This window comes from Drosophila arizonae, chromosome X (genome assembly GCF_054131065.1).
Source record: "Drosophila arizonae isolate 15081-1271.41 chromosome X, UAZ_ARI_1.0, whole genome shotgun sequence".
In the NCBI taxonomy this organism is placed as follows: domain Eukaryota; kingdom Metazoa; phylum Arthropoda; class Insecta; order Diptera; family Drosophilidae; genus Drosophila; species Drosophila arizonae.
In genome coordinates, this window is record NC_142927.1 from 26599894 (window position 1) to 26721789 (window position 121896).

Here is a 121896-nt window from a genome sequence, read left to right on the forward strand (position 1 = left end):
TATATTTTTCTAAAATATATTTCTGAGGGTATGCATATTAATAATAAAATAAAAACCGGATCAAAAAATCTGGCTTAGTTTTCAAGTTATTAATTAATACCCGATAATTTGGATTTTTCCCCATAGTGCCTTGAGGGACTCCGGCTGCTATTGTTTTAGTAGAGGACTTGAAGCCATCAACTGTTACTCGGAATGTACACTCTTCGAGAAAACTCTTAATGAGCTCGTACAGTTGTAGTGGTAACAGTAGTTTGGCTTTATGAAGAAGTCCAATGTGCCACACTCTCTCAAAGGCTTGCTCTATGTCTAAAAAGACGGCAACTGCATACTCCATTTTTTCCAGGGCTTCCAAGATAAAATTAACAACTCTATGTAGCTGTTCTGGAGTGCCGTGTTGTAGTCTAAGCCCAAACTGAAATTTTGGTATTGCCTTATTGACAGCTTCGATGTTGAGCATTACAATGTTCGCCGACTTCCATATTTTTGGGAAATATCCTACTCGCAGTATACCGTTAAAGATCAACACAAGGAGGAGTAAGGCTTGATCTGTTATCAATAATGTTCTGTTATCAAGGAGGTCCTCGCCCGAGGCCTTATTGGGCTTCAGCTTAGCTATAAGAAGCTCTACTTCATCTAGTGTGACAGGATCAGCAGGCAGTGTCATTTGAAAAGGCGTTTCGAGAGATTCTTCAACAAAAATTCTTTGTCTTTCCGGAGCTAAGTTATGTGGACGAAAGCGTTGCTCTAGATTAATCGCAAACACTTCTGATTTTTCCCATGAAGTACGGCACCAACCTCCACTCAGGTTCTTTAAAGCTGAGTTTGGTGTGCGCTGTGACTTATACCTTTTAGTGAGGCGCCAAAGAGAGTAGTTTGTGGAAGCATCAGTGCCCAAATTTTCCAGCATATTATCATTTTCTATTTGCTTTCTTCGGGCAAGCACTTTTTGAAGATGATTTGCAAGCCTTTTCTGAATCTGTTGGAGGGTTGTAGGAGTAAAATATCGGTTCACCCGTAGCTAAAATTTTATATCGACCATAAGCAATTGCTTCTTGCAGTACCTTACCTCTTTGGCAGGCTCTTGAGTTGCTCCACCATGTGTGCTTGGCATTGTAATCGCCGCCTGCGATGAATTTATCGCCGAGCATCGCGAATAAAGAATCAAACTCAGCTCTTATCCAGCGTTGTCCGGGTGGAAGGTATACTGCAGCGAGTGCGATGAGACCCTCTGTTGTCTGCAGCTGTACAATAGATATCTGCCTGTCATCGTTGGAAATGGCAGTCTGGGGGCTATGACAAATGGTGGAGCGAACAATGACTGTAGCGCCACCTCTGCTGTTACCACTAGGGCGTGATAAGTGGAATATCCAGGTATGAAGAGCTCCTTAGAGCCCCTAGCTAGTCCGCGAGCGTTCCATAATCCGATTTTTATGATTGGTTGCGTCATTTATACATCCTTGTGATCAGTACCTGCACCAGTTCTCTGAATGCATTATTTGATTCCATAGTCTCTTGTATTAATTTGAACAATTTGTCCATTCTAGAGTTAATAGCCGTAATAGCATTTTCCAGTATTTGAAATCTGTTGCCGGATGTTCGGTTATTTCTAGCGTTGCACTGCATGGCAGCAGTTGGTTTTGTAGGTCTAACAATGTCGGCATATGACATATTGCCTCTAATAGCTTCAGATGAGATAAAGCCACGAGAAGCATTATGATTGGTGTTTAGGGCGTTGCCAGTAGGTAGTCTTGGTTTAGTTCTCAGCTTTTTTAATTTTTCGATCCTTACTGGACATACCATATCTATTGAAGCATGCTCTCCACCATAGCTTATACACGGTTTATTAACGCTGATGCAGCGCGTAGTCTCGTGAGGGCCAGAGCAATTCGCACATATTGGCTCACGGACACAATAATTTTTAGAATAGCCAAAAATATTTCATCTCAAGCACTGCAGCAGTTCTTTTCTGCGACGAGCCCGTTCTACAGTGACTCTGAATCTGCCTAGTTGAGTTATTTTTAAAACATCTACTACGTTCGGACTCTGTTTGACGTTGACTAAAACAGATTTTGACTCGTTTTGTAATTAACAGTTGCTTCATCTTCATTTTCACCTATTTCTATATTGCGCCAATCGACCTTTCTTGGGCAATATATGTTGAGACATTCAAAGCCTTTTTCAGCCATAGCTTCCATTATTTGCATTTTCGGCACGTTTGCATGCATTCCCTTGATGACCACAGTGAAAGCCTTATCCTGCTTAAGGTGATGGTGCCAGAATTCACATTTTAGAATTGTTAGTTGATCTACTATTTTGCGAAAAGTTTCAACGTTGCTTGTGTATATTCGTGACACACCAAATTTGGATGTGCGGATAGAGTAGTTATCTGCATTGACGCACAAATTCAGCGCTTGTTGTAGGCTGAGAGGATCGCTAACACTTGGCACACATATAGCTAGAGGCTTAGGGGAGCCTTTTGTGGCTTGGCTTAACGAATTTTCCTCAGCCGCTGCATCTTCTTCAATAGAGTCCGTTTCTAGTGAGTCTTGCTCCATAATGTTGTCTACTTCTTCTGCAAGAGCAGCAAAACGATTGTTGTTAAATAAGGTTGGTGTTAGTGAGGTCGGCGCAGCCTTGGGTGACGGCTTTGATTGACTTGTAGCATGCAGCATAACCTTACGGATAGAGCCGGATAACTCCTGTTCTCCTTTTCTTTTCAAACTTTTGCGTAACACAACTTTTTGAAAAGGGCATTTGGCTTTGCGAGTATTATTTTGGGTTATTTTCTTCAACGTATCAGTCTTGGAGTTGCTGCCAGTCAGTGATGATGAGCATATGTTGGGCCCTGTTGAAGCCGCCACGGTGTAGGTCGAGGTGTAAGCACAGCTTGCTTGTGACGTAGTTATGGTGCTTGTAGATTGCGTGCCACTACTTGTTGTCGTGCTTGGCTAAGAGCTATTAATTTTAGTTAATAGATTGGCAGCTTGGCTGCTTGGTGGCAACTCATTGATTGATTAGAAGTTCGGATCGTATTTGTGAGCGCATAATTCCAGGGTCTGCATACGAAATTTTTCTCATTGTCTCTGCCATTGTATTTCTATCGCTAAGGTGCGAGTAAGACGACGAGTCATCAGTTAAATAAGCTTTAAATAAGCTCGATTTTTTTGGCATTTATTAAAAAAAAATTTTGTTTTAATTTAAAATTTTCTTTGATTTATTAAATATATATACTTCAACTAGATTAATTAGTACTTATTTTTTATTTTTTTTTTTTTTTTTTAGCATTACAAGTTTACATATACTCAAAGTCAGCTGTTGCATAGTTGCATTTGATATACAAAATGCACGGGAAATTTTGTGCAACTTGAAATTAAAGTGGAGCTTTTATGTAAACATAAACAAAGAAAGTGTATAATGGAAAACGTACCTAATGGTATGTAAAATAAGTTACTGCTTTTACTTTTTGATTGTAATTGTGTTGTTGTCCAGTTGTCCAGTGTGTTGTTTATGTGTATTTTTAGCTAAAAACTAACAAATGTACACGTGTTCCGTGGACTATTACTTTTGTGCAGCACACCACTTCACAGAGGTTGATATCACAGTTATTGTGTATTATTCTTGGTATCCGATGTCCCCAACTGTTCACAAAATTTTGGTGCATGGATACCAAACTATGGACACTTGCACAATTCCTGTTGGCATATTAGGAGAAAACGCGTCTGAAGCCCGGAATAAGTTGTATAGAAATGATAGAAAATCTCACGCCAGGAAATGTAGCCGTTTAGAGAATTTAACTGATATATTTAATAGGGCTTTAGACTCATCTGATCCACTTCTCTCTTCACTCAGTTTAAAAGAACGCAAAAAGAAAAACAAGAAAATAAAATTTCCAACATTTGAAGGCTTAATGGAGCCAACCTTAGTTGAAGAAGAAGTTGAAAGTGGAGATGAAAATGAGGAGGAAAATGAAGACCACAACATAGATGATAAAAATTTAGAGTTAAATTTTGAATTAGATGAAGAATATGATGACCATTCAGTTTAAAATTATATCCCATATACTTTAAATATCACTAAATTTCTTCAAATATTAATATTTATACCCTGAACCCATTTTCAATGGGAAATCAGGGTATAACGGGTTTGTTAAACGTATGTAACAGGCAGAAGGAGGCGTGGCAGAGTAAAGTATATACATATATTCTTGATAAGGGCGACGAGCTGAGTAGATTTAGCTCTGTCTGTCTGTCCGTCCGTCCGTACGTCCGTCTCCGTATGTTTGAACGCGTCGATCTCGGAAGATATAAGAGTTAGAGACTTCAAATTTTTTTCCTAGCTCCGTGTATAGCACGCGCATATTTGTTTTAAATATCGATAACTTGCCCTGTTATTTTGTTATAAACATGTAAGTTACAGTTTTCTGTATTTATATCTTTTCATAAACCATTTTACTCTTGCAGAAACAGAAAGTAAGCCGGTTTGTTGAGTTTCGAGTTGGTTGAGAAATTTGCGAAAAGGACATACAATGGGCAAGTAGCTTCAAAGTAAGTTTTTCTTTTTTTTTTTTTTTTTGACAATGTGATTGTGTACAGTGGCTCCATCAAATCGACAATGAGTTTTCCGAGTTTTTTTTTTTTTTTTTTTTTTTTTTTTTTTTTTTAACTTTGCCCTATTTACTAAATTAAATTTATAATTTATACAATTATAGTAAATTTATCAAAGGAAAATGAGAATCCTCCAGAAAAGCGGAAAAGGGAAGCGGTCTCTGCTGTGTGGACTTTTTTTTAAAAGAGCCAAGGATACGACTTTGGTTATTTGTAAATTATGTGGAAAGTCGTATAAGACCAGCGGCAATACAACAAACCTGATGGATCATCTAAAAAGGATTCATCCGGAAGCCAAAGCTGATGCAAAACATGAGTTGGATTGTAAAATTGATAAGTACCTAGAAAAAACCTTATACTCAAACGATTCCTCTAAGAAGAAAACGCTGGATAAATTAGTCATGCAAATGATTGCATTAGATGTACAGCCGTTCAGTGTTGTTAACGATTCTGGTTTCCGACGGCTTCTCTTTGAGTTAGACCCAAGATACCAACTACCAAGCAAACCACATTTCCGTAATATCGTATTGACCAACGAATATAATGGAATAAAGCTTAAATTAAAAGCAGTTTTTGATGATATTGAGTACGTGGCTATAACAACATATCCTTGGACATCAAAAGCTAACGAGGGTTATCTATCCGTTACATGCCACTTCAATAATAACCAGTTTAAACTCAAATCAGCGCTATTATCAACAGAAAAATTATTATTACCAACGAATCATAATGCTGAAAATATTGCCGATTCGCTTAGAGTCGTTTTTAATGAGTGGGCTTTAATGAACAAGATTGTGGCGATAGTGTCCGACAATGATGCATCTATGAAAAAGGCGTGCGAGATCCTTAAGATTAAAAACATTCCGTGTCTCGCACATACAATCAACTGGTGCAAGATTTTCTGAAACAACCTTTTGTGTCACAAATTTTGTCCAAATGCAAGCGTAATGTGGCATTCTTTAAAAGTAGCACTATAGCTTATGAAAAGTTTAAAAAATGTTAAGGTGTCGCTAATCCATATGGTCTAGTCCAGGAGGTGGCTACTAGATGGAGTAGTGCGTTTCAAATGCTAGAACGCATTATAATTACTAATGAGCTCATTTCCAGCACACTCCTTAGCATCCCAAGAGCCCAGCTTAAATGCTTTAAATGAAATGAAAGTACTGTTTTTTTATTAATTAGACTATAAGTTGAAAATAAATGAAGTTTATAAATAAATTAAAAATAAGAAGCTGTTAATAAAATGTTTATAATTTATTTTATTGAGCTCTGTATACTGAAAGAATATAAATAATTTGTCAGAAGACAATAATTTTGAATATTCCGCGCAAACATCGAAAGCATAGATGTAACATCGATGGTGGCAAACATGCATATCTATGTTATATTCATAATCTGAAAGTTTCATGAAGATAGTCCATCCAAAAAAAAGTTATTAAGCAATTATGTTTCTATAGTAAGACAACACTGCAGCCAATGTGTGTTAAAAAAAAAAAGTTAAAGCTTGTGTTGTTCCTCCCCTCCCGCCAATACATCTCATATTTCTACACTTAACAGCTGACCACCACGCAGAAAGGCCTTTCGTCGCGGGAGTAAAAACTGTAAGTGATTAACCCCAATGTGCCCTTGTCCCCAAAAATTTAAATTGAACAAAAAAAAAAAAAAAATTAATAAAAGAAAGAAAATTTTAATTTTATTTAAATAAATAAAATGGAAAAATGTTAATATAAAAAAAAAATTTAAATACAACAATGAATCAATATTTGTGTTTCTTGCATTTCTTTTCTATTTTTATACCCTGAACCCATTGAAAATGGGAAATCAGGGTATAATGGTTTTGTGAAAAGTATGTAACAGGCAGAAGGAATCATCGCAGACCCCATAAAGTATATATATTCTTGATCAGGACGACGAGCTGAGTCGATATAGCCCTGTCCGTCTGTCCGTCCGTCCGTCCGTCCGTCCGTCCGTCCGTCCGTCCGTCCGTCCGTATGAGCAAAAGGATCTCAGAAGATATAAGAGCTAGAGAGCTGAAATTTGGCAAGCATACTCGTGTATACCATAGGCAGTACAAGTTTGCTTTATTTTTTCGATAACTCATCCGATAACTTTTTTATCGAGAATAATCGAAAAATCGACAATGTTTTTTCAGCTTATTTTGAACACTTTTAGACCTGGAGACTTCAAATTTGCGTTGTATATAAAGTTAATGGATACAAAGATTTTGTAATTTACAGATTTTGGATACCACGCCCCCTTCGCCCCCAATTTGTAAAAAACGCATTTCAAGTACTAGAGACTTGTGCTTTGAAATGTACACACATTTAAGCCATATGATTACGCTCTAAAAGAGCGTAAGATCGTAAGATCGTATGTCTACAAAAGAAATTATTCAACAAATAAATTCTCGTTATATTGCCCACACTGCAGTGCAGCCCAAGCGCAGCCGCTGCTAGCTGCGCAGTTTGCAAAGCGCGTGCTTATACGTGCATGTGTATGTATGTGTGCATAAAAGAAGTCCAGAATGATTAGAATATCAGTTTGGAGGGTTCAGGGTATCTCCTAGTCGAGCAGTCTCGACTGGAGCCTTCTTACTTGTTTATATTATTATATTATTTCTGTGAATTGATTTGATTTTTTTTTTTTTTTTTTTTTTTTTGATGCAGCAAATATAAACATAAAGGTAAAGAAAAAACAATGTAATTACACTGGAAAAAAGGAATGAAATGAGATTCAATAAATAAATAAATAATAAATATTACTATAGTAAACAAAATTAATAATGCTAGAAATAAAAATAAATAAATAAATAAATAAAATAAAAATAAAACAAAACAAAAAAAAAACATATACAAGTTTTTTAAACTTTAAACATTGCAATGAGAAAGTTTATATATAAGTTTTGAATATTAGTTGTAAGAACTTATTTTTCTGAGTCTGCGTACTCATCAATAAATTTGGAAAAAACAAAACAAAACGAATTCAACAAGTTACACCAGTTATTGAGAAGGAAGCATACAATTTTAAGACTGAAGAAAATTTTGTTAGATAATGGGGTAGGAAGTCGTCTAAAGTTCTCTTTGGGAGTTTTTACCAAATTTCTAATAAAAACCATGGTAGGGTAGGGTAGAGAAGCGAGTGCCAATCGTCACCTAAGGCCTCGCCTCTTCATATTTTTTTGTCTGGTATAAGTACAAACTCTGTGTTCGTCTTTCCCCCCTTCCCCTTCACTGCGGTCATGTGGACCATCTAATAAACTTTAGGGATCTTAACAATTAAAATTTGTGTTCGGAGATCTGAGAGGTAGCAAAGAACCCCCCCACACTCCCGAATGAGCTAAGGGACCAAGAGATTCCGCACGTTACCCCTCGATCCATAGCTAGCTCTACACACTACATAAAGTTTTGGCGCCCGAGTAGGGACCTGAGATTAAGTAGAGCCAAGGCAGTGCTTTTTACATAGCAGTTAAGCAGCTAACACAGCAATTGTTACAATAGTGTTAATGAGTGTAAATTCAAGTGCATAATTGCATATGTGTGATGATTTCTGTTTTCGTTTCACCCGCCGCGACGCGTCACTTTTCTAATTTTGTTGAGCCGTGCCGAAGTGATTTTAAAGGAAAGTATTCTACACTAAGTTATAAACATTTGTGAAATTGGCTTGTTGCGTTATATTAATGAAAGCAGTAATTTGACCATCTTAAGTGTACATATACATTTCAATTCTGGCCATTTATTTGCCAGCAATTATTTTATGCTCAAACTATTATAACCACGTGCAATATACACACGTATGTACATTTGCTAATAAGTTAATAATTTAGTAATCGCAACATACGCCGACTTATTGTCAGGGAAAGAAGTGAAAGTAATGTGTTAGTTCTAGCAATGCCAATGAAGATGAAATTTTAGAACATGTTGCCATGCATATGTCTGAAGGTACTAGCCAGCAAGACGCTAGTGAAAGATTAAGCTTAACAGCAAAACTTCGGGATTGGTATATAAACTTCAGCCCACCTAGAAGCTGTGTTCGAGCCCTTTTGAAAATTTTGGTCGGTTCAGGAATCGATGTTCCTGGGTCTGTGGATTGTTTAGTTAACCGTCGAGAGAAACCTGTTTTAAAGACAGTAGCTCCGGGAAACTATCTACATCTAGGCGTCGAAAACTATGTAAAAAGAAACAAGCACATTTTTGAGCAATATGCAAATCTTGAAATGGATGTTGGCAATGACGGCATGCCTCTTTTTAAAAGTCTGGGTCTTGGCTAATATTCGGACACTTCTCAAATGTTGAAGACGGTGAAGCTTTCATGATTGGAACATTTGTAGGGAACCAAAAACCTGCTAATCCAAATGTCTTCTTAAATGATTTTGCTCAGGAGTTGCAACGCATAGAGTTAGACGGTATGAAGGAAAAAATGGCTGAAGTAAAAATTAAATGCAAATCATTTATATGCGATGCCCCCGCTAAAGCATTTATATGTGGGTTAAAAAGTCATTCATCCTTCAATGGATGTATGAAAGAAATGCACGCAAGTAGGCACTCGAATAGAAAATTTTATAGCATATTCTACAAGCAGAGGTGTTAAAATATCTGACAGTGATTAAACGTCAAGAAAATATGTTGATCATCACCAAAACTATTTCCTTTCGAACGAAATGGTTTTAGAGAAACCTAGGTATTGGTATGATTAGACAGTTTCCCTTAGATAGAATGCATCTAATAGATTTCGGAGCTACAAACAAAATTTTAAAATCAATTTACAATAATTCAATCAAGGACTGCAAATTTTCCAATGTCCATAAAATAGAAATAAATAGACGCAGCCTTTCAATAGCACCTTTAATTCCGTCTGAGTTCCACAGAAAACCCCGAAGCCTTGAAGAATTAAGCATGCGGAAAGCCACAGAATTTAGGCTTTTTATTTTATATATGTACTTCAATAGTTCTCCCTAAAGATTTAGTAGCAGAAGATTACTATTATTATTTACTTTTGTTGCACACTGGTTATAGGCTCTTATTAACGATATAATTAGATATAATACAACAAATTTTCGAATACTTTGTGAGCACGTTTGCTCTTAAATATGGCAATCAAAATGTTTCTTTTAATGTTCATAATTTGTTGCATATTTGTGAGTCTGTCCGAGAAATGGGATATCTTCATTTAAATTTGAAAATTTTATGCAAATCAAAAAATCTATTAAATGTCCTATTAACATTCCGCAGCAAATTAATAATACATTTTAATTTTAAAAAAAAGTGAAATTATCAAATGCAGAACTTAATTTCTTAGGAATAAAGAGGGTCAAATAACGAAGTGGATTTGTAAAAAATTCACTCATTCAACTATAACTCTCAATAATTATTGCTGCATACTTTCTTGTTATCCGGCCACCATAGTGCAATTTGTAGAAATTAAAAACGAAAAGTTCGCTCAGTGTCGACGCTTTGAGGATCCTCAACCTTTTTACACTGAGCCTATTAATTAAAAAACAATAGGAATTGTTCAAGCAACAACAAAACTACTAGAAGAGCTTGTTCCTCTTAGCCAAATAAGTTATAAATGCGTTTGCTTGCCATATAAAGAAAATTTAGTTTTTATTGTTATTTTACACTCGCAGACATAAGTAAGTATTATTAACTAATTCATTTGTGTTTAAGATATGTTTAAGAAACAGTTTCTCCTAAATTCTTCGTACTTCGAAGTCGATGAGTCCGAACCGACCACTATACGAAGCTGGAGGAGGATATTACCAATATGAGAAAGACACTTGCCACCATTGAAAGTCGTCAGTTAGAAATTTTAACAGCATGAAATACATTTCCCATCCTTACCATGGAAGACTTAAAAAAAAAATAGACGAATAGTTGGTCAAAGAGGACAAAGATACTTTTGTAAGTAAGTACCTTATGCCTATTGTGTAATAGAATTTAACTTTACGATTTTTCTTTAATTTATATACACACGTGCGAATTCTTCAAAAGATTGCAAAGGGAAATCTTGTGAAGAATTTCGACAGCGTCATCGGAAGTAATATCATACCCAATTTTAACTTCGACGGCCTGAACGGGAAAGAGCCGTTTAAGCAGCTCAAATATTTGAACGATGGTCTGTCTGGTATGTATAAATAATTTTAATATAATCTTAATGTAACAAAAAATTAATAATTTTTAATTAACAGATGCTATTAAAACCGAAAGGTGGACAACGAAGAGCTATATCACAGCTATCATGAAAATTATATAACTAAATACTTAATATTAAAAAAAAAAAATTATTATAAATTTAAATAAAAAATATTGCATTACTGAATCGTTTCTATATTTCCATTAGCAATCAATTATTTCTGCAATTACATTTGCAAAGAAGTAAGCATATTATATGGTGGGAAAATGGGTTGCAGGTATATTGTACGTACATTACTAATCCATAAGCGATTTTGAAATTGTATACTACGTTTTCTTCAAAAACATAGTTTCTGTGGTCTGAGTAATACGTTCAGTGAACCGAGTGTGAACGGACACACTAAGCCCCAATGCTTCCGATAGTCTAATATTTTCTTCAACTTATTTTTTTTTGACAGTATGTCTAATGCCACGACACTTCTCAAACTGACTCCTCCTTGCTGTCCTAAGAACTTCAAATCCCTTTATTTCGTGAAGAGATGAATTGTAGTGAAAATCTCTTTTTACTTTGCGCTCATCGCAAACTAATACACATATTTTCCCTTGGCATTTGTTCAACAATGCCCTGCAGATTATCTAATAACTCTGAATGAAGTCCAGGAACTTAATTTTTTTAAGCCGTTAATGTCTTCCTACATGGGAGTTCTAAATTAAGAACATCCCTAAGATAATCATATGCATTTATGAAATTGCCCTTTCAGCACTTTTGTAAACATCATTATTTTTCAAAAGCATTTTACATATAAATAAATAAATATTCTTTACCATTTGCATATTTAGCGTTTTTTAAAGCTAAATATCTTCTTCTTTTTTTTAATTAATATAATCTTTTTGTACCTTCATAAGATCCACTTCCTATCATAATATTTTAAATATATAATATAAACTATAATATACCTTATTCTTTTGTCTTTTTAAACAATTTGAGCAAAAAGAAGTCCTACCGCCCTGGTAGGGGCCACGTGCCACAATTGATCATTATCAATCAATTTTCTTCCTCGTCATTTTCATTTTGAATGTTTTGATGCGGCTGTTCTGTAGCAGATGGCTTAGCAAAGTCATCCACAACTTTATCTAAATTGTTTTCTTCATAGCTATAAGGAATAATATCTTCTTCCTGAATGTCTATTGAATAAATCTTATCACTCAAGTCAGCATTATTCTGAGAGCAAATTTGAGATGAACAAATGTAAGGTTGGGATTGCTTAATTTAAATTTATTAAAATATTTCCGTTCGAAATACTTGTTACATATTTTAGCCTTTTTCCAGTCAATATAATGGGGTAAACCATATGCTTTGATCCACTTGTTTAAATAAGCTTCATTTGATGATGAAAATGAAAATAATCTAAACGGAAAATGAATAGAACTTTTTCTATAGCGCATCAGCGCTTTCATACCCTTCCTACAAATAATCACCGAAACAGTAACATTTGGTTTGTCTGAGCGTGGCAAACGTTTTCTATATCCTGAACCCATTAAACATGGGAAATCAGGGAATAATGGTTTTTATATTTTTGATCCGGGCGACGAGTTGCCCGAGCCTCCAGCGACCGAGCCAAGCAAATACGAAGTATTAACATTTTCTTCCGTAAAAAAAATTCGCCGTGTCCGGTCTGTGTGTTGTCTGGTTCGTAATAATAGTCTGCGAGACCTAACGGTAGTTTAACTCCCAGCAAAATCAAATATTACGAAATATAGGACGCAATATCATCGCCGATTAGGCAGAAGAACTTCGAATTAACGAGGAGACCAAAATGATCCCATACATTTTTTACTAATTAACAAAGGCCAGCAGCTTCCTAAAAATACGAGATTTTCGGTATAGGGGGTGGGAATTATCGAGACTCGACTTTATTTCGATTCACAAGAAAAAAGTACAGTTCGCCAAAACTCGATTGGCGTATTTTGATACTGTTTTGCAGTCTTGTTATTTTTTGGGACTACCCTTGATGTATGCTTTGGTGTTATGTACATCATCAGTTGTTAAAGCTTGCATACGGTCTCTGCGAGCACAACTTTATTTTTGGACTGTATCATAGGTACTTTTAAAAAACGAATGGGCATGGCTGAGAGGATATTTCAGAGGTCATCAATGGGGTTCAAGACAAGACTGACTCATCGGCCACTTTTCGTCCCAAATTTTGTGCTTTTCAGCAAACGACAAAGAATCCTTCAAGTGGCGGGACAGTAGCCACCGGGAAACTCTTCAAGGATATAATTTTCTACTGCCATTGAGGTTGTTGCTCGGTCTGCCCCTGCGTATGCTGGATGGGGAATCTTTTTTTTTAATTAGCAATAAAATTTTTGCATAAGACAGTCTTGCCTCTTTTTGAGATGTGCATTGTTAAGAACATGAGAACAAAAATGCCTTTTCTCTATGACCGAGAAACTATCAATGGGATCTAGATTCGGGATCTGTTCATTTGTTCTTTAAAATGCTCAAATTAATCTCCTTACTCATGATATCATTGAATATTTGCAGCTTTCCTACACCTTTGACAGAAATACAGCCACGCACCATGACTGAAAGATTGCCAAACTCAATATTTTTGGCCTGGAGAGCTATTTCTGATTTTGGCCAAACGTTTCCGGGGTCAACATTATAAAAAAAAAAACAAAACATGAACGTCTCTTCAGAACAAATTTATTATTCGAATAGCTAAGAGGGTTCTTAGTAGTCAGTCTTGCGAAGATCTAACGCTCATCAATATTTACAGCAGATTTGTGAAAATAAACTCAGTCTCAGGACACACTGTGTTCTGAGAGTTTATTTCAATGTTAGTTACCAACTCTCTGAGGCTTGTTTGTGGTTTGTTTTTCACGGTCTATAGTATTTGATACCCAGTCTATTTTCTTTTTCGCCAGATTAAAATTTCATTGACATTATAAAACCGAATGAATTCGTGGACCACAATTGAAGCCAATTTCGGGCATTAATCTCTTTATGCCTCATTTTAACATACTTCTAATTATATTATCTTTGGAAATGCTCAGCGCCTCATTTGCAATGTCAGGTTTAAATGCTAGTTCTTCGGCTATATATGCACCACAAACCACAAAGGAAAGATTTCCAAGTTAATTCTCTGGGATTCATCTCGTCGTCAATCAATTGGACGACGCGCATTTCTGTGGTATCTGACATTTTTTAACCACTGAAAGCTCCATGCCCCAGCAAATCCAAGCGGATGCCAGGTAACTGACTGTTATGGTTCTCACTATAAAATAATCTTTGCAGTTTTGTTCAGCTCTCAGCGACTGCGCTGCAGTGCGGGCAATAATTTGAGAATTTATTAGTTCTCTTGTAGACGGACTATCTTTATGATTTCTCTCCCATTTTCAATTGGTTCAGGGTATAAAAAATATTATTCTTACTTTCCCTATTATTCTTGCTTTTTTATTAGTTCTTCAGGAGAAGAATGATAATAATTGCACGCGAAACTCAGCACACGCCTGCATTGGACAAGCCCACGGTCACATTACAGTCTTTAACATAACAGATATAACGCGACAATTCTGAAAAGCGCGCGCCTGCGTCTTTTTAACTTGAAACGACATTCAGAGTGTGCACAGCCTAAATATTCGCATATCAACAATTAAAACAACAAAAAGTCATAATTTAAATGTCTAATTACAATATCATCAACATTAGCTGCCAACATAAAAAGCCTACAATATCAGAAAGCTGGTACTCTGGGGATGGACCATTGTTTAAATATACCATTATTTCTGTTCCGCCGTACAATATTACGGTATCCCAGTATTTTACTGGTTATCTTACCTATATAGCGCTTATAAATAGCAATATAAATATAAATTGTGGCGTTTTTATCGACCTCTTTATATTTTAGTAAATATAAATATTTTACACTGTATAAGTCAATGAGTTTTTTATATCATTTATATTTTGAAACATATCGAAATTGAAATCTTCGACCGTATTAAATATTATTTAGTCGAGCACTCTCGACTAGAGTTTACTTCTTTTTTTTTTTTTTTTTTGCAAGTTTGTTTTTAATGAGGAGGGTAATTTACAAATATATTGTAATATTTCTACCCTCTTGTATTCCAGCCACAAACTATTGTTGACGAATAAGTATGCATTATTTAAAAATTATTTGTATTTTCCTAAACCACTAAAATGGAGAACCAGGTGGTACTTTTTATATTGTATTACACCGTAACATTTTTCATATTTTTCTTATTTATTAAAAAGAAAGAATGAAGAAGTATTAATACGCAATTCGATCGTCATATTTTTCATTAAGACGTTTTCTTTGCTAAACGGACAGAGTTCTTCCTATTAGTCAAATAGTTAGCCACATCCCCATGCAACAAGGTGGGGCGACATCATTTATTCAGGAGATTGTAAAGCTCTGTTCGATGTTGCTTAGGCATTTTGGCATGAGACGGGTGGATTAATGTCTGTTTTTCTTTCTTGTTTGAAGCTCATCTCCACAAGTGAGTTATTTTCATAATCAGTCTCTTTCTCTTATTAAACAGTGTAATGTCATATCATGTCAATCTCAGAATTTTGATCTGGGCATTCGGATTTCTTTCGGCTATCACAAGCCAAGCCCAAGGATTGACAACCGTATTTCCATATTGGCGCAATAATCAGCTTGTAAATTGCCACATTCCTTGACAGTCTCAATTTACTGCGTTACCTGCTTTGAGAAAGTGCGATCCAGTAGCATCATTCGCCTATAATAGCTTATAAGCATTGTTGTGGCGTTGCCCAGTCCGAAAATTTTGTGATATAACTGGTAGGTATTACTGAAACGCGAATTTGTTTAGAAGGCAATTTCTTTATACGCCTGCATAATGGTTATGCATCGCATCAAGCGTACGCTGAAGCTTTCCGCTATGCGTAAGTTAACCCTATTCCTATCGCATTCGATTTTTGCTCGGTGTTTTTTCTTTACCAAGCGGCATCCATTACACTCTACTAAATGTCGCCTTATTTTTTTTGGAATTCGAGAGTTCCGTTCAAAAGAGCTTGCGGCGAAAACCTTACTTCGTCATGCCCACGCACCTGCAGACGGGAGGGCAGCGGAAGCTGAATCGCGCAGGCTGGGTCTCGCTATCTGGTCTGGTGTGTTGAACTCAGATTCGGTTGATCATGCAAACTGGATGTATTTCCACTGGTTTTATACTACTTGTCGCAAATGAGGCATTTGACGAATTTATTAATTTCTGACCTATTGAAATACTTTTCGAAATTAAATTTTTCTTTTTTCTTTTTCTTTGTGCGGGTTTTTCATTCCGTTTAACACTATTTTGAATGAAATTTAGGTATTACAAACGTACAGGACCTTATTTGCAAATGATTGATTTGAATTTGCAAATAATACATGTATATAAAACCTGTAAGGTGGGGTTTCCAGCTGAGGCAGACACAGTCTGCCTAGGGTTGGCTTACAGGAAAGTTTTTGCAAAACAATTGCAAAAAATTACGATTTTTTTCGGTACTTCACTGTGCCTTTTTATTGGGTACCTCTACGACTTGGGTACACAAATTTTAATTTTGTTAAAATCCCTAAAACTCGACAATGTATAATACTTTAATATAATATTTACAATATTTTTATTTTCTTTCCAATTGAGTTTAGAATTTAAAAAAAATTCCTCTTGAATTCAATTAATTCCATTTAGCCTAACCTTTAACCCTTAACATTTTCTATAACTTTTATGTCTTCATTATTCAAACAAAAATACGCATTCATTCATTTATTTATAAATATAGATTTATATATTTTAGTTTATAACTTAAAAAAAAGTATTTTTTTGTTTTCTTATTATTAGTGTTAATTATTATATTTGTTTTTATTGTTTTATCTATTCATATAATTAAATTTAAATCTGACATTTTTATAGTCATTGAACCGCGAGGTCCATGTCCCGTCAAATGGTTGCTAGATAACTGACTGTTATGTTTCTCAAGATAAAATACCGGTCATATACCAACCCACTAGCCTGAACTGTTGGAGTTTGGTGCTGGTTGAAATAATCTGTGTACCGTTATGCGAGTGTAGAACATTAGGAATATGAAGGGAGAATGAATAGAACTTCATTCGAGAGCTGATCATTAAAACAGAATCACGGGGAGTTTACAGAAAAGTGTATTTTTTTTTTTTTTTTTTTTTTTTTTTCAAATTAAATTTTTTCACTCTTTGTTATGGCTACAGATTGTTATGTGAATATTACAATATTTTAACCGAATATCAACTCGCAGATATTAGGAAATAGCGACAGGTTTTAGATACATTGAATCTGATTTTATTGGTGACGAGAATAAATAGAAGTTTTTTGCATCCGTAAATATATTACATATGGCAATTAAATTGAATTCCCAAAAGCAAAATAATAGGCATTCATTTTTGCGAAAAATAGGGAACTCGTATGTGTACACACATATGTATGTCGATTTGGTATAGCTGATCCTTCAGTGCCAGAGAGGAAAATTATGTTTCTTTGTCGGAAAACGCTTCTCGCGGAAAGCACTTATCATCACAAGATTTAATAACTCGAATTTATTAAATGCAGGAATAGCAGCAGCGTGTGCCTTAGTTTCGTCGCATGAAACAGCATAAATACGCATCATTGTATGAATCCTTTCTGCTAAGTTAATATAGATATTGCCGATGGACAACGGAACGACTGGCATTTTTATATAGAAATGTTTTAGGGCAGTCAGCCTCTTAATTTTGTGGATCGATTTCCTTGAAGAAAGTGGAAAAGCTAATGCTCGTGCTCAACGCGGACATCATGGGATATCACCCGGAAGCAATTCCCAGGTGTATCTGCAGAAGCTATCGCTATTTCTAAATGACAGAGATGTTAGGCAGTAGAATACTGGCAAAACTTATAATGTTATATTATAATAATGCTTCATAGCCAGTATGGCCCAAAGAACTAACATAAACATAATTCCAGTCGTCAAATTTGGGAAAAGTTTCCGTTGTGATTTTGGGTTTTGGGGGGAGTACACTACAAACTCTAAATTTCCAAATACAATTTAATCAGAAGTATATTAAAAAAAGGCTTTACTGATAACGAGACCTTTTCCTCAAGTCTTCCGCGCATATATTCGGCACTTTATAAAAGTCATCCGCCTCTTAGAATTTATCATTTTTATGAAATTGTACAAAGTTATTATAAATAAATCATATGAACTACAAAATACGAAAATAAATAATTAAATAAATATTAAAAACATTTGTTAATTGAACAGGGGAAAATGCAGATCATTTACGAAACGTATAGATGAATGCCCTAGACTAACCCGTGGGTATGACGAACGATTTTCATCCGTTGGCTTCATCAATTGAAATTAATAATGATTTAAATCGTTGACTTCGGTAATATAATTGTTTGCCTTAAAGAGTCCAGATGTGGAAGCAAATACAATTGATAAATATTTCGAAACTGGCCCAACCTGTTTGGTGTGAGAGCTTCTAGACCGTATGTACGACGCCAGCTCTTATTACAATCCCTTTTCTCTCATAGCCTGCTCACACATTGTCATCGAATATTTTGAAAAATTATTGAGGTAATAGCCTCTAAGGACCATCAATTCTGCCCCAATTTTGCGAAAATTCGCGGACTGAGCAAGGCGCTGGAATATTGCGTTCAACAGCGGCAAATCGTCCGATATATGCTACACGCTGAAACGGAGAACGCCCCAACAATGCTTATAAGCTATTATAGGCGGATGATGCTGCTGGATCGTAGACTCACAGCCAATGCGCTTACGTGCTTCTTTTAATAAGCACTATTGGCTTCTCTGCTCACGCAGTAAATTGAGAGTGTCAAATGAGGGGACAATTTACATGCATATTATTGCGCCAATATGGAAGAACGGTTGTCATATCTGGGGCTTGGCTTGTGATAGCCGAAATCAATCCTAAGAGTTCAGGATGCCCAGAAAGAAAAGAAAAAGACAACAGCCGTATATCTACTCGTCTCATGTCAAAATGCCCAAGCAACATCGAACAGAGCTTGATAGTCCCCTGAACAAACGATGTCGCCTCCCACCTCATCGCATGGGTGTCCGTTTAGTGGCTTAGAAGAATACAAATAATTTTCCCGTAATTCATACATACTCGCCAACCAAAATCTATGGCTAAAATACAAGAGGGTAGACAAAAGAGAAATATTACAATAAAATTGCAAATTCTCCTCCTCATTGAAAAGTAAAAAACTGCAACAACAAAAACATTCCAGCAATAGAAATGTAAGCGAGAAAATTCAGACCAAAGCTGGTCCGTTCTCGACGAGTCTGCAAAGCAGACTGATCTGATCAAAAGCTAGGGACGTGAGCCGAAGCCGAAAATGTGAGCAGCTGAAAGTCTGTTACGATTGCAAATTATGTTAGCTTTTCGTTTTCGATATGCGTCCCTGGTTAAAGGGCTGTTAAGAGGTTTTTTCTGTTACTCTCCTGCAACTTACAGTAAATGAATAATTTATTAATTAATAACTAATAATAAATTAATTAATAATTAATGCATTGATATTTCAGCGTAATTAGGTTACGGAGAATTTTATTATAGTATATGTACATATTTGTTTGTCGGAGATGCCTCTAAATTATTTTGCTCCATGACAGATTTATATTTCAGCAAGCGATATTTTTTCTTTTTACTTTATTTATATACATACATATGTATGTATGTATGTAAATATTCTCTTTTTCACATAACAACAACAATCGCGCCACACTTCGATCACATATCTAGCTCCAAAAACTGTTCAGTCAGAATCGAGCTGAGCAAAAAGCTTAAGCCGCCAGCAAGATTACCCCAAGATGGGATTCTAAACGGCAACATAAGTAAAATACCACTGGTCAAATCTCAAACCATTCCTAATGCTTCAATTAGAACTGGATTCTCCTATGCTGACATAACGAGACAGCGTGGGGCGAAACACATTAATACGAATGCAGCACTTGTCAGCTCCCAGGTGCAAGATAATACTGAGTATGAACAGTTTGGTAGCAAATTCAAAGAGCTCGAAAAAGCTATATTCGAACTAAACAGTAGAATGGATCAACTGTTCAAATTAATGCAGGATTCGATTGAGGCAAACAAAGCCTTTCGTGACCTGGCTTTAAAACTGATTTCAAAATGAACAGTCTACAAATAAAAATTGGGTTGTGGAATGCAAGGGGTTTAGCGAAGAACATTGAAGAGCTAAAACTTTTCATAAGTGCCAATACAATCGATATAATGCTGATTACTGAGACGCACATGCGACCCGGCTTGTCAGTATTCCTACCAGGTTATGACCAATATTATGCTGCTCACCCCAGTGGAACAGCGAAAAGCGGATCTGCTCTATTCATTCGATCGAGCATTTCTCATGTGGAGAATGAATCTATCTCAAGACTAAATATACAAGCTGCCAGCGTGAGCATATTGACACATGGTGGATTCATTAAGATCTCTGCAATATACCTGCCTCCCAACCAATCTTGGACAAAAGACGACTTTGAGCAACTAATTCTTAGCTTGGGCAACAGATTCATAGTTGGTGGTGATTTCAACGCAAAGCATCCCTGGTGGGGTAACAGCAGGTCATGTTCTCGAGGGAAGCACTTGCAAGATGCCATTGCCAATAGTACGTGCGAAATCCTAGCCACTGGTGAGCCAACCTTCTTTTCGTACAACACCCGACTCACACCATCTGCACTGGACTTCTTTATTAGCAATGGAATCGAGAGAAGTAAGCTAACAGTTGAAAGTAGGTACGAACTCTCTTCGGATCATTTGCCTATCATAGCAACAGTGCATGCTGCACACCAAAACAAATCTAAGAGGCAACATATTCTCCCTAGAGGTTCATGTGTAGAGGTTTTTCAAACTGAACTGGCTAGCAGAACCAATCTCAACATGGAAATAAACAGTCCGGATGATATCGAAGATGCAATTTCAATCTTCATGAGAAACGTTTCTTTAGCTGCATCTTCTGCCACTCCAGTAACCCAATGCCCACAAATTCCACATCGAAGAGAAATCCTTCCCCCATATGCTGACGCGCTCATAAGACTTAAAAGAAGGGTAAGAAGAGAGTATTCAAAAACCGGGGATACTCGAGTCCATCAGATCTACACAAGGCTATCGAACCGGCTGCAAAAGGTCCTTGCAAGAGTCAAGCAGAAGAAAATTGATAGAATACTAGAAAGTGCGGGCCCTGACACTTCCTTCAATTACACACTCTGGAGGCTTACAAGTCGGTTTAAAAGAGTCGCCATACCGAAAATGCCAATAAAAAACCCATCGGGTGGCTGGTGTTATTCCAGTCAGCAGAAGGCCGAAATCTTTGCAGACAGCTTAGAGGAAAGATTTAGGCCATTTAATCTTACTTCTGACAGCACAAGAAGAGATGTTGAGCTAAGTTTGGAGACGCCCTTTCAGATGTCACTACCTACAGTTCCAGTCACACTCCAAGAGATTGTGCAGCAAATTAATAAACTGAAAATCAAAAAATCGCCTGGAGAGGACTTGGTGGACAACAGAACTTTAAAACTACTACCCAAAAAAGCGCTACTGTTTATCGTCCTAATCCTCAACAGTATGCTTAGACTGAGACACTTCCCAACCTGCTGGAAGATGGCGTTGATTACGATGGTACCCAAACCTGGAAAAGACCACACAGAAGATGAAGGATTTCGCCCAATTAGCCTACTTTCCGCGCTAGGGAAGATGGCAGAGAGGGTAATCCTTGATCGTATCTTACAGCTCGAGCCTTTAAAGCAGAAAATACCGAATTGGCAGTTCGGATTTAGACAAGGACACGGAACGCCGGAACAACTTCATCGTGTAGTCAACTTCTGCCTCGATGCTATGGAGCAAAAAATGTATGCGGCTGCTGTTTTTATGGACATCCAACAAGCCTTTGACAGGGTGTGGCACGATGGTCTCCGGTTTAAACTGAAGAGCATCCTACCAACGCAGCTATTCCAGCTTGTTACAAGCTTCCTCACTGATAGATGCTTCAGAGTTGTTGTGAATGGAGAAAAGTCCTCGAAACGATTAGTTTGCGCAGGTGTCCCACAGGGTAGCGTGCTTGGACCTACGCTGTACAATCTGTACACAGCTGATATGCCGACCACAAATGTAGTCACAAATGTAGATGAGGAATATGTCCTGATAGCAACCTACGCAGATGACACTGCAGTCTTGACCAGGAGTCCTAGCATAAACATAGCCACGGAGTCCTTGCAGCAGTACGTAAATAGCTTTGAAGGATGGGCTAGAAAATGGAATATAGGCATCAACACCAGCAAGTGCGTAAACGTCACGTTTACGACAAGAGCCCTGTCTTGTAGTGGCATTACTATGCTGGGTTCCACAATCCCACAAAAAAGCTCATATAAGTATCTTGGAGTTTTACTAGATAGGAAACTAAACTTTAGGGCCCATACTACCGTGGTACGGCAGTCAGTAATGGCGAAAGCCAGAAAGATGACGTGGCTTCTTGCTCCAAAAAACAAGCTATCACTATATAGTAAAACTTCGATATACAAGAGCATTCTAAGCCCTATCTGGAGATACGCCCTTGAAATATACGGCATTGCGTCTAAAGCAAACTTAAACAAAATTAGAGTTGCCCAAGCCAAGGTTCTGAGGCGAATATGCGATGCTCCATGGTATATGAGAACTCGAGACATCGAAAAGGATCTAAAGGTCCCAAAGGTGGGAGATGTCCTACAATTATGTTCGGCAATATATTTTAAACGTCTTGGCAGCCATACAAATTTATTAGCCACCCAACAGATCTTCCCAAGAGGATAATCCGATAAAATATAAATAAATATAAAAATAGAATATTAGAATAAACAAAAATAAATTAGCATAATAATAATAGTAATAATATTAACAAATGTACATATATAATCTAAGTCTATATCTTATATCTTTCTTTGTTATAATTTTTAATGTAAAACTAGATTAAGTTGCCACTATGGTAGCAGAAAGCTTGTTAATAAAATATAAACATTTTTACAAAAAAAAAAAAAAAAAAAAAAAAAAAAAAAAAAAAATCGCGCCACACTTGGCTAAAGCATATCGCTCTCTCGCTCTCGAGCCTCGTTCTCGGCATAGAAATTACCCCAATTCTTTTTTGTCATTTACTTTGCTTTTTGCATTGCGTATAGTAGCGACACAGTCACGCCGCTATGAAGTTTTACAACATCGCAAAGAAGCATCGCAACATTGTGTCAGAGTGACGGACGCGGCAGCGCACCAATACATAGCTACGTTATCAACATTTCACATTCATGTTATTAGCATAACATGCTCCTGTTATGTAAAATTCTCATGTTAATTACATAAACATCTGACAAGTTTAAATCCGTTATTAGCATAACATGCTCCTGTTATGTTAAATTCTCATGTTAAATACATAAACCTCTGACATGTTTATATCTAAAAGTTAAGCAAATTGATCTGTTAAGTTAACAGTGTGACAGTTGCCGCTTACAGTTTTTACAAGTGGCACTGCATTATATTTCGTATTTGATCGGCTCGGTCACTTTAAGCACTGACCAGAGAACACATGCGTATTTCATTTCAAGTTTTTATAGTCCACTAGCCAATATATTGTAAATCATTTAATAAACATATAAGTGTACCCTGATAAAATTTTTTCGGTTGAAATTTGAATAAAATATTTAATTATAATTATATATATGTATATATATATGATTAGATAAATTAGTATATAAATGTACGTAAATATGTACATATACATTTGCGTGAAGTGGATATCCGTAACACCAACCAACCAGTGGCACAATGATCTTTACTGCCAAAATTACTGATTAAGTCATAAAGGCTCATTTGGCAGTCACTCTACAATTCAAACAATACAAAATTGACAAACTACTGAATCGCCAGACAATTATTATCCCATCTCATACATACATACACATATGTATGCAAATGTATGTGCTCCCTCAAAGGCCAATCAACGGTAAATTTTGGGCATTACAATTTGCTCAGGCAGCAAGAGTTACGCACACAGGCCACAAATGCTCACACATGTTTCCAGAGACTGCAAGTGTGTGTATGCTTGCCCGTCGCGAATTCATATTCTTTATGCGTATCAACGCTTTCATACCCTTCCCACGAATATCCATCGAAACGCTACATTTTGTTTTCATGAGCCTGACAAACGCTTTTATGATTTAGGTATACCCTTCGCTGAAAAGGAAAAAGCTGGGATCGTCGCGAACAAAAATTTCAATTTTTGTGCGCCGCTGAGAGTGATGATTTCAGCGACCATAGAGAGCGAGAGAGAGGAACTGAGAGAGAGAGAGAGAGTAGGACAAATGGCACATAAGTGTGCTTCATACATAATCACGACCATTTCGTCTGAGCGCTCACAGCGCACTGTTTTTGTCGTCCAATATTTTCACTGCTCGAACCTCCAGCGACCGAGCCGAGCAAATACGAAGTAAAGTGGTCGACCAACTTAACATTTTCTGCTGTAGAAAAATTTGTTCTACATGTCTAGTCTATGTGTTCTCTGGTCAGTGCTTTAAGCAACGAATTGACCTGTGAAAAGTTACTTGTTGTATAATTCAGATGAAACAAGTGTTGCAAACCCACATAGTTGGTATGTATTTAATGTAAAAAAATGTTTGTGCCCAGTGCTTCTGCGTATTAGCTAAAAAGTGGCGATTAACTTAACTACTTAACATAAGCAAAACGCTATTTTTTCACATACGTGAACTTTCGTAGACTAACTCTTAATATTCGCAAGTATTCGCCCAGAACAATGGGGCATGATCCCATTAAAATTGGAAAATCATCGATAGCTATTGCTATGATCATTGCATCATTGTATTCAAATTAATTGTTTGCAAAACAAAAAAAGTCGTACAAACTCATTGTTAAAAGACACTATCACTCAATCGTGGTACAAACTTAACTTTAACATCATATTTTAATAGGAAAGGCACTTTTTCTCAGATTTTTTTTTTTTTACATTACTTTAGTTTCATATATTCTTAAAGAAAATAAATAACAAAAATAATAAGAATAGCAACAAAACATACAAAATAATTCAAAACAACACAGTCACACCTCAACTCCCGCAGAGATAAGACGTGTCGCAATACATTAAACCTCGCTTAACGCCAGTGCATCTAAAAGTAACAGTAAAACTCTACAAACAAAACTCAAACACAAAAGAAAACAAAGACAAAAACAAATCGCACGTTGCAAACCGTTAAGCCGGGCTTCAGTCCAACAACAACAAACATGTTCGATCCACCAGACATACACAAAATCAACAGAAACAACAACACACAACTGGGCGAACCGAAATATATAATACTAAAACGCGATGATAACTGTACATTCGAAAAAGTGTCTCCCTCTATAATCAAAAAAAACAATAGACTACACTACACGAACAATGCAAGAACCACAAAAAATGCCTTAACTGCAAAAATAACCCTGAAATCGACCATCAACACTCACCTCTCGATCGACAATGCCCCACATTCCGCAAACAACAAGAATTAACAGCTATAAAAATAACCGAAAAAGTGGATCACAAAACAGCACTTAACATATACTTTACAAGACACAGTCAACAACTGGGAAACACATATGCTAAAATACTCACACTCCCGACTGCACACACAGGAACCGTCCAACCAACACACTCTCCAGGAATCTAAACACATACTCAGAAGACTGCTCGCTACAACCATCAACTTCCACACCAATATCGATACACAATCCACCAGCCAACTCAATAAAAGTAACAGAAACACGATCAATGCACCAAAAAGAACATAATAATCAACAGACTACAACAGAGGACATGGAAACCGACTGTAATCTGACAAACACAACATATACATCACAACAGACCAGCAATCTAAAATTAGAAATATTTTCTAAAGATCCCAAAACTAACACCCTCTCTATCAATTTTAAATCCACAAAAACAAAGACAAAACCCAAAACTCTAACTAAGAACCAACAAACAAACAACAGCGATAGTGAATCTATATAAATAAAGTAGCTAAATCAACTTAAAACTTAAACACTTAAACACACTTAGATACTTAAACACGAAAACTTATACTTATTTATAGCAATGCTTAAGATTTTACAATGGAACATAAAAGGATACACTAACAACTACAACGAACTCCTAACTATTATAAAAAAAAACACTCACCACAAATAATATGCCTTCAAGAAACACACTATTATAATACACACATACCTGTACCAATCCCAATTAACTACCTAATTTTCACCAATACAGCTTCCAACAGGTTCGGTGGCACAGCCATATTAGTCCACCAATCTATTGGCCATACCCAGATTAACCAAACCGACTACTTTGAATCACTTACCATAGAAATAGAATCAAAAAGAAAAATTCGAGTAACATCAATATATATTTCCCCTAACAAAAATTTTTCCACTAAATCTTTAAACGACAACATCGATACAACAATAGCCAGATTATTGTAGGTGATTTCAACAGTTGGCATAACAGCTGGGGCTCACCACAAACAAACAAGAGAGGTAAAAACCTTCACAAATTCCTTCAGAATGCAAACCTACACATCCTTAATGACGGATCTCCAACACACTTCTCAACACACAACACATTCACACACACAGACCTATCCTTATGCTCACCTCAACTTACACCCTTCGCTAATTGGAAAATTATTGATGACCTTCACGGCAGCGACCACTTCTTATTTCACTATTCTCCCAATCAAAAACAAACAACTCCTTTCGCCCCTATTTTAAAATAAAAGAAGCCAATTGGCCATCCTTCACTCAATATACCCACGATAAAGACGAAATCGTGCCAATATGCTCAAACATAAACAAAGAAACTGCAAACATTACCAAAATCATTCTCCAATCAGCCCACCATAATATACCACAAACCTCCCCCAACCACTTCAAAAAAAATACACCTTGGTGGAACAAAACACTTAGCGTACTTAGAGCAAATAAACAAAAATCCTTGGAAAATATTCAAATACAACAATAACACTGACAACTTAATCAACTACAAAAGAGCCAACGCAATCTTTCGCAGGGAACTTAAACTATCTAAAATCAAAGCCGCAAACGAATTCACCTCCACAATACAGCACAACACCCCCTCCGACAAAATTTGGGCCAACATCCACCGTTTCTGCGGACTTAACCCAGTCAAGCAAATCCATTGCATAACCAACCCATCCAACAACCTACCCACAATAGACCCAATCTCCATAGCCCAACTATTCGCCCAACACTGGTCTAACCAATCAAAAGATGACAACCTTAAACAAACCTTTATAACAAACAAATACTCAAACAGATCAACAAACTACATACCCCACCCTTCAGCACAAATCATAGAATCCGACATATCCCAAATCGAACTCCTTTCCGCATTACACTTAAAGGAACCACACCCGGCATCAATAGAATATCATACCCTATGATTAAAAATAGCTCCAACACAGTCAAAACCCGTATCAAAAACCTCTTTAACAACATATTCAATAACTTCATACCACAATCCTTTAAAACCAGCCTAGTGATCCCCATCCTAAAGTCAAACTCACACAAGACATCAATCAGAAACTACAGACCAATTTCCCTAAACTGCTGTCTCGCAAAAACTCTAGAAAAAACAAGTAAGAAAGCTCTAGTCGAGACTGCTCGACTACGAGATCCCCTGAACCCTTGGAGTGCTAGCTATTTCAATAATTTTTCGCGTCTTTCAGCTTACACAAGAAACACACACACATACACAAACACATACACATACAAGCACCCACGCATAAACACGCATGGGCTGCAGTGTGCGCTTACTATGAGAACTTAATTGTTTAATAACTTTTTTTGTGGACGTACGATCTTCATGAAACTTTCAGATTATGATTATAACATGAATATGCATGTAATTGCCAAAGCACAAGTCTCTAGTATTTGAAATACGCGTTTTACAAAAGTGAGGGTGAGGGGGTGAATTTAGAGGTGGGGGGTAAATTTTAACAAAAACCGAAATTGTATAAATTGCATATAAGCATACATTCAAAATTTGGAGACTCTAGCAATAAAGATGTAGAAGATATAATTTTATAACTGGTTTTCGATAAGGTTTTTCATCGATAAAAAAAGATCGGGATGAGTTATCGAATTTTAATGATAAACTCGATATCCGCGCTGTAATTACGAACATTTTACAAAAAATTTGAAGTCTCTAGCTCTTATATCTTCGGAAATCGACGCGTTCAAACATACGGACAGACGGACAGACGGACAGACGGACAGACAGACAGACGGACAGGGCCAAATCAACTCAGCTCGTCACCCTGATCAAGAATATATATACTTTGTGGGGTCTGCCACGCCTCCTTCTGCCTGTTACATACATTTCAACAAAACCATTATACCCTGATTTCCCATTTTCAATGGGTTCAGGGTATAATTATTGCAAAACGCCTTTGGTGGTTCGTCACCAAAAACAATTTGATCCACCCTAATCAAACAAGATTCAAACGCGGCAAGTCTGTTTCAGATGGTCTGCTCATAGCAGACTATCTTTTAATAAAGTCGCTGCGCACCAAAAAGCACTCCTCTGTCATTGCTCTTGATTTTTCAAAAGCTTTCGACAGGGTCGGAGTGCACTCCATAGTCGACCAATTAATAGAATGGGAAATGGGCCCCAAAATGATCAACTTCGTCAAAAACTTTATGTCCAACAGGAAAATCAAAATCAAAATAAAAAACACATTCAGTCACCCCCTCCCACTCTTTAACGGGATTCCCCAAGGATCTCCCATATCAGTTATCCTTTTCCTAATTGCTTACAACAAACTTTCCCACATAATTAGCCTACAAAAAGAAATCCAAGCTAGTGCCTATGCAGACGATTTTTTCCTAATAATTCCCCTCAATAGACAAAAGAACCAAACATGCAACCTTGATTCCCTTTTTGCAAACATCCAACAATGGTGCTCATACTCAGGAGCATCACTATCCCTAGACAAATGCCAACACCTACATATTTGTAGGAAACAAAACTACAAATGCAAAATTTCCTCAAGCAAGATAACAATTCCCGAAGTAAACAACCTCAAAATTCTAGGCCTAACAATAAATAACAAATACAGATGGAACTCACACATAAAATACATTCAACCATCCCTTAACAAAAAACTCAACATAATAAAATGCTTAGCCAGCCCCAAATTTAACTGTAACACCCACACACTGGTTAACATAACAAAGGCAACACTCGTAGCCAAAATTGACTACGCCTTATTCATATATGGACACGCCCCTAAATCGTCTCTTAACAAACTAAAAACAGCACTTAATGCAGGAATACGCGCAGCCCTAGGAGCCCTTCCCTCAACACCAATAGTCAATCTGCTTTTCGAAGCTAATATACCCACAATAGAACAAAAAAGAGACCTCATGACAGCAAAAACTTTCAAAACAATTTTACACAGCGCAAACTCCCCAATCCAAAAATATACCAAACAAATTAAACACCACAACAAAAAGAAATTACAATCCGCAATAGAAAGGACCATAACATCCTGCAAAGAGCATAATATTCCCCACCTTCCGCCACTCAACAACCAACCTATCACACCCCAATGGCTATTCCCCCCCTCTAACATCAACACTTCACTACACGAACTTAGAAAACCCAACACATCACCAGAAATATACCAAAAAATGTTTCTAGACATAAAATACAAACACCAAAAACACAATTTCATCTACACAGAGGGCTCATTACAACACAAGACAGCTACATTTGCCATAACAACCGAAACAGAAGTTTTAAAAGCAGGTGTCCTTCCACATTATTCCTCCATCCTCTCTGCAGAAATAATAGCCATTCTGGAAGCCATAAAACTGATAAGAAATAAAAAAGGAAACTTCATAATATGCTCTGACTCCTTATCAGCAATCAAATCAATCGGCAACATAAACATCAACAACTTTTATCCCACATTAATAAGAACAATCCTAACCCTAACCAAAACCAAAATAAAACTCCTCTGGATCCCGAGCCACCGAGCCACACACAAGTCTCCGGGAGTTGGTGACGGGCATTAAACCTTCAAACCTTCAAAAGACAGTGTGTCGCGAGACTGTGAGAAAAGTTCTTAATTTACACAAATACTCCTCACATGTGGCAAGAAAGAAACCGTTGCTGTCTGCTGTAAATATTGAAAAACGTCTGACCTTCGCAAGACTTCATATTGACTGTCCTCCTAACTATTGGAATAATATTATCTTTTGCGACGAGACAAAGATAATGTTGTTTTATAATGATGGCCCAGGAAAAGTTTGGAGGAAACCCAAAACAGCCCTCCACGCCAAAAACATTGTGCCCACTGTTAAGTTTGGCAAGCTATCAGTGATGATGTGGGGTTGTATTTCTTCGAAAGGTGTGGGAGAGCTGAGAATATTCGACGATATCATGACGAAGCAATTTTATTTGGATATTTTGAAGAAAGAATTGACAAAAAGCGCGCACAACTTTGGCTTCATTAATCCTGAAAGCCCCAGCAAACTAAAATATAAGCTGTATCAGGATAATGATCCGAAACACAAGTCACTGCTGTGTCGCACTTGGCTTCTTTATAACTGCAGCAAAGTTATTGACACCCCACCCCAAAGCCCGGATATCAATCCGATTGAGAATTTGTGGGCTTTACTAAAGAGAAATGCGCTAAACGGGACCCTAAGACGAAAAACGAGCTAATTCGTTGCATACACGAGGAGTGGCGCAAAATACCGGAATACTACGACATATATGAACTAATGTTGTCGATGTCGCCACGCCTCAGAGGTGTAATGGAAGCTAATGGTGGACATACCAAATATTAGCCAATTCCATACCGATCTGAGAGAGATACAGATCTCATAATATTAATGTTTGCATTTTGCAATGAATTAATGGACAGCCGATATTTGCTGTTTTTTTTTTTGTTTTGAATTATTTTGTATGTATTGTTGCTATTCTTATTATTTTTGTTATTTATTTTCTTTAAGAATATATGAAACTAAAGTAATGTAAAAAAAAAAAATTCTGAGAAAAAGTGCCTTTCCTAATAAAATATGATGTTAAAGTTAAGTTTGTACGACTTTTTTTGTTTTGCAAACAATTAATTTGAATACAATGATGCAATGATCATAGCAATAGCTATCGATGATTTTCCAATTTTAATGGGATCATGCCCCATTGTTCTGGGCGAATACTTGCGAATATTAAGAGTTAGTCTACGAAAGTTCACGTATGTGAAAAAATAGCGTTTTGCTTATGTTAAGTAGTTAAGTTAATCGCCACTTTTTAGCTAATACGCAGAAGCACTGGGCACAAACATTTTTTTACATCAAATACATACCAACTATGTGGGTTTGCAACACTTGTTTCATCTGAATTATACAACAAGTAACTTTTCACAGGTCAATTCGTTGCTTAAAGTGACCGAGCCGATCAAATACGAAATATAATGCAGTGGCACTTGTAAAAACTGTAAGCGGCAACTGTCACACTGTTAACTTAACAGCTCAATTTGCTTAACTTTCAGATATAAACATGTCAGAGGTTTATGCATTTAACATGAGAATTTAACATAACAGGAGCATGTTATGCTAATAACGGATTTAAACTTGTCAGAGGTTTATGTAATTAACATGAGAATTTTACATAACAGGAGCATGTTATGCTAATAACATGAATGTGAAATGTTGATAACGTAGCTATGTATTGGTGCGCTGCCGCGTCCGTCACTCTGACACAATGTTGCGATGCTTCTTTGCGATGTTGTAAAACTTCATAGCGGCGTGACTGTGTCGCTACTATACGCAATGCAAAAAGCAAAGTAAATGACAAAAAAGAATTGGGGTAATTTCTATGCCGAGAACGAGGCTCGAGAGCGAGAGAGCGATATGCTTTAGCCAAGTGTGGCGCGATTGTTGTGTTTATGTGAAAAAGAGAATATTTACATACATACATACATATGTATGTATATAAATAAAGTAAAAAGAAAAAATATCGCTTGCTGAAATATAAATCTGTCATGGAGCAAAATAATTTAGAGGCATCTCCGACAAACACATATGTACATATACTATAATAAAATTCTCCGTAACCTAATTACGCTGAAATATCAATGCATTAATTATTAATTAATTTATTATTAGTTATTAATTAATAAATTATTCATTTACTGTAAGTTGCAGGAGAGTAACAGAAAAAACCTCTTAACAGCCCTTTAACCAGGGACGCATATCGAAAACGAAAAGCTAACATAATTTGCAATCGTAACAGACTTTCAGCTGCTCACATTTTCGGCTTCGGCTCACGTCCCTAGCTTTTGATCAGATCAGTCTGCTTTGCAGACTCGTCGAGAACGGACCAGCTTTGGTCTGAATTTTCTCGCTTACATTTCTATTGCTGGAATGTTTTTGTTGTTGCAGTTTTTTACTTTTCAATGAGGAGGAGAATTTGCAATTTTATTGTAATATTTCTCTTTTGTCTACCCTCTTGTATTTTAGCCATAGATTTTGGTTGGCGAGTATGTATGAATTACGGGAAAATTATTTGTATTCTTCTAAGCCACTAAACGGACACCCATGCGATAAGGTGGGAGACGACATCGTTTGTTCAGGGGACTATCAAGCTCTGTTCGATGTTGCTTGGGCATTTTGACATGAGACGAGTAGATATACGGCTGTTGTCTTTTTCTTTTCTTTCTGGGCATCCTGAACTCTTAGGATTGATTTCGGCTATCACAAGCCAAGCCCCAGATATGACAACCGTTCTTCCATATTGACGCAATAATATGCATGTAAATTGTCCCCTCATTTGACACTCTCAATTTACTGCGTGAGCAGAGAAGCCAATAGTGCTTATTAAAAGAAGCACGTAAGCGCATTGGCTGTGAGTCTACGATCCAGCAGCATCATCCGCCTATAATAGCTTATAAGCATTGTTGGGGCGTTCTCCGTTTCAGCGTGTAGCATATGTATATCGGACGATTTGCCGCTGTTGAACGCAATATTCCAGCGCCTTGCTCAGTCCGCGAATTTTCGCAAAATTGGGGCAGAATTGATGGTCCTTAGAGGCTATTACCTCAATAATTTTTCAAAATATTCGATGACAATGTGTGAGCAGGCTATGAGAGAAAAGGGATTGTAATAAGAGCTGGCGTCGTACATACGGTCTAGAAGCTCTCACACCAAACAGGTTGGGCCAGTTTCGAAATATTTATCAGTTGTATTTGCTTCCACATCTGGACTCTTTAAGGCAAACAATTATATTACCGAAGTCAACGATTTAAATCATTATTAATTTCAATTGATGAAGCCAACGGATGAAAATCGTTCGTCATACCCACGGGTTAGTCTAGGGCATTCAACTATACGTTTCGTAAATGATCTGCATTTTCCCCTGTTCAATTAACAAATGTTTTTAATATTTATTTAATTATTTATTTTCGTATTTTGTAGTTCTTATGATTTATTTATAATAACTTTGTACAATTTCATAAAAATGATAAATTCTAAGAGGCGGATGACTTTTATAAAGTGCCGAATATATGCGCGGAAGACTTGAGGAAAAGGACTCGTTATCAGTAAAGCCTTTTTTTAATATACTTCTGATTAAATTGTTTTTGGAAATTTAGAGTTTGTAGTGTACTCCCCCCAAAACCCCAAATCACAACGGAAACTTTTCCCAAATTTGACGACTGGAATTATGTTTATGTTAGTTCTTTGGGCCATACTGGCTATGAAGCATTATTATAATATAACATTATAAGTTTTGCCAGTATTCTACTGCCTAACATCTCTGTCATTTAGAAACACTTTTCTGTAAACTCCCCGTGATTCTGTTTTATTGATCAGCTCTCGAATGAAGTTCTATTCATTCTCCCTTCATATTCCTAATGTTCTACACTCGCATAACGGTACACAGATTATTTCAACCAGCACCAAACTCCAACAGTTCAGGCTGGTGGTTTGGTATATGACCGGTATTTTATCTTGAGAAACATAACAGTCAGTTATCTAGCAACCATTTGACGGGACATGGACCTCGCGGTTCAATGACTATAAAAATGAAATGCGAAATGCAGAAATGCGCGTCGTCCAATTGATTGACGACGAGATGAATCCCAGAGAATTAACTTGGAAATCTTTCCTTTGTGGTTTGTGGTGCATATCTAGCCGAAGAACTAGCATTTAAACCTGACATTGCAAATAAGGCGCTGAGCATTTCCAAAGATAATATAATTAGAAGTATATTAAAACGAGGCATAAAGAGATTAATGCCCGAAATTGGCTTCAATTGTGGTCCACGAATTCATTCGGTTTTATAATGTCAATGAAATTTTAATCTGGCGAAAAAGAAAATAGACTGGGTATCAAATACTATAGACCGTGAAAACAAACCACAAACAAGCCTCAGAGAGTTGGTAACTAACATTGAAATAAACTCTCAGAACACAGTGTGTTCTGAGACAGAGTTTATTTCCACAAATCTGCTGTAAATATTGATGAGCGTTAGATCTTCGCAAGACTGACTACTAAGAACCCTCTTAGCTATTCGAATAATAAATTTGTTCTGAAGAGACGTTCATGTTTTGTTTTTTTTTTTTTATAATGTTGACCCCGGAAACGTTTGGCCAAAATCAGAAATAGCTCTCCAGGCCAAAAATATTGAGTTTGGCAAGCTTTCAGTCATGGTGCGTGGCTGTATTTCTGTCAAAGGTGTAGGAAAGCTGCAAATATTCAATGATATCATGAGTAAGGAGATTAATTTGAGCATTTTAAAGAACAAATGAACAGATCCCGAATCTAGATCCCATTGATAGTTTCTCGGTCATAGAGAAAAGGCATTTTTGTTCTCATGTTCTTAACAATGCACATCTCAAAAAGAGGCAAGACTGTCTTATGCAAAAATTTGATTGCTAATTAAAAAAAAAGATTCCCCATCCAGCATACGCAGGGGCAGACCGAGCAACAACCTCAATGGCAGTAGAAAATTATATCCTTGAAGAGTTTCCCGGTGGCTACTGTCCCGCCACTTGAAGGATTCTTTGTCGTTTGCTGAAAAGCACAAAATTTGTGACGAAAAGTGGCCGATGAGTCAGTCTTGTCTTGAACCCCATTGATGACCTCTGAAATATCCTCTCAGCCATGCCCATTCGTTTTTTAAAAGTACCTATGATACAGTCGAAAAATAAAGTTGTGCTCGCAGAGACCGTATGCAAGCTTTAACAACTGATGATGTACATAACACCAAAGCATACATCAAGGGTAGTCACAAAAAATAACAAGACTGCAAAACAGTATCAAAATACGCCAATCGAGTTTTGGACTGCAAAACAGTATAAAAATACGCCAATCGAGTTTTGGCGAACTGTACTTTTTTCTTGTGAATCGAAATAAAGTCGAGTCTCGATAATTCCCACCCCCTATACCGAAAATCTCGTATTTTTAGGAAGCTGCTGGCCTTTGTTAATTAGTAAAAAATGTATGGGATCATTTTGGTCTCCTCGTTAATTCGAAGTTCTTCTGCCTAATCGGCGATGACATTGCGTCTTATAATTCGTAATATTTGATTTTGCTGGGAGTTAAACTACCGTTAGGTCTCGCAGACTATCATTACGAACCAGACAACACACAGACCGGACACGCCGAATTTTTTTACGGAAGAAAATGTTAATACTTCGTATTTGCTTGGCTCGGTCGCTGGAGGCTCGGGCAACTCGTCGCCCGGATCAAGAATATAAAAACCATTATTCCCTGATTTCCCATTAAAACCATTATACCCTGATTTCCCATGTTTAATGGGTTCAGGATATAGAAAACGTTTGCCACGCTCAGACAAACCAAATGTTACTGTTTCGGTGATTATTTGTAGGAAGGGTATGAAAGCGCTGATGCGCTATAGAAAAAGTTCTATTCATTTTCCGTTTAGATTATTTTCATTTTCATCATCAAATGAAGCTTATTTAAACAAGTGGATCAAAGCATATGGTTTACCCCATTATATTGACTGGAAAAAAGCTAAAATATGTAACAAGTATTTCGAACGGAAATATTTTAATAAATTTAAATTAAGCAATCTCAACCTTACATTTGTTCATCTCAAATTTGCTCTCAGAATAATGCTGATTTGAGTGATAAGATTTATTCAATGGACATTCAGGAAGAAGATATTATTCCTTATAGCTATGAAGAAAACAATTTAGATAAAGCTGTGGATGACTTTGCTAAGCCATCTGCTACAGAACAGCCGCATCAAAACATTCAAAATGAAAATGACGAGGAAGAAAATTGATTGATAATGATCAATTGTGGCACGTGGCCCCTACCAGGGCGGTAGGACTTCTTTTTGCTCAAATTGTTTAAAAAGACAAAAGAATAAGGTATATTATAGTATATATTATATATTTAAAATATTATGATAGGAAGTGGATCTTATGAAGGTACAAAAAGATTATATTAATTTAAAAAAAAAAGAAGATATTTAGCTTTAAAAAATGCTAAATATGCAAATGGTAAAGAATATTTATTTATTTATATGTAAAATGCTTTTGAAAAATAATGTTGTTTACAAAAGTGCTGAAAGGGCAATTTCATAAATGCATATGATTATCTTAGGGATGTTCTTAATTTAGGACTCCCATGTAGGAAGACATTAACTCAATGGGCGGCTTAAAAAAATTAAGTTCCTGGGCTTCATTCAGAGTTATTAGATAATCTGCAGGGCATTGTTGAACAAATGCCAAGGGAAAATATGCGTATTAGTTTGCGATGAGCGCAAAGTAAAAAGAGATCTTCACTACAATTCATCTCTTCACGAAATAAAGGGATTTGAAGTTCTTAGGACAGCAAGGAGGAGTCAGTTTGAGAAGTGTCGTGGCATTAGACATACTGTCAAAAAAAAAATAAGTTGAAGAAAATATTAGACTATCGGAAGCATTGGGGCTTAGTGTGTCCGTTCACACTCGGTTCACTGAACGTATTACTCAGACCACAGAAACTATGTTTTTGAAGAAAACGTAGTATACAATTTCAAAATCGCTTATGGATTAGTAATGTACGTACATTACAACACAATATACCTGCAACCCATTTTCCCACTATATAATATGCTTACTTCTTTGCAAATGTAATTGCAGAAATAATTGATTGCTAATGGAAATATAGAAACGATTCAGTAATGTAATATTTTTTATTTAAATTTATAATAATTTTTTTTTAATATTAAGTATTTAGTTATATAATTTTCATGATAGCTGTGACATAGCTCTTCGTTGTCCACCTTTCGGTTTTAATAGCATCTGTTAATTAAAAATTATTAATTTTTTGTTACATTAAGATTATATTAAGATTATTTATACATATCAGACAGACAATCGTTCAAATATTTGAACTGCTTAAACGGCTCTTTCCCGTTCAGGCCGTCAAAGTTAAAATTGGGTATGATATTACTTCCGATGACGCTGTCGAAATTCTTCACAAGATTTCCCTTTGCAATCTTTTGAAGAATTCGCACGTGTATATATAAATTAATGAAAAATCGTAAAGTTAAATTCTTCCATGGTAAGGATGGGAAATGTATTTCATCCTGTTAAAATTTCTAACTGACGACTTTCAATGGTGGCAAGTGTCTTTCTCATATTGGTAATATCCTCCTCCAGCTTCGTATAGCGGTCGGTTCGGACTCATCGACTTCGAAGTACGAAGAATTTGGGAGAAACTGTTTCTTAAACACATCTTAAACACGAATGAATTAGTTAATAATACTTACTTATGTCTGCGAGTGTAAAATAAGAATAAAAACTAAATTTTCTTTATATGGCAAGCAAACGCATTTATAACTTATTTGGCTAAGAGGAACAAGCTCTTCTAGTAGTTTTGTTGTTGCTTGAACAATTCCTATTGTTTTTGAATTAATAGGCTCAGTGTAAAAAGGTTGAGGATCCTCAAAGCGTCGACACTGAGCGAACTTTTCGTTTTTAATTTCTACAAATTGCACTATGGTGGCCGGATAACAAGAAGGGATGCAGCAATAATTATTGAGAGTTATAGTTGAATGAGTGAATTTTTTACAAATCCACTTCGTTATTTGACCCTTTTTATTCCTATGAAATTAAGTTCTGCATTTGGCAATTTCACTTTTTTTTTTAAATGAAAATGTATTATTAATTTGCTTCGGAATGTTAATAGGACATTTAATAAATTTTTTGATTTGCATAAAATTTTCAAATTTATATGCAGTTAAGTCCTGAAGATATCCCATTTCTCGGACAGACTCACAAATATGCAACAAATTATGAACATTAAAAGAAACATTTTGGTTGCCATATTTAAGAGCAAACGTGCTCACAAAGTATTCGAAAATTTGTTGTATTATATCTAATTATATCGTTAATAAGAGCCTATAACCAGTGTGCAACAAAAGTAAATAATAATAGTAATCTTCTGCTACTAAATCTTTAGGGAGAACTATTGAAGTACATATATAAAATAAAAAGCCTAAATTCTGTGGCTTTCCGCATGCTTAATTCTTTAAGGCTTCGGGGTTTTCTGTGGAACTCAGACGGAATTAAAGGTGCTATTGAAAGGCTGCGTCTATTTATTTCTATTTTATGGACATTGGAAAATTTGCAGTCCTTGATTGAATTATTGTAAATTGATTTTAAAATTTTGTTTGTAGCTCCGAAATCTATTAGATGCATTCTATCTAAGGGAAACTGTCTAATCATACCAATACCTAGGTTTCTCTAAAACCATTTCGTTCGAATGGAAAGAGTTTTGGTGATGATCAACATATTTTCTTGACGTTTAATCACTGTCAGATATTTTAACACCTCTGCTTGTAGAATATGCTATAAATTTCCTATTCGAGTGCCTACTTGCGTGCATTTCTTTCATACATCCATTGAAGGATGAATGACTTTTTAACCCACATATAAATGCTTTAGCGGGGGCATCGCATATAAATGATTTGCATTTAATTTTTACTTCAGCCATTTTTTCCTTCATACCGTCTAACTCTATGCGTTGCAACTCCTGAGCAAAATCATTTAAGAAGACATTTGGATTAGCAGGTTTTTGGTTCCCTACAAATGTTCCAATCATGAAAGCTTCACCGTCTTCAACATTTGAGAAGTGTCCGAATATTGGCCAAGACCCAGACTTTTAAAAAGAGGCATGCCGTCATTGCCAACATCCATTTCAAGATTTGCATATTGCTCAAAAATGTGCTTGTTTCTTTTTACATAGTTTTCGACGCCTAGATGTAGATAGTTTCCTGGAGCTACTGTCTTTAAAACAGGTTTCTCTCGACGGTTAACTAAACAATCCACAGACCCAGGAACATCGATTCCTGAACCGACCAAAATTTTCAAAAGGGCACGAACACAGCTTCTAGGTGGGCTATACTTTATATACCAATCCCGAAGTTTTTCTGTTAAACTTAATCTTTCACTAGCGTCTTGCTGGCTAGTACCTTCAGACATATGCATGGCAACATCTTTCATCTTTCATCTTCATTGGCATTGCTAGAACTAACACATTACTTTCACTTCTTTCCCTGACAATAAGTCGGCGTATGTTGCGATTACTAAATTATTAACTTATTAGCAAATGTACATACGTGTGTATATTGCACGTGGTTATAATAGTTTGAGCATAAAATAATTGCTGGCAAATAAATGGCCAGAATTGAAATGTATATGTACACTTAAGATGGTCAAATTACTGCTTTCATTAATATAACGCAACAAGCCAATTTCACAAATGTTTATAACTTAGTGTAGAATACTTTCCTTTAAAATCACTTCGGCACGGCTCAACAAAATTAGAAAAGTGACGCGTCGCGGCGGGTGAAACGAAAACAGAAATCATCACACATATGCAATTATGCACTTGTATTTACACTCATTAACACTATTGTAACAATTGCTGTGTTAGCTGCTTAACTGCTATGTAAAAAGCACTGCCTTGGCTCTACTTAATCTGAGGTCCCTACTCGGGCGCCAAAACTTTATGTAGTGTGTAGAGCTAGCTATGGATCGAGGGGTAACGTGCGGGATCTCCTGGTCCCTTAGCTCATTCGGGAGTGTGGGGGGGCTCGTTGTTACCTCTCAGATCTTCGTACACAAATTTTAATATGTTAAGATCCCTAAAGTTTTATCATATGGTCCACATGACCGAAGTGAAAGGGAAAGGAGAAGACGAATACAGAGTTTGTGAGTATACCAAAAAAATATGAATAGGCGAGGCCTTAGATGACGATTGGCACACGCTTCTCTACCCTACCCTACCATGGTTTTTATTAGAAATGTTGTAAAAACCCCCAAAGAGAAATTTAGAAGACTTCCTACCCCATTATATCAACCAAAGTTACTTGAATCCAATGCCATATTTCTTTTTCAATAAGTGGTGAAAGATTTCGAATTCATTTTTTTTTTTTTTAATTAATTAATTGGCGAGTGCAGAGACTCAGAAAATTAATGATCTTAGAGCTAATATACAAAACTTATATATAAACTTTTTAATATTTATTTATTATTTTTTATACCCTGAACCCATTTTCAATGGGAAATCAGGGTATAATGGTTTTGTTGAAATGTATGTAACAGGCAGAAGGAGGCGTGGCAGACCCCACAAAGTATATATATTCTTGATCAGGGCGACGAGCTGAGTTGATTTGGCCGTGTCCGTCTGTCTGTCCGTCTGTCCGTCCGTCCGTCTGTCCGTCTGTCCGTATGTATGAACGCGTCGATTTCAGAAGATATAAGAGCTAGAGACTTCAAATTTTTGTGTGTGTGTGTGTGCGTGTTTCTTGTGTAAGCTGAAAGACGCGAAAAATTATTGAAATATCTATTGCTCCAAGGGTTCAGGGGATCTCGTAGTCGAGCAGTCTCGACTAGAGCTTTCTTACTTGTTTATTTGTAAATTTATTTAGATATATATAATTTTTTCTGTAAAGGGTATTAACTGTGTCTTGATTCATTTTTCTTTTGATATATTGTATTTTACTCTATGTTTCTTATTTATTTATTATTATTATTCATTTATTCACATATATTTATTTATTCATATATATTTTAATTTGTTGTTTTTTTATACCCTGAACCCATTTTCAATGGGAAATCAGGGTATAATGGTTTTGTTGAAATGTATGTAACAGGCAGAAGGAGGCGTGGCAGACCCCACAAAGTATATATATTCTTGATCAGGGCGACGAGCTGAGTCGATTTGGCCCTGTCCGTCTGTCTGTCTGTCCGTCTGTCCGTCCGTCCGTCTGTCCGTCTGTCCGTCTGTCCGTATGTTTGAACGCGTCGATTTCCGAAGATATAAGAGCTAGAGACTTAAATTTTTTTGTAAAATGTTCGTAATTACAGCGCGCATATCAAGTTTATCATTAAAAATCGATAACTCAACCCGATCTTTTTTTATCGATAAAAAACCTTATCGAAACCCAGTTATAAAATTATATCTTCTACACCTTTATTGCTAGAGTCTCCAAATTTATAACGTATGCCTATATGCAATTTATACAATTTCGGTTTCTGTTAAAATTAACCCCCCACCCTTAAATTCACCCCCTCACCCTCACTTTTGTAAAAAGCGTATTTCAAATACTAGAGACTTGTGCTTTGGCAATTACATGCATATTCATGTTACAATCATAATCTGAAAGTTTCGTGAAGATCGTACGTCCACAAAAAAAGTTATTAAACAATTAAGTTCTCATAGTAAGCGCACACTGCAGCCCATGCGTGTTTATGCGTGGGTGCTTGTGTGTGTATGTGTTTGTGTATGTGTGTATGTGTTTGTGTATGTGTGTGTGTATGTAAGTGTGTGTATGCGTGTGTGTGTATGTATGCCTGTGTGTGCGTACGTGCGTGTGAAAGACGCGAAAAATTATTGAAATAGCTAACACTCCAAGGGTTCAGGGGATCTCGTAGTCGAGCAGTCTCGACTAGAGCTTTCTTACTTGTTTTTTTTTTTTTTTTTTTTGTTATTTATTTATATGTTACCTATAAATTTTATTTTAGAACCATTAAAACATTATTTTTTTGTGCTTCTCTTTAAACACTTCAAAAAAAAAAAAAAAAAAAAAAAAAAAAAAAAAAAAAACTTCTCACTTGCCGTCGGCAATTTAAACGTCTTGCACTTTCTTTATATTTCGAAGTTTTTACTTTTTTCTTTCTGTTACAGACTATATGCAGATACTATTTTAAAATTACTATTTTATTAGTTATATATTTTTATTTTTTTTTTAATGTTTTATAATTTTTTTGTTTGGCACTCATATATGCATATGCATATTTATGCACAGTTTTTGGGCTTTTTATACCCTGAACCCATTTTCAATGGGAAATCAGGGTATAATGGTTTTGTTGTTATACCCTGAACCCATTTTCAATGGGAAATCAGGGTATAATGGTTTTGTTGAAATGTATGTAACAGGCAGAAGGAGGCGTGGCAGACCCCACAAAGTATATATATTCTTGATCAGGGCGACGAGCTGAGTTGATTTGGCCCTGTCCGTCTGTCTGTCCGTCTGTCCGTCTGTCCGTCTGTCCGTCCGTCCGTCTGTCCGTCTGTCCGTCTGTCCGTATGTATGAACGCGTCGATTTCAGAAGATATAAGAGCTAGAGACTTCAAATTTTTTTTAGAATGTCCGTAATTACAGCGCGCATATCAAGTTTATCATTAAAAATCGATAACTCATCCCGATCTTTTTTTATCGATAAAAAACCTTATCGAAAACCAGTTATAAAATTATATCTTCTACACCTTTATTGCTAGAGTCTCCAAATTTTTAATGTATGCTTACATGCAATTTATACAATTTCGGTTTTTGTTGAAATTAACCCCCCACCTCTAAATTCACCCCCTCACCCTCACTTTTGTAAAAAGCGTATTTCAAATACTAGAGACTTGTGCTTCGGCAATTACATGCATATTCATGTTATAATCATAATCTGAAAGTTTCATGAAGATCGTACGTCCATAAAAAAAGTTATTAAACTATTAAGTTCTTATAGTAAGCGCACACTGCACCCCATGCGTGTTTATGCGTGGGTGCTTGTGTGGGTATGTGTTTGTGTATGTGTGTGTGTATGTGTGTGTGTATGCGTTTGTGTGTGTATGCGTGTGTGTGTGTGTGTATGTGTGTCTGTATGCGTGTGTGTGTATGTGTGCCTGTGTGTGCGTACGTGCCTGTGTGTGTGTGTGCGTGTTTCTTGTGTAAGCTGAAAGACGCGAAAAATTATTGAAATGTCTATTGCTCCAAGGGTTCAGGGGATCTCGTAGTCGAGCAGTCTCGACTAGAGCTTTCTTACTTGTTATACCCTGAACCCATTGAAAATGGGAAATCAGGGTATAATGGTTTTGTGAAAAAGTATGTAACGGGCAGAAGGAGGCGTGGCAGACCCCACAAAGTATATATATTCTTGATCAGCGTGACGAGCTGAGTCGATATAGCCCTGTCCGTCTGTCCGTCCGTCCGTCCGTCCGTCCGTCCGTATGAGTGCGTCGATCTCAGAAGTTATAAGAGCTAGAGAGCTGAAATTTGGCATGCATACTCGTGTGTACCATACGCAGTACGAGTTTGCTTTATTTTTTCGATAAATCGTCCGATAACTTTTTTATCGAGAATAATCGAAAAATTGATTTTGTTTTTGTAGCCTAACTTGAGCATTTTTAGACCTGGAGTCTTCAAATTTGTGTTGTATATAAAGTTAATCGATACAAAGATTTTGTAATTTACAGATTTTGGATACCACGCCCCCTTCTTCCCCAATTTGTAAAAAACGCATTTCAAGTACTAGAGACTTGTGCTTTGGAATGTACACACATATTTACCATATGATTACACTCTGAAAGTTTCATTAAGATCATATGTTTACAAAAGAAATTATTCGACAAATAAATTCTCATAATATTGCCCACACTGCAGCGCAGCCCAAGCGCAGTCGCTGCTTACTGCGCAGTTAGCAGAGCGCAGGCTTATGCGTGCGTGTGAATGCATGTGTATGTATGTGTACATAAAAGAAGTGCATAATGATTAGAATATCAGATTAGAGGGTTCAGGGTATCTCCTAGTCGAGCAGTCTCGACTAGAGCTTTCTTACTTGTTATCTATGTTTGTATGTGTTTCACGCACTAAAGTTTTTTTTCTCGTTTTTGTCGGATTTTTCCTATTTTCTGCACACTTCTGCTATTCCTCTCCCCCATCGCTTAGATATTATGCTGCTCTGCAGATTTTTTCGTACCCTAACTTCCGGTCGAAAGGTGACCCTTGCTGGCGTGAAGTCAAGGTAGTAGAAGTAAGAAGAGAAAATGGACAAAAGTCCGCTGAAAAGCAAAAGTTTTTGTTTTTGCACGAGCAGTCGACCATTGCTATAGGACAGTCTGAGTTTTCCTTATTAGGGGTCTGTTTGAGAACTGGAAGTATGTTTCAAACTATACAGTTTCAGTCCGTCGCATAAAATATATTGACTCAAAAAATAAAGTAGAAGATAATATTGGACTATCGCAAGCATTGGGGCTTAATGTCAAAGTCGTTGTTTGCGATCAGGGATCCAATAATAGAGCAGTTTTTAGTAGATGGGGTATTGATTCAAACAAGTTTAGCTTTAAAGTTAATGATGAAGAAATTTGTGATATTATTTGCCTTTCAAGAATAATATTTCAACAGCAGAGGGCACAGCTTCATGGGAAATAATTTGCAAATTGTGTGAAACTTAGACAAAAAATTTAAAACATCCATGTCCGAAATTGAGCTTAAAACATGTCAGTGTGAACTGTTTTGAAAAAAATGGAAGTTAAATTTACCACATGGATCGTTAGCCACAGTGTAGCTGCTGCGATACGCACAGTTGTCTATTCAGGTGGGTTTCCTGATTGCAAAGACCGTAATATTTATTGAGAAAATTAATGGTCTTTTTGATTGCTTAAATAGTCATGTTTTATTTGGTAGCAATCCTTATAGATGTGTCTTTAGGGTGGTCACGAGTACCTTCAGGAAATGCGTGAGTATTTTCCAAATCTTCATTATCCACACAAAGTATATTGCATTGATGGGATGATTATTACAATCTCATCGTTAATTACTTTGGCGTAAATTATTTGGAGTGACAACAATGATCTTTTCTTTGTTGCCATATCCAAATTGAACCAAGACCCATTCGAAACTTAATTTTATTTAATTAGAAGTCGGGAGCCACAAACACGAATCCGACCATATTTGAATTTCATTAAATTAAGTAATACCTAACAGACCCCTCAACAGGCTGTTAAAAAGGCAATTTCAGTAAGGACTCAGACAACAACACGGCATTCCAGAAGAGCTTAATTTTATTCTAGAATTAATTTCATACTAGAAGCCGTGGCAAAAAACAAACCTTTGGCGCCTGCTACCATCACAACTGTACGAGCTCACAAAGAGATTTCTCGATGGGCGTACATTCTCAGTAACAGTCGATGGCTTCAAGTCCTTTGCTAAAACCATAGCAGCCGGAGTCCTTCAAGGCACGCTCGACGCAAGTAATGTGCTAATAGCGAGATACGCTGACGATACTGCAGTGCTCAGACGGTACAGGCCACGAGTGCACTACAGCAAAATATCGATGCATTCCAGAAATGGGCACAAAGATCGAACATCTGCATCAATGCTAGCAAATGCGCAAATGTCACATTTACAAATCGCCCACTTAGCTGCCCTGGGGTCACGTTAAACACAGGAACACTGAATCACACATCAGCACATCAGCTGGTATCGCAGCTAAATCGTACTTAAATAAGCTTCATATACTACAAACTAAAACACTAAGGAAGATTACTGGGGCTCCTTGGTACGCGACCTCGACGTTACCAAATTTGGTGACAAAATCCAGGAGGCAGGCAAGAAATACCTTGAGAGACTAAACTCGCATCCAAGTAGCCTGCCGGGGCGTCTAGGTTCTGCAGCGCAAAATTTACTCAGTCGCCGTACTTGCATTAAAAGGGATCGAGTCTTGACCTGAACACTGAAAAATGCTTTGCGATATAAAAATGTCCCCCACATAAACCAATACCTGAATTTGAAGGCCCCTTCTGACCATTTTTACTATTTAATTAAACTGCATTATACAACATTTAAGAGAATTTTCGACAAGAAACCATATGTCCCACGTATTAAAGAAAACATTGTTCTATACTGCGTGCATGCTACAGCGAAACAAATTTTAGATACTTTTTCTTCAACCCACCCTTGCTATGAGCATAGGAAATTTGTTCTTAAACAGTTTGTTTTAATTCTAATTAAATGGAATTGTAAATGGCAAACTGAGAAGAATGTTGGTAAAACCAGCATTTTAAGTAAAAGCAAATTGAAAATAATAAATAAATAGACAGTTTGACTTCAAATAAATTTTGGCACAATTGTTAACGATAGAATATTAAAACATTGAAGGGATAATAAAAGGTCACTTGGCACTCCCTCTGCAGATTTCATTTAAAATCGTAAAAATCGCGCAATTAAAAGTCCTTGGCAGGCACAAGCCAAATTCACGTATAATACACGTATACATATGTATGTATATTTGTACGTACGTACAATATTCCATAGGCATCAAAATAGAGATTCCCTGAAATTTGTGATGAATGGACAATATTTGACAAATTCCAAAAGGCACTTGCCCAGCTTCGCCCATGCCTTCAATGTGGTTATGCGAGACATTATGACTGAAAGTAATGTCAAACAAATATTGAACATCGTTAAACGGGCTGTAGCATTTATTAAGAGCAGCTCCATTACCAATGTTGCAAGATGCCCCAACATGATGGAACAGCTCTTGTTACGTGCTTCAATGGGTCTTACGAACCAAGGAACCGCTTATTGCGCCTCATTAAAAATCGAAAAATGCGCCGATTCCCTTATCGGAGGACCAGTACGTGCATTTGAGCCTTCTGAGACGGCAAAAAACTGTACAATTTATTTGTATCGGATAGGCGGCAAGACAAGCCTTCTGCTTCCCTGAATCAAAAAACATGTTCAAAATTTGCAAAAAAAAAATTATTTTTCAAAGGCTAAAATTGTTTTGGTATATTTTCAACTAATCAACCCAATATATATCAACTACCTATGAAATCGCTTAAAAGCGGAATGCAGTTAAATTCCAAAAGAAATGAATCAACATTAACTACAATGCTGCTGCTGAAACTTCAGCGTAAGCTACGGAGCTTGATGCGTTGCAGTGAACTACCAAACTAGAAGCGCAACACAATTTTCTGAATCATTACCTTATTTGTTTTGGATTGCGGCTGTTCCAAAAAAATAAATTTGGTTGAAGAGCACCCCTCAAGTACCTCATTTCGAACTTATCTTATCGTATAAGTTTCCTTTGCTCGCAAAAGGCCAAACATATGTTTAATACATAGGAGAAAGAGTATGGAGTTTGCTAAGGCGACTCTCAGATAACATGCACCCAATGGAGCAATGGAAGATGCTTGAATAAAAATCAGAAAGTGGTTCAATTCAAAATAAATGATTGATGAAATATGACCATTCAATTGTGTATTAATACTTATCGTCCCGTATTTTCGGAGAATATATTAAAACAATTTTTTTTTTATTATTTTCAAATCAATTTCATCCTTAAGAAAAAAAAAAAAAAAAAACATTGACTTTCACGAAATGACGAAATGTTTGTAGAGTATTAGGGTCGCTGCTCTACTCTATATACACAGCTGATTTACCCACACCTAGCGTGCACCACATGCAGATTCCTACTAAGGCTTTTCTCGCTCCATATGCAGATGACATTGCAGTGCTTTACAGTTTGAAATGGCGCACTGAAGCGCACTGGCAGCTTGGTTTAAAAAATGCAATCTGATTAACCCTTCCTTGGCATGCACCACATAGAGATTCCTAGCCTTTCTCGCTCCATATGCAGAAGACATGGAGTGAAAAGCTATCTGAATAACTTGGTGTAAAAGATGCAATCTGAAGATAAACCCACGGAAGACCACCAACCTTTACCTTTAAAACCTTGAAAACACTCATCAGCTACTCCTCCCCATACGAGTAACATTGGACCAACATTCGCACGCTGATGATTTTATATATGACCGCTATTTTATCTTGAGAGCCATAACAGTCGGTTATCTGGCATTCGTTTGGCTTTGTTGGGGCATAGAGCTCGAGCGACGCTCGAGCGTCCAATTTATTGATGGGTCAGCTTGTAATACATGACAACAGTTGTGTAGTCATAAGTTTGTACTCATATAAGCTGTGAATAATAGTTCTAGGTGCGATCAATAGTGTGTAGCTTTGTAGCCATAAGCTTCGTAGTTTGTAGTTTTTGTTTGCCCCAGACCAGCCCGTGGGTAGCCAGGGAGACAGAGATAAGTTCGGATTCGACTTGGGCAACATAATTGTCTGCCTAATAAAGTCCGAAACTGGAAACATGAATACAATTCCGAAATATGTTATGGTTCTAGCAGTATGTACGACGTCAGCTGTTATTACACATTGTCGTCGAATATTTTGAAAAATTCTTGAGATCCTGTATGTACCAACAAAGCTGTCGCAATTTAGCGAAAATTCGCGGACTTCGCAAGGCGCTGGAATATTGACATCAACGTCCGATGTATGCTCCACGCTGACACGGAGATCGCCACCACAATGCTCATAAATTATTATAGGCGAATGATGCTACTTACAATGGAGGACAAAAGTATATTGACAACACATTGCTGAGAGAAGTTACGGCACCCAGTATATTTTTAAGGGAGAGCAAATATTAAAAGCTTTAAGTGACCAAAATATTGCATTGATAACTTAACTCATTATTTTTCTATAATTATTTGCATGGCAGATTTTCATTCTTTGGCTGGACAAAAGTATTTTGACATTCCTTTTCATATTCATTTTCGGTAATTCGATTACGTTACAAAATACATATTTAATTCTTAAGTTATTTTTCGTGTCCTCTTTGATAATAGCTATTGATCAGCCATCACGGCTAAAAAGAGATTTATAGCAGGTTCTCAAAGAATTTTCGCAAAGAAAACAGCGGCTGTCACACGGTGAAGAATCGGAAATGCTCCGGGCTTTCGTTTGCCTCAATCGTCTGTGCTATTTGATAATCATTAATGGAACAGTCGCTGCTAACTGCGCAGTCAGCAGAGCGCGTCATTATATGTGCGTGCGGATGCGTGTGTGCATAAAAGAAGTACAGAATGAGTAGAATATCAGCTTGGAGAGTTCAGGGTATCTCGTAGTCGAGCAGTCCTGACTGGAGCCTTACTTGTTAATCCTGTGTCAGTGCGAGAGCACATTCCAAACCTTTCGAAAGATTCTCATTCTAGTTCTTGATCACTAAATCAAATCATCAAATATTATAGTAAGGGACCAAAATTCATAGCAAAGCTGAAATTATAATTTTAAATATTTGCTAAAAGCTTCACGCCTTAAAACAATAAAACATTTCGTATGATTTTTTTTTTTTTTTTTTTTTTTTTTTTTTTGAAAAGGGAAAAAATGCAATTTTATTTTCAATAAATTGTTATTTTTTGCTCATTTTATTTTGTTAATTAGTTGGTTTTTGCTTTAGTTATTCTCTCTTTGATTTGTTTTGTGTTGCTATTGATGTTTGCATTTGTTGATTTTTTTTACAAATGAGTTTACATGCCTTTACAGTATTCTCTCGTTATATGGCACGCACTCGAGCTTTTTGTTTTGTTTGTTTTTATTTTTCGAATGATAAACTTTTTATTGAATGCTGAATTAGTCGCTTAATTTGTTGTGAATTTATTTTTTATTTTATATATTTTTTTAAATTTATTTTTTTATTTAAGTTATGTATATTTAAATGTAATTTTTAATATATATGTAAGAAAACATTGATATTCAAATTTTGACGCTTTCGTTACGATTTTTGTGTTTTTTTATTTTTATTTTTTGGAATGCTTATTATTTTATTTTTTATTTTTTGCTCTTGAATCTTCTTTACTTCGTGATCTTATTTCGTTTGTTGTTATCAATTGGTTTTTAAGTAATTGGTTGCTGGTGTGTTGTTGTTGCTATTTTAAATGGTACAAATACAAATACAAATTTAAATTCAAATACGAATACAAATTATTTGCTTAATTGTTAAATATGTTAACATTTTCTCTCATATATTTATTTAATTTCTTTCATTTTTCTTTTCAATTGTTTGCGGCTCATCGAAGTTTTCTTTCTTCGTCTATTTCGTGTTTGCATTTACTACAAAGGAAAGTGAAATCAGTTGAATATATATATATAGAATAATTATATAATTTATGGAGCAATACATAATAGAATAAACATACATACATATATAATAATAATAATAATAATTATTATGGAATATACATTGATAATACAAACTAAAAAAAAACGTAAAACGTTCGCGCTACAGTAAATGGCCAAAGAGTGTGTTCTTTAATCCTTTATTTATAATTTATTTTGTTGTAATCGGAAATGTTTATGTTTCTAGTGACAAATTCATTCAGCTTTTGAGACACTGTGCATACATATATATAAGATAGCGTAAAGTGAATAAATATATAATTAAGACAAAAAAAATCATATGTAATAATAATCATGTCGGTAATGATTATGTATGTATATATATGTATATACATATATGATATACATACATAGATAATCATAATCATAATTGTGTAAATTGTAAATATCACAAGCAGACGTCACTTGCATCGTATATGTACTTGTATGTATATGTACTCATGTATATATATACATGAGTGTGTTTGTGAGTGGTGTAGGTGTGTGTATGTGTGTGCGGCTGTGTGTATGATTGCAATGATTTCTATTACTTAAATTAACTGAATTGTTGCTTTAAGAAAACAATATGTATTTGCTTTATGTTAGACGCGACACACACATACACACACACACATAGTTGCTTAACTTTTGCCTCGATTAAACAAAAAAAAAAGAGTTCTTAGTTTGAACATATTTTCAGTTGATTCAATAATTTTTTTGTTTTTGTTTTTATATATATATATATATAAACAGCTCTTACGTGTAACTAACATTTTTGTTTACTTCTCTACTAGAAAAATTCAAAGTGAGTACATAATCAACATGTTTTGTTTTGTTATTTACTACATACAAATGATGTATCAGACCAAATGTATATATATACATTCGTACATATATATTATATTTGATTGTATTTTCTATATAAAGTTCTATGCATTTCGATTTTGCGTTTTTTGTTTTTTTTTTTATTTATTTTCAATTTTTTTTTTTTTTTTTTTTTTGCTATATTTAAAATTGACTTTTTACATTGTTTTAGCAGCTCTGTGTGTATATTTTTTTGTGTTCATCTACTGCAAATGCATGAATGAATAATAAAAAAATTATATATATATATATATATATATATATATATATATGTGTGTGTGTGTATGTGGGTGTGTTCTGAGTGTGTATACATGTGTATGTTTTGCTTTTATATATTTATAATAACTTTTGTAGAATTTTTATACCCTGAACCCATTGAAAATGGGAAATCAGGGTATAATGGTTTTGTTGAAATGTATGTAACAGGCAGAAGGAGGCGTGGCAGACCCCACAAAGTATATATATTCTTGATCAGGGTGACGAGCTGAGTTGATTTGGCCCTGTCCGTCTGTCTGTCTGTCCGTCTGTCCGTCTGTCCGTCTGTCCGTCTGTCCGTCTGTCCGTCTGTCCGTATGTTTGAACGCGTCGATTTCCGAAGATATAAGAGCTAGAGACTTCAAATTTTTTGTAAAATGTTCGTAATTACAGCGCGGATATCGAGTTTATCATTAAAATTCGATAACTCATCCCGATCTTTTTTTATCGATAAAAAACCTTATCGAAAACCAGTTATAAAATTATATCTTCTACACCTTTATTGCTAGAGTCTCCAAATTTTTTATATATGCTTATATGCAATTTATACAATTTCGGTTTTTGTTAAAATTTACCCCCCACCTCTAAATTCACCCCCTTACCCTCACTTTTGTAAAAAGCGTATTTCAAATACTAGAGACTTGTGCTTTGGCAATTACATGCATATTCATGTTATAATCATAATCTGAAAGTTTCATGAAGATCGTACGTCCACAAAAGAAGTTATCAAACAATTAAGTTCTCAAAGTAAGCGCACACTGCAGCCCGTGCGTGTTTATGCGTGGGTGCTTGTGTGTGTATGTGTTTGTGTATGTGTGTGTGTTTCTTGTGTAAGCTGAAAGACGCGAAAAATTATTGAAATAGCTAGCACTCCAAGGGTTCAGGGGATCTCGTAGTCGAGCAGTCTCGACTAGAGCTTTCTTACTTGTTTCTTATATATTTGAATAAAGTTTTCAATGAGAATCTATAAATTTGATTTGCTTAACATTTGTTTAATTGGTGCTTTGCTGTGTGTGGTTATGTGGGTGTGGGTGTGTGTATGTTTCTATATAAATTTGTTTGTTTGTATGTAATGTTTAACATTCTTCTGCTTTCTCTTTCTCTTTCTATTTCTATCTCTAACTCTATGTGCTAAAGTGCTGTTAATAAACTTGAAACATTTTGTTGCCGCTGTTAACATTTGTTTTCGTTTTTCGTTTTTATTTTTGTGTTTTTGTTCTTGTTGTTGTTGTTGATGGTGGTATTAAACCCATTGCATAATTTACAAATATCATCATATATAGCTAATATATATTTTATACAATATACATAAGATATATAGCACTTAAAACATAATATGGTTCTATTCCTCTCTGTATCGATTACTGTGACTGTCTGTGTCTGTGGCTATGGGCATCTCATGTATATATCATTTTGGACTAAGTTAATTGGCCTTCTCTATTCTTAATTTCACTTTTTTGCTTAAGCTAACGAAATAATAGTGGATACACAACGAGAAAGGGAACGGAAAGAGAAACGGAAACGGAAACAGGCACACAGTCACAACACAATCGAATAATCTGCCATACATAATATACAAAATTGTGATTGAAATACAATAGACTGCGAAGGTGTATGTGCGTGTGTATGTGTATACGTGTGAGTGTGACTAAGATTGCATTGAGCCGCTCGCTGTGATGTTGCTGGGATGGTTAGGTTGCAATATATATGTATATTTGTATATATATATATATATATCTATATAGATCTGATCAATGCGTCTGATGAGCCCGTAAGAAATCCTTCTAATCGCCGCTGTCCTCCCATTTGCGCTCCTCCATAATCCGATCAAAGCAGTCCGCGAGAAATGCGTGCTACAAAAACGTATAACAGTTAGCATAGATTGAGTATTATATTTATATATATTTACATATGGCGTATAGACTTTGACCCAACGTGGTGGCTTATCTGGACGATTGTACTGAAAGCAAAACGACATGGATTCCTCGTCGCTCTCGGAGCTAGTGATGCTATCCCATGTTAGCTCCACCATTTGCGCCTCCAAAGAGCCATCCTCGCGGCACGCGTGCAGGCGAAAACTTTTCATTCCTGCAAATACATTACAAAATTAGTTGAATGTTTCAAATATTACTAGTTGTTATTTAAATGGAATGAGTGTGAGCTATTATATTTAAACTAAATTTAAATTTAACTAGTTCAGATATTACAATTTCGAATCATTACGTCACTTCTCATTGAAATAGACCGTCTCTGATTTCGATTGGAATTTTCATTGAATGGGTTTATTATTCTTTTTGTTCTCTTTTAACTGCATTTCCTTGAACCACTTAAAGACGAAGCTTGACTATACTATGGAAAGCATCGCATAAGTATAGTATAAATTGTGAATCGTTGAGTCACTTGCGAACTGAAATTTGAATCTAAAAACTTCTCACGAATGCAGATCCACTTCAATTGCATGCGAACCAGTTCTGATTGTTGGAGATCTTTTCTTATGAACATGAATATACGAATAGTATGGACTATTCTACCATTGATCGGGGACTACATAATCTTATATGTTAGCTCAACTGAACTGTGAATAAAGCTCTTCTAATATTTATCTACGAGTACAATATTTATTATTGATTATATAGCTAAACTATAAATTAGCTAAACTCTTCTAGAATTCACCCAAAATGCCTATTGGTCCATTAGTGGACTTTGGGACTCACCCACGGCGGGCACGACGTGGCCCTCCTTGCGACTATCACAGGAGCAGTGAGGAAAGACAACATCACCATAGCCGGGCAGTGTGCGGGCCAAGGCGAGGTAGTCGTTGGCCTTTTTGGCATCCTGCAATGCTTTCAGCTCGTAGAGACGCCCCTCGGCACGTATATTGCCCCGATTCACCTCATCGACGGCCTGGTAGAAGATGAAGCGCGCCGCCTGCTCGCCATCGGGCAGGGTCAGCTCCTTGCTCACGGAGAAGAGCCAGCGACGCACGCAGAGGCATGTGGAGGATGCGGTGCTGTAGTTCTGCACATAGAGCTGATGCGGTATCTCGTGTGGCTGCAGCTTCCGCTCGAAATTGTATTCAACTATCTCGAACAGATAGAAATATTGTTGCGTATAGGCTGTAAGGTTGGCGCGCTGCACCAATATCTCCCACACCACCTGGGCATTGGATGACTTCTTAACCGATACGCTGGTCACCTCATGGTCGGGCAGCATCACTTTGATGTCCACCGGGGATGCAGATATATCATCCTCCGTATCGGTCAGGAAATCCTGCACTGCATCGCTCTCGGCTATCACGCGCACCGCGCACACCTTCTCCAAATACTGCTCGAGGCCCCGTCGACGCGTGTCCAGCTGCTGTTCGCTCAGCTGGAAGAGCCATTTGCCCGGCAGCTTCGGAAAGTTGAAGCCGCTGAACTCCTTGCGCAGCGCCGAGTGCAGGTTGGCAAACTCGCGATAGCGACGCGAGCACAGCTGCCTGCCGGCCATGTGGATATTGAAGACAATGTAGCGCTCCCCATTCCGATTCACAATGCTGTAGTCGGGTATGCTGGACAGAGATAGACAGATGATTAGACTGGCGTCGGGATCACTCTGGAGAGCAGACCGCAGCAACTACTCACCTGATGGGCAAGGAGCGCTTGTCCGAGTAGTCTATGTAGGAATAGCCAGTTTGATCCTCCTGCGGCTCCAGTCGGTCAGCCTCCTGCTGCGTAACCGATATGACCGTTAGGGTCAGGCAATCGCCGCCCGATTTGATGAGATCCACCACCTGTTTGTGTGTGGCGCCCTCCACGCTGACGCCATTGCTGCAATATACAGAGAGAGATAGAGAGTTTGTGAATAACTTTTGGATATTCCGTGGCTCCAATACCGCCTGCAGCGCTGCTCCATCGCGCTGAGCTGCGCATAGTGAATGCAATGAAAGGGCAACATTCTAAAGGATTCTCTGTGGCTTGTCCGCTCGTCAAGTGCACGCGTTTCTCAGGCGGCTGCTGCTCGACAGAGTCTGATTAATTAAAAGCAAAAACAAAGACTGAGCCACTGCTCTGAGGTGGACTGATGGAAGCTCTGATTCGCTCGCTTGGAGCACCTTCTGGCACTTGGCGCACTGATAAGACGCCGCTGTCAACAGACTTGCCATTCGGGTCAAGTTGAGTTTGTTTACGATAAACTCGAGCACATTCAATGGAGCTCCACTCTACGGCGCTACGGCTCTACGGCTCTCAATCGAAAACAAACAATTTATTGGGGCACGTCGACTATGCATGGATAAATCCTAGCGAGTTAATCAATTTGAAAACATATATATGCATATGTATATAGGAATTGAATTCTTGATGTAAAATTGCATAGAAAGCAATATTCCAGGGTTAAGGATATTACGAAAGGCGAAAGCAATAGAAACAGAATCCGAATGTGAAACAGAACTAGACTCAGAGGAGGGTTTCAGAAAGAGAAAGAGCAAAATTTAAATAAATTAAATCAGAGCGATATATACCGAAAAATATATATTGTGAGAGAGAAAGAAAGAGAGAGAGAGAAAAAAAAGCCACAAAAAAGAAACGAGAGATCTATAGAATAAATATACATAGATAACGAAATAGAAAGAGATACAGCATGTAAACAGACACAGAGAGAAAGAGCGAAAGTTAAGAAGAAAGAGAGGGAGACAGAGATAGACTCTGCAATAATGAGTGTGAAAGGGCAAAAGTATGGAATAGTAACTAATAGAAAGTAAAATAGAATAAGAAGGAGACTGAACAAGAAGAGGAAAGCAAAACAGAGAAAGAAAGGTAGATATTGAGAGAGACGAGGAATGGGCCCTTTGAGAGCAGGAGGAGAAGATATATAGAGAGGTAAAGAAGCCCAATAGGAAAGCACTAAGATAGTGAAAGGTAGAGAAATAGGAAGAGGGAAAGAGTGAAATAATAAAAATAATAAAGAGTAATAATAGCGAACATTTGCCGGGGCAACAGAGAATCGCAAGCGTCATTAATTCAATTTTCACGAAATAAACTCAATTTACATATATGTATGTGTGTAGCTAATAACAATTCCCATTTGTATGCTTGGGCAGCTCTATTAAATATTTGTTTATTATTCCAATTGACTTTACATTGCATTCAACGATTGTCCAATGAGTCTTACAAGTGCTTAATTACATTCGCTGCCAAACGCCAAATGGAATGACGATATACATATTTACGAATGAGTTAATTCAATTAGCACAAGCCAAACGCATGCAACATGAATGGTTTCAACAATTAAAAAAAAAAAAAGCAAAAATATTTCAGATAAAAATATTTGAAAAACTGAAAATTGATTAAAAAACTGATTCATTTGGCAGTGATTCAGCCTGCGAACTATGGAGCGAACTCTGCCTATCTCTGCTGCAGTCTGGCAACGCCAACGGCTGAGCCTGTGACGTCACAAGTGCCCACGAAACAAGCGCCGGCCAATTTGTCATTGTTAACGAAGCAAAAGTAGAGAAATCAAACAAGTTACAGTTGCACGTGCACTCGAGTGAGCGTGAACGACTGCAAGATACCCTGTTGCGTTAATATGTATGTACATTTGCAGATAACCCATATACCTCGCATTTGCATATTCAATGGGTGTGCCGCAAACTAAATAGGCAAATGCATTGAAATAGAGTAATTCAATTTATTAACACTTGCATGCAATGGCATTACATTAGATTAAATTGTATAATATATATAAAGATTTATACATATGATATACATGTATATGTATGTACATTTGTACACCAATTTTGTATGGCTTAGGCTGCAGCTTGCTTTTAGATTCGATCAAGTTTTTGCTTTTAGCCAATTCGATTGGCAGTTGCATTCGCCGCGCTGTCGCTTGTTGTTGGCTTCCTTTTGGCCACCTTTGGACACGACCAGGCGACACTTCTTAGACATTGTTGTTGTTGTGTGTGCATTCTGCGTGTGTGTGTGTGTGCGTCTTTCCGGTTTGACTTTTGCCACTGCAGCACAAATAAATAAATCGCAGATATCATTGCTTTTCGTGCCGCCGCTGACGCACAGGGACAACAATGTTAATAACAACAGAAATAACAGCAATGCGACATGACTCACATTGAAGCATACCTATCATACACACACAAACACACACACAGATACATATATACATGCAGACATACGCCTGCTGTATGCCAAACTTACTAGATACTCTGTAATTCTCATAACAACCAAGTGCTGTCTTAAAGCAGCTCTCGAGCAACTGTCAAAGATCTGTTGAAGACACGACCACTTAGATACTCATTAAATTTGATCAGAGCTCTTGTTGAGAGTCGCTGTTAAGTTGACAAGCAGTCCAAGCGAAACTCCACTCTTTTCAGCAATTGCCAAGTACTGTTCCTAGTGGCATAATGCTCAATATGCAACTGTCAGATACCCTGTAATTTAATTTCAAGTCAGCAAGCAGTTAAACTCAGCTCTGGCTCTAAAGAGTTCTTCTCTCTGCTCGACTAGTCAGATACTCTGCAATTCAGTTTTAATCCATGACAATTAGAGCTCAGCTTAGGTCAATAAAAACTTTTGCTATACTCAGTTTCTTCTTCGAAATGAATCTTAAAATGATATTGAAGCTTACGTTAAGCTAATTACTGCTAAGAAAGATTCGAGTTAGTTAATGAATTATAGCATTTATTATAATACTATAATATTTAATTTCAATTTACAATTTAATGGCTGTTAGATTTTAGCCCACTTTACCTTTGGCAATGCCATATGCCATTATAAAAGTGGCTATTATATTTGACAGCTAATTAGTTGGTCTATGGCTAGTTATGTCACGTAAGCCACATAGCCATAGGCAACTATAGCCTTCCTTATGAACAAAGTTGGCATAGCTCAAGTGAAAGATCAAAGTCTGCAGGAGATCAGCAGAGATTGAGATTGGCGGAGAGACGTGACACTAAACGAAACCAGTTTCGGCAGCTAACAACTAGAATACATTTATTTGACAGAGCCACGTGAACATGTTCAAACAATTACGCAACTTTTGCAAATTGTAGATGGCGCTGCAATGCTAAACATGCATGCAAATATAAGAGCTCTCTTTGCAAACAGAATTTTCATTAAGAGAACAAACTTTTTACAGCTAAAATTTTAAGGGATTTGAAGATGGATTCGGGTTAGCCAATAATAAAAGAAGATGAATTATATAGATTTTTGTATACCCTGTAAATCGCTTCAATGTCTTGAGCGAGAAACCTATGAGGATAAAAGGCAAATGAAACTTATATATTTATTATTTCTATCCCTATCTATAATTCCATCCTATTTCTATCTTTATTTCTATCTCTATCTTTATCTCCATCACTATCTCTATCTCCATCTTTACCTCAGTTTGTACTGTAATTATATATGTTTCTCATATAAAACGTTTTGACGTTATCCATAATTATGATAATATTAATCATTTTGGTACAAATAAAAGGCTCATACAGGGTATCTCACAGGCAATCAGTTGCTCTTTGTATAGTATAAATTGTCTTATAGCTTCTTTATAGTACTTGAAATTCTATTGTACTTCCTATACTTTTTCACTTTTCTCCTCTTTTGCTCGTATTTCGCTCACAATTTGCACGAAAAGCTGTGCTTGATATCCTTCTAGCACTTTCTTCCAAATATCCCTTGACAAAAAGAAACAACTTTTGAACTGTTGAAAGTTATTTGAGCGTTTATGTAATTAAAAATCAAAGTTGAAAGTGTGCGAGGGGGGGGGGGGGAGAAAGAATTAAAGAAATGTAGAGAGGAAGTAAAAGTATATTTATACAATATTCATTCCTGTTGAAGTTTTGTACGCACACAAAATACTTTTCTCGTAACACATTCAATAACCAATTTTATGCATATCTACCCGATTTAGTTTAGATGATGGAATATATACACCTCTCTTTATTTACACAATATTCATTTGTTTTGCAAATAAGAATATAAGAGAAATTAATGAAACAAAGAATAAACACAATTATTCGGTTGGCAAACAAAATTTTGTTTTTCAGAAATACCTAGGGTTAAGGATTACTATATTAAATTGTCTATTATCCAAGATTACGATTTACTAGTTAATCAATTGAGCCAACACAGCAACACAAGCAAATTAAATAAACAGAGCATAAAATTAACGTCAATCAAATTGATGTACTTCAACAACGTCCCGAGCAAATCTAACGCTCAATTGGCGGTGGTAAACAACATTTATAGTGGATTAGATACACATACTTTGTATATAAATAAAGGGGTTTTGTATATATAGGTTGAGTCTAAGTTCCTTAAATTGCAAGCCGAAACATGAAATTTGTATGTGAAAATAAATAATATTGAAGTTTTTAAAGAATATTCATATATAATAATATAAATATAAAGAATATTCATATATAATAATATAAATACTTGAAAACTATTTCTATAATATGGTATGGTATGTAAATCAGATAAATATCTTTTAAATTAAGCTGAAAAGGCAATCTTGAAATATATTGTACAGTAGAACCCGGTCATGACGATGCTCAAGAGACGGTCGTTACAACCAGAGGTCGCTATAGCCATATACGTTTCCCCATATAAGTTTGTCTGGGGTCTATAGTTTTCGTCATAATAACGGGTTGAACATTATAAATGGAGTCGTTATAATCGGATTCTACTGTATATTATATATACATATGTATATAGACCAGATCTAACTTAGATATGTTACACCCATGTATCATATCTAGTCAAGTACTATTGAATGGAAATTATAAACCCTTGTCTTTTACATATATAAGGATACATAAGGGTATATTCTTTTCGTTTTTTAGCTAATCATCTGAATCTCAGAATTGTTTGTTATAGCGCTTCCACCTGTGTACAAATTATATATCCATATCTCACTCACTCTCCCTCTCTCTCTCTTTATGTCTCTTTCTCTCTGAACATGTTTTTTCTTTCTTTCCGGAAATATTGCTATTTTGGCTGCCTTTTTCGAAGCATTTACCTAAATCTAAATCCAAATGTGAGTCCAAGCCCCGGAAACCACAAAACTCATCAGCTTAGTCCAAGGGCTGACGGGCCCAACCTCCAAGCACTTTCACCTACTTCTGCCAAAACCAATCCAGTGACGCAAATCTATTGATTATTCTTGGGGCATATGCCACCCGAGCAAACAACAACAACAACAACAATTTGAGCATGGGAATAACAACAGAACATGGAACACATAACCACAAAAACACAAAATTTGTGGTAGCATTAAATAAATTCAAACAAAAAACGAAAAAAGCCACTTAGTCGACGTGTGAATACCCTTACTCGTATGTTTTAAATAGAAAGAGAAGAATATATACAAAATACATATTTGAATAGAATCATATAGATTCAAAAATTTATATGGCGTTTGGATAAACAGGGATTTATTATTATATATTATTAATATTATATAATTTCAATTATCCATATATGATCGTAACGTTACAAATTTGGGTTTTCTAACTCTTAAACTGTAGAGTATACAATTTTACTCGATTTACAACGTAGATATATCCGCCATACCTTTTTGGCCTTGGATTTCCAACGCGAGAATACATTCCATTTTTGCTTGGAAAAATCAAGTTATTCACGCCTAAATTAATACCTTTAAATACATTAAGCTCTTAAGTTCATTAAGCTCTAGCAATTGTTTGTAAATTACTTGAGAGTCAGCTAGGAAGAGAGATAGAACGCATGTGCGCAAAAGAGAAAGAGCTAAATAAATTAAGCTGTCTTAAGCAGTCAGAAGCCCTGAACATACAACAAAGTAGATAAACGTTGTACTATTTATGGTTTTGAGGCTGCGTTATAATGCGATTCGAAATATCGAAGTGAGAGTGACCGACTAAGAACATACCCTAACCTAACTATTTTTTTATGCAACAACAATAGAGAGTTTAACATTATATTACTTGAAATCAAGTGAATTTATATCGAATATCAAAAACATTTCTGGTCAAGTCAACATAGACCATAAATGACAATACCGAAACTTTTATATACAAATATATAGAGTCTCCAGCTTATATGATCTCTAAATTAAATAAATCGCTATATCTTATTCCCTTATCGATATCTATCACTAAGGGAATAAGTAATACCCAGCTATAAAGGCTGTCATTTATTTATATATCAATCTTGGAGACTCTAGATATTGCAGTTGCCAAAATTATAGGGCAATGGTACAGATATGCAGATGGGATAGTTTCCTATATCGTATATGGAATTGTTGATTATATTGGAATATTGATTATATTATATTATGGATATAAGAAACTATCCCGAATCCGGAATAGTTGATGCGATATATGAGACTTGTTAATCAAGATAAGACTGCTGTTTTTATATATAATGATAGATATAGCCTTATATGACATGCTAAGAATTGTGCCTGGCTTCAAAAATTTCAAATAGTTTCGAAATTTCACGAATATTATATCAATTTCGATCCATTTCTCCACGTTCTGCTGCTGATATTGGACTTATTCAATATACCCAATGCTCCTGCAAGCGTTTGGGCAGAAATATACCTTCGCCTGTAGCACGGAAAACAGCTAGCTAAAGTTCAACCCTAAGCTTATTGAATTTATGTATGTATGTTTTTTTTTATTTTCATGTTTACCGTTCTTTATTTGGTTGTTGTTGGTGAGTGGGTCGAATGGGTGGATGAATGGCATTGTTGCCGTAAATGTTTCAACGAGCCACACGTCGAGCAACAAGAAATGAAAATAGTTCATAATCCCCATTGATTGCCATGCCCCGACCGTGCGCCATTCCAAATTGCAAGTGCAACAGAAGCAGAAACCCAAAAAGCTTAGCAAAATATCTTAAGTGTAACAAGCACACATCCACACACACACACATTCATATACTCGCACACACTTTCGATTCATGGCAAATGCAACTCAGTAATAAATATTCCTTTTTCCTGAAACAGTTTCATGATCTAGATCCAATGAATAGTTGCTATACTAAATTATTGATATCTAATATCTAGAGCTTATAACACCCGACTTCCATTAGGCGATTACTGTTTGCTCTTTGCGGCTTGTGTTTGACTATTTTAGATATATTTATGATTATATCTATATAGAGTATATATGGCATAGTAGACTAACATTTGACAGTTGCCTTTGATGCCAACAGCATTTAAAAATTATAGAAAGGAAATATATTCTATGATATTTCCTGGAATATTGATAAAAATAAGTTCCTACATATATGATATACTACAGTATATCATATAGGAACTTATTTAATTCATAGGCTTGCAATTATAGGCATACAGAGAGAAGATTTAAACCAGATTTAGAAGACGATAAAATAGAAACTGTGTTATATAGAAACCGGGGTTTACGTCAATGTCTAAATAGAGAAAACGAATTCAATTCGAGCAAATGAAGTCTATGTAGGGGATACTGGAGTCTAGGAAAGACATCGCAATGCTTTATTATGGACAATTGACAATATCAGTGCGATCGGAGAGATAAAATATATATATATTTATTTATATAGAATATATATTAAATCAAACAATGGAACAATGAAAAGACTAAGGGCATTTTGGACAAAGCACTTGATGATAGACATCGAGCTAATCTAATCTGGAATTGTGGCTAAGCCCAAATCGTTTAGGATTTCTTTGTTGGACAGTCGAAAAGTGGCAACAGTGGCGAGAAGATGCGAAGCTCAAGGTGCTTGTTATGGATTCTGACTGTGATGCAGTTGCTCCTGGCTGCCGTTGGCCTGGAATGCTACGCCTGCGACTCGGCCGAGGATGCGGAGTGCGCAACACGGCCGGGCCAGCAGCTGGAGGTGGAGGAGTGCAGCCAGCCGAACGATGAGTGTGTGACCTCCATTACGGCGGGCCTGACGCGTCGCGGCTGCCTGCGTCGCCTCTATCCGAATGGCTACTGCGCCGAGCCCTGCGATCGCTGCACTACGAGCCTCTGCAACCGGCACGTCTTTCCGGTGGATCGGCTGCGCTGCTACCAGTGCAGCGGGGCCACCTGCATCGATGTGAGTACGCGGCCCGAGCTGCTGCTGCCCTGCCCGGTCTACAACGAGAAGGATCGCTGCTACACCAACATCTTGCACCTGAGCAACACGCAGCGCGGCTGCGAGCACACCAATCTGCCCCCGGACTGCCCCCATGTCTGCCTCAAGTGCAACTACAACGGCTGCAATGCGGAGCTAACGGTCAGCGAGAGCCACTGCCTGCAGTGCACGTCGAATCGCGTGGCGAGCAATCCGGACTGCCAGCGCGAGCAGCAGCCCGAGCAGCCGGGCCAGTGTGCGCTGTCCAATGCCACTGTGACGCAGTGCGTCAACAAGGTGATGTATGGCCATCGGGAGCGCTGCTTCACGCACCACAATAACCAAACGGAGGTGCTGCAGCGCGGCTGCTCCACCACCATGGGCTTCTTCCCCACCGGCCAGCTGCAGGAATGCTATGGCGACAATTGCAACGCCCAATGCCAGGACATTGCCTGCGCCACCTGCAACTCCACCAGCGATCCCAATTGCCGCAGCGGTCATGCTCTGAAGAGCCAACAGTGCGCTCCGGGCATAACGGCCTGTTACTCGTGCGAGCAAGGTTAGGGTGAGTCTGGCGCTGCGTGAATGTGAACTAGTTCCAATTTTGAGCCAGGCTTGGGTGAGTCAGGCGCTGCGTTAATATGAGCCAGTTCCAATTAATCAATTCATTTGTCCAGTTTCAGCTATGAGCCACTCTCTCTCCCTTTAAACTACTCTCTCGTTAAGCAATTATTTTAATTCCAAATTTAAGCTCAGTCCGTGATTTTCAACCAAACCGAGACCCACGCATGTATTGAAGTGTAAAATTGTGTATTGTCTTTGCTTCCAAATATTAACCACTCTGTAAAACAATTATTTTGATAAATGACTTTCATGGGCTCTATGAATTTTTGAATATTGAATTTACATTTAAATTTTGAGTTGAAATAAGATTTATATATTAATAGTTGCTATTTTGCCAAAATAAAGAGAAATTGCGAACTAGTTCGCAGCATTTAGATCAGGAACTGTTTATTAACTGCTTGCAGCCCTGAAGCTCACACACACACACACGCTCAGACGCATTAGTCACGCGCAGCCAACTTAACGCATTAGCATATAACAGTTATGCTTCTTTCCAGATTGTTTCTTGTTTCTTTTGTTCAGCTATTCCTTTTCTTATTCCCATTCATTTCCACAGATACGCTGCTGCGTCGCGGCTGCGCGGATGCTAACTTCCTGCCCGGCAGCGGCGAGGCTTGCCAGCTCTGCCGCAGCAGCGACGGCTGCAACCGCTGGTCGGTGCGCAGCTGCTATCGGTGCAATTCGCTGGAGCACGGCGACGACTGCGCTGCCATGCAGCTGCCGAGCGCCATGGCGCTAAGCAACTGCAGCAGCCCAGCCGAGCTGTGCGTGAGCACCGTCCTCAGCCGGCTCCAGTTGGTCTATACGGTGCGTGGCTGTGCCAGCGAGGTGCCCGAATGCACCGCTAACGATCCCTACTGTGTGCGCTGCAATGGTACCCTCTGCAACAGCGTGCCCACCAAGTGGCAGCAGCAGCAAAAGCAAAAGGAGGAGGAGGAGCAGGGGCAGGAGCAGCAGCAGCAAGCAGTGGGCGTTATAAGGGGCGTGCAACGCCTGCTCGGGCATCTATGGCCGAATCTATGAGTTATTAGCAACAAATTATTGCAAAGCATTTGTTCTGATGAATAAACAATGAGAGAGAGAGAGAGAAATTTCACACACAGACATACATATACATATATACACCCCAAACCTTATCCCTGTGCAGCGCCCTGAAATAAAACTGTAATGTTGATAAGCACGACGACCAGGCGGATGTGGAGGGAGCGAAGAGGCGGCATTAACGGTTGCCAACCGGCAACAGAAAAGCCCAAAACAAAAACAACAAAAAACGCCCCTCAAAGCCAGCGCTAACGAAAAAGAGAGTGAAACAGCAAGAGAGATGGAGCGAGAGTGAGAGTTAATGGTGAAGAAGTACGTGTATGAGAGACACTCAAAACACAGGGCTGGACGAAATTAGGGCTGGGCAAGTGCAACTGCAAACGACATAATATCACGAACTAAACAAATCCTTTTTTGCATATGAATGATCTTGTAATGTAATTCGAAACAAAATATGACAAATTTTCAAAATAAATAAATAAAATATATATATAATAGATATATTCATATATATAAACATTTTATTAACCATAAAGAAATAAATAAGATATGTAATATATATATTCAATTATATATATAAACATTTTATTATAATTTTCAAGAATTAAGTGATTAATCGATTATATTATTATTATAATTATATTACTTGCTCACAGGACCCACACTACTATAAAAAGAGGAAAATCAATACAAATCAATGTTCCCAATTTGTGCCTTTTACAATATTAATGATCTCAAAAAGTGCTGCGAAAATAAACATATATTGTACATACATACATACATACATACATACATACATACATACATATATGTCTATCTGACTCAATGAACTAAATTCATGAGAACGGAAGAGAATCAAATTACATTGCAAACAAAACAAAGGCAATAAAATTGTAGCTAAACATTTTAATTATTCGGTTATATAGCCATATGTATGTATATATGTACATATATATATAAATTATAGTATATATACAACAAATATTCAGATAAGCTGGCTTTGCATTATCAAGGTACAGCTTAAAAGTCCGGTCACTTATAATCGTACAAAATAAACGAATACAAAATGAGTATATATATGTACATACATACATATATAGACTTGCATATCAATGCAAACTATTATCAAAGTGTAAACAAACGTATGTCAGAAATAGCCCCATATACATATATAAATAGTAACAATATGTAAACAAAATGAGCAATAATATGTAAGAACGAACAAAATAAATAAATCTTTAATATTTCTGCCTAAGCATAACAAATGCCAAATTTCACAATTTGCCTGGAGAATATGATCGCAAATAGATAATTTAAATATGAACTTTAATGAGATGTTTGCCATTTAAGTTCCGTATTAATAGAAAAAGTAGTTAAACTGGTTCAAAAACGAATTCATTTCCAAAAGTGAACCGATAAAAATAGCAATAAAATTGGTGAATCATTTATATTAACAGCGATTGAGTCAAGCAGATTTATTATTTATAGTTAAAGTTTAAAAGAAGTGCAATCAAGAAAAAAATAAAAATAAAAAACGAGAATTCAAATGAACCGCTAAACGCTGCGCTTTTAGCTAATGAGAGTAATATAAAACGCGTAACGAAAGTAAAACAAAACAAATATGTAAAAAAAAAAAAATTATTTGGATGTTTGTGAAGCTCTGATTACTGTTGCTTTGTTTGCACACGTGCGACCAAATCATAACAGTAATTGTTGTTCTTGCTACAGTACATACATAATCAAATAATGGGCCACCCAGCAGCTACAACAACAACAATAACAGCTACGGCAACAATAACAACGAAAATGACGTGCTGCCAGCAAAAAGTGCGAAAATTCGTCAAAAAAAAAAAAACAGTCTATATGAAAAATAAACATTTGCCAATTCGTGGCGTGTGCTCTCACGGGGCGGGGAGCGAGAAGCGCGCGAGGCGTGGCATACACAGTTATGTGCAGTGGGTGAATTGTGGGCTGACTGTGGGAGCTGCGGGTGTGCGATGCCAACGATAATTAAGTTGTTATCCGCCGCGCAACAAAATAGCTAAATTTATTAATTGAATTTGTGCGCAGGTTTCCGCAGCTGTCAAAGAGACAGAGGCAGAGACAGAGACAGCTGCAGAGAGAGCAAGAGCGAGAGAGAGAGTCTGAGTGGGGCATGGGGCTGAAAAGGTTATCACAACATGGGCGACCACCACAAAACTCAATTATATGCAGCATGCATTGATTGATAGCATTTGGCTGAGCGACGATAACACAAAATGTCAAAGATGCAAAACAAAAAGCTTAGCAAAGGACAGACTGCAAATGAAAAAAAAAGAAAAAAAAAAAAACAATACAAGAGAAACGAACAAAAAAACTTAGAGAGCATATAAATGAGCGTCTGAGTGGAGTGACAGAGAGCAGCAATGCATGCAGAGCGGCAGAGGGAGCGAGGGCAGCATTTTAATTAGCTGGCTCTGTGGGCGCTCATGTATGTATGTGTGCATAGATATGTACACATATGTCTTTATGTAGGTGCGCGCAAGTGTGAATGTTTGCATGTAAATGTGGCTAAACAATGGTATAAATATTACGCCATAACAACAATAGAAAGAAGCTAAAGAAGAAGCAGCAACAAACGGTTGCCAGATATGATGACGGCGAATTACAGTAACAGCCCTCTCTCTCTCTCTCTCACGCACACATACACACGCACACACACACAGTGAGCAGTGTTTATTGATTCCAGGACTTCCAAGCGGCAGTTTTAAGTTTCTTTTCCATTTCGAGTGGAGACGTTTTGTGGGTGGGTCGCTCGCTCACTCACTCTCACTCACGTCAGAGCAGCATTGCGGGGCGGGGCGCGAACAAACAGGTCAAACATAAAGCTTCCTTGAAGTTTCGCTATGGCTTGTTTTTCAATATATTATGCTATTATTTTATTGTTCTCATTAAGAGCGGTAAATACTTACACCTCGAGTATTCGATCGCCTTTCTTGATGCCCGCCTTCTCGGCGGCTCCGTTCTCCAGCACAGCGCTGACATGCTGCAGCGGAGCGTACAGCTCGCCATTGATTGAACGCAATTGGCCGCCCTCGGACACCTGTCCGCGCACGTTGAAGCCGAAGCCAGTTTCCGTCTTGTAGATGGTGACGACGCGCGGTCCATTGGCGGCTGTGATGGTGGTGCCGCTGGTGCCGTTGTTTTCGCTCATTTCTGTGCAGCCGGTACGCTGCGTTTCAAGCAGAGCACAGCCGAAACACACACACACACGCACGCACGCTCACACACCCACCCACACACGCACGGACGCACGCAGCCTAAGCACACACACTGGCAGGCGGCAGGTTTTGTTGTCGTTGTGGTTGTTGTTATTTTACACAATTTTGCTATGTTTTTGCGTAACTTTTGTATTTCTGCAACTTTTTTTTACACACAAACATTCGCGCGCGCACACACACACAAACGCAACCAAACGAACATGAATATAATCGAGACGAACACAAATACACATACAGGCAAAGGCAGGCCGCTGCGGCAGCCACTTTTACTTTCCGCAAATCATACACACACACAAAAAAAAAAAAAAAAGAAATAATAAATAACACGGAAATTGGTAAATCGTAGTAACTTGCAACTGCAACCGAAATCGGTATCACACGCCGTGATTTGTTAAGTGAATTAGATGTGTGTGTGCGAGTGTGTGTTATGGGCTAGCAATTGCAATTGTTCATAGTTTGCATTGCGATTAAACAGTTAACAGCAAACAACGTGCGTAGCGCACATTAATTTTGCATATTGCCTTTGCTTTCCTTAATTCACTTTTGCTTTCGCCTCTTTCGTCTTTGCCTTTGCCGTTGCCACTCGCCCAACAACTGTCAGGCGCTAGTGTTGGGTTTGTCCATAAGGTGACTGCACAATGAACTGAACGGTACAAATGAGCTGATTCCTCGTGACCGGTTCAATATTGAGCTGAACAGCAGGCGGCTCGCCGCCAAATGGCAACGCTTACCACAAGCCGAACATGCCAAACACAATAATTTTTATAATATAAGCTTATTATTATGATGCAACTATTTATTAAGATCACATTTGATTTATTCTAACATAAAACTGGTAGAAAACTTTGAAACAATTTTAGATAGATATTCGATATCTTATTAATAGCGATGAACCAGTAATCGATTACAATCAGCTGGCATTTGTTGACGATTGTTGATAAATAAATCTAGTGTCGATTTTTAAAAAAATGTCATTTAACATTTCGAATAGTGGAACGCAGAAGCTGCAGCAAGCCTTACTGAAGTACACAATTTCTGGATATTATTAATTCGTTTGTATTTAAGCTATAGCTTGTGTTTTTCACATTTTTACGACGATTACCGCAAACATTCAAATTTTAATTTACATATTATTTCAAGTCCTGGAAAGTGCAAATTAATTAAACACCGCAACTCACAAACTTATTTGCTAATAAACAGACAGTAATAAAAATAATACCCGAAATACTTTTTAAGGTTAAGAATTTGAATTAGTATTAAATATTGCTAGAAAAAAGAGCCGGTAATAAATACATATAGATAGAAGAAAGGGAGCCAGTGATCAAATTGCATGTGCAAACATAAAGTGAAGATGTGGAAGGGAGAGAGAGATGTCAGGGACGGCACAGGGACACATTCATATCATACATGAGCTCCGCTGAGTAGGCACAGCGGGCAGCCATAGTGAGTCCGGGACTGTGTGTGTGTGTCAATCAAAATAAAAATACATACATATAACGAAATTCATATCAAATTCAAGAATTGTCGAGATCTTCTAATTGTAAGTATTATTATTTTGAAATTTTTCTTTCTTTTTTCGTAGGCATATTTTGAGTTGCCTTTTGTTTTCGCTGTGTTGACGTTTTTGAAGCTTAAGTAAATACATAGAAAAGAAACGAGATACACGCATGACAAACGAAAGCGGTATACGTTATAACGGTAAATCTTACGTTTCGCCAACGAAGAGTGTGTAAAAACGTAGAAATGTATCGATACAAAATTGTGTTTGGTTTAAAAGAAAACGTTTTTTTTTTTTCATTTTTTCAATTTGTTTATATATGTTATATGTATGTAATGTTTGTTTGTATATAAATGTGTATGTGTGTGTATGTATATATATATATGTGTATGTATTAACGTTGCAATTGCTGCACAAAACCTAAAATCAAACTTAAGCCAAGTGTTAAAAAGAAGTTATGAAAAAACTTTTTGCTTAGATTTATACAGAGATAATTAGATCAGTTGCTTAGATAATTAGTTTAGACAATTTCTGCTAAATACAACAATACACTTTAAAAAAAAACAGCATCAAGTATTATTTATAATCATAATAATCATTTAAAAATTAAATGACGTACAAACCGAGTTTTAAGGTCTAACAAAAAAAAATAATAATAATAATAATAATAATAATAATAATAATAATAACTGACTTAATAAATAGGATTTAAAGTTGAACGCGGTATTAAAATAGAAAATTATCATTTTAATTTTTTTTTTTTTTTTTTTTTTTTTAATCAGTTAAAATAAACATTAAATGTGATTTGTTTTATGCTTAAGCCTAGCGCGTATGTATATATATATATATATATATATATATAGTAATTTTTAAATATTTTGTTTTTGATTTCTCTGTTGTCGATTATTACGGCATTACGAACTGAACTGTTAGCTTACGTGGCTAATACAGTTATTAGGCTATAGACTAAATCGACTAATAGCTAAGTATACAAACTATAAGCTACAAATTGTTTTTAATTTTTTGCTGTATACTACATATTTATTTATATATATATATATATTTTTTTTTGTTTTTTCTCTTTTTTTCATCTTCCTTTTCTTTTAACTTTACACGTAATATAACTAAAGCTAAAGTGTTTTATGCTTAAATATTAGATGTTTTTTATGCTTAAAAACTATATAAATACAGCCCTATACAAACCCTAACAGAAAAAAATACAATTCATATATATATATATATAATATAAACCCCACGACACAGAAAAACTTTCACGACAATTTCGCTATATACAATTATGTGTGTGTAAGTGTGTGTGTTGTGTATATGTGTGTGTTGTGTATGTGTGTGTTTGTTGTTTCACTAGAAATGTGGAAATTGACATATCAAATATTATACATATGTATATATAACTATATATATACATATATACATTCGTACATAGATTTCTGGTTTTGGCCAGGCGCGCTGCTGCGAATGCAATGAATTCGTAGGATTTTAGAACAGATCTTCCATTCACTATATATATATATATATATACATACATATACATATGTATATGTATATACACATATATTTATATATATAGCTCTACATCGAACATCTAAAACTGATGTTCAGTTGAGGGCTGGTTTAGCTTTTGTGTTGTTTGTTGTTGACATCACAGACATATTAAATGTTGTTGCGAGCTGTTGTTGTGGTTGCTGCTTCTGCTTCTGCTTCTGCTTCTGCTGCTGCTGCTGTTGCTGCTGATATTGCACACTCAGTTCCAGAGCAGCCAACGTTAACTCTTTGATATCTCAAGCTGTTGCTGGTTGCGCTCCCACCACTCCTGTATGCTGTTGACCATTTGGTGTCGCCGGAAGCGCATCGATTCGCTAATGCACATATCTATAAAATCGGATTTCATCTCCAGATCGCCCTTCACCATATTCAAATGCTCCAGCAGCTGGCTATAGTCCCGGCCGGGTCGTCGTATATCTCGAAAGACCTGCATTCGCAAATCGATATTATGTTTGCGTGCTGCTTCGCGCTGTTCCTCGGTCAGGATCAGTTCCGGTGAGCTGCGGATGTCGCCGTTGTCATTGATAGAATTGCTGTTGCTGCCAATAGTGTTGTTGCTGGCATTGTTGCTATTGTTGTTGTTGTTGTTGTTGTTGTTGCCGACGTGTGTCGGTGATGCTTTGGGCTCCAGCTTTGGGCTACTGTTGTTGTAGGCTCGATTATGATTGCTATTGTTGTTGCTGCTGTTGCTGTTGCTGATGTTGTTATTGCTGCTGTTATTATTGCTGCCGTTGTTGTTGGTGTTGTTACTATTGGTCAAGCCGCTACCCCAGCTGCCCCAGCTGGGCGTTGTTGTGCTGCTGCTGCTGCCACCGGGCGTGCGCTTCAGTGCATCAAAGCAGTTCCACGATATGGGATCCAGATCCATGCGAAAGCCATTTACTAGATGATTATTGCTACTGCTACTGCTGTTGTTGCTGCTGCTATTGCTGCTGCTGCTACTGCTGATGTTGTTGTTGTTGTTGTTACTGTTGCTACTGCTGCTGGTGTTGATTGTGCTGCTGCTGTTGCCATTGTGGCACGTTTGCAATATGCGCGAGATCTCGGAGGCATCATTGATATCGTTATGACTGAAGTATGTTGTTGGATTTGCCGTTGATGTTGTTGCCGTATTTGAGCTGCTGTTGGCCGTTGTTGTTGCTGCTGGTGCTGCTGGTGTCACGGTTGCCGCTGCTGCTGCTGCGGCTGCTGCTGTTGCCACTGGCACTGGTGGCGGCGACAACATTGCCGCATGCTGACTCGGATACCCATTGGGCACCAGCAGCAGTGGTGGCATTGCTGCCACGCCCCCACCAACCTTATGCATTCCCGTTGCGCTCTCCAGCATATGCAGCGGACTGTCCATGGGCGTGTGCGTGCCCACATTGCTGCTATAGGCCGCATGCTGCATGGTTAGGCCATTGAGTGGCAAGTAGAAGACGCCGCTGCTACTGTTGAAGGCATTGTGATGGCTGCTGTTGCTGCTGCTGCTGCCATTGTTGATGCTGCTGCTGCTGCTGCTGCTGCTAATGCTCAGCTCAGGCACACCATTGCTGGCAGCAATTGCTGCGATGCTGCTGCTACTGCTGATGCTGCTATTGCCAGCTGTTGCCGACATTGCATCAGGCACAGCTGCTGCTGCTGCTGCTGTTGCTGGGATGTTGATGTTGCTGCTGGGACTAACAATCACGCTGGTGCTGTTGCTGCTAGTAATTACGCTGCTGTTGTTGTTGTTATTGCTACTGCTGTTGTTATTATTGTTATTGTTGTTGCTGTTGTTGCTGCTGCTGTTGCTGCTGCTGGGGTTATTGTCCGCTTCGTTGGCGCGCTCTTCATCGCTGATGCCATTGATAAAGTTGTGCACGTAGCCGTTGAGAGGCGTCTCCTGGTCGCTGACTTCCTCCTCGCTAAAGTCAAAGGTCATGCGCTCCGGCGTATGCGAGCCAACAGACATGCCGGAGTCGCTGTTGCCACTGGCGATGCTCATGTTGTTGCTGCTAAGGCCGCTGCTGTTGCTGCTGCTGCTGTTCATGATGATGCTGCTGCTGCTACTGTTGCTGCTGCTGTTGCTGTTGATGCTGCTGTGGGACGCCTCGGAGCCGTAGCTACTGTTGCTATCCTCATCGAGGTCCAGCTCCGACACGCTGCTGCTGGCCGAGCCGCCGCCTATCGAGCTGGGGCTAGAGCTGGAGCTGCGCAACGAGTCGACGGACATGCGCCGAAACTCAAAGGCGCGTGGCAATGGACCCGCTTTGCGTTTGCGTCCACGCGACGTGCTCTCCAGCTTCTTGGAGATGGGGCCCATGGGGCCGCCCAGTCCATTGCCGCCGCCCAGCATTAAGCCGGACATGCCGCCGCCACCGACTGGACCCATGCCGCTTGAGTTGCTGCCGCTGGACGAGGGCGAGCTGGCGCCGTTGCCGCCGTTCGAATTGTTGCCGCTCTTCATGGGCGCCACATCGCTGAGATCGGCCTCATCCACCATGACCATGTGCTTGTCCTTCTTATACGGATTGCCGAACATGTGCTGGCGCACATTCGTCGGCTCAATCTCCCGCAGCGGATTGTCCTTGTTCTTCAGATACTCCTGGTAGTTGCCCATCTCGGCAATGGGCAGACAGTGGCCCGAGTCCTTGGCCACCATGCTGGTGGGCCGCATGAACGTCTCGCGCATGCGCGCTATCTCATCCACCAGATCCCGCCTGGGTATATCGAACGGATTGCGGTACGACTTTGCGGACGACTGATGCGTCAGCTGCGGCACCACAATCGTATAGTTCTCCACGGGCTCGATCTCCGCGTGGAGCTTGGCGAACGTATCCCGCAACAGCGGATGCCGCACCAGATCCCGGCGCAGCGCTGCGCCCGTGCACAATTTGGCCGTTTCCACTTGGCGATAGGGCGGCTTTGGTTGCTTCAGCTGTTTGTAGACCTTCAGACAGAGATTCTCCTGATCCTGCTTGGCCGTGTTCTTGATGTGCTTCAGCTGGTTCGCTATCGTCGGTGACAAATAGTTGTCCACATTCTCCGGCAACAGGAACTGCAGCAGCTGATACGGCACATTGATGTTGACCAAGGCCTTGCGCAAAAAGGGGCAGTAATAGGGCGGTATGGATCGGACGTAGGCATTGAACTTGTACATGAGATCGTTCGGCGGACTCATGTTGTACTTGTGGATGAGGTCGTGCAGGAGCGGCAGCAGTGCCGGATAGTTGTACGCCAGCACGTACAGGTGCACCTGGCTGAAGTTCGGCGAGGCCTTCAGGTACCCGAAGGGCAGCTCGAAGCCGTGCATGCCATTCGTGACGATCACCTGCCAGCACTTGTTCATCTCCCGCTTGTTGAGTATCTGCAGCGTCAGCGGGCAGCCCTCGATCTCGTACTTGTCCACGGGAAAGCTACGCACCAGCTGTGGCTCATCTACGGCGGGCGTTAGTATCTTCAGCTTGGGATGCGCATCGCGCGGTGGCAAGGTGATCGCCTTCGAGTCGGGCCAATAGGGCTCCGGCAGTGGCCAATAGCCAATGGGGAAGGTCTTCTGTGTGATGTGCTTCTGCACGTAGATCATCTTCTTGATCGGCTGAAAGACAATGTCCGCTGTGGGCTCATTCGAGGTGGATGTTGTTGCTGTGGAGCTGCTGCTGTTCGAGCCGCCACTGTTGCTGTTGTTATTGTTGTTGTTGCCGCTGCTGCTGCTGCTGTTGCTGTTGCTGCTGTTGTTGTTGCCGCTGCCGGTGCTGCTGTTGCTATTGCTATTGCTGCCGCTCGACTCCTTGGGCAGCATGGGCTCGAATTGCAGCACAACACCTGGCTGCACCTTCTGCACCAGGCTCTCGATGCACTGATTGAGCACGTAATGGCTGCGCACCCGGTAGGATCGACCGCCCGTTACCTCACACATGCGCTCAATGGGCGAGTCGTCGTGCGGCACCTTCCCATCGACTCGCTCGTCGATCTTGTTACCCGGCATGCGCAGTACGAGCGAGAAGAGACGCTGGTCCCAGCGGAATGGCTCTTTCGTGAATTTTGTGCCGGGTATTTGATTGCTGAGCGGCAATATGATCTCCTGGTGGACACCGTTTCGATACGAATAGCGGCCACCGTCAGTGATCACAATAATGACCGATGGCTCCAGATAAAAGGGGCAACGCCCCTGGCCGTAGGTGTCGATGCCCGATTGCATCCGATTCAAGTTGAGCAAATCGAAGGCGTTGCGCAGCGACTCGCCCATTGAGGTGAGGCCGTGGCTTTGGAGATTTTTTAGCTCGTTCATGAATGTCGCATGATTCTCCTTCCAGCCGGCTTTCACGTTTGCCGGCGGCTCCTCGAACGTGAGCAGCATATACCGATCGCCTAGGCAATCCTGTGTGCGTTGGCGATATTTCAGAAATGTCTCGACTGCACCTTTGGCTATATCCAAATATGTCTTTTGCACACCATTCACATACGCCTTCTGGCACATGGACGACGAGGTGTCCACCAGGAAGAGTATGATTGTCATGGCTGCCCACTGCCAATGCTCACGTTTACACCCACTACTGTGCCGTTGCGCGAAACACACTTTTCTGGTCAATCTAAAAAAAATACAAAATACATGAAAAACAGTCTAAAAAAATCTAAACTTAAAAAATAAATAAATTAATACAAAATAACTTAATTTAAGAAAACGCAATCACAGGAAAGCACACAACATATATATGTATATACATATATGTATATATATACGCGCGCGCAAATGCGCTGTGATTAGCAAACGCATTAAATGTTAACTTCATTTACCGTTTTTTTGCGCTTTAGTGAGCTAATTTGAGCGCAATTGAGCTTCAGTTTGTGAGTGAGTGAGCGAGAGAGCCTATGTATGTCTATGCTGTGTAACTGAGAGCAATTGTAGTTGCGGGTGTGTTCTCCAGAGTCCTCTTCTTTTCCTTTTTCGTGCTCTTCTTCTTCAACTACTGGCTGTGGCATATGTCTTTTCTCCTACACTTGTTGTTTTCGTTTTAGCTGCAGCAGTTGGTATTTTAGAGTATATGTGTGTGTTAGTGTATGTGTATTTGTTGTTGTTGCTGTTTTTTTTTTGTGGTTTTTTGCACAGCTCGCTTCAAAATATTGCTGCTGCTCTCTCGTAGCGGTTGCTAGCAGCTTGCTTCTTCCTCCTGTTGTCCTGGACTTAAGCGATTTGCTCTTTTTCGTCGTTTCACTGTTCCGCTTTTATAGTACATGTTGCTTGAAACAGCTGACATTTGGATTTGAAAATGACCAACAAGTTCTGCAACGAAATGGAAGGCGGACGAAAAAGGTTAAGAAAGAGAAAGAATTGCAAATATCATTCAATCACAGTTAGCATGTTGCGCATACGCACTGTAGTATCATAATAAACAATTGATACACAATTCGTTTATAACTTTGTTTTGTAATCCACACACACACATACACACGCACATTCAAACACGACCACATGAGAGACAGAGACACGCATATGCATATATATACACATGTATACATCTATCACCTTTGCAATCACTGATAATGCTTAGGTAAACGGAACTGAAGCACATACTGACACGCACACACTCACAAGCAAAAATACGCACAATTTGGACAATAAATGTGCTAATTTTGCCTTAAGAGTTTCTGACTGTGATTTTAAAGTTTGATCGCTTGTTCTCTTTTTTATATGCTCTCTCTCTCTCTCTTTAGTTGCCGCTTTACACGAGCATCCCCATTTCTTAAAGTTTGTGGAACAATATAATCAAATTTAAAAAATACATATAAATAAATAAATATATATCTACATATATTATTCAAGTTTGAAAACGGAGAATTGACTTTGTTGCGCCTCTCCCACTAGCAGTTATTTTGGCTGTTCTATAAAAGTAATTTATTTAGTCTATCTACACTTGGCTAGTATGAGATCGCGATTGGGACTGCGTTCACTCTGTTGGCATTAGAGATGAGCGTGAGCATTTATGAATTCCTCGTGAGTTTCACGATCACTGATAAGTGTATGTGTGCGCATATATGTACACATACACATACATACATATAATTTTATATAAACATGGTATTATATTTTTTATTGTCTAACATGTCTGTACCTATGAACGCTCATATTTCTGTTGCTTTCACAATTTACACCCATATCAGGAATCGTATTGTATTATCACGGCCTTCTTACACACGTATTTTTAAAGTTGTATATATAAATATATATGAAGCATGGCAGAGCTATAATCACAAACACAAAGATATAATGATTTTCAGATCGTGTCGCAAACACGTGTGCAGATATTTTTTTTTATGACTATCGCCTTTAACGATCGTCTCACATCACGGTCACGCACGCATCTCTAATTGGCAGCAACAACTGGCCAAAGGCAAAGACGAAAAATATTCGGATATTATCTAAAAGTTCCGCACTTGGTAGAAGAAAAAATTAGAACAATAGAAAATTACCTCCCCCTTGGATTAGATACGATTTCAGACCAGGTCATTGTACAATGAATTTCAGAGGAATGCAAAATGACGCGCGGTTAAAAAATAATATTTTTTCTTATCGACGCTCCTGCATTTAACGTTGTCATCGCTGCCGCCGCCTTCTGGCGACTAATTGACTGAGTTTCGAGTACAAAGCACTCAATTTCTATTTGAATAGGAGCACTCATTCACACACACACACACACACACACACACACACACACACACACACACGAACATACTCACAGACACATGCAAACGTATTACATGCGTGTACTACATTCACGCTCAGCGGCGCAGAGCAGAGTTGCCAGATATCAAACAGTATGTACAATAGACTATGTAAGCCGATGCCTGTAAGTAACCAAAGGCAAGCACGTGGATATACTAATCAAATGGGTCACGCCGAATTATTTAATGCAGTATTAATTACCACCACCAGCTAAAACCATCCCACGATAACATTACCCTTTGCTGCTGGTGGCAACGCTGCAAAAACAGCAAGGTAGCACAAGAAAGCGGACAGGAAGGGGGGTTGAACGTACTCCTGCAATTTTTTTTCTTTCTTTCTGGATGGCACGACGCAGCCCAACACGCTGCTTCGACTGAACGGCTTTAAATCATATTACTAAGTGATTGAATTGAAGCGCAACACACAATAATAGTAATAACATTAGCAACACATTGATATGAGCAATGACCTTGCCACAAAGGATCACTAATAAAGTGTAATTCGGAGTGTGTCTGTGCGAGTGGGTCTGCGTGTGAAAGAAGAGGGAAGTGGAGAGTCGCTCATCATTCGACAATCAACATGATTAGAGTGACCTTAATTTTAAATGTAATATGAGCACGAACGAGAACTAATTTGCATGTGGCAATGGGGCTAACTAATGCGTTTATCGTCTATCGATCGACGATACATGCATTGCATTGTTGCATCCGATTATGTGGAGACCGCGCCAAACATTCAAGTGTTATCGTGTCTATGATTTCAAGCTGATTGTAGGTGTAGTTGCTGGATCGCATTAATAGCACTTGAAGAACAATTATTACGGCTGCGTTCGGCAACGTCACAACCGCTCAGCGCGACACACAATCTCTTTCTCTCTCAAGCGGTCACACACACATACAGCATCATCATCATCTTCATCGATGGTGAGAGTCGAGTGGTGAAACATAAGTTTAGCTATTTACTAATTCTACTTTAACAGGTCGGTTTAACTGAACACCCGATTAGGTACAAATTGCTGGCAATAATCTTAGCAAATGGTCGTAGTATTTTCTAATCAAGAAAATTTAGTTACTATTGCTATATCTTCACTCAAACGTACGATGTTGGAGGGGAGTAACGCATAGTGTTGTTTAGAGCAAATTTTTTTCAGTTATATTTTACTTTGTGCCAACAAAAATTTATCACCACCTCCGCCGCGTGCGCTCACACCAACGACCATAGCCACGCACTCACACACAGTTAAGAAGGCACACATATCTATGAGAGAAATATATATATATATGTGTGTGCGGCTGTATAAAGGTGCATAGCCCGTAGCACACAAACAACTTTTACACGCACGCTCTCACGCTCACTGCTCTTCTCTTTTGGCGCTCGCTCATCCAAGCAGCTGCCCCCGCCACCCGAGTAGGCGAACCAACCCAACATCCAACCAACCAACCAATCCACTCGCCGACTGACTGTCGACTGTGATGACGACGGCGGCGTCGACGGTGACGATGGCGCAAACGACTGACCGACAGTCGAGCCGACGAAACGACACGACCACGATACGACGACCAGTGGTGGCATGTATGTATGTATGTAGCAATTTGTATGTTTACTTGTAGTATCTCAGCAGGCGGGTAAGTTTGTTTCACACACACTGAGGCCGTCACTCTCGCTGCGTTCCGAGTTGTCGCCTCTGACTTTTCTATTGCTATTGCATCTGTTTCTTCTACTTTGGCGCCGCTGGCCAACCAACCTTTCAGTTCAAAAGTAAAAAACTAACTGAGCCGCTGCGATTGTTGTTATTTTTCGTAAATATCGATAAATCGATTGATAGATAGGCAGGGTTGTTGCTTACAGAACGGAACAGAGTTGGTTTGAGTTGTTTTTTTTTTTTATTTTGGACGTCGCTAAATTGCGTAGTCAGCTGCTAAATGAAATTTTTATTGAAAATATGTTACTTTAGAATAAAACTCAAGTAAACGATGGACCCACAAAATGTGTTAATCAATGTGAAGATTACATTTTTGTGTAACACATTCAGACACTGACCAAAGAACACATAGACTAGACATGTAGAGCAACGTTTTTCCACGCCGCAAAATCTGTGTGGCAGGTCCCAGCCAACTTCGTATTCGCTCGGCTTGGTATTGGCTGGCTCGGGTAATGAAAGATAGCACGACGAAATCAGTGCGCTCTAAGCACGCAAACGAAATGGTCATGCATGCACTTTGCGTTTTTTGTCTTACTCTCCCTCTCTCTCTCTAACTCTCTCTCTCTCTCTCTCTGTGGGCTCTCAAATCATGAAGCTCAGCAGCGCACAAAAATTGAAATTTCTTCACGACGGTCCCAGCTCTTTCCTTTTGAGTAAAGAGTATACCGAAATCTTAAAATCGTTTGCGACATTTATGCAAACAAATTGTTAGCGTTTCGATATATATTTATGGGAAGGGTATGAATGCGTTGAGGCGCATAAAGAATATGATCTCGCGACGGGCATGCACACACACACTTGTAGTCCCTTGCCACATGTATGAGCATTTGTGACCTGCGTGCGTTACTCTTGCTGCTTGTAGCAATTTTAAAGCCCAGCATTTGCATTTGGTCGGTCTTACGGACTGTCATAACCACTTTACACAGATGTACTATGTATGAACATACATATGTATGTACATAAGTACATTTATGTATTATTATTGCTAATCATGTTTATAAATGTGTTTATATCCGTAAATAATTATATATAATTAAAATTATTTTATACACATTTTCAACCGAAAAATTATCGTAAAACACTACTAACTTTATTAAATGCTATGCAATATATGAAATACATATGTCATATTACACTCAAGCTTTACTCATTATTGTCAAAAATTTCTAATTAAGTCATAATGGCCCATTTGATAGTCACCCTACGATTCAAATCATACAAAATTTACAAACTACTAAATCCAGAGACAATTAGCTTGCCATCCCATACAAGCATACACATACACAAATGTATGTATGCATGTGCTCACTTCACAAGGCAGACCAACGGTAAATTTTGGGCTTTACAATTTGCACAGGCTGTTGTGCACAGAAAGAATACATTTTCGCGACGAGCATGCACACACACATTTACATCCTTGCTACGTGTATGTGCTTTTGTGTGCGTGCGTCGCGAAACTCAATTCTTTCTCAGTATTTTCGTCTATCATCAGCCCAAAATTTACCGTTGGTCTGCCTTGTGAAGTGAGCACATGCATACATACATTTGTGTATGTGTATGCTTGTATGGGATGGCAAGCTAATTGTCTCTGGATTTAGTAGTTTGTAAATTTTGTATGATTTGAATCGTAGGGTGACTATCAAATGGGCCATTATGACTTAATTAGAAATTTTTGACAATAATGAGTAAAGCTTGAGTGTAATATGACATATGTATTTCATATATTGCATAGCATTTAATAAAGTTAGTAGTGTTTTACGATAATTTTTCGGTTGAAAATGTGTATAAAATAATTTTAATTATATATAATTATTTACGGATATAAACACATTTATAAACATGATTAGCAATAATAATACATAAATGTACTTATGTACATACATATGTATGTTCATACATAGTACATCTGTGTAAAGTGGTTATGACAGTCCGTAAGACCGACCAAATGCAAATGCTGGGCTTTAAAATTGCTACAAGCAGCAAGAGTAACGCACGCAGGTCACAAATGCTCATACATGTGGCAAGGGACTACAAGTGTGTGTGTGCATGCCCGTCGCGAGATCATATTCTTTATGCGCCTCAACGCATTCATACCCTTCCCATAAATATATATCGAAACGCTAACAATTTGTTTGCATAAATGTCGCAAACGATTTTAAGATTTCGGTATACTCTTTACTCAAAAGGAAAGAGCTGGGACCGTCGTGAAGAAATTTCAATTTTTGTGCGCTGCTGAGCTTCATGATTTGAGAGCCCACAGAGAGAGAGAGAGAGAGAGAGTTAGAGAGAGAGAGGGAGAGTAAGACAAAAAACGCAAAGTGCATGCATGACCATTTCGTTTGCGTGCTTAGAGCTAGAGCTGGGAAACCATCGATGCAACCATCGATTATATCGATGGACTTAAATTTTTATGATATATCGATGGACTTTTGTCGATATCGATATATCGCCGCTTGATTTGTTTCAAACACATGTAAATGGTGAAATTTTTTTCTGTATCAAAATAATATTTATTTTTTGTGTGCTTAATCTATTTTTTGGAAATTTAAAATAATAATAAATAAAATAAATAGTTGACAAGCATAGCATACGGACATTGTTAAACATTGGTAGTTCCTTTTCAACATGGACAAGTTTCAAGTATACCCTGTGGAGGGTACATTACGTTAAAAAAAAGTATTGAACGTATTTTTCACATTTTAGATAAAACCTGCAATGCCTCCACTACAATTGCATCTTCAAATGCATTGACTGAATCCAATGAGCCTTGCACGAAACGAAAAAAAAAAACACATCAGAAGTTTGGTCACATTTTGAGAAACTGATGAACATGCTTGCCAAATGCCTTCATTGCGGAAAAGAGTACCGCACGAGCGGCAACACTTCCAATATGATGGAACACTTAAGACGTGTACATCCCTTCAGAGACCCTGGTAAGAGACCACGTTGAAACAACTGGTCAATATCTTTCACGTAGCGAAACATACGTCCCCAGCTCGGCGAAAAAAGCATGTCTTGATAATTCACTGGCACTTTTATATTTTCTCTATATTTGTCTATATTCTTTATTATTATTCTGTAAATATGTACAAGGAAAAGTATGAAATTACAAGAGCTTTATTTACATTTATTTCTATTATGAAAAGTACGACTTTTATACAAATAACGTTTAAAATTTAAAAGGAAAAAATTTTCGATGGAACCATCGATATAATCGATTATTTTTTCCATCGATGGGAAAACCATCGATGGAGCCTTCCATCGATGGTTTCCCAGCTCTACTTAGAGCGCACTGATTTCGTCGTGCTATCTTTCATTACCCGAGCCAGCCAATACCAAGCCGAGCGAATACGAAGTTGGCTGGGACCTGCCACACAGATTTTGCGGCGTGGAAAAACGTTGCTCTACATGTCTAGTCTATGTGTTCTTTGGTCAGTGATTCAGAGCAGGCGGCAATCCAGTAAATTTTCATCGAACATGAAACAGGGTCGTTATTGCGCACAACATGTGTTATTTTTGTGTTGGCGCGCGAACTCGACAGACGATAATCAGTGTAAACACCGCGAATAAACAATTGTGTGTTTGGCGAGATAGATTTAAGTGCAATGCCAGAGAGTATTATTGCCGGAATACCGGTACATTTCCCCTTCGAGCCGTACGAGGTGCAACGCGCCTTTATGGAAAAAGTAATAATGTGCCTGCGCGATGGCACCAACGGCGTATTAGAGTCGCCGACCGGCACAGGTAAAACCTTAAGTTTGCTGTGCTCCTCGCTCGCCTGGATACGTACCCGGCAGTCCGAGCACCAGATAAACATGCAAAAGTTACAAATGGAGCAGCAACAGAGGCAAGCAACAGGAGGCTCTGCAACCGGGGCCATATCCGACTTGGCCTTGACCATGGGCAAGGCCAATAACTGGGGTGTGCCCAAGGTCATTTATGCCTCGCGCACCCACTCCCAGCTGACCCAGGCGATGCGGGAGCTGAAGCGTACCGCCTATGCCAGCATGCGATCCGTGGTGCTGGGCTCGCGAGATCAGCTCTGCATACATCCGGACGTGATGAAGGAACAGGGCAATTCGAACAAAGTGAACATGTGCAAGCTGAAGGTGCACGCAAAGACGTGCTCGTTCCAGCTGCGCGTCGAGTCCAAGAAGGATCATCCCGACTTTCGTGGACCTAGCATCATGGACATCGAAGATCTGGTCAAGGTAGGACAGCGGTTGAAAATGTGCCCGTACTATGCCTCCAAGGAGCTGGTCAGCAGTGCAGACATCACGTTCATGCCCTACAACTACCTGCTGGACCCGAAAGCCCGCAAGGCCAACAAGATTGAGCTAAGCAACACCATTGTGATCCTTGACGAGGCACATAACATTGAGAAGATTTGCGAGGAGTCCGCTTCGGTGCAAATACGCTCCTCCGACGTGGCCATGGCCATTGAGGATGTAACGCACATTATGAAAATCTTCACCAGCGCCGACTCACAGGACTCAGGCGGGCCCGAGGAGCCCAAAGATTTCACCCTTGACGACCTGACGCTGCTCAAGGAGATGTTGCTGGAGCTGGAGAAGGCCATCGATGGCGTCGTCGTCGAGAACCAAGTCGAAGGCACCACCTATCCAGCTGCCCATATCTACGAGCTGCTCGGCAAGGCAAATGTAAGTTATTTTGGTATAAGAAAAGCCAATCCTCATGCCCAAATCCCTTTTCAGTTCACCTATGGCAATTGCGCCACAATTGTCGCCCTGCTGGACAAGCTGGTGCAGTACCTCATGGTCGCTTCGCAGCACTCCATGCTGCGCAAGGGAGGCAGCTTCATGGTGCTCAGCGATCTGCTGAACATCGTGTTTGCCAACAAGGAGGACATCATGGCGAAGGTGCATCGCAGCTTCAAGGTCCATGTCCAGATCGAGGACACCAAGCAGACGAAGCCAGCGGGTAACAGCAACAGCAAGCAAACCGGCTGGCTGGGCAAGGGCAACAATGCGACCAGCACCGTCTCCAAGACGGCAAAGATTATCAATTTCTGGTGCTTCAATCCGGGTTTCGGCATGGAGCAGCTGCTCAATACCCAAGTGCGCAGTGTCATCCTAACCAGCGGCACATTGGCGCCGCTGAAGCCGCTCATTGCCGAGCTGGCCATACCGGTGGCCCAGCATCTAGAGAATCCGCACATAGTGGATCAGTCGCAGGTCTATGTGAAGATCATTGGCACTGGTCCAGATCGTGAGCAGCTCATATCCAACTATAAGAATCGGTAAGTATACGAAGCTATGCTGAACACGAACTGCTGATAAACTGAACCAAAAAAAAAAGTTGCATAACGCTGTCACAGGTTTTGCTTGTAATTCTTAAGTGGTTTTAGCTGGTGGCTAATGAAGCTTGAATCGTATGTGCTTCTAAATCACAGAGCCTAGGCCAATGAGTAATGCTATGATGCTAATGAGCTAGTTTATTAATGATTAGAGACTAATGAAAATACAGTCGACTCTCGTTATTTCGAAATTCAAGGGAATCCTATTTTGTCATAAGTTCGCTTGCATTTTAGCTATATATAATATTTGAAAATAGCCAGATTTGTAGCTAATAGCTGTTTGAAAATTTGTGTAGCAATCGGCCTTAAAAAGTAGCCGGATCTAGCTACAAAATAGCTGATTCGGCAACACTGGTCATAGCAATGATTTTTAGTTCGAATTACTGAGTGATAACTTTGAATTAATGAGAGGTTCGAAATAACGCAGGTTTGAAATAACAAGAGTCGACTGTAGCTAGGTATTCCGCTTTTAGCTCAGGCACTTTACAAACAGTGCTGCTATTCCGGAGCACAAACAGCTAGATCTAGCTAGAAAGGCGACCAAGAAATCTAAAATTATTGCAAGCTAGAGTTCTAGCTAACCGAAATTTCTGATTTTTTTCCGCTATCCCACTTGGGAACAGGGCAACACTTAGCCTTTTACCAGCCATATCTGGCCTTTTTCAACTGCCAGTTGCTAGAAAAATCGTAATCTAGCTGCGGGAAAGTTGACATTTCTTAAAATCAAATCAGCATTATTGAAAGTGCCTCCAAAGTACTTGAATATTATTGGCACAAACAATTCGTACACTGCCGAGGAGAAAATTGATTTTATTGTCAATTTTCACATAAGAAAGGTCTAGTCGAGACTGCTTGAGTACGAGATCCACTGAAGCCTTCAGGAAACTGATATTTCAATAATTCTTCGCGTCTTTCTTTCTTACACAAGAAATCACACATGCACACACACATACGCACGCATGGATAAAGACGCATTGGCTGCAGTGTGGCCCTACTTTTGGAACTTAATTGGTTAATAACTTTTCTTGTGGATGGACTTTTCTTTACGGACATTAAAAAAAATCAAGTCTCTAACTCTAATATCTTCTGAGATCGATGAGTTCATACATACGGACGGACGGGGTTAACTCGACTCAGGTTGTCGCCCTGATCAAGAATATATATACTTTTACACCCTGATTTCCCATTTTCAATGGGTTCAGGGTATAAAAACTGAATGGCTATATTTCTGGTTATTCTTAAACTTGATCTAGCCGTTTCTAGCAGGTTTGAAAGGCTAATTTAGCATTTTCTTGCCCGGAAAAATTGGCAGCACGACTTGGGATTAAGCCAAATCTGGCCGAAAATAAGATAAAATGGCAACACTGATTGGAACAATTGTGAAATAGTATCTAGCGGGAGTTATAGCTATTTTGAGTCAGGCATTGAATGGCTTATATGTTAGCATTAACGTACATATTGACAATATCTTAATATAGCATGTTTGAGGCCCACAGCTTTTGTCAATTTTTGTCTACTTTCACCTCAGCTCTCTGACGTTTTAAAAACGCAGATTGGAACGATTGTGAAATAGTGGCTAGCGGGAATTTCGTGTAGCTATACTGTGTCATTGAATGGCTTTTTTGTTAGCATTGACAAAACTATTGAACACGATTTAGCCCACGAAAAATGTCGAAAATAACTTACAAAGAAAAGCCGACAGATGCCTTGATTTGAGATTATTAATTTAATGAGTGATTAACAGTTGATGCATTTTATAGACGAAAATGCTATATGTAATATAAAATATCTATCATCAATACGAAACAAATTTTGTTTAGCTAGGAAGAGTTGATAGCACTTTAGCTAACGGATCTAAAGAATAAAGCTAAAAGTCTAAAGAATAAAGCTGAGATGCTAATGAAAATAGCTAGTGGGATAGTAAAAAGGTTAAGATCAATGAAATTAAATAAAAATTTATTTAAAGGAATCACAATTCTATTTTACTTTAGTTTCTTTAAAATAAATTGTAATTATTTTCATTGGCTTGCAAGAAATATATACTCCATATATTGTACTTATAGAAAACTAATATATCAGCTATACAGAGATCATTATAGAACTGTTGATTCGAAGAAGACTTCGTTTAGTATTATTCTCATATTAATAGTGCTGATAATATAAAGCCCATCCGTTGATGGCTTCAGTAGATTAACGGGTTGTCCAAAGAAAATGTACTCAAAATATCTTGCACCATTTTACCAACATTAGATCCCAGCTGTGAGATAAGATAAGCAAGAGTAACAGAAGCTAAACGAGCTCGTCGTATGCCAATACAAATGCAGTGTATATATATACATATATATGTATATATATATATATATATATTGATCAGCATGATAATGAGCAGTCATTAACAGATATTGTCATCCACTCATTCACAGCGACAATCCAAAGTACATCAGCTCGCTGGGCCAAACGATTCTGAATGTATCGCGAATCGTGCCGGATGGGCTATTGGTGTTCTTTCCATCGTATCCAATGTTGAATCAGTGCGTGGACGCTTGGCAGGCGAGCGGCTTGTGGGCGGACTTGTCCAGTCGCAAGCCCATATTCTTGGAGCCGCGCGGCAAGGATCAGTTTACCAGCACCATGGAGGAGTTCTACCAGGCGATACGCGACTCGAAGGGCGCCTGCTTCATGGCCGTGTGTCGGGGGAAGGTGTCCGAGGGCTTGGACTTTGCCGATCGCAATGGACGGGCTGTGATCATAACCGGGCTGCCATTTCCGCCCTTGAAGGATCCGAAGGTGATATTGAAGCGTCGCTATCTGGAAACAAATCGCACCAAGGAGAACCAACTGCTAAGCGGTCAGGAATGGTATAATCTGGATGCGACGCGTGCCGTCAATCAGGCGATTGGGCGAGTCATTCGCCACCGGCACGACTATGGTGCAATTCTGCTGTGTGATGCACGCTTCCAGGATGCCTCGCAGGTGCAGCAGCTGTCCAAGTGGATACGTGGCCACCTGGGCGCGCGACCGCAATCGTCGCCATTTGGACCCATTGTGCGCGAGCTGCGGCAATTCTTCAAGCATGCAGAGCAAACGGTTAGAGCTAACCAGAGTCAAAGAACTCTCTCTATCGATACTAACAAATGTCATTTTGCCGCCCACAGATGGTGCAGCCCGACGAGCGCGTCGTTGAGCCGCCGCTGCAGATCGTGTGCAAGGAGGAACAGCCGACGCTGACGCCCAGCTACAACAGCAACACCCAAATCAAGCGTGAGCCCGGCTCTGGAGTCAACAAATTTCAGCTGGCCAGCGAGCTGGCAGCGTAAGTCTTGAATATTGAGTTTTGCAGACCTATCTTAATTGCTGTTGTTCTTGTTGTTGCTTGCAGCAAAGCGGAAATGGCCAACTCCATTAAGAGCTGGACGCCAGCGGATTATGTCAATGCAGCCGGTTGCACCAATCATAGCCAAACAGCGCCCAATGCCATGGACTTCATGAGTCGACTCAACTCCAATGTGACGGTAGATTATGCCTTGCGACAAACCCAATTTATACATTGTCTAACTTTGCTTCACCCACACAGAGCATCGACTTCAATAACACCGATCTAGTTAAGATACACAAGCGCGAGCGTAGCTCACCGACAGCCAACGAATCGTTGACCAGTGGCAAGAAGCGCTACAAGCTGGTCAGCAGCACTGATATGGTCAAGACGGAGCCAGGCACCAGCAACAGCTGCGGCTACGGCAACACCAGCAGCAGCGGAAGCGACAGTAGATGTTGCTCTGCAAAGCCAGCCGAATATCCGCTTAAGGAGGCGCCTGAATCACGCGCAGATTTTCTGCGTGAGGTTTGTCCCCACAAAACTGCTAATCTCTAGTGAAATTCAATTTAACTCTTTGCTTTCTCTTTGCAGGTGCGCAGCGTCGTGGACAGCGATAAGTTTCGCAGTTTCGGCAAGGCGTTGCTGGCGTACAAAACTGGCGGCGACAACTGTTTCGAGGTGCTAATGGTGCTGCTTCTGGATGTGCTGGGTGCACCCAAGCTGCGATACCTGTTGCACGGCATGCGTCGCTATCTGAAGAACGAGCACAAGGAGGAGTTCGACATACGGCTGGCCAGCCTGCAGGCCAGCTAGTCCTAGCTCTTTTACCTTCCTATCTGACTTGACTGTTTTGCTTTTATACGTTTGTTGCATAGATTATATTATATATAAAACAAAAACACACTTGTACATGCACAATTCTCAGAGAATGTGTCTAATTTGTGGCATAAGCAGGCCTTAACTAGAATTTAGCTATAAATACAAAGTGAAATGAGAGAACAAGAAGCGCTCTCAAATATGACATAGAAGAATTCGAATTATCAAACTGTGCTCAAATATCAAATTACAGACTTGAACAACAGATTTTTTCTACGCATTTCTAATTTTATTGCGACTGACAGTTGTGAAATCTTGTGCGTCGATCTTTTTGTATATAATCGGTTAATTAATATAAAGTAACTTCTACTAGTAGACACTCAAGCGCCTCTGATCCAAATACTGTCATTATCTATTTTGGCATATACAGAAAATCCCACTAACAAGCAAATGCTTAAGCAAAATATCGCAAAGCTTAAAAGATACAAAATACATAAATCTAAGATTGGGTTTCTAAGAAACAAAATTTTTGTTTTATTATATAAGGCATGGATACTATATGGATTATTAAGGAACAAATATTTTACCACTGAAATTTAAAAGTATATCAATTAAAAATTTCAAAATAATAAATTTATAAAAGCCAAGAGGAGAACGAAAATGCTTTCAAAAATAAAATGAAAAGAAAATACTTTTAAAAGAGACAAACTAAACTATTTTAATATAAATATTAATCAAAAAATTACCAGAGATAACGAATAAAGAAGAAATTTGCTCAAGCTGCCTGGAAATTAGGGAATAATGCCTTCGAGTGACCAAAACGCTTACTAATTCAGATCTATTTTTGTATGCTCATTCACCAAAGTGAAATGGGTATATTGGGTTTCTCCATTGCCTGTCTTGTTGTCCGCCCCCCTGTCCCTATGACCGTCAACCATTTCGCCGCTATCAACGCTAGAGACTTGACATTGAATCTCTGGAATTAGAAAGATTCCTTTATCTTAGACATCAATTGATTGCACATAATATATATACCAAAATAATATATACCAATTGAGGATGTGGCAAATCGGAAAATGAACCTGGGCCTTGAATGGGTACTCTGCAGTCGGTAACGCCCATGCTTCAAAGTTTAAGTTCTCAGCATTAAATAAAATTAGTTCCATAAATCTTCCTTTGCATATAGAGACAAACACTTGGCTAACTTATCATAATTTCTTTAAGTTTTATTAAAAAAAAAAAAATAAAAACACTTAAACTAATTGCTTAAAATACATATCAAATTAAATGGATTTATTTATACGTAATTACTTGTAATTGTAAGTATTTTTCGTTTTTTTTTTTTTTTAATATTCATTTTTTTTGCGTGTTTCTTTTTTCAATTTGAATTTGTTTATGCACTTTTACTTTGTTTTGCTTTGCTTGTTACATCTTTACACTTAATTATTAGATTTTAATTCGATTTAAGTTACAATTGTTTGTTGTTGCTTAACGTTACGTTACATTACGTGACGTGACGATGCGTGCGACGATACGTTACATCTCCGCTCGTCTGGTGCTGCCCAATGATCTCTGCTGCCTGATGATGTATGCATGTATGTATGTATGTATAAATTTTTTAGTCTGTCTTCTTTTTGCTTAAAAACGGTTTAAGTATTGCTTTGATTCTTGATTTAAATATTTGGTTTGATTTGTTTAAGTGACGGAACGGGCGCTAGGCGCAGGCGTCCAGCTGACAGCCGCAATTGGCGCAAGAGCTGCGGCGTCCTTTACGTCATGCGCGAGGAGCCGACTAAACCGAACCAGCAGCCTCAGCCGATGCGCGCCGCCGCCGCCAGATGGCGTCTGTGTGTGCGGAGGGTGCCATCACTTGTGCAATTAATTTACTCGGTTATCGGTTTCTATTTTTTCCCTATTAGTATCGGTTATCGGCTAACATAATTTGCATATTGTTTATGTATCGTATGTTTGCGTGTAAATATGTACGTTTGGCTATGTATGTGCTTGAAGGATATGTGATGCATATTGTTGAAAACTAGTCTTATTAATTTTTGTATTTTAACTATTGCTAGAGCTGAGCTGGGGTTAGGATAAGGGGCAGGGGAGGGCGTGGAGCCACGCCAGATCGATCGAAAACGCCACTGAGTAGCTAGCTACATCTGTATTTCTATCTCTTTCTCTTCTTCTATCTCTCACTCTCACTCATTCGCTTTCTTTTTTCTCTCTTTATCTCGCTCACGCACGCCGCGTCTAACTAATTTCTATTTAGTGGGTATAAAGCGCGCCTTGACCGCCTGACCCATGGGCAGATGAAGGTGCTGCTGCTGCTGTTGCTGCTGCTGCTGTTGTTGTTGCTGTTGCTGCTGCTGTTGTTGCTGCTGCTGCTGCTGTTGCATATGCTGATTGATCTGCTGGTGTATGGAAAGGCCGCTGGCACTGCTGATGATGTGCTGGCTATGCAACGGCTCATTGATCTCTATTTTAATTGCCGTGGCTGCCAGTGAGGTCTTATTCTTGTTTTTGGGCGGTCTGCCACCTGCAAAAGAAAAATAAATTAATATTTTCGTATGCATTAAATATAGCTAAGTAAATTCATTTAAATTAATAGTGACGTTGTCAATTGGAGACCTAAACAGACATGCCCCGCATTTACAGGGTATTTAAATGTCGTCTGATTTACTACACTAAGTGCACTTACGCTGCCCTGTCGTGTGCTGCAGCGATAGGGGCTGTCCGATCATCGCCAGCGGCTGCTGGGGCGACTGCAGCGTGATCGTCTTCTTGGAGCGCTTCGGCGGCGGCAGCTCGTGATGCGAATGATTGGTGAGCAAGTGTTTCGATAGATGCTGGCGCACCGCAAAGGATTCGGCACAATTGGCCACCGGGCAGTTCAGGTAGCGACCCTCCACATGGCGTTGCACATGCTTCTTGAGCAACGACTCCTGGTTAAAGCTGCTGGGGCATATATCGCACTTGAACTTGAACTCGTCGTGCATCTTCAGATGCTGATCCAAATGCGACTGCTGCAGAAATTTCTCATCGCACTTGCTGCACTCATAGGGAAAGGCCAAGCCATGCGTCTTCATGTGCGTATGCAGCTGCGACTGCAGCTTGAAGTTCTTCTCCGGACACCGCGGACAATAGTAGCCGGTGACGCCGGCGTGCGCCTGCAGATGCTGGTTCAGTGAGGTGACCTGCGTGAACTTCTTGCTGCACACGTTGCAGCAGTACTGCTGCACTTTGTGATGCGACTTCATGTGATTGTTCAGATTGGTCACCTGCCAGGGTAAACGACCAAAGCAAATAGGTTAATGACTATGAATTATAGATTAGCCGGGCTACTCACCTGCGCAAAGCTGCGTCCACACTCCGGCTCATTGCACACAAAGGGACGCTCCCCGGTGTGGAGGCGTCGATGATTATTAAGATTTGTGATTTGAGTGAAGGTCTTGCCGCAGTCCACGCACTGATACGGCCGATCATTTGTGTGTATGCGTTCGTGATTGCGCAAATTTGCGGCTTGCGTGAAGCCTGCAGAGGTTGAGAGTGTGTGTGTGTGAGAGAGAGAGCGAGAGAGAGAAAGACAAAAAGACCGAGAAAGAGAGAAGATGCAGAGATTATATGTAGCTGTTCTTCAATCAATACTATATAGAAGTTAAATCAAGATATAATACAATATATATAACACTAAAATTAAAAAAAAAAAAAAAAAAAAACATTTTAGCCCGATTCCCACTTTCATTAAGATAGAACTTATTTTAAAGCTTATAACATTTTATTTATTTACATATTTATTTTAAAAAAGAACAACAACAAAATGTATGTGTGTAAATATTCTTATCGGCACAGTTTTAAATATAAAACAAAAATTTTAGGATTTATATGTATGTATGTATGTGTGTATATATGTATGTCTGTATGTATATACGTATATACATATTTTATACTGCATATGTATGTATGCATACATATTTATTATATAGTTGTCTGATCAATTTGGCTTCTATATCGAATGATCACCGTATGTTTTGACTTGAATAAAGCTATGCGCTCGGCTTGAACAGGTGAACTGGGTTGTTGTTGTTATTGTTGTTGTACTCACCTTTGTGGCAGTAGCTGCACACAAATTTGCGCTCAGCCGAATGATTGCGTATGTGCGTCATGAGCGAGGATTTCCGAGAGAAGGTTTTGTTGCACAGCGGGCATGAGCCCTCCTCGTTGAATATCAGATCCACCTGCGTCAAATGAGAGCGAGAGCGGAAGCGAGACGGTTAGTGTTGAATTTGGTGTTGAGAGCTTTGAAGCTCTGCTAATTGCAGTGTCACACTCACTCACGCACAGGGACACACACGCACACACAAGCACACATGTAGCCAGAGAGGCTGAACTAACTTACGCTCAACAAGCTGTCGGTCAAAATGGCAGCGAATTAAGTTCTATGCGCAAATTTCTTGCGACTTGAGAAGTATTTGTTAATTGCAAATGTATAAATTTTTTCTAAATTGTGTATTGCCTTTTTTTTTTTTTTTTGCGTGCCACGCACACCCACACAAAAGCGTCAACTGAAAATGAATTTTTTTTCGCTTTACACAGCGCACAAAAACGTCGTGCAGTCGACGTTGGCGTCGCAGTTGCTTCTGACGTTGCTGTCGTTGTCGTTGTTGTTGCTGCTGCTGCCGCTGCCGTCGTGAAAAGCAAAGCAAGAAAAAGGCAAGCAAACAGCGCAGATATTAATGAAAATAAAAAAAAAAAAAATAAAAAGAAAAAAAAAACAAAAAAAAAAATAAAAAGAAAAAAAAAACAAAACAAAATAAAAATAAAGGCAACACAAAAAGAAAAAAAAAAAAAAAAAAAAGAAACAGACAAGAGTCGGTGATGACGAAGTGTGCATACCCTGCATTCACACATTTGCTTCTTGAATACCAACAAAATGCCGAAATCAGCTGATTAGAAGACAGTTTATCAGAAACAACAGTAATGCATATCTACAAATATATGTTTACACAAATTAAATAACACAAAATTAATAACAATGTTCAGACAATAGATCTCCAGCACAATGTCGTCTATTGTCACTTGTTACGCCCGAATACGCAAACAGAAAATATGTAGGGCATTTTCTGTTGATGTTGTTGCTGCTGTTGCCAATATTCTCATTGCAGCGGTGTGAAAAAGAAAGGCAAGGCACAAGCAAGGCATAAAGAAGCAAGCAAGCAAAAGAAGAAGGAAACGAACTATGAATGTACATACATATGTATGTATGTACGTAAGTATATATATATATATATATATATATATATATATATATATATATATCAAAACATACATGGATGTGTATATATACATGTATACATACATATACAAGTATTCACTGCCAGTGTAATCTGCAGTGTAGGGGAAGAAAAGAAAAAAAAAAAAACAATAACAACATAGCAATGGACAAGTGCAACGCCAGGAATATTGCAGTTATTTTGTGAGTGTGTGTGCGTGCTTGTGCCGTTATTCAACACTGTTGCCACTGTGCAATTCTATTAGCGCGCGCTCTCTCCTGCACTCACTCTCGCTCATCTGTTTAAACTTACATCTTCAGAATCGTCCTGCGATTGTAGATTCTCGGAAGAACTTGATGATTGCAATTGTTGTTGTGGTTGTTGCTGCTGTTGTTGTTGCTGTTGTTGTTGCTGTTGTTGCTGCTGCTGTTGCTGCTGTTGTTGCTGTTGCTGTTGCTGCAGCTGCAGCACAGCAGCTACAGCGCTGCCGTTTGTCAGCTGTGCCGCCACCGTGTCGCTCTCGCTAGCTACTGTTGATGCGGCAGCAGCAGCGGCTACTGCAGCGGCCGCTACAGAAGCGGCTGCGCCGTCCTGCACTCGCACCGCTTGATGGAAGTTCGAATTGTTTGTCAACTGTTCTGAGCAGCGCACGCACGTGGGTATGCTATAGCCGGGCACTTGGAATAACTGTAATTAGAGCGAAGAGAAACAGAAATAAAGAAGAGATCATTAGAAATGAGACTCCAATTGGCGTGTTTGAAAAGCAAAAAAGAAAGTGTGTTGGTAAAAAAACAAAAAAGAAAAAATCTTAAAAAAATATGATACATAATAAAGCTTGATTTTTTTTTTGAGGCAGACTCCACTGCTTCCCCTCCATCGTCATCTCCTAATAATAACAACCAAGGAGCTCTCGCACTCAGATGTGCATACATACATACTACATACACACATACTATTACATATGTATTTATATATTATTATATACACACACACGTGCGCCCAGAAATGCCAGCACCAAACAATAATAACAACACATACATACATACACACATACATACACTGACGACAGCGTTGGTTTGTTGTTTTCATTTCATGTTTTTTTTCCGACTACAGCGTTGTTATTCTTTCGTTTTTGTTTTGTTTTGCTGTGAACGGCACAGTGGCGTCGTTGCACGGGGTATCACCAACGTGACGTCAGAAAGCTACGCTTACAGCAACAATTGTTGCTACCGATCATAAATTTGTATGTGTATGTATGCAAGCATTTCTGTGTAAATGTGCGCATATGCACATTGCTTTGTACCGCACCTTAAAGCTGGGCTTTGTCTGTAATGTGGACGAACATCTGCACCTGAACGACGAACTTGTACCCCTTGCAGCGTACGCCGCTGTAATCTTGGCGGAATTTTTGTCATTTTGTTTTATTTCATATTATTTCGTTTTGTGCTCTTGTTGAAAAGGAGTCGAATGAAAAGCTGCGCACAAACGAAATGTAAAAATATATATTTTTTTCAATATACATACATATGTACAAATATATGTATATATTTATATGTACAATTTTTTTTATATGTTTTGTTTTATTTAATTTTTATTTTATTTTCAAGTTGGCGGCTTCAGCAACTTTGGCTGAGTTGGCTAAAAATAAACGACCGCAATAGATGAGGGCAGAGCGGGCAGGGAGGTAACAAAGCACACGCACACATATGCTCTATATACAGGCATAGATACATTTAGGTATGTGAGTGTGTGTGTGTATGTGTTTGTATGCGTGTGCGCGAGCTAAACTTTTGCCTTTAGGGTCGCGCCGTGTTCTGCGCGCGCTTTTCAACCCCCACCCAATTGCCGACGATGGTGCAGCAGAAGCAGCACCAGCGCTAACAGCAACAAAATGAAGCGGCAGCGGCAGTGGCAGCACCAGTGCAAAATCCGCGCACAAATTCAATTTTTATCGTGTCGCCCCCCCCCCCCCCCCTACTGCACAAAACAAAAAGAGACAAAAAATCAATAGAAATAACAAACTACACACATATAAAAAGTGCGTTGCTTGTTGCGCCCGCTAACTAAATATACACACATGCATACGTATGCCTGTGCATGTGCATGTGTATGTGTGAATTTATTAGTTACGCTTTGAACTCTTTCTTGCACTTACCGTTGCTGTCTGAAAACACAGCCTACAAATGGTGTCCATGGCTCTGCTCCAGTTTGGCGGTAGGGGCAGGGGCAGGACAACGTGCTCGCTGCGTCTTGCGGTATTGTTATTGTTTCTTCTGCTGCTGATGCGGCGTCTGCTGCTGTTTCTGTTGTTTTTGTTTGACGAAGCGCATGTAGCGGCAAGGGGAGTGGGATCGGCTAACTTTACCGGTTAGCATTTACACGCATCCGAAAAGCTTTAATTACCTTGTGTTCTTTTTTTAACCGATGCAATAACAACACAGTGTAACACATATACACGCACACACACACACAAGTTAGCGCACGCACACAGAGACAGCGATCTGCGTTTGTTTAGTTCTTGTTCTTGCTGTTGTTTATGTTTGCCACTTGCACTCGCTTGCGATGTTTTTGTTGCTTAATTTCTATGCAGTTTTTTTCTCCTTTTTATTTTGGCGTAGGGTTAAAATTGCACTTTACTTTTTTTCTTTTTTTTTCATTTACCATTCACACGACGAAGGTTTTTCGTCCGTCGTCGTCGGTCGCGAGCGAACGAGCGTTTTTGGGGCCCCCGATGTTATTGTTTAGTTGTGTGTGTACGCTTGAGAAAAAAAAAAATGAAGCCAGTCGACACTATAGCTGCACTGCTTTGACACACTGCGCAACGCTATAGACAAACAAGCTGTCATCTCTGTTCACAGAACGAATAAAAAGATATTTCTAGTTAGCCAACACTGGATTCAAGTGTTGTACAATTTGAGCGCGGTATTTGAAACTTGAAACAAGTAAAATTTAATTAAACGAATATAGAAATAAAATCGCTAACAAACATACAATTTGGTGTTTAAATAGAAATAACGACAAATCAATTTAAATGCAATAAACGAACGACCAAAAGAACACATTAAATGCTAAAAATGCTAACGGAAACATAAAACGAGCTCGATTATCAATCCATATGGCTATTTCTTGTGGTGTAAGCGTTGTCCAACCAGTGGAAGCAATCTGTTCTTCATGGCTAAACTCCTCGCCCAACAAATTATTATTGCTACTAAAATCGGGAAGATCCATGCTGACTGCATTGGAAACCGACGCAGTAGCCGTCGAAGCAGCAGCACCCAAAGCACTTTCAACAAAGTTTACGTCCAGCCTGCGATTAGTGGTGCCGCTGCTGAGCATATCGAGACTGCCCTTGCGCTTGCGATCTGAATTCTGGTTCATCACTTGGCCCTCTGTTATAGTCGTGATTGGCAAATTGACAGTCAAATAGTTATTAAACGGCTGATTGCCTCCCAGCGAGCTGTTCTCCATTTGCCGCAAAATACCCGAAAAGGAGCGCGACCGGGCGTGACTGCGCCTACGCAGCAAATGCGGTGAGAGCGTCGACTTAAGAATATGTCGGCTATTGAGCTTCCGGACGGGTACGTTGCGTTTACGCCGCCAAATGGTATTGACAAAAGCAAATTCCAGCATGCTCCCGAATATGAAGATCGTGCACCCCAGAAACCAAACCTCCGACACTTTTATATAGCTAACCTTCGGCAAGGTTTTGCCTGTATGCCAACGCAAGAGTTCAAAAAATTGAAGATAATTAATAAATTATTAAATTACGTCACCTTGTGCCGAGGCCAGTGTTATGAATGTCAACATGGTACTGGTGCCCAGGGTAATGCGAGGTGGCGCCTGATCCGCTTGCAGCCAGAAAGATACCCACGAAATAGCCACAATCAGCATCGAGGGCAAAAAGTAGTCCATCAAGTAGAAGCCCACCACGCGCGTCAGGTGCACCGTGAAGCTCAGCGAGCTATAATTGCCGGCAAAAGCGCCGTGACGCAAGTCGCTCAAGTCTGCATTAATCACCGTCTCATTGGACCAGGAGCGCTGCAGGAGGAATTCGGTTAAGTGCAATGCCGGGTCGTATGTAATGGGCCGCCTTTGTTCCCAATGCAGCACCAGCTCTGATGTGTTATACATCCAGCTTTCTAGGACTGTGGAGCAGTACTGCTCATCGAATGGAAATTTCTTGAGATTTAGCCAGCAATAGAGTGTGGCCTTGATGCGCGACGAGACAATGACAGTTCCATCCGGCGATATGGATGTCAATATATCCTTCTCCTTGGTGCCTATTATAATTGTATAGAACTTTATTATCCTAAAAAAAATTAGTAAGCAGAGATTGAATGACTTGCCCAAAATACTGGAGTCACGCTCGTTGGCCAGAAATATGTGTGGCAGCCAGATGTTGTCGCGCAACTGCTGCTCCCCCAAAATGGGCTGTAAGCGTTTGGGTGCCACGTGGCGGAAATTTAGACGGGGATCCAAGTAGCGCATTTGCAGCAACGCAAATATTTTGAACTGCAAATCGTGTGCCTCCAAATTCTGCACAAAATAGATATAAGCGCGCATATACACATCCACCGGCAGACGTGCCCCATCTTCTGTGTAAGTAACGGGACGCTCCAGGCGATCATAACGACAGCCATGTGTTAGGCGATCGAGCAACTGCGTCTGCGATAAGTTGTCACCATTTGCCAGCGATGGGCAGTCGTCGTCGATGGCGCTTAGAGCGAGGCGCATACAGTTGAACAATATGGAAATAATAATTGACAAATACATGGCGACAATCCACTGAATACAACAATTTCGAATAAAATGAGTTGGCAAAAAGTTGCCTCAATAACGGTTAACACTAGTGGTGCGAACAGCTCTTTGATTTGCAGAAAATAGCGCCAAAGCTTATCGATAGCTGAGCAACGCTGTGCCGATAATGTTGGTCGTTACAGCCGTGGTGTAAAAACAGAACTATGTGCAAATGCTCGCTAGATGGCGTTCCCGAGAGTAGGTATTCACTAGATGGTGCCGAAAGCAAGCGCGTCGATAGATGGCGTCTCTCAAATTTATTTTGTGGGCGCGCAATAAATTTTGAACTTGTTTTATTATATTTTATTCGTTGTCAAGTAGAATATAATGCTTATCGAACTAGACATATTATATTATGATATCCTGGTATGTATGTAAAAACCTTTGATGAATTTTATCTGAATAAATTGTACATTGTTGCTCTGTAAATAAAAAAAAAAAAAAAAAAATTATTGCAAGAAAATCCGCCATGAATAAAGAAATATTTAATTCGTTGGTATCCTGCTTTAAGCTTTCATTATGCACTTTACAACTTGTCAACCGTCGGAAGAAATATGGCCAGAGCATAGAAATGTTTTTTTGCATTGTTTGCTCAACTAAGCTCCATCCCCCTCACCGCCACACCCCACCCTCTTCATGAAATGCCCTAACCCTTAACGCCCCACCCCCAACTGTTGGTTGGTTTTCTTTTTCACTCTGCTTGTCATTGGCTGCTGCGCGTTGTCATTGGTAAGAAAGCAAGTTGAGCTTATTGCCAAGAAAGTGCCCAAACCCCAACCGAATCCCTCCGCCCATCGGGCCTGCCAATCGTCGAGTGCTGCATGAATTATGAGCGTCTGCCAAGATTTATGAATACCCTCCCCCACCCCCAAAGAAAAAAAATGATAAAAATGAAGTTAGAGTGTTGTAGTCGGTCGCAATCGACTGTCTGATGCTCGTTCACATTAGTGCCACGAGTCACTTGAATAGCAGATACCCTGTTTTTTACTGCTGCTCAGGGAGTATTGCATAGTCAAGAAAAAAAGCTAAGAAAAAATAGTTGTTTTTTTTTTTTTTTCTGTCTTTTAGATACATGCATATAAGTCTTATTTTTCTTGCATAATATTTTCAATTGTCTGTGACATGACTAGCAGATACCCTGTCTCTTACTGCTGTTTAAGGATTATTGGTTTGAACTTATTGTCTTTCTTCTTATACAATACCTTCAAGATTTTGTTATATGACTGGCAAAAAAAAAGCTGATGAATATGTTGTATATAACATATTTATGAGAATATATTACATTGCTCAACAAAAGAGTTTCTGTCGAAGAGCTGGAAAAAGTTACCTGTTTATAGCTAGGATATATACGAGTGCATAGAGCCCACATATCAAGAGGAAACCAAATGCATTAAACGAGCCAATATGCCCCTTTCGCTTACTGTAAAAAAATAAAACCTTTCACAAAGACCAAAGCTTCCACTCCCACTCCCACCTTCCCTCCGCCCTCTCCCACTGCCGCTGATGCAAACAAAAACCCTAAGCGAAAGCCGAAATCTGTCAGCTGTTAAGTTGCGTTGTAAATTTCCCGCAATTAGGTTGAATTTCAATTTCCCTTAATGCTGGAGGCTGGGATTGGGATTGGGACTGTGACGAGGATGGGGGCTGGGGCTGTGGCTGGGGCTGGGACTGGGTATAGCCAGCAGTCAGCTACTTATTTTGATTGCGATTATGCCACAATGATGCGATCTGCCACCGCCCCCAATTTGTGAGTTTGCTCGTAAATCAAACAAGTCGATTATTTGTTACATTTTTTCACAGTTTTCTTTTTTGTTGCATCGCTATTTATCGACGCTTTTGTTTGGGCCGCAAGCTGTACGCGAATCTGAACACTTTATGCATCACAGATGCTCTGTTCGTTCAGCACGTGAGGCATATTCGTTTTGCTTGGCATTACGAGTATATTCGCGTCTGACCACGCCCACGACCACAGGTTGAAAGGCTTTTCCACCTGGTAGTAGTGTCTTAAGAAAGAGAGAGAGAATAATGCTTAGCTAGTGTATAGAAAAGGACATCTCTGTAGCCATCGGTTATGTAAAGGATATATGGGCTATGTGTTATCGAAATATCGATATATGCAGGTGGCAGCTGGCAGTGAGTGGTGTAGTCTACTGAAAGTGAAGTCATGTAAGCAGATCCGAGAAATGTGCTTTATCTATCCTATATCCATACTCTATCTAATATCTAGATCTTTAGTTCTCGTAATCAGTATCCTTTTGCATTATATATGTATGTACATATGTTCACGCTTATAAGTATAAACTAGGGATTGCATATTTACTCCCGTGAATAGACCAATTTTGAATATCTTTCTTCTGACCACCCAAATTATATTTCATATATTAGAACTAGATATCTGGATTGCGATCGATCGCTTTGATTCGATTAAGAAGTTGTATCTAGTACATGGGCTAGTTCAAAATTCATTTACCATACATACATAAGTATATGTATATACATACATATGTATATGTGTGCATACAAAAGTGTGGAATGATTGCAATGGCTTCTGTGCGCAGGACTCTGGGTATACCCTAGTCAGGTATACCCTACCCCTCCCGCTCATAGCACTCTTATTTGATCTTGGGATTTTTTCTTTTGAGATTTTCTTTGAAATATTAGAATACTAAATACTGTATATAGTTCAAAAGTTATCCTCAATATTCCTGTTTCTATTTTGTACTTTAAAATTTGCATGTAAATTTTCTAAAATTATCTCATAAGACCTATAATTCTGATGTTCGTTTCATTTAAATAATCTAATACTCTTCCTTTGGATTTGCCCATAAGCGTCGGAATATTCTGCTCTATAGAAATCCTGGTATTGAATATTGTTTCATATGGATTTTTAGGGCGGATACTCCCTGAAAGATTGCAATAATCTGTTTCATTGTACCTTAATAATATGATATATGTGGCAAGATGATATCTTATACTTTCTTGTCAATAAGACTTTTAAATATATAGAGTATATATTCTGCTGTTCGCATTATAGGTAATAAGAAATATTAAAAAGTTTGTAGGGTATTATTCAGTCGTTTATATCCGATTGCTGTGCTCCTAGTTGTGCTCATATATATTTCGATTTTTCTATTCTTTTTTCAACTTTTTATTTTGGTTTTGGTGTGTGTGTGTGTGTGATTTTTTTTGTCTTTTTTTCCGTCTCTGATTGGCTGGCAGTGCAGTTTTTCTGCCTCAACGCTCTTTGCGGTTGCGCATGGGGGGCGTTTGGGGGCGGGGCTGTGTGTGGTGCAGCCAACTCATGCAAATTCATACATTTCAATTTTCCAAAATGAAAACATCAGCAGCAACAACAACAACAACAACTAGGAAACAAAGATTGTATACAAGACAGACATATAAATATGTTGAGTATATATTATATATGAGACAGACATACCCTACGAATGACAAGTGGCAGAACAGATATATATCTATATAAGACATGCAATACAACGATATAATCTTAGACATGTGATATATCATATCTATTTTCATATCATATCTGATAACACATGAATGATAAATAATATATATGTAATACTTTTTAAATTATATTTATTATATATATTTATAAATGGTTGAAGTTAGACTAAAGTTTCAGTTTCTTTAGCCATGCTCGATTTTATTATTAAAAGTAATACAAATATTTTTCGAATACTTACCCGAATATATATAAGTTACAAATACTTGTTATAACATTTTTTACATAATTAGAATCATATATAGAAAGAAAAATATAGACCCATAAAGAGGGAAAGAGATCAAAAAGAAAAGGAGTGGGAGCACTGATAAAGAGTGAAAAATATATCTGCCTCTGCCTCTTTCTTTATCAATTCTCTGTATCTCTCTTTTCATTTCTCTCTATCGTTTGACTTATGTGTCTTTTAGCTGTCTCTATCCCTCTTCATCTCTTTTCTATACCCCTCTTTCTCTTCCCCTCTCTCGATTTCTCTTTATCTGTTTTATGTCTTTCTCTCCTTTTCGCTTACCGTTCATGTCTCATTTTCTCTCTCACTCGCTCTCTATCCCTCTTTCTACTCACTGTGTCTCTATTACTCTCTCTATATGTGTCCCTCTCTGTGTTTTCCTTCCTCTTTCTTTATTTTTTTTCACTTCTCGCGTTGCTCTGGGATCATATAGAAATATCCCATATATCTCATATGCTTGGACTCACTCAGGTGTAGTTTTTTCTACTTCCAAAGCTGAATGGGCCTAGACTTGACCATCCCATTAGGCACTGTAATGAGAGTTTCGCAAATTATAATTGAGAACTATCTTTCTATAGGCTATGCCTATCGTGAACTTCTCTTCCTCTGTGTCAATTCACCCCCAAGCTAGCTTTATTCTATATGGAGTCTATAGAGTCTAGGCAGAGGTCATGCCAAATTGCATTCATTATTTTACAGGGTATTTTCGAGCAGGTTCAATGGATTGACAATGCCAAAGCTCAGAAACGGATACGGAAGCGGGGCAGTCCAGTTGTCCGGTTGTCCAGTCGGTCAGTCGTATAGGCGTCCACTGCCACGCCCAGTCGTCGAAAAAGGAGGCGAATATCGTGCATGTTCATTAAGCGCTAACGAAATCAATGAATGGTGTAAAAATTAATATCCTGTGCATAGCAAACAGAAAAAAAAAGAAAATGAAAATGAAAATCGAAAAAAAATGAGAGAAGGAGAAAAATCGCGGGCAATTCTTATGCCAAGTGCAGCTCCAACAGGCATGGCGGGTGGTTGGGGCTTGTCAAGGGGCCTGAGCGGGAGGGTGAGGGAGGGTGGGGGGTGTGGCAGGAGGAGGGGGCAGCCGGCAGCCGGCAGCAGTTTTAATTTACACAAAGCGTAGTCAGGCGTGTAATGCGACAAGGCTGCTCGATGGGGCGGAAGAGGGCGGGGCGGAGGCGCAGTCTTGTTGCCACGAACTGAAGTCGGGCGGGGGATGGGGGATGGGGGCGTGGCTGACTGCACGACAATTCGCGACGACAAGGACGACATTTAAAAAATGCCTTGAGGCAGGCGACGACGACGACGGCGTCAAATGATTTATGAAATTGCTTTTGCCGCTGCATACTTCAAGGAAGGAAGAGACACAAAGAGAGAGAGAGAGAGAGAGAGAGAGAGAGAGAGAGAGAGAGAGGCAGAGAGAGAGAGGCAGAGAGGGAGAAAGTGTGTGGCTGGAGGGGGATAAACCGCAAAGGGAGACGCCTGATGGAGCCGCAACTGTTGTCAATTAAGCAACAACAGAGAAATACAATCAACCAGAAACTTCATCAAAGTCGAAATATGCAAATTTTATTTCACTTTCGCTCTGCTTGCAATGGAGCTGGGGAAGGACTACAGCGGGGAAAGTAGTTAAAAGCGCATAAAAAATGTATGTAAAATGTGATATTACATTGTTGGTCTCTCTATGCGATTCTCATAGATTCAGATGGCATGAAGGTGGCATGGGAAAAGCGGATTGGAGTGAGACTGAGAGAGATGGGTAGATGGGTAGTTAGAGTCCAAGTTAGTTAGAGAAGAAGTAGACAGGGAGAGAAAGCAAGAGAGACGGAGACGGAAAGAGATATATAGAGTGAAAGAGAGAGGGGGAGAAAAATAGATAACGAAATACAGAGAAGAAAATAGAGATATAGAGAAAGAAACTGAGAGAGAAAGAAAGAACTATAGTACATCGCTAAATATACATGGAGGGAGATAGAGAGTAGAAGTAAAGTGAGAGAGAAAGAGAGAAATAGGGAGAGGAAGCGAGCAATATAGAGAAAGAAGCTGAGATGGTGAGGGAATGAAATAGTGAAAGAGGGAAGGAGAGAGAAATAGACAAAGAAATAGAAAGAGAAAAAGAGAGATATATAGCGGGATAGCGAAAGACCTACATAGATATAGAGTGAAAGATAAATATACATGGAAAGAGAGAGGAAGAGAGATAGAGACTGGGCGTAAGGTGAGAGTGGGAGAATGAAGGGAAGGAATCGATGCTGAGAGGGACGGGGAAATAAAAAGATAAGGGAAAGAGAGAAAGAGGACAAGAGAAATAAAGAGAGAAATGCGGGGTCAAAATGCGAGAGAAAAAGATAGTAAGAGATAGGATTTAAGAAAGGAAAACAAATAAGTATATACCTACATACGAATATACATAGTATATACAGGTCTCTCTCTCTGTCTTTCTCTCTGTCTCTCTCTCTCTCTCTCTCTCTATAGAGAATAGTAGAGAAAAAGAGAGGCAGATAATCTAGTGCCTACATAAAGAGATAGGCAGAGGGAAGCAAGGAAACGAGAAGGAGAGAGGGAAAGAGCAACTCGAAAGAAGATAGCCAATGAAAGCGCTAGGAAGGAACAAACTGAGATTTGTATGTGAAGTCAGAGAAATGAAACGCATGAGATTCGAACATATTCAGTATACATGTATATATATTTGGAACTATCAATTATTATGCGCATCGGCTCGGACAACGTGAGATTGGGAGGAGCTAGTCGATCTGGGTGACGGACGCCTCATCGTTGCTGGAGCAGCGGCTGCTCTCGCCGTCCGTGCGGTACTTGATGGAGTCGATGATCTCGACGTCGATGTCCCGCTCGTGCTGCTGGCTGTTGGTCTCCAGCAGGGCGCCGGCCATGTCGCTGGAGCCTCGGCCGAGGGAATCGTCGTCGCAGAGGTCCGTGGCACAGGCCGAGGCCGACTCGGACTTGGTGTCCAGGTCGCCGCCCACGGCAGCCGCGGCCGCAAACTGGCTGTAGAGCCGCGGCAGGTGCTGCAGCATGTAGCTGGCCCCAGACTTGGACAGGTTGGCGGCAGCGGCGGCAGCTGCTGCTGCTGCGGCTGCCGCTGCTGCCGGCTGATTCTCCTTGCTCTCGCCGAGATCGTAGTACTTGGCGTAGTGCTCGAATTTGCCCAGTGGACCCACGCCCGGGCAGCTGGTGGTGCTGCTGCTGCCGCCGCCTGCACCGCCCCCTGCTCCGCCACCAATGGCGGACAAGTTGATGGCATCGTTCTGCGCTGACTTGGGTATGGGCACAGTGAAGGCGGAGCCATGGCGCTGCTTGCTCAGCAAATTGCTGTTGCTGTTGCTGTTGCTGCTGGCCAGGCCGCCGCCAGCTGTGGCTGCATCCTCGGCTGCCAGCAGAGCGCCGCTGTTGCTGTTCGAGAGCGGCGACAGGTTCTCCTTCTTGCGGTCATAAATGTGGCCGGAGACGCGCAGATCGATGAAGAAGTGCAGCGGGTCGATGCCGTAGGGCGCATAGAGCGGCGGATACCAGACGGGCGGCGGCGGCGGCAGCACCAGATCCTGTGGCGGCAGCGATGCTGCCGGCGTTGCGTTCTCCTCCAGCGCGCTGTCCACGGCGCCGCCCAGAGCGGCCTTTGTTAGCGGCTTCGTCTCCAGCTTGCTGTAGCCGTACGGCGTGGCTGTGGGCGTCGGTGTCAGTGTGGGCGTGGCCGATGTCTTGTTGGTCAGCTCGAGCGGCTTCTCAGCGGTTGCGCTAGCAGCAGTTGCTGCGGTGTTAGCAAGCTGCTGCTGCTGCTGTTGTTGCTGCTGCTGATGATGTTGGAGATGTTGCTGCTGCTGTTGCTGATGTTGCTGCTGCTGCTGCTGCTGTTGCTGTTGCTGCTTCTCCTCGGCGTCGCGCCGCTCGCGCAGCTGCTCGTAGTAAGGTCTGTGCGACCAGGAGCGTTTGCGTGAGCGTCGCACCAACGCCGCCTGCTGCTGTTGCTGCTGCTGCTGTTGCTGCTGGTGTTGCTGCTGCTGCTGCTGTTGCTGCTGCAGCTGCAATACACGCGCGGTCTCATTGTTGCGCGTCTGCACCAGCGAGCGCAGCATATCGCTGAAGAAATAGTTGTTCGGGCCAACGGGCGCCGAGTACAAATATGGGGGCGTGGCAGCCATCAAGCGGCTGACGTAGTCCTGATTGCGCAGCTCGTGAATGTTGCTCTTGCGCGGCGCCAATGGTTGCTGCTGCGGCTGCTGCTGTTGCTGCTGCAGTGACTGGGCTGCTGCTGCTACTGCTGCCTGCTGTGCCGTTGTGGGCGTGGCTGTTGCTGTGCTGTTGCTGCCGGGACTGCTAGCATTGTTGTTGTTGTTGTTGCTGGTATTATTATTAGTGTTGTTGCTGTTGCTGCTGTTGTTGCTGCTGCTGCTGTTGCTGCTGTTGGCATTGCTGCCGCTGCCGCTGCCATTGCCATCCTTCATATTTTCAATGCTGCAAGCAAACAAAAAAAAAAAAAAAAATCCAAAAAGGCGATTAGGTGTGAGTGGAACAGTCGGGCATAGCCGAGCGCAAAATACTCTATGCATCTATGCATCAAATGATGATAGCTTAGACTACATTTTTTTATCCAAGAATGAAGTTTACTTAGTCAGGAATGAATTGCTGTTGCAGCTGGGCGAATGATATATAATATTAACAAGTAAGAAGGCTCCAGTCGAGACTGCTCGACTAGGAGATACCCTGAACCCTCCAAGCTGATATTCTAATCATTCTGGACTTCTTTTATGCACACATACATACACATATAAGCACACACTATGTCTCCAGGTCTAAAAGTGCTCAAATTAGGCTGAAAAAACAATGTCAATGTTTCGATTATTTTCGATAAAAAAGTTATCGGATGAGTTCTCGAAAAAATATGATAAACCTTTACTGCCTATGGTATACACGAGTATGCATGCCAAATTTCAGCTCTCTATCTCTTATATCTTCTGAGATCCTTTTGCTCAGACAGACGGACAGACAGGGCTATATCGACTCAGCTCGTCGTCCTGATCAAGAATATACTTTATGGGGTCTGCGATGATTCCTTCTGCCTGTTACATACTTTTCACAAAACCATTATACCCTGATTTCCCATTTTCAATGGGTTCAGGAAAAAATGATCTTAAAGGCTCATAAACTTCATGAGTTAAATATCCTATCATGATGCGCAATGTTTGTATATGTGTGTGCGTAGTCATATGTATGTGCCTGGATCTAGAGACTCTGGAGCTTCTACAAATACATATATGTTCATATCAATGGAATATTAATATGGATGCCAACTATTTCTATTAGGACTGGCTGAGATTCTCTGGCTGAATCTTAAGTTTGAATCGCATTAAAAGAGATTAAGCTTTGTATTAAGAATCACATATAATAAATAAAGCTTTTGTCAATTTTAAATTTAACGTTCATCAATCTAAGTTTCTCTTCGGCAATCGAGAACTTTTGGCTATTGAAGAATAGTAATATTAATATAAAAGTAAAGAATCGCTAAGTATAAATTATCATAGAGTTTTCGTTATTAATTTTTAGCTAGAGCTGGATTAAGCTGCCCCTAAAGATAGCAGTAAACTTATTAATATAATATAACAACTTTTACAAAAAAAAACTTTATCGGCTTCATTTAGTAGATCTTAAGTCAACGTCAAATCTCAATTGCCTTCAACTTAAAGGCTTTATGACGTTTGCTGAGAATTTCTTGGATTCGTACTCCCTCTACATCAGCAAGTATTTAATATAATTGAAAAAGATGTTTGCTCGTAGCATTTGCATCGTCTTAAGCTGTTTTCAAGTTTCGTCCAGTCTCTCTCCCTCTCTCCCCCCCCCCCCCCCCTCTCACTCTCTTTGTCTCTGCTGTTGACTTTTGAATAAGACGTTGTTCAAGATTTATGTCCATATTTGCATTGTCTTCGTTAACGTCTTCACTGCGTCGACTGTGTCCTGTGGCACGCCCATCTGCTGCAACAGCCACTCAGCCCCCTCCCCCCACCACGACCTCGGCCACAGTTGTGTACCTTTTATTGCGGCTTGCAGTTGAGTCGGGGCTGCTCTTCATTTTCCATTTAATGGCAATTAAAAATGATTTCCCATTCGGCCAACTGTGAGCGTCTGTGTGTGCCTAGGAAAAGCCGTTTGAAAAACAACGAATTAAAGGACAACTCGGATTCTAGATCTAGTTCCAGTTGGACTCGTGTCTCCTTTAATATACTAGGGTCATTATACTCTGACAGCTTCCTTTTTGTCTTTATCCTTTCAATCATATTTTCGTTTTCAAAATAATATTTAAAATTTCATTTAGCAATAACATCAACATTAACATTAACATTTACAGTTAACAGCCGTTTACTGTCCCTATTTGACGGATCCCTCTGACAGACCTATATCTTGTGACATTGGAAGCGCCAGTCCAGCTAATCTTTACCATGCAAAAGTGTACGCCACACGAGCGCTCCAAGGCTACAATAATCTTACATTATTATTCAGCTCCAATGATATAACTGTTTATGTTCAACCTAAACACTTTTTCCTTTATTGACAAAAATATTGATATACAGTGGACCCTCGGTTGATGAACATTCCAAATAATGCCAAAAATTTCTATTTGGGGCTCACACTACTTCGTTGTTTTATACAGACAGAAATTATGCATACATTAAATGTTTACAAATTTGTTCTTGGTCGTCATGCGAAATAATGTTCGATAAGCGAAGTTTATGTTCCCCAAAAAATGTGTTCGGTATGCGAAATGTTCGTTATCCGAGACGTTTTTAAGCCAAGGATCCACTTATAAATTTCTGTTAAAATATCATTTACATTTTTATACCCTGAACCCATTTTCAATGGGAAATCAGGGTATAATGGTTTTGTGAAAAGTATGTAACGGGCAGAAGGAGGCGTGGCAAACCCCACAAAGTATATATATTTTTGATCAGGGCGACGAGCTGAGTTGATTTGGCCCTGTCCGTCTGTCCGTCTTTCCGTATGAGTGCGTCGATCTCAGAAGTTATAAGAGCTAGAGAGCTGAAATTTGGCATGCATACTCGTGTATACCATACGCAGTACGAGTTTGCTTTATTTTTTCGATAAATCATACGATAACTTCTTTTATCGAGAATGGTCGAAAATTTGATTTTGGTTGATTTTGATTTGGTTTTTGACCTGGAGTCTTCAAATTTGCTTTGTATATAAAGTTAATCGATACAAAGATTTTGTAATTTACAGATTTTGAATAACACGCCCCCTTCGCCCCCAATTTGTAAAAAACGCATTTTAAGTACTAGAGACTTGTGCTTTGGAATGTACACACATATTCACCATATGATTGCGCTCTAAAAGTCATTAGGATCATATGTCGACAAAACAAATTATTCAACAAATAAATTCTCATTTTATTGCCCACACTGCAGTGCAGCCGCTGCTTACTGCGCAGTTAGCAGAGAGCAGGCTTATAAGTGCAAGTGTATGTATGTGTGCATAAAAGAAGTGCAGAATGATTAGAATATCAGCTTGGAGGGTTCAGGGTATCTCCTAGTCGAGCAGTCTCGACTGGAGCCTTCTTACTTGTCTTAAATGTTAAAGTCCCATTAACTTCCCTTTTAAATATAATTACAGGAACACATGTTAAAATATCGTGAACATTTTTATTTATGTTAAGATCATATCAACATTTCTGTTTATGTAAACGGTGTGCTAGCATTCCTGTCTCCCAAGTTACCAGAAAACTGCCTTATTTCTTTGAATATGCAATATAAACAGCATCAATTTCCCATATATGTATGTTTCACATATCTCTTGATTTTCAATTCTTCTCTGTTGATTTTTCAAGTCCCATTAACAGCATCAATTTCACAGCCGCTTAACAGTTGAGCTCAATTGTTCTACAGCTGGAGCAAATCTCACTAATCTGCTATGATGCACATATGTGCTGATATTCTGTGTGAAATAGAAGCCCCACACATGCACACCCAGACACGCACACAGGTAGAGTGTGAGATTCATAGAGAGAGAGACAGATATATAACTCTCTCTCTCTCTCTCTCTCTTTCTCTTTAGACTGTGGATTACAGCATTTGCTGCACGTGTTTTCTGTGGCGCACTTTTACCAATTTGCATAGAAAAACAAGCGGCATAAAAACACTTCAATACACACGCACACACACACACACATACATATGCACACCCACTTGCGCTTAGTCTGTTAATAAGCTTACACGACGCGCCAAATTCCAGAAAATTAAATGTTTCAATGGTTGTCACACACACACACACAGAGACAGTCGCACCCCAACTTGCCACACACACACACACACACACACACACACACACATACACACAGAGAGGAAAACAAACTCAATTGTTTTGTTCGCCTGCCAAACTGTTGAGGCACTTGTCGCACCGCGCCTGTTGATGTGCCAGCCACACGCTTGCCTCTGCCTGTATCCTGTTCTTGTCAATTCTAAGCCCCCCACCCACCCCCCATCCCCCTTGCCATTCCCACCCCCAATCACATCCACTCATCGTGTTGCTCTTTCATTTTCGCATCAGAAAACAACAAAAAAAAGGAGCAAAAGTTTTGTTGCTGCTGTCGCGTCTGTTGCTTTGCCAACTCGTTGTTGTTGTTGTTGTTGTTGCTGCTGTCGCTTCCTCTTTCTTTTAATAAAACATTTTTTATTGTTTTTTCATTTGGCTGTAAAAATATATAAAAGTTTTCAACTGTCGCTTGGCGATTTGCATTTTTTTGGCAGCGCTGCCGAAGGCGCCGCATTTCGGACCAAGTTGAAATTAGATTATGCTAATTAAGGCGTGGGTGGCCACGCCCCACATCCCACTCCTTCCCAACTCCCCTACTCCTTCCGCTGAAGCACTGATTGATGCGGCAGAGCTTTAATTGGCCGCGTCTCGCCCTGCTGCTGCTGCTGCTGCCTCTGTTCCTGCCTCTGTCACTGCTGCTGCTGCTGCTGGCCGAGCAGCATTTTAATATTCAATCAGCAGCTGGCGGCAACTTTTTTATGGCCACGTCAACAAACTTGGCCAAGCGAGCGCGCCAGTTAAGTCTGCAGCTGAGATTAATGCCCAGCTGGCAAAAGTGCAACAGCAGCAGGAGCCGCAGGAGCAGCAGGAGCAGCAGCAGCATCTTTGAGTTCTGTTTGTGTTGCGGCAAACAAAAATAAAACTTTTGCATAGTTGCGTAGCCACAATTAAAGCGAGCAGCAACTGTTGCTGTTGTTGCTGTTGCTGCTGCTGCTCGACGCCAACAACTATTGCTGCTGCCGCTTGTTGTTGCTGCTGCCGTTGTGCTAACAGCTGCTGCTGGATTACTCTTGGAGAATCATTTTAATAGGCGGCTGAGAAACTAGTTCCATAAGGCGGAACTGATCCTATTTGTAAAAATATAGAACATAGAATATAGAATGTAGCATATAGAATATGAATATAGAATATGAATAAAGAATATGAATATAGAATATAGAATATAGAATATGAATATAGAATATAGAATATAGAATATAGAATATAGAATATAGAATATGGAATATAGAATATAGAATATAGAATATAGAATATAGAATATAGAATATAGAATATAGAATATAGAATATAGAATATAGAATATTAGAATATAGAATATAGAATATAGAATATAGAATATAGAATATAGAATATAGAATATAGAATATAGAATATAGAATATAGAATATAGAATATAGAATATGAATATAGGAATATTAAATATAGATATAGGAATATAGAATCTTAAATAGGATTATAGAACATTAAATATAGATATAGATAGAAGGAATACAGAATATAGGAATAGAAGACTATAGATAATTGTAAAGAATATATGGCTTATTAAAATATAATTATATATATATTATAATTATCGCCTTATACAATTTGAGTAAATCAAAAATCTTGGCATATACTTGAATTTAAAGTTATCACTCTGCTTTCCTCTCTCTCTCTCTCACTGTCTCTCTCCTCTCTCTCTTTCTCTCTCACTCTCTCTTTTTCTCTGCCTCACACACACAATCTTTTGCAGTTTTCACAGTTTTTGATTGATATATGCCTAAATATCGTCTACCTTGGACATAAATCAAACCAACCCCCTTTGGTGGCAACCCTCAATGAACTGCGCTTCAGCTGGGCTCACACACACACACACACACACACAGGCACACAGGCACACAGACATGCACCCACTTAAACATCACTTGAGGGAAGAAACCTTGATAACATAATTACGAGCATATCAAACATGGCTTAGCTAACCATAGCTGGTTCTCTGAGCGATGCCAGTTGGGTTGAGAGGTCAAGGCAGACCACGGGGGTTGCGTCTGAGTGCAGCGCTGCTTGAATTCAGCTCAGGGCGCTAATAACCCAGAGCCCAACTTCTACAAAATGAAACTTGTCGAGTGGCGAATCTCTCTAAGCATCAAGCTGAAAAGGTCATATTCAATCAGCTCGAAGCTTTGATGGATCACATGATAATCTATATATAAATATGGGTGTGATCTAGATGGAAATACAACCACATAGTCGAGTTTTATTAATGGAAAGATCGTTCTTTATGCTGTACAGATCAAAGAGACGCGCTAATAAGCTCAAATGATTTAGTTTTACAGTGGACCCTCGGTTAACGAACACAATTCGTTCCAGCATCTTGATCGTTCGAGGGTCCAATGTAATATTCTAGAAATGTAGGATTTTAGAAAGAGGACCTAAGTATCCAAAACTATCGAAATTACGGGGTATCTATAGATATGCCAAGTGCCCAAAGAGGCGTAGAATTGTTTCTGTATCATCGACAGGAAGTCAATAGCTACTCAATTATTGAATTCTAAACTTCTGAAATTTCAGAGGATATATAGTTATATATTACTTATATATTGCATATATAGCTTTGATCCTCAGTTGTCAATACGAATATATTCAATATATCAAGCCTAAGATACTGGATATATGTAGTGTATTACGACCTGTCCCGCCTTTAATGGGTATATGTATAAAATTGTAAATTATATTCAAATTTTCAAATGTCTATGGATGGACAGCAAGACGGATATTGCACAGAAAAAATATAATAAATTATATACATAAGCAGCGTTGCCGTTTTGGCTTATTTTCAGCCAGATCAGACTTATTCGCCAGAGCGGAAAAAATTGTAAGTCGGAAAAGCTTATTTTATTTAAAATTTTTTTTTTACTTTCTCTATTTTACCTAAAGTTTGCAAAAGTCTTTTCAAATCACGATTCAGCTTATTTTGGCCGCCTTTTCAGCTAAATCTAGCGTTATACTCTATATATATGAGTTGATAGAGGGTTTTTTGCATTCAAATTGAAAATATAGAGCATAAACTGATTTATTTATTGTAGATTAGAATTATTGTCAGATTAAAACTAACCTAAAAATTAAGCACGGGCAACTGGGGCCTACGGCTTCCCATATGAAATAGAAATATACATGGTTAAAGTGTGAGCTTCAGTTGGGACCTATTGGGTTCCACTTTGAACTGATTTAATCAACTCACCCTAAGCGCCCATAAAGCTGATCAAATAACTGCATTTCAAATTGTCTAACTGAATTGAGAAATTCATTCGGCTGGGGCCCAAAATGGGGCGTTTATAATTAAGTTTGCAGTGCTGTTGGCGTGTTTCAACTTTTGCACAGAGCGCTTGCCCCTGTCCGTTTGCTGTCCACACACACGCACACACTGTCCTTGTTGTTGTAGCTGTTGTTGCTGTTGTCGTTTGGTGTAAATGTTACAACGTTTGACTGCGAATTAAAATAATGTGCCACTTGTGGCTCCTGTGGCATGTGTGCGAGTGTGTCGCAGGACCTTAAGGACATGCCTCGCCTCTTTTTCATAGACGGGGTGGGTAGCTCTGCCCGGCACACACACACGCACGCACACCCACGCAATTTGTTGGCATTGGGCAGGTCCTGGCCATGGCCATGTGAGCCAACACATCGTTATCCTAATCGAATATGATTTGAACCCTTTTTTGCGACCAACCACAACGAAAGGATGTCTGTCTATGTGTCTGCCCGTGTGTGTGTGTGTGTGCGTGTGTGTATTCATTGCAATCCCTGTTGCTTGACTGCATTTCATGCATTGTCACGAATTATGCCCAAATAATCTTCGCATTGAGCACGTATTGTTCTCAAAGTTTGGATCGGATTTTGGCTAAGGCCCTTCGAGTTTTCGCTCTCGACAGGATTCGAGTTTGATTGGACAAGCAACTGTTAGCTAAGCTCCTAGAGTCGTCCTCCTGCTCACTAATTTGGCATTAACAGCTCTGCAATGGATAACTTGATATGAATGGATATGCATATAGGAATAGGATTAGGAGTTTGAATTGCTCCAATAGAAATCCTATAATAAAATCCTATGATAAGCTCAAAAGATATTTTCAACAGAGAAATGACTAAATTTGCATACAGAAAACCCTACTTTTCCAAGCGACTGCAGCTGAGGAGGTATATTTACGTATACAAGGTATATCTACCTTAAAAAGTAATCATGCTTCAATTAGTGTAGAGGACATACTCATCCTCTTCTCTTTTAACTCAATTAGATATACTGAAAGTTAATAATGTAGGTTAAGTAATATAAGTAAGAGGGGAACACCCTATATAAAAACCCACATGAAGATGTATATGTAAATATTATAATAATATATAGTATGTACATTCATATAATCATCCATTCTGACGCTCTGAAATAATAAGCAAAACCTATTCAACGGAAGACTCCCACAGAGTTTAAGGTATTTCCCAGTCGAGCACCGTTAAGAAGTCTTGCCCTAATCATTTCCTGACATTTGCTAATCATGAGCAGATTCTAGATTTCCAATGGCTTTCGACGTGCTCCATCAGATAACAAATCTGAAACTAGAAGCTAGAATAGCACGTCAGATGATTTGGTAAAACACAAAGATTTTGGTTATATCAAGTAATACTCCATGCTAGCGTAGAGACTAACACTCGTTAATTCCATACAATTAGTATAGTAGCCCCCAGTTTATCTGTACTTTACAGAATCTCAAATTATATGTCAAAGTGATGGAGATTTTTTTTACTATTTTGCATTTTAAGATTGGAATAACGGGCAATACGAAATCTCTAGTTTTCTGTGATGTGTAAGTGTAATACGTTCCCAAATGTATAGCCTACTTTTTTGGTTGGTAAATTCAGCTTTATCTGGCCTTTAGGAGTTGCAAGCTTCGAGGCATGAATGATGAGTTTAAGATATTTATATAAATAAGTCTTTACGATTGTCAGTTGCTATTAGATATGCCTCATTTGGTAGCTAAAAATATAATAATAATATTTAGATAAATATAAAATATTTCACAAATAATCTGTGTTTGTTCTTCTCTACTCAAAGACTCAAGCTAAGAGCTCGCCCGACGTTTATGGCCAAGATCAAGCAATTGCTAACTCAATCTTTCTAACGGACTCATCCATTATAAAAGTTATTTAAAACGATATTATATAAATGGATATATGTATATAAAGTTACATAAATGTAATATGAATACCTGTATTTATAAAAAAAAAGGATATAAAATAATAGTTTAACTGGATACGTGTAATTTCAAAAATACGAAATATAATTTTTTAAATACACTATACACATATGTGCATATTTTATATATATGTATTCACTATATATTATCATTTTGAGTATTGGGTAGATCCTTTATGAAAGATCTTCAAATCAGCTGACTAAATTATATATATGTATGAAAAATAAATAAAAATCATAAATTATATATAGCATATTTACAAGAAGTATCCATTTGAAATATAATTTTAGCTAAATTTTGCAGAATAGGTACTTATTTAATGTATTCTGTATTATATGGGAATATATGCTCTCATTGGCTGCGATTATAGTTTCGATAAATATGAAAAAAAATGTATATTTTTTTTTATTAATAATGTAATTATAAATATTTTAATAGCATTATTATAAATATTATAGATAAACTATATGCATTATATTTAAATATTTGCATACAATATTATACCAGATCTTGATGTTTATATCATGAACTATTAGCAAATTTTAAATAATTATTTATTATGAATTGTGTATGTGTTATTTGATATATTTATTTGATATACATATAAGGTATAACCCATTTTATATAGATTCTTGATTCAGTTCGACGCAAGAATAATTATTCATTTAATTACTGTTTGCAGTTAAGAACTATTCTGTAGTATTATGGCGAATTCTCGTACACTCGCATATATATCAATCGACAGACAGATCCATAGATAGTCAGATGCTGTTTGATATGTTTGATTTATAAACTATATCTTGATATTCTCACCGCTTGATCTTCGATTGCGCAAGCTTTTTATTTGTCTATAACTCACATTCACTGAACAATAAAAAAACATATATAAGTTTATTTATTATATATAATACTTGGAAAAAAATGATGTTTATTTATATATCGTATTATTATACTAAATAGTTTATTCGCGATTGTTAAGCCGACTGGGTTAAGTGTGTTGGGCGAGTTTGGTGCGCTGAACTGCCGTCGATGACAGTTAAAAATCAAATGAAATGATGGCAACCGCATGCTGCAGGCCGCACGCCGCATGCGGCAAGCATTGAGCGTGCCAGACGTTGCACGAATCCGAATCGCCTGCCACAGCAACAGCAACAGCAACAGCCACAGCCACCGAGTCCTAGTCCTAGGCCGAGCCCGAATCCGAGTCCGAGTCCAAGCGCCGAGCGCCGTGCGTCGAGCGCTGATTCCGAGCATTCGGCACGGTTTTAAAATTATGAATTTTGTTCAAAATGAAACGAGCCGTAAGCAGAGCCGCATTCAGCTTTTGTACATCTTCTTCTTCTTCAGTGTTTTGTTGCTGCTGTTTTGGGTGGGTGCTGCTGCTGTTGCTGCTGCTTGTTGGTGGTGCGCGGCAGCAGCAGCAGAAGCAACAGCAACAGCAAAGTGTTAAGCCACAACGAGCAGCAATCGAGCCACCCTTGTCGCTGGCTTTTCTATGGCAATGCAGCTGAGGCGAAAGAACTTTGCGAATAATCTCTTGGAGAATGGCTTAGTTGGCTGATCAGTGCGGCCGCACTGTTGCCGCACTTCATGCGACGTTGTCGCATTTCCTGAGAGCTGTAACTCTTCATATATAACTCACCTGCGAATTGATTTATTTCTACATAGATTCAGACTCTTGATCTTCGCATCTGAAACTAAAGAAGTTCCATTATATATATTGCATATTGAGACGATTTATTCTTAAAATGGGAATTCTACGAGACAGTTTGTTTTTCAAGACCGTTACTTTAAGGGAAAGTATTTAAATCTTAACTTTTAAAAAATGTATTTATAAAAATCTATATAAATTTCATTTATATACTTGATTTAAAATCTTTCAAATCCTCCTCTTCCCTCCTCAGAGCTCTGGGTAGAGCAATATGTAGTATGGATCTTTGTGGATTCAGTTGTGATTCACTTCATGCCGTATGCCTAAGTGTTTATACTTTGAATCAGGGATATGAACTCGGATATATGTTTGACCGATTCTACTCCATATGCCCTTCAGTTTATTTATTCGTTTTTATTTCTACCCGTCTTGACCTATCCGTTCATTCAACCGCCCACCTGTCCGCCCGTTCGACTTTCCTTCCGCTCTTCTGGCCCTTCTTCCGCTCATTCGTCTATCCTTTCGCCCGCTTTTTAATCTAAGCTGAAACTAATTTTACTTTTATAATCTGGTAAACTTATTATTATTATATGAGATGCACAAGATAAGATATTCATGGCGAATGCTGAGTGACCCTTAGCTGTTAAATAATCTCAAAATAAATAGATCTTACAATATGTTTCGAAATATGTGGGCGTACAATATCATAGAAGTGTTCATTGCTGTTACAATTAAAACTATGGAAACTCCTAGCTGATAGATCAGTGCGACATACATAAATAGTCCCTCACTCTCTTTCTCTTTCTCTGTCTTTCTCTCCCTCTCACTCTATCTTCTTCTCTGTTTCTGTCTGTCTGTCTCTCTCTCTCTCTATTTCTTACTATCGCCCTCTAACTTGCTCTCCTTCTGACTCACTCTCGCTCTCTCACCGTCTCTCTCACTCTCCCTTTCTTTATCACTCTGTCTGTCTCCCTGTCTCGCTCCCTATCTCTCTCTCTCTCTCTCTCTCTCTCTCTCTCTCTCTCTCTCTCTCTCTCTCTGTCTCATTCGGGCAGTTGATGTATTCTAATATTCGTAAATATAAACTCGATGTACTCCAATCAAATCTATCTCATCTATTCAGCTAGTTCTGCTATGTAACATATAACCTAGATTTAATTTATCTATTAGAGGCTAGAATAAATATAAAGCTAGCTTAAAATTTCGCCTTGATCGCCTACACATACATATGTATATATATGTATCTATGGCTCATCTTCATTATCGTCTGTATGCCCCATATTCATAGTGAACGTTGCTAAATTTCAGATGCCGCTCATTTAGCAGGCCTGCAACGTTGCCAGACTTCATTACGACTTGAATTACGTGAGTGGCGCTGCTCGTGCCTGGCGGCCAGTTAACAGCGAGAACAAAAGACGTTGCTGAATGTGGAATACGGCAAAGGGACATGGAACTGGAAGTGGATGTGGAAGTGGATGTGGAAATGGATATGGAGATGCAAATGGAAATGAGAATGGAAATGGAAATGGGCAACGTGTTGCTAAAACGACGGGCCAACAATTGTGCGGCCGAGCCATAAGCTTATAATTTCTATTACAATAAAGGCCTTCGGATGCGAGCATGTAGAGCAGCGCTTTACTTTTTTTGCTTTCCTTTTTTTTTTTGCTTGTTATACCCACACATACCCTATAAGCGGAGGGTGCATCTAAAGGGGTATGACAAATCTGTAATACTGAGAAATCTTCCGCTACTTTACTAATCTACTAATTTGCTAGTCGGTTTTAATACAACTTTGATAGTATTTGTTCACCTGATATGCTGTTATATTGTTTACTTTACTGTACAACTGTGCTACTTTGCTACTTTGCTAGAGAGCTACAGTCCTACTGCCCTACTTTAACACCATGCTACTAAGCTTTTTACTACTACATGTATTACTATGCTACTTTACCAATATTTTACTTTGCTACTGTGCTACAATGCTACTATGCTAAAATTTAACTGTGCTACAATGCAACTAAGCTACAATTTAACTGTGCTACAATGCAACTGTGCTACATACTATCTAACTATGCTACAATGCAACTGTGCTACAATCTAACTGTACTACAATTTTACAATGACACTGTGCTGCAATCTAACTGTGCTACAATGCAACTGTGCTACAATGCAACTGTTCTACAATACAAGTGTACTATAATGCAACAGTGCCACAATACAACTGTACTACTTAGTTGTTATTTTACGAAACAGCTATTTTACTTTGATACTGTGATTCTTGCTTTCTTCTTTGTCTTTCTTTCTTTCTTTGCTTTCTTTGATATTCTTCTTTGCTACAATATTAGATTGTCACTCTGCTACTATGCTTATATGTTACTGTACTACTGTACCATTGTTCTCCTATATAACTTACTATCATGATACTACAAATCTCCAATACTACTTTGCTACTTTCCTACACCAATATTTTAGAGAAACTGTACTACTTTACTACTGTACTACTTTGCTATTTCCCTACATTAGTTATTGTTATGCTGTCGTACCTGGTTATTATTTGCTACTGTACTATTTTGTTACTATGCAACTGTACTACATTGTTACTGTGCTACTACTTTACTGGTTCTCCAGTAGTAATTTACTATAGTACCAGACTGAGTAATATCACAATGATATGCACTACAGCATAGTAGCAACTGAGTGTACAATGTTGAAAAATAAATATAGTATATAAATATCAATCAGTTAAATTTTTTATAAGGTATCTATTAGCTCTACACTCTCTGATTGCTCTATTTGAAAATTTGATATTAATATTTGATATGGTATTAAACAAAAATATGATTTTTATAAAGATTGATTCATTTTAGAATCGTTTCAATTTCATGTTTCGTGTATATTTGCCTTTAATTTGTAGGGCATATCGTACCATCATATGATATAGTGCTCTTATTTATAGGTGCTTATATGTATATATATTTATAAATATTTACATATATTGAAGCTGTTGCTATTGATTTTTATACTAAAATAAATGAATTATTTGTATTGTAAGTGCATTTTCTTTTGATTTTCAGTTGTGGTTTACAGGGCATCAGCTAGTCGGTCAGTCTTATTGGACCATTTATGATTGTTTATTTACAATAAATCATTATTTACGATTTTCTTCAGCTATAGTTTACAGGGCATCTGTTAGTCGCAACGCATTGAGTTCCAACATTTCAGTTTCATTATTTTTAATATTTTATTCTTATTTTTATTATTTTTTGCATTTTAATGAATATGCAAAGCGGCAGCGTTAACGTTGACTGCTGCTGCCTGTTTGCGACTTCATTAGCGACACCCCCTCCCCCCTCCCCCACCACTTAACAATGCAGCCGCTGCTCCTCCTCCTCCTGCTGTTGCTGCTGCTGCTCCTGCTGCTCCTGCTGCTCCTGCTGCTGGTGTTGCCAAGCAATTGCAACGTGTGTGCCATTCGCATCCGCATCCATGATGTTTCCGTTTACGTGTTTTATTTTTTTCGACGTACGGGTTGCTTTTCTTCTCTTTTCTGCTCCCTTCCCGCTGCGCTTCTCCTCTCTTCACAGCTTCTGCATTTTGTGTTTTATTCTTTTGCACTTGTTTGGAAATAAATACCATGTTAGCTGTTGCCGTTTGTCAGTCGCCCGTTGGGTGCGTTGTTAGAGATACGTGGCATTTCTCT

General features: G+C 38.8%; 7 protein-coding genes and 1 long non-coding RNA gene across 30 annotated transcripts; 3 read left to right on the forward strand and 5 right to left on the reverse strand.

Annotated features, from left to right (window-relative positions):
- Positions 1–49966: 49966 nt before the first annotated feature.
- On the reverse strand, positions 49967–68926 carry Snx27 (sorting nexin 27). Of its 2 annotated transcripts, none has more exons than XM_018014778.2 (5): positions 67956–68926; positions 54883–55068; positions 53974–54809; positions 53169–53347; positions 49967–53112 (listed from the first exon to the last, which is right to left on the reverse strand). In XM_018014778.2, exons 1-5 carry the CDS (start codon positions 68195–68197, stop codon positions 53044–53046), a joined length of 1512 nt encoding a protein of 503 aa, XP_017870267.1. In that variant the 5' UTR covers positions 68198–68926; the 3' UTR covers positions 49967–53043. The 2 variants fall into 2 exon arrangements, with proteins under 2 accessions (XP_017870267.1, XP_017870268.1); XM_018014779.2 differs by lacking the exon at positions 67956–68926 and adding an exon at positions 55134–55287.
- LOC108618678 (uncharacterized) lies at positions 62417–74382 on the forward strand. Of its 3 annotated transcripts, none has more exons than XM_089475167.1 (2): positions 62417–63904; positions 64520–64657. In XM_089475167.1, the coding sequence occupies exon 1, from the start codon at positions 62983–62985 to the stop codon at positions 63901–63903; it is 921 nt and encodes a 306-aa protein (XP_089331293.1). In that variant the 5' UTR covers positions 62417–62982; the 3' UTR covers position 63904; positions 64520–64657. The 3 variants fall into 3 exon arrangements, 2 of the variants coding, with proteins under 2 accessions (XP_089331293.1, XP_017870269.1); XR_016271205.1 differs by lacking the exon at positions 64520–64657 and adding an exon at positions 64017–64342 and having other exon boundaries at positions 62421–63958; XM_018014780.2 differs by having other exon boundaries at positions 62700–63898; positions 64520–74382.
- Positions 69242–89687, forward strand: Rtel1 (Regulator of telomere elongation helicase 1). 4 transcript variants are annotated; one of them, XM_089475156.1, is made up of 9 exons: positions 82084–82185; positions 82286–82352; positions 82416–84373; positions 84428–84972; positions 87453–88116; positions 88185–88342; positions 88409–88541; positions 88604–88870; positions 88937–89687. In XM_089475156.1, exons 3-9 carry the CDS (start codon positions 83318–83320, stop codon positions 89156–89158), a joined length of 3045 nt encoding a protein of 1014 aa, XP_089331282.1. In that variant the 5' UTR covers positions 82084–82185; positions 82286–82352; positions 82416–83317; the 3' UTR covers positions 89159–89687. The 4 variants fall into 4 exon arrangements, with proteins under 4 accessions (XP_089331285.1, XP_089331284.1, XP_089331282.1 ...); XM_089475159.1 differs by lacking the exons at positions 82084–82185; positions 82286–82352 and adding an exon at positions 69242–69288 and having other exon boundaries at positions 83199–84373; XM_089475158.1 differs by lacking the exons at positions 82084–82185; positions 82286–82352 and adding an exon at positions 69667–69804 and having other exon boundaries at positions 83199–84373.
- IntS6 (integrator complex subunit 6) lies at positions 70593–79877 on the reverse strand. Of its 12 annotated transcripts, none has more exons than XM_089475153.1 (3): positions 79857–79877; positions 76084–76570; positions 70593–75878 (listed from the first exon to the last, which is right to left on the reverse strand). In XM_089475153.1, the coding sequence occupies exon 3, from the start codon at positions 75803–75805 to the stop codon at positions 71546–71548; it is 4260 nt and encodes a 1419-aa protein (XP_089331279.1). In that variant the 5' UTR covers positions 75806–75878; positions 76084–76570; positions 79857–79877; the 3' UTR covers positions 70593–71545. The 12 variants fall into 12 exon arrangements, with proteins under 12 accessions (XP_089331279.1, XP_089331270.1, XP_089331273.1 ...); XM_089475144.1 differs by lacking the exon at positions 79857–79877 and adding an exon at positions 79615–79791; XM_089475147.1 differs by lacking the exon at positions 79857–79877 and adding an exon at positions 79452–79607.
- A 675-nt stretch (positions 89688–90362) lies between the features above and the next one.
- Positions 90363–97217, reverse strand: LOC108618674 (uncharacterized). 2 transcript variants are annotated; one of them, XM_018014775.2, is made up of 6 exons: positions 96587–97217; positions 94744–95118; positions 93264–93396; positions 92508–92692; positions 91860–92439; positions 90363–91697 (listed from the first exon to the last, which is right to left on the reverse strand). In XM_018014775.2, exons 1-6 carry the CDS (start codon positions 96623–96625, stop codon positions 91423–91425), a joined length of 1587 nt encoding a protein of 528 aa, XP_017870264.1. In that variant the 5' UTR covers positions 96626–97217; the 3' UTR covers positions 90363–91422. The 2 variants fall into 2 exon arrangements, with proteins under 2 accessions (XP_017870264.1, XP_017870265.1); XM_018014776.2 differs by lacking the exons at positions 94744–95118; positions 96587–97217 and adding an exon at positions 93558–93717.
- LOC149268080 (uncharacterized) lies at positions 95113–99241 on the forward strand. Its single transcript, XR_016271206.1, has 2 exons — positions 95113–95923; positions 96039–99241. It is a non-coding gene; the product is annotated as an uncharacterized LOC149268080 (long non-coding RNA).
- Positions 97357–99574, reverse strand: LOC108618673 (pH-sensitive chloride channel 2). The gene is made up of 3 exons (XM_018014774.2): positions 98778–99574; positions 98205–98711; positions 97357–98141 (listed from the first exon to the last, which is right to left on the reverse strand). The coding sequence occupies exons 1-3, from the start codon at positions 99202–99204 to the stop codon at positions 97459–97461; spliced, it is 1617 nt and encodes a 538-aa protein (XP_017870263.1). The 5' UTR covers positions 99205–99574; the 3' UTR covers positions 97357–97458.
- Positions 99575–104536: 4962 nt separating this feature from the next.
- On the reverse strand, positions 104537–117757 carry LOC108620354 (uncharacterized). 5 transcript variants are annotated; one of them, XM_089475160.1, is made up of 2 exons: positions 117267–117757; positions 104537–107456 (listed from the first exon to the last, which is right to left on the reverse strand). In XM_089475160.1, exons 1-2 carry the CDS (start codon positions 117272–117274, stop codon positions 105731–105733), a joined length of 1734 nt encoding a protein of 577 aa, XP_089331286.1. In that variant the 5' UTR covers positions 117275–117757; the 3' UTR covers positions 104537–105730. The 5 variants fall into 5 exon arrangements, with proteins under 5 accessions (XP_089331286.1, XP_089331287.1, XP_089331289.1 ...); XM_089475161.1 differs by having other exon boundaries at positions 117359–117753; XM_089475163.1 differs by having other exon boundaries at positions 117219–117350.
- Positions 117758–121896: the final 4139 nt, after the last annotated feature.

Excerpts from the sequence above, each read along its gene's own strand:
- Rtel1 (XM_089475159.1), top strand. The coding sequence starts at position 83,318 with ATGCCAGAGAGTATTATTGCCGGAATACCGGTACATTTCCCCTTCGAG. Across the intron at positions 88,343-88,408 it reads CTGGCCAGCGAGCTGGCAGC|CAAAGCGGAAATGGCCAACT; the intron begins GTAAGTCTTGAA and ends TGTTGCTTGCAG. Across the intron at positions 88,871-88,936 it reads GCGCAGATTTTCTGCGTGAG|GTGCGCAGCGTCGTGGACAG; the intron begins GTTTGTCCCCAC and ends TTCTCTTTGCAG.
- LOC108618673 (XM_018014774.2), bottom strand. The coding sequence starts at position 99,204 with ATGTATTTGTCAATTATTATTTCCATATTGTTCAACTGTATGCGCCTC. Across the intron at positions 98,712-98,777 it reads GCGTGACTCCAGTATTTTGG|GCACCAAGGAGAAGGATATA; the intron begins GCAAGTCATTCA and ends CAATTATAATAG. Across the intron at positions 98,142-98,204 it reads AACACTGGCCTCGGCACAAG|GCAAAACCTTGCCGAAGGTT; the intron begins GTGACGTAATTT and ends GTTGGCATACAG.
- LOC108618674 (XM_018014775.2), bottom strand. The coding sequence starts at position 96,625 with ATGGACACCATTTGTAGGCTGTGTTTTCAGACAGCAACG. Across the intron at positions 92,440-92,507 it reads GTGGACGCAGCTTTGCGCAG|GTGACCAATCTGAACAATCA; the intron begins GTGAGTAGCCCG and ends TTACCCTGGCAG. Across the intron at positions 91,698-91,859 it reads GCAGCACACGACAGGGCAGC|GTGGCAGACCGCCCAAAAAC; the intron begins GTAAGTGCACTT and ends TTTCTTTTGCAG.
- Snx27 (XM_018014778.2), bottom strand. The coding sequence starts at position 68,197 with ATGAGCGAAAACAACGGCACCAGCGGCACCACCATCACAGCCGCCAAT. Across the intron at positions 55,069-67,955 it reads GGCGATCGAATACTCGAGGT|CAATGGCGTCAGCGTGGAGG; the intron begins GTAAGTATTTAC and ends TGTATATTGCAG. Across the intron at positions 54,810-54,882 it reads AAGCGCTCCTTGCCCATCAG|CATACCCGACTACAGCATTG; the intron begins GTGAGTAGTTGC and ends ATCTCTGTCCAG.
- IntS6 (XM_089475153.1), bottom strand. The coding sequence starts at position 75,805 with ATGACAATCATACTCTTCCTGGTGGACACCTCGTCGTCCATGTGCCAG.
- LOC108618678 (XM_018014780.2), top strand. The coding sequence starts at position 62,983 with ATGCGAAGCTCAAGGTGCTTGTTATGGATTCTGACTGTGATGCAGTTG. Across the intron at positions 63,899-64,519 it reads CTGTTACTCGTGCGAGCAAG|ATACGCTGCTGCGTCGCGGC; the intron begins GTTAGGGTGAGT and ends TCATTTCCACAG.